General features: G+C 44.5%; 6 protein-coding genes, 4 long non-coding RNA genes and 1 other non-coding gene across 13 annotated transcripts; 6 read left to right on the forward strand and 5 right to left on the reverse strand.

Moving 5' to 3' along the window:
• The first annotated feature begins 18,864 nt into the window (after window positions 1–18,864).
• Window positions 18,865–20,291, forward strand: LOC107277294 (transcription repressor OFP12). Its single transcript, XM_015758505.3, has one exon. It carries the CDS (start codon window positions 19,160–19,162, stop codon window positions 19,949–19,951), a length of 792 nt encoding a protein of 263 aa, XP_015613991.2. The 5' UTR covers window positions 18,865–19,159; the 3' UTR covers window positions 19,952–20,291.
• Window positions 20,292–29,913: 9,622 nt separating this feature from the next.
• Window positions 29,914–33,327, reverse strand: LOC4348697 (probable serine/threonine-protein kinase PBL16). Its single transcript, XM_015759348.3, has 5 exons — window positions 32,811–33,327; window positions 32,028–32,347; window positions 31,818–31,953; window positions 31,439–31,575; window positions 29,914–30,591 (listed from the first exon to the last, which is right to left on the reverse strand). The coding sequence occupies exons 1-5, from the start codon at window positions 32,872–32,874 to the stop codon at window positions 30,106–30,108; spliced, it is 1,143 nt and encodes a 380-aa protein (XP_015614834.2). The 5' UTR covers window positions 32,875–33,327; the 3' UTR covers window positions 29,914–30,105.
• Window positions 33,328–34,485: 1,158 nt separating this feature from the next.
• On the forward strand, window positions 34,486–35,648 carry LOC136353671 (uncharacterized). Its single transcript, XR_010737054.1, has 2 exons — window positions 34,486–34,696; window positions 35,187–35,648. It is a non-coding gene; the product is annotated as an uncharacterized lncRNA (long non-coding RNA).
• A 5,862-nt stretch (window positions 35,649–41,510) lies between these two features.
• On the forward strand, window positions 41,511–43,258 carry LOC107279100 (ABC transporter E family member 1-like). The gene is made up of 6 exons (XM_015758192.1): window positions 41,511–41,619; window positions 41,732–41,751; window positions 41,860–41,916; window positions 42,022–42,119; window positions 42,495–42,612; window positions 43,151–43,258. Exons 1-6 carry the CDS (start codon window positions 41,511–41,513, stop codon window positions 43,256–43,258), a joined length of 510 nt encoding a protein of 169 aa, XP_015613678.1.
• A 9,018-nt stretch (window positions 43,259–52,276) lies between these two features.
• LOC4348699 (TATA-binding protein 2-like) lies at window positions 52,277–54,780 on the reverse strand. The gene is made up of 7 exons (XM_015757423.3): window positions 54,460–54,780; window positions 53,574–53,661; window positions 53,315–53,437; window positions 53,118–53,162; window positions 52,942–53,034; window positions 52,607–52,785; window positions 52,277–52,515 (listed from the first exon to the last, which is right to left on the reverse strand). Coding segments are annotated over exons 1-7 (672 nt in total). The 5' UTR covers window positions 54,603–54,780; the 3' UTR covers window positions 52,277–52,514.
• An 821-nt stretch (window positions 54,781–55,601) lies between these two features.
• LOC136351252 (uncharacterized) lies at window positions 55,602–58,963 on the reverse strand. 2 transcript variants are annotated; one of them, XR_010737156.1, is made up of 4 exons: window positions 58,228–58,963; window positions 57,983–58,090; window positions 57,424–57,614; window positions 55,602–55,866 (listed from the first exon to the last, which is right to left on the reverse strand). It is a non-coding gene; the product is annotated as an uncharacterized lncRNA (long non-coding RNA). The 2 variants fall into 2 exon arrangements; XR_010737157.1 differs by having other exon boundaries at window positions 55,602–55,821; window positions 58,228–58,961.
• Window positions 58,964–62,294: 3,331 nt separating this feature from the next.
• On the reverse strand, window positions 62,295–62,378 carry TRNAL-CAA (transfer RNA leucine (anticodon CAA)). Its single transcript has one exon. It is a non-coding gene; the product is annotated as a tRNA-Leu (tRNA).
• A 19,223-nt stretch (window positions 62,379–81,601) lies between these two features.
• Window positions 81,602–83,259, forward strand: LOC9266347 (uncharacterized). 2 transcript variants are annotated; one of them, XR_001540278.3, is made up of 3 exons: window positions 81,602–82,682; window positions 82,777–82,950; window positions 83,049–83,259. It is a non-coding gene; the product is annotated as an uncharacterized lncRNA (long non-coding RNA). The 2 variants fall into 2 exon arrangements; XR_001540274.3 differs by having other exon boundaries at window positions 82,676–82,950.
• Window positions 83,260–90,108: 6,849 nt separating this feature from the next.
• Window positions 90,109–91,239, forward strand: LOC112936580 (BTB/POZ and MATH domain-containing protein 1). Its single transcript, XM_026020647.2, has one exon. It carries the CDS (start codon window positions 90,127–90,129, stop codon window positions 91,237–91,239), a length of 1,113 nt encoding a protein of 370 aa, XP_025876432.1. The 5' UTR covers window positions 90,109–90,126.
• A 3,037-nt stretch (window positions 91,240–94,276) lies between these two features.
• Window positions 94,277–95,680, reverse strand: LOC136353770 (BTB/POZ and MATH domain-containing protein 3-like). Its single transcript, XM_066304988.1, has one exon. The coding sequence runs from the start codon at window positions 95,375–95,377 to the stop codon at window positions 94,277–94,279; it is 1,101 nt and encodes a 366-aa protein (XP_066161085.1). The 5' UTR covers window positions 95,378–95,680.
• Window positions 95,681–95,714: 34 nt separating this feature from the next.
• On the forward strand, window positions 95,715–98,544 carry LOC9270627 (uncharacterized). Its single transcript, XR_001540383.3, has 4 exons — window positions 95,715–96,345; window positions 96,829–96,953; window positions 97,082–97,133; window positions 98,139–98,544. It is a non-coding gene; the product is annotated as an uncharacterized lncRNA (long non-coding RNA).
• The last annotated feature ends 8,910 nt before the right edge of the window (window positions 98,545–107,454 follow it).

Consider the following 107,454-nt stretch of genomic DNA (forward strand, 5'->3'; position numbering starts at 1 on the left):
CAGTGCCATGGCATCTCGACTAACGGGCACCGACCCGTGTAGGCTTCATTTGCCTAGACATCTCGATTACCGAGCCGCAGCTCATGTAGCCTTCATTTGCCTCAGAGATATCCATCGCCGCAACGACTTCATCCATCTCTATCCGTGTCCTTTTGTTCAGGACTAGACTGAGCACCGAGTTAAGCCTTACCCATTAGACATGTGGTTAGTACAATAGTGCTTTGCAACAGAGGCCCGAAGACCGATCCTTATAGTGGCCGAAGTGCTACTAGCAGAACCATGCACCTCGAGCCCAGCCTAAAACCATTTTGGGAGTTTTGAATAGAGGGGGAGGGGGGGAGGTGTGTGTTCAATTCCATCACAAGCCAACCATTCCACAGTGTCCAAATGATATGAGAACTCCCAAAGTCTAAAGTTATAAAACCACCTAGTGTTGCCTAATTAATCAGCGAAGCATCTACCTAAATTCATACTAGTGGAACCATTAATAGAGTATCCACTAGTTGGGGTTTTGTTTATCCTAGGGTGAACAAGGTAATAATAACAATAGCAATAATAGTATGGTCATAACAAAAGTAAATAGGCATGGCTAAATAAAACAGTGATAACGCGTGAATTTAAGTAAAGCGGTAATGCAATAATTTAAATCAAAATAATTTTATAAACTGGGATTCAATATGCTCAAGGGTGATGCGACTTGCCTTGCTCAGAGAGAACGGCCTTCCGAACCTTCGGCGATGACCGCGAACCACGCTTCGGGAACCTCCGGAACGACAGAAGCTACGCGAAGCACATAAGCAAAGCTACAACCCTAAAAAAAGCAATAACAATACATAAAAAAGAAAGCACAGGGTTCTTTAGGTTATAACAAACATTAGGAGACTTGAACGGGTCGATTCGGGGTTCGTATGATCAAGATATGATCATCCGAAGTTTAATGTTGTTATATGGAGATTTACGGATTATTTTAATTAGTCTTTGCAACTATAAAACATGTGTAAGCGCTAGCCTGGAAAAGACAGGAAGGCTGTGCCGTTGACATGTGGACCCCACATGTCAACCTAAGGGACCACAGTAGACCGAGTACACAGAGATAGTCCACGGGTCGACGGAAGCGGACCCCATGTGTCAACCAAGGCGAGTGGCTGACAAACGGACTCCACTAGACACCACGCGGGATGCACACGTGGAATCCACGCGGGTTGCACACGTGGAAACCACGCGGCTACTGAGCGGGCACACAAACATAGTCACCACACGCACCCACGAACGACTACCGACACCGGTACACGGGTACCGGGGTCGACAACCGCACAACGGGCACGGGGCGACACTGAAAGGACGAGGACAGGGCAGCGAGAGGAGGCACCCTTACCACCACGCGAAAAGGCGCGGCACGACGACGACGAACGGGCGCGGCGGAGACGGCTCGGGGACAACGGAGGCGAACGACTTCGGCGGCGATCCTTGGACGAAGGCAAGACGCGGCCAGCACGAGGCTTGATGACGTGGAGCCGAGGACGAAGACGACGATGGGGCTGCAGCGGCTCGCTTGACGAACCACGGGCGGCGAACGCGATCTGCTTGACGGAGGGACGAACGCCACGATGACCGGGAACGACGGGAGGACGATGACGGCCGGGGCCAGCGAGGAGGCTACGAGGGCAGCCGGCAGCAGCTGCCCGGATGCGAGGACGGCGTGGAACACGCCACTGCGATGCCGACGACGGTGGCGGCACAGCGAGACGATGAGCCGGCAAGGAGAAACGGCCGACCGGAGGAGGGGATGGCGGCGTCGGACGGAGACGACGACGACGAACACCGGCAGGGTTCGGGTGGAGGGGAGGCGAGGCCAAGGACGACCTTGCCGCTGCGATGCCGAAGGTGGAGACGGCGACGTCGGCTGGCGCCCTGGCACGGCGGAAGGGGCTGCCGGAGTGGGTACCGACGTGACCGAAGGAGGGGCGGCGTGGACGACGGCGTTCCGGCGAATCCGAGGGCAGGCCGGGGCGGAGGGCGACGCTGCGACGTCGACGAAGGAGACAGCGACGTCGATCGTCGTACCGGCGATGAACAGCAGCCGGCCGGAGATGGTGCAGTGGCGGCAACGCCACTGGACGCCGGCGGGAACGCGCCTCCGGTGCTCCCCGCGCTAAACGGAGGACAGCCCGGGGAAGAGGAGGCGGCTGGGACGCCGCGGGTGGCGACGGCACGGCCGGCCGGCACACGGGAGAGGCGGCAGAGGCGGCTGGAGGTGGCCGGCGGCACGGGAGAGAGTGGTGGACGGCGGGGAGAGGCGGGGAGAGGTGGTGTGGCCACGGGGGAGCTCGGGAAGGGGCTAAAACGATAGAACGGAGCGAGGGGTTCCATTTTATAGGATGGGGGAGGGAGCCGGGCACGGGAGAGGTGGGAACGGCAGCGGAAAAGTCAGCCGGCGGCCATGGAAAGCGGCCGGGATTGGCGCGGGCGTTCCGGGCGACTGAGGGCACGAATCAAGGGGAAAATTAGGGGGAAAGAGAGAGGAGGGAAAGGGTATTAATTAACGCTAATTAATTTGGAAAGATCCGGCTTGAATGGGGCGAATTTCAGGGAGGAACGGCGCTAGGGTTTTTCGGGAGAGAGAGAGGAGCCGGGCGGCTGGAGGAAGGAGACGACGACCGGCGCGTGGGCCCCATGCGAGCGCGCCGTCAGCGCGCGTGCAACGCGCGTGCGCACGCGGGAGGGGAGCGGCTTGGGTAGGGGGCCGCGGCTTGGGCCGGGCGGCTGGCCCAGGAGGAGAGGAGGGAGAGGCGGCCCGGGGAAGGAGGGAGGGGCGGCCCAAGAGAAAGAGAGGAAAGGAAAAAGAGAGGGAGGAGAGAGGGACTTCGGCCACGGGCCGAGGGAGAGAGGAAAACTTTGGGCCAGACTTAGCCCAAAGGGAAAAGGAGGATTAATTTTTAGTTTTTCTTTTTAATAAACTTTGATAAAGGTTGTTGTTGCTTAATAATTATTTTCGGTGTTCTGAAAATTCAAGTAAAATTTGAGAGCTCCTTTTAGACCAAGGAGAATTTAACAAAAATTCTCCGGGCCACATTCGAAATTTTCTTGTACGTATTTTAGTGTTTGCCAATTTCTTTTCGAATTTTAATTAATTCTATTATTTCTTTTAGAGAATGATTTTTATTTCGTGATGAATTTATCAGGACGTGACGGGGGTTTTGGTGCTTCAGGATTTCGACGAGATGGGTTTAAGAGATGGGCTCTCTGACAACAAACTACTCGACGACGTTGACTGTGGGGAGAACTAATCCGACCGGAGGTGTCCTCCGGTGAGATCAGAATCATCGATATCAACCAAGCTTCAAGATCAGATCGATCTTCTTCCAGCCATTGTACAGATCGAAAGGCAATCTTCTTTCGGCAACTGCGTACATTTGTTTGCTTTATGGGAGTCAGACTCCGCTGCCTTTGCCTGGTTCTTCCTAGCGTCATCACTAATTGATCTCGGCAAGGCAACCAGAAAGCCCATATAAGGCACATCAGAAGCTATGTACATCATACATGTACAGACCGAATAGTACACCAAGATGGATTGCCACGTGCACTGGATGGATGGAAATCAGAACATATACCTGTTCGGTGTATACAAATTAATTAAGGTAATTAGTAGATTAATTAATTTAATTGATCTACTAATTTTGTAGATATATCTGGCATATATCTACAAAGGTACGCAATATTTTATATACAATTTATCATACCTATTTTTCTAATCTATACAATATTGTGATATCTATAATTTATTATGTTTACCTAGAGCATGTTTTTTTTTATAATATCAATTGTGTAAGTGTCTCCTATATTAAATCGACTACAGTTTAACGCTGGGGGCTCGCTCTATTCTCTTCTGTATAAAACATGCAAACATGCTCGTTTACGGTTTACATAATGCCTGATATTTACATCTGCTCGTTATATCCTGATAATGCTAGAAGATCCATGCAGTTTTTGAGTACATATTCGATATTATCTGCTATATGTCTTGTCTTCTAGAAAATATTTTTTAGGAACAATTGAGCACTCGAGTAGGTTGTGGTCAAGTACACCGCATTATCGAGAACGATCTCGACAAATGCAGAGTCGTCGCGCCCAACCCACCAACGAAGACCGACGACCTATCTCATAGCACCGGCCATGGCTGGACTACTCGAGAAAAGGTTGTTAACGGATAATTCCTTGCGAACGCCGTCAGCTTGATCACCCGACATGATCGCGAACGGACATCCAGATATGCTACAAGTTGGGTGTGTAAGTCATGCTGGCCACATGAGATGCACATAATAAACCAACTCTAGCACCTCTATTGGTGTTCGAGAGATAATTCTACTCGCTCGCTGGTTCTCGAACCAGTACGTAGCAATCTCTTGCACCGCAACTTCCATTGGTGTTCGAGAGATAATTCTACTCGCTCGCTGGTCCTCGAACCAGTACGTAGCAATCTCTCGCACCGCAACTTCCATTGGTGTTCGAGAGATAATTCTACTCGCTCGCTGGTTCTCGAACTAGTAAAACGTAGCAATCTCTCGCACCATGACTTCAGATGGTTGAGGAACAGCTACGACTAGTCTTCGACCGGCAGCGTAGCGGTCCTCGTACCACGACTCCAAATGATTGAGAGACACCTACTCACTGGTTCTCAACCAGTTAATCGTAGCGATCTCTCGTACATTTACTTCTAGTGGTCGAGTTACGACTACTACCTGGTCCTCGACTAGCGGTGTAGCGATTCTCCCACTACTTCCACTATAAGTGGTCGAGTTACGACTACTACCTGGTCCTCGACCAGAGGTGTAGCGATTCTCCCACTTTTTCCACTTCTAGTGGTCGAGTTACGACTACTACCTAGTTCTCGACCAGCGGTGTAGCGATTCTCCTACTATTTGTACTTCAAGTGGTCGAGTTACGACTACCACCTGGTCCTCGACCAGAGGTGTAGCGATTCTTCCATTACCTCTACTCCAACAAAGTTGACATCAGATACACAATATCGCCAAGTGTTTTACCCAGGGATCCCTTACCACGATGACACCTAGCGTTGAAACCTATCCTATTGTCCCTTTACGCCGTCTTGACAAGGCCTCCGAGGAACCAAAGGGAACTTCGGCTGGGGACGCCCAGAGCCGATAAGGATTGTCGGATCCTTTAGAGACGAAAGACCATGTAAGATCTGGTCGTGTAAGAGTTCTCGCCGTGCGTATTAACCAAGCCGTGTAATAAGAAATGGATTTTCCAATTTCACGACTGGGGGCTAGGATCAGTGCTTATTCAACCGAGGCAGGTCAAAGGTCCAAAAGCCTTATCCTCCGAGAACGATTCTCCGATGACAAGGCTGGGGGCTAGGGAGAGTGTATAACTCAACAGACTGACTGATCGAAGTCGGTAAAAGAGTAGACGCTCATATACAAAATATTGGTCTGTAAGTTTAATTCATTTTCGGTTTTCCATACATATTATAACATTGGTTACCCTTTGAGCTTTCGCTCGGGGGCTATTTCTATCTAATATTTTTTTTGAGTATTGATTTCAGGAAAATTCTATTCGACATTGTCGAAGACTTCATGTCTCTATGGTTCTACACCAAGATCGATTAAGGCGAGTACGACAAATGTTGATAAGGCTCCGTCGCAGACTCTACGCCTACTCGATTGCTCGAGAACAGTTGGTGGATCTCGACAAGGAATACGGAACGAAGAGATGGTGTACCCGCCGAGATAAAATTTCTTGACTTCAATCCAAATTCTCAATTACAGCAAGACGGGAGACTAAGTCGTCTGCTCTGTACTTTCTTGGTTGACGTCAGAGGTTGACTCAGACAAACCCTTTAGGTGCCCGCACGAGGCTAATAAAGGAAGTCTAACGTTACCTCCTGTCACGCCCAGAAATTCACTAGTAATTTCCGAACTTATTTGTGCATAAAATCCTCGTCCAGGAATCAGCCGAGGTACACAAACTGACAATTTAATATACAAATCCATCATAATAATAACGTTACATACTTACAAAAGAAAAGAAAACAGCAGCGGAATTACGGTCTAGCGAAGCTCCGGCTCCACTCCCACAGGCAGCTCAACTGGGGTATAAGCCAAACGTCTTCTCCTTCGCAACTTGTCTTCAACTGAGGTTTGATTGATTATTGCAAGGTGAGCATATGACATACTCAGCAAGCCACACAGCAAATATGCAAGTGCACATGGATACCAAAGGATGGCATAATATAGGGCTCATTTGCAAAAGCAGCATTTAGCAAACATTTGAGAATTATAAAACAATAGAGTAATTAATCATCAATATTAATCAACACTGAACAGCACACCCATGCTGCACAGGCCCAACCATCCTGAACAACCATACCCGGCTGCACAGATCTATCTCCAAACCAGGAGCTAAACAAATTATTACCAATTATATCATCATTTATTATGGTGAGAAGTGTGAGACTAATCACGAAAGACATTGTTAGACCCGCCCATGACCGCGGGCACGGCTATTCGAATAGTTTTACTCTGGCCAGAGGTGTACCACTGTACCCACAAGACACAGCCCCACAACATGTCACCATGCGCCTCAATACCACCACGGTACCTCGGAAAGGAGCTGTGACATTACCCCTCGCACAACACAATCCACCACAGTGCACCGTTCCCGGATCATAGTCACCCCCTTATAAACAAGGCATGGACTCCCCAGCGACCCCCGTGGGCTTATCTCCGCCACTTCTCAGTCTGGTGCTCCGCAATGAACCATGCTATACAAAAGGTAAAGCCGTTGCCCACGCTGGCTTGTGGTTGGCACGGTTAATGTTTCACAACCGAAAATCGTGAACCGGTCCTTAATTGTCATGAGCACGACTCTCAAAACCATGTGCTCACAACCCACCATTATCAAGTTTTAGTTGGCAAGTAATTAATTAACCAATCACGATTGGCCATCGTGAGCTATCATTAAGCCATCATTAAATAATAGTGAGTCATAAGTTATCCCAATAGTGTGCTAATGTTTCTAAGCATGGCTAAGCAATCATATCTAATATCTAGCTGAACCAATATATATAGCCCAACTAGTCAAGTTATAATAACCCAAGGTATCAAGGAATAAAGTAATCAAGAACAAAAGGGCTATAACAAACAATAGGTTAATTCCACCCAATGACATTCGAAAATAAATGCAATAGTTGAATAGAAACAATAGCTTTAAACGGGATCAACATGCTCAAAGGGTTGTTTGGGATCTGTGTGACTTGCCTTGCTGGCCTTGAAACTCTTCAAATTCTTCTCCTGCGAAAACGAACTCTCCGGAAACGTCGGAATCTAAACAGAAAGGAGCAAAACACCAAAACAGCACATAAACAAGCATGAACAGTACATGTGGATATTTTTAACATGTAGATCTCAATTTTAGAAAAATTTAGAGACTTGAACCAACTAAATCCGAGCTAAGATGAATTAGTTATGAATTTTTAAAGATTAAATCGGATTAAAACACTTATATGGATTTTTATTGAATTATGACGCAATAATGAATTATTTTTGAAAAGGAAAAGAGGATTATTGCGTCAGCGGCTCAGGTTCACGGTGGACCGGGTGCACAGGAACGGTCTACGGAACGGACGGTCTAGATCAACCCTATCCACAACGAACGGCCGAGATCGATCCAGACCACGGCGGTCCACGAGACACGGCGCGATGACATCGGCGATGTCGTCTCACCGGCGACGGCTCGGGCGGCGCATGCTTGCCGGCGAACGACGGCGCGGCGGCGCGAACGGAGGGCACCAACGGGTAGAGGGCGACGCGGCGATCCTTACCGAGGCATGAACGGCGGCGGACGGCGACCGGACGGTGACGGCTACGAGGAAGAAGCGGCGATGACGGTCGGGTTGACGACGACGGTGGTCTTCCGGCGATGACGGAGGGGCGGACGAGATTGGTGACGGCTTGGCGACCACGGCGGTGACCTCCCCGAGCGGTGACGACGACCGGAGCGACGGCGGCGCACGGCTGGACGAACGGCGGCGACGGCGGTGCACGGGCTCACGAGGCTAGGGCGCTACAGGCGGCGGCGGGCAAAGGCGAGGGTGGCGGCGGGTAGAGGGAAGCTCGGGGGTCCTTATAAAGGGGCAAGGAGGCGGCGGTGAAGGCCCACGGCGACCGGCGACGAGAAGGAAAGATTAGGGTTCGGAGGAGAGAGATCGATCCGAATCGAACTCGAATCCACGGATTTCCAAACGAAATTAGCCGACGATTCCATAAGAGAAAAGATAGAGGGGATCCCGGGGATCATTTCCCCTCTATCGATTTGGCCAGAGATGGAAATGAGCGACGGAAATTGGAAGGGCGGCGGCGGCTTGCGCGCGGCTAGGGCACGGCTGCGGCGGCGCGAGGTTGACGACGACCCTGACAGGTGGGGCCCACCTGTCAGCGGGAGAGAGAGAGGGGAGAGCGGCGGCTCGGTTGCGGGCCGGCTTGGGCCGGGAGGAGAGAGAGAGGGTTTTGGGCCGACTTTCGGCCCAAAGCCAAAAGAGGATTTTAAAACCTTTTTCAATTATAATTATTCATGAAATGCAATTTCATTTATTAAAAATACTTCCTTGGCTCAAATAAATCCTAGAAAAATCTAGGAACTATAGAATCAAGCAAAGTATTTAAGAAAATTTTATCTAGCTCATTTTTATATTGGAATTTATTATTTAAAATTAGAGCTTCTCTTGTAGGCTTTTATAATTATTTCTAATAATTCCAATTAAACAACAATTTATAATTTAAGGATTTTTAAACAAGAAAAGCTCTTAACAATTATAATTAGATCATTAATGATTAAATAATTACTGAACTGTTCTTTGTATCATTTAGGAATTGAGCTCTGAAAAAAATCCGAGAAAATTTCAGAGAGTAAAATTAATCATGGAGAATTTAATAAAAAAAATTAAATCCAACCATGCTTTATATTTAGGAAGTTTTATTTCCCACATTTAACTTCACTTGTAAATTAAAGAACATTTAATATAAATTCTATTAATAATTTATTAGATAATTTATAAATCCTAAAACGAAAATCAGGCTGTGACACCTCTGAACTCATCGAGAACGGTCACATGAGCTCGATAACAGTTACTCCAAAGTCTGCGCGCGGTTGAGAATATGAATTCGTTCAATTGCATCGAAGTCGGGGGCTACTGTCAGGGTTATGGATATCACATACCTAAGAGTAGTCGACTAAATCTCGGCAGGACCCACCATATGCCATGTCCTATACGGAAACAACCTGCGGATATAGGAGGAGTTCCGAATAAGGAAAGACAACCAGAATTCTACATGGAAACGACAATGACTACTCGGATTGTATCCATATTAATTTCCCTAGTTCTACTTGGACAAGGGGACACCTATGGGTATAAATACATGACCCCCTAGGAGGAGTGGGGAGACACCCACCATAGAAGACACAATCGACACCCACCACAATCTACGGAACAATAGATCAAGACAGGAGATCAACATACAAGACAACATACGCCAAGACAAGCCTCCGAATATCGACATTAGAGATACGCCTGGATCGACCCTATCTGGTACCAACAGAGGCCGGCCATAGGGATCTAGCGCTGTCTCTGACCTCGCCGGGCACGAACTCGAGGAAGAAGACTACCCTGTTGTCGACTACGAGTCAGACCTACAGACCGCCAAGTCGACAACAGTTAGATAGGCTACCCCAAATATTGTACTGGTGTGATTATGGTGAATAAGAGTAATACCGGCTTTGGCCAACAGGATGTAGGGTTATTACCTGACAATTTAGGGGCCCGAACCTGTATAAAAATCCTCGTCTCCATCTCTTTTACCTTAGTCTCGCGTATATCCTAGTACCAACGATCCCCATGCCATGCAAATACCGTAGTTGAGACATCAAACATTGACAAGGTCCAACAATCTCCACTTATTTCTTTTCTTCTTGTTAGCTTATTTCTTCATATATAAAAAGGAGACGATGTGAAACTAAGAATATGCATCCCGGTTATTTGTTTTGAAAAAAAAAAGAAAGAACGGAAGCACCATAAAAAAATGGATTTGATCATTTCAATCTAAATTCACATGGAGTTATATTTGATAAATTCAGATCTGAAACCATATGTTTGACTCATTTTCCAAAAAAAAAAAGGACATGAAACTTGATTTGAAATATTTATGATTTGACCATTTTAGATTTGAGATGTCATATTGATATCTTTAATTCAAAGTGTGAAAGATTTTGTGAAGTACCTCATACCGGTGACTTCATATCTTAAATCTTCAAATATAAATCCACGTAAATCTTTTAGATTAAAAATCGTGATATCTAAATCTTGAACATTAATGAATAAATCTAATGCTATCCCCTTTGTCCAACCTTCCTATACATCCCGAGTGTGGTCTTCGATGAAAGAGTGTCTTTTTAGCTATGGGGCCCACTAAACTTCTTAATACCACTTCATTTTTTTTCTTCTAGTTTTAGTCATCCAACCATTATTTCTCCCTTCTTCTTATTTTTCCCTCTGCATTAATGGAGGGCATGGTAGTCTTTTGGTTTATTGGTTGACATGCCTTTGACTTTCCAAAACAACAATCTTTTTATGACAGAGCGAGTATTAAACTTCTATGGTGTCCTCTTTTAATGGTGCATATTTAATGGGAGATTGTCATATATATATATATATAGAAGAAATTAATACTTGGAATACTCCCACTGAGAAAAGGCATAGTATTTGACTAGAGCTCTAGGATGCCATGCTCCCAACAAGGAAACAAACAATGTGAGGCCCACAAGTAGATACATGATTTTTCTTCTGTGAGATGAGATGGACCATTCCTAGTCTATGGTTGCATGTGTTTGTAACTTTGCAATATGAAGTTTCTTGAAAAAAAAAACCAAAAGGACTAAAAATGAGTTACCCATTTAAGGATTTCTCTCAAATTTCTAACATTTGAATATAAGAATTTATATATATTCTACATACTCATTTTATTGGCCCAAAACACTTACATAATTTTGACTTTGATGTAGTACAATTACTTTCTTTTAGCCCATAACAATGCACGTGCATTCAACTAGTATAATGAAATATTTATTTTACTAGTTGCATTCGCTAAATCGTGACAAGCATGTTGCGTGTGCTAATAATTACCACCAGTCTTGCGGTACATCATTATCTCTGAGCTAGCAACAGATGTTACACAACGCTTGACTTTTGTCGGCTTCCCGTACAACCACGTCTATTGCTTCAATTCAGGCCGTTCGATTTCCTAGAGCTATGCATGCTGACCGTTGTAGACTTTATCTATATGCAAAGTTATGCATGTCGACCGTTGTATATTTCACCTATATATTCATCCAGTTCCTCACCTCCGTATGTGCCTCCACTTCTTCCTATTTCGCCTAACACCTTTCTCTTCGGTTCGACCATATAGATCTTTTGCGTGGTTACTTTTCAGGTTGGAATAAATCATGAATAGAAAGCCTTTTCCTTCTTCTACTATCATTTCAGTTGTTTTTTTTCGCCTTGATTCTTTGACTGCATGAAGGTGTTCGAGCTGTTGAGAAGCTATACCAGCGCGGATCAACTTGCCAACTACATCAAATCAGGTCCATCCATCTCTACTTATTTCCTTTTCATTTAGTAAGCTTTTTTTCACATATGAAAAGGAGACGATGTGAAACTAAGAATTGCATCCCGGTTACTTGTTTTGAAAAAAGGGACAGAAGCACCATCGGACTTTGGATTCGATCATTTTCAATCTGGATACAATAAAATGAATTTGGATTTGATAAGTTCAGATATGAAACCATCTATTTAAATCATTTTCCAAAATATTTATGAGATTTTTTTGTGAAGCATGAAACTTGATTTGAAATATTTAAGATATATTTGGCCATTTTAGATCTGAACTTCCTATTGATATCTTCAAATTAAAAGTGTGAATGATTTTTTGAACTACCTCATACGGGTGGCTTCATGTCTTAAATGTTCAAATATAAATCCCCCTAAAATCATGATTTCTAAATCTTGAACATTAATTATCAAATATAATGTTATTAAACTTCTATGTTGTGCTCTTTTGGTACATATTTAATAGGGGATTGCCAAATATATATAGAAGAAATTAATGCTTGGAATACTTCGAGATAAAGAAAAAAGATTATATCCTCTGTGACTTTGTTGATGAAAACATTATTTTAAATCTCAGAACTGCACAAGTGAGAATTCTGAATAAATAGACATTTTAGTTTCGATGGAAGAAACTCCAAAACAAGATGCAAGCCAATTTAATTGATTGTCCAATTTTTTGTGGGTTTCATCGATGCGGCTAATTCAAAATCTTGGTATGTGGGTTGGACGGTTGTGATTTACACAAGGGCTGCACCATTTGATGTGGTGGATTGCATGCACAGTCCAAATTGTTTTCAAAGAGACGTCTTTGTTAATGGATTGTTCAAAGATATACGATTTTTGTGTTGGTTTGTAACCAAATGAAACATAGGATATGGTGATCTGTGCATCAATACGGTTTTAGATACGAAAATCATGACTCAATTCAATAAATCTGGTCCGAATCAATATCAAACCAATTACAATAATGTTTACGGTTTGATATTAATTTCAAAAGATTTAGTGAATCAAGCAGTGAACAAATTTCAAATCCATATCTACCAAAATCTCTAAAACGCTACTACGACCTGTGTCGCAAAATTACTTCATTTTTTGTTTTGAATCTATATAAACTAGAAAGGTAGCCTGCGCAATGCGCGGGCATGTATTTTATATTGCGTTTGAAAAACTTGTATAAACGAAATATCACCTGTATGAAACTACCATGTTTCAAAAGTACTATTTCTCCATAATTTGTCCAAACTTTTTGTTACATTTTAAAACATATAATATTTAATTCATTCATATAAACAATTATCTATGGTCCGTAGAAAAACCTGCCATGTTTCAAAAGTATCTATTTAATTTAATTTGTTTGGAAAACAATCTACAAATTAAACGTAAATTAAAAGTACAATGTTTTGTCTTGTTTAATTGAATGTTTAGTGGTATTTTTCAACAAATATATAAACTCGTTATGTTTTTTTTCCATATAGAAATTAGCAGCATGGGATTTTTAATAGTTCTAAACTAATATTTAAAATAACGGGTCCACCAATTTAAGTAGATGCTTTTCTTTTTTCTATGAATTTCTAGGATTTCTCTAATTTATTATAGCATGGCGTGACGACGTAAGAGTATTTGTAGGATGTTTAATATACTTTTAGTATATAATAAATTTCTAGGATTTCTCTAATTTATTCGATAGACACATAGCGGCGTAAGAGCGTTCGTAGTAAGTTTAACGTAATTTTAGTATATATAGTTGATAGATAATAGATATATTTATAAGATGTTTTACAGAACATTGATTGGATATTTATTATATATCTTAATTTAACAAAATATATTTATATTTATGAAGTAAATATATTTTATCTTTATATTGTAGAAAATCATTATTTAAAGACCGTAACATTAGGAAAGCTTTATTGTTTTATTTTCAATACGTACGTACGTACGGAAGAACAGTAGATACGTTTTGTATCGTATATAAACTCTATGGCTGAACAGTAGCGTTTGTATGTTATATAAATACGTGCACATGTGAGGAGGGTGAAGTGCACGGGAATTTTTTTTCTAAATGATTTAATTGAAAACTGAAGAGCCTTATTTTGTCAAAATTTCTAATTTCCTTTTTTTAAAAATTTTAGGATGTAGCACATGATGGCTTAAGATTACGGGTACACATGTGAGGGGAGGGTGAAGTGCACGGGAATTTTTTTTTTCAAAATGATTTAATTGAAAACTGAAGATCCTTATTTTGTCAAAATTTCTAATTTCCTTTTTTTTTCTAAATTTTAGGATGTAACACATGATGGCTTAAAGTTCTATAATTATATCTATTGGTTAAAAATAATGGATCCACCTATTAAGTGAAACTTATGAGTAGATATAATTTCTTACAATTTCTAAGGTTTTGTTTTTAATTAAGACGTGCGCTACAGAGGATATACAATGATTTGAGGTGATATATTACTTATTGTAATTTTTTTATAATACTTATTTGGTTAGTAAATAAAACTATTTGTATGATCAAGTTAGTTCTCTTTTTAGTTGGTTCAGATTCACGCAAGTTGTTACATACTTACATATAAATTAACAAACTTATATCACATATCCTCGCTTCCTTGTAATATTTATGATCTATAGTATCTCTTCTATGAGAAAATATAGTCAACATGAGTCCAAAAATTTAAATTTAATAGTAACAAATATGTAAGCATTAATATGTATAGGATAGATGCAAGGCCATTAATATGTAAGCATTTAAAAATTATTATAAAAAGGGAACATGTAATGGTTGGTCCAATTTTAGTGCAAAGTACAAACTTATTTGATTTTTCTCCAAATAGTTCAATTTAGTGCCTATTGATATGTTATTTTTTTTTGTTTTATTTTATACCAGCTCAAAATATAGGGGTTATGGATCTTTAAATTATTGATTTAGTTATGAATAGAGCAATAGTTAGATTAGAAATCATATGTTCAACTTAAAAAATAGAGAAAATCCCTTGTATACCCATGAAAACTTACCTAATCTCTTGTATACCCTCCAATTTTACTCGATCTCCTGTGTACCCCCGAATCTTCGCTCTAATCCCCTCCATACCCATCCCGTTAGGTTTCCGTTTGATCTGTAGCGTGACCTGTGAGTTACATTGTCAGTATTTTCAAAAAATACCAAAATGCCCCTGCCAGCCAACCCTAGGTAAACAGATCGAATCCCCTTCTCTTCTCCCCCCATCCTCCGCACGCCGCCAGTCTCCAATCGCGCAGCCGCGTCACCGGCTGCCACCCTCCCGTCGTGCGGTGGGGCGCCGCCGTCCTCCCGTCGCGCGGTGGGGCGCCGCCGGTTCCTGCCCTCCCATGTGCGATGGGACGGCGGGCGCTCTGCCGGCCCCCGCCGGCCGCCACCCTCCCGTCGCGCGCGCCGCTGTCCGCCGTCCTCCTGTCGCGCGGTGGGGCGCCGCCGGCCCCCGCCCTCTCGTTGCGCGGTGGCGCGGCGCCGGCCCCCGCCCTCCCGTCGCGCGGTGGCGCGCCGCCGGCCTCCTGTCGCAGGCACCGCCGGCCACCGTCCTCCTGTCGTGCGGCCAAAGTCCGATACCCTCTCGTCGCTGCGCCACCTAGCGTGGCCCTACTGGTAGGAGTAGCAGCAATTTTCATTTCTTCTTCTTGCAATTTTCATTGTTGTTTGCTGTTGTGATGCCTTACAAAGTGTTTAACATATTTGATCTGTCATTTGCAACATTTGTGTATGGAGTGGAAAGTTGGTTTGGTTCCTGCACTATTGGGTATGGAAATGAAATTGTGTTATGTGCATCATATGAGCTGTTCTGTATGGATGATGAAAATAAAATTGATATGAAGTGCTCTGTATAGATGATGAAAATAAAATTGATATGAAGTGCTCTATATGGTTGCTACTATTTTGATTGATGATCTATGATGCTCTTATTGATCCAGATTATTTTGTTTCACAGATTTTCTCCTTTGTCCACATTCCTGTTGAGTGTACCAATTTTTTTTACAAAGCAAACTGATGTCACTTTGATTTTCCAACCTATTATTTTTTAAAAAAACAAATCGTTCGATGGATTGCATTTTTTTCCAATACCACAGTAAAAGTTTTAAACTCATTATTAGTCTCATAAAAAACATATTATGTGCGGTCAACATATTCCAGTTCTTTTCCAATCTACCTGCAGTTGCTCCTCCATCTACAAGGGCATTATGGACATTTGCAACCACACATAACTGCAAAATGAAGAAAACCTAACGGGAGGGGCATGGAAGGGATCAAAGTGAAAATTCGGGAGTACAGAGGAGATCGTGTAAAATTGGAGGGTATAGAAGAGATTGGACAAGTTTTCATGGGTACACAAGGGATTAACTCTAAAAAATATGCATGTTTTAATAACATTATTGATTTTCTCGCTATAAAAAAGGGAGGGTAGAGGAGAGAGTGGAGATCTTGAGGTGAGAGGACGGGTAGTGCTGTGTTGTGCACATGTGAGGGGAGGGTGAAGTGCATGGGAAATTTTTTTTTTCTAAATGATTTAATTGAAAACTGAAGATCCTTATTTTGTCAAAATTTCTGATTTCCTTTTTTTTTCTAAATTTTAAGATGTAACACATGATGGTTTAAGATTCTAAAATTATATCTATTAGTTAAAAATAATGATCCACCTATTAAGTGAAACTTATGAGTAGATATCTTTTCTTACAATTTCTAAGGTTTTGTTTTTAATTATGACGTACATGTGATGTACGTCTTAAGTGCGCTACAGAACATATACAATGATTTGAGGTGATATATTACTTATTGTAATTTTTCATAATGCTTTGTTTCTTCTATTTGGTTATGATGCATAAAGGATAGGTGGGCAAGCTCAGGTGGTGTTAATTTTTATACAGTGAAATATGAGTAATATGGATCTTAAATTATTTACTTAATTATAAATACATTAACAATTCAAATAAACTTTGAAAAATCAGATGTGACATAAGAATCATACTTATTTAGCTTTTGTAATTATTGATCATTTTTATATTATGTTGTTAATTAGTTAAGAATTATAAGACAGAAGAGTTGAGTGAGAGAAGAGAAGAAGAGAAAGTACGCACACATATAATTATGTTTTATACATTTTATAGTGTTTATTTATATGTTATAGTTAGCTATAAATTTAGTCATAAATAAATTAAAAGATATAAGTGGATTAAAAAATAGTGGTATAGGCTGTGTTTAGTTGTTTGGCCAAATTTCTTTTTAAGTATTAAACGTAGACTAATAAAAAAACAAATTACAAATTCCGCCTGTAAACTGCGAGATGAATTTTTTAAGCATAATTAATATTTCATTAGCAAATGTTTACTGTAGCATCACATCTCAAATCATGGCGCAATTAGGCTCGAAAGATTCGTCTCGTAATTTACATGTAAACTGTACAATTAGTTTATTTATATGTTATAGTTAGCTATGAATTTAGTTATAAATAAATTGAAAGATACAAGCAGATTAAAAATTAGTGGTATAGGCTGTGTTTAGTTCTTTGGCCAAATTTTTTTTGAAATATTAAATGTAGACTAATAAAAAAACAAATTACAATTACAGATTCCACCTGTAAACTGCGAGACAAATTTATTAAGTCTAATTAATCTGTCATTAGTAAATGCTTATTGTAGATTCACATCTCAAATCATGGCGCGATTAGGCTCGAAAGATTCGTCTTGCAATTTACATGCAAACTATACAATTAGTTTTTTTTGTCCACATTTAATGGAGCTCCATGTATGTGTCCAAATATTTTGATGTAACATTTTTGACCAAAAATTTTTGGATCTAAATATACCCATAATTTAGATGTTATAGCTGCTGAATTGTTTAACAGAAAAAATTCTTTTCTAACCAATAAAGTATGATAATAGGAGAAGACATATGTGAAAAATATGAAGAAATTGAGAGAAGAAAGAGGTGAAAGTAACGTACGTACGTACTATCCTTAAAACAAACGTACATACATAATACGTACAGGCCGGCTCAAGGTGGAAAAAAAACATAAATCTAATGGTGGTAAATAATGGGTCCATCTAGTTTAATGAAAATCAATGGCTAGAGAATTTTTAGAAATTTCTCTAATTTATTATAGTGACACGTGGCGGTTTGGAAGCGTTTGTAGGATGACACATGGCGGATTGGAGGCGGATTGGGAGCGTTCGTAGGAAGTTTAATAGACTTTTAGTATATAATAGATACTTCTCGAGATAAATACCTAATAATGGAGGTATTTGCGACAAATATATTACTAGTTCTCAACATATCCGGTTCATGCATAATCAAATATTGGGTTTCTTCGGTTACAAATCAGTAAACACTTCTTCAAGCAAATCATAGCGTTCGTAGGAAGTTTAATAGACTTTTAGTATATAATAGATACTTCTCGAGATAAATACCTAATAATGGAGGTATTTGCGACAAATATATTACTAGTTCTCAACATATCCGGTTCATGCATAATCAAATATTGGGTTTCTTCGGTTACAAATCAGTAAACACTTCTTCAAGCAAATCATAGCGTTCGTAGGAAGTTTAATAGACTTTTAGTATATAATAGATACTTCTCGAGATAAATACCTAATAATGGAGGTATTTGCGACAAATATATTACTAGTTCTCAACATATCCGGTTCATGCATAATCAAATATTGGGTTTCTTCGGTTACAAATCAGTAAACACTTCTTCAAGCAAATCATTAATGAAGCACATCACGTGGAAACAATATGCACCGTCCACTCCACTCGCAAAGTCATTTCGCACATCTCTGGACGTATCTCCACCGTCCATATCATATCATGCACCAAAGAATTTTTTTTTTATTTACTAACTGCATCCATGAGATACCCAAATTTGAAAGCAGTCAATTAATTCAATTCAATTCAACTCACTGCAGCAGTGGTACTAGCATGAGTATTAGCCATGGTCCAACGGGCAAAAAAAAAATTGAAAAAAGAAATCACTCCAATTTCTAAGAGCGAGTACTTCAAGTCAACTGTAAACACATGTAGAGGAGAGAAGAAAAGTTTTATAGCCAGCTGCAGTATGAACTCCAGGTGGGACCACATATATTAATGGTTTATAGATAACTATTATACGAATATACTATTAAATTAGCTATAAATGATATGGACCCAGTAGTTGGCTATACTATTAAACTTGCTTTAAAATTTCTGTGTGATGATGGGGATAAATAACGGGGAAGATGGTGATTACATATTATGTTGCTAATTAGAAATTAGGGAGTGTGATTAGCCTCTAATTGGTAATTAGAGGCCGCCTTCTCTCTCCTCCTATATAGAGGCGGGACACGCCGCTGTCTCCGTCTCTCTCGTACGTGTCTCTCGCTCTAATTAGGGAAGCCTCCATCGCCATTGCTTCTCTCTCTCTCTCCTTGAGCTTTCCTGTCTCTTTCTCTTCGCGGTCTAATTAGAGGTTGGGGATGATGCCAAGGAACGCGGCGGAGCGCGCAATGGCGGGGTGCTTGCCCACCGCCGGGCTCCGGCGGGCGCTGACGCTGCCGTCGCCGTCGCCGGCGGCGGCGGTGGGCCATGAGGAGGGGTCGTCGACGTCGGCGGCGTCGACATCGGTCGGGACGGGGTCGCCGCCGTCGTCGTCGTCGGCGTCGACCTCGTCGCCGGCCTTTCTTGACGACCTTGATCCGCCGCTGTACCTTGATGATGTCGAGGCGGAGGCCGACGCCGGTGGGTTGTCCACCGCCATCGCCTCACGCCGGCTGTTCTTTGAGTCGCCCGGACGGTCGAACTCCATCGTGGATTCCGCCGAGCACCCCGCCGCCGCCGCCGCCGCCGTCGTCCCCCGCGGCAACGGAGGCGCCAGCACGTCGTCGTCGTCGTCGTCGGGGCGTCCTGCCGCCGCGCCTAGCCGCGCGGCTGCTGCGGCGACTGGTAAGGGAGTGCGCGTGTGCGGCGACGAGCAGGCGCGGCCGGTCCCGGTGTCGACGGCCGCGCCGCGGGAGGAGTTCCTCAAGTCGATGACGGAGATGGTGGACGCCATGGGGCTCGATGTCGCGCGCCGCGGCGGCGACCGCGCCCGCCTCCACGAGCTGCTCCTCTCCTACATCGCGCTCAACGACCGCGACGCGCTCCCGGACATCCTCGGCGCGTTCACCGACCTCCTCCTCGCCCTCAACGCCCATGGTCCCGCCGCCACCCCCGCCGACGGCGTCGTCCGAGAACGCGGCGGCGGCGGCGACGCAAGGAGGAAGGCATAGCGATCGATCGATCCAATGCCGGCCTCGCCGCGCCGGCGAGCGCCGCGCGCCGCCGTCGTGCGCGCGCGCGTGAAATGAGCTTCTAGAAGGATTAGAGAAAAGGGCCAATGGCGTTTAAGTCTGAAGTGTAACGAACATCTGTTATTTGTGTCGCTCTTGTGCCATCTCCTTGATTTTTTTTTTCATTTTTTAATATCTTTGATTTTTTATTTTACTTTTTTTTTTGTTGGTGTGCATACCTTAGCTTGCTGATGTAGGACATGTCCACTGTAATATACTCATACTAGATTAACTTATAATTAGGGCACAATAATTGATTTGATTTTAAGAGTTTCATAAACATGAGTGCTTCTGATCCGTGAGTGTCCACTGCTATTCTAAATGGGTTGTTATGTTGTGACAAGTAGGTGAAGAGGTACATATAAAGCATACTCCACCCGTTTTAGAGTGTAATGAAGGTGCTTTGCTTTTGTCCTAAGATATGTTCACATCCTTGACTAAGTTTATATGAAAATGTAGCAAAATTTTTGCCACCAAACAAATATCTATCATAAAATATGTTCAATGGTGGATTCAACAAAAATGTTGCTATGTTTTTTTTCTGTAAAATTAGTCAAGCTAGGTTGATGAACCATATCTTAGGATAAGACCAAAACACATTATATTATGAAACGAAGGGTATATCTGTCTACGGTCTTTGGGGAATGGTGTTTTGCATCTCATTAGCCCTGTCTCCTTTCCAATACAATATTGCACCCTTAGCGTTATGCTCAAAGAGAAACAATTTTGAGTTAGTTTCCTAAAGAATGCAACAATAAGAAAACACAGGGAGGAAAACAAAAAAAATTGATAGGAATGTAGTCGTAATTCGACGAAATATAAAACATAGGGAAAATGCAGTAATAACGGTAGATGGACAAGAAAACACACACATGAAATTGACAAGATATGAAGGCTCGAAGGTAAGTTCCCATGATATTGGACCTCATGTTAAATTTCCAACAAAACTTCATGGCTTGAAACATTCCATAGGAGCTTACGTAGGATTCATGAATATCCCATGTTAATTTTGTTCCAATGAGCCATTTGGGAAAATTTTTTTCTTGAATTGGATTTAAATCCTACAAAAAAGAACCATCAAATATCCTTTGTTCAATTGTTCTAGAGGGATCTTAATATCTAAGCCCCATTTGTAACAAAGTATTATTAGAGGAATTTTTATGTCTTAAATCCTATGAATTTTTTTCATTTAATTTGGTCATTTGAACTGTGGAATGCCTCAAGCCCCCAAGAGAATTTTGGAGAAAATTCAACATGAGGTCCAACCAATCTCACGGAAAAATTTTGAGAAAATTTCACAAAACTACATATACTATAATCAAATTATCACAAAACTACAGATTTAACACTAAATTTATCACAAAACTACAGATTTAAGGTGAAGTGTTGCAAAACTACAGATTTAATAACAAAGTTATTACAAAACTATAAATTTTAGAGTTTAAATCCTTAGCACTAGTATTATGTTTGAGTCATAAACGTGTAAGTTTAGTGATTAAATTATCACTAAACCTGTAGTTTTATGATAATTTTATTACTAAATCTATAGTTTTATGATACCACACCTTAAATATGTAATTCTACGAGAAATTTAGTGTGTTAAATATGTAGGTTTTGTGATATATTACTCTAAATATATAGTTTTGTGATAATTTGATCGAAGTATATGTAGTTTTGTGAAATTAACTAAAAAAATTTCTTTGTCTTTTGTAATTGTTTGTTTTTTCCCTTACATTCGTATCAAATCATGTGCTTTTTCTATATGTATCAGTATCATCTCCCATGTTCAGCCCTCAGCCCTTAATAGACACCGATGTGGATGCAACTTTCAACGGTTGAGAGCAGTGAAACTAATATGCATGCATAAATATGTATGGCAGTGTGGGGATAAATTCATAAATACCAACCGCAACTTTTGAAGATGCTATAGAAATTACAAAATTCAAATGGTGGTTTCAATTTACTCTTCAATAATCCATGCAGTCAATTACTAGTACTTTAATCCTATAATCTATATTATTATGCTCAACACAATGGTGTTTCAGTATTTTCATATGTATTATGTTGTTACCACGTGTCGAGCTTAAACCTTAGCTGCCCCCGTATGTGCCTACTGGCTACGTCCCTAATTATGCACCTGAATCTCGGTAGTGATGAAATTAAGCACACAATTATGTCTGACAATAACGTCTTCTTTTCCCTGTCGATCTCCATCCGTTTCTTTTCAGTTGGGAGGTTAATTTCACTGAATTTTTCTCTTTCAAAAGAACATAATTTCGCATAATTTTCTCTGAACAAAATACAGCTGGGAGGTTAATTTCACTGAATTTCTCTTGACAATATACTGCCCAGAATCGAGACGAATTATGCATCCACGCGTGCGCCATAGGTAGCCACATTATATTATACCGGCTTATTCCCTTCGTTTCAGGTTACAAGATGTTTTGACTTTCATCAAAATCAAACTACTTTAAATTTAACTAAGTTTATAGACAAATATAGTAATATTTATATTACCAAATTAGTTTCATTAGATAAAAAATTAAATATATTTTTATAATAAATTTATTTTTGGTTGAAAATATTATTATTGTTTTTCTATAAACTTAGTCAAACTTGAAACAGTTTGAGTTTGACCAAAGTCAAAACATCTTGTAACCTGAAACGGAGGAAGTATCACTGGTGGAGAAACTGTCTATACTCCTAGTTTGTAACCCCCTATAGTCCCGGTTTCCCAACCGGGACTACGAATCTGGGACTAAAAACGGGTGAAATAACCGGGAGTAAAGATCTATCTTTAGTCCTGGTTGGTAACACCAACCGGGACTAAAGTGGGTTGGTGTTACCAACCGGGACTAAAGATCCTCAGCCCCCTGACATGCCTCTGACAGGGGATGAACCGGCACTAAAAATCATGTTACCAACCGGGATTAAAGATCAAAATTTTTTTAATCGGGACTAAAAATCATTTTTAATCCTGGTTTTTAATGGAACCGGGACTATTATAGAATTTGGTCGACCGACCAAAGATGATTTCTCCACCAGTGTATTATTTTAAGACTTCTCCATTAATACTCGAAAACACAACAAAAACACTATACTATAGCCTCATTTCAAAGTTCAAACCGACATATTTACAAGAACTATACTGAAATTCAACTAATTCGTGTGAAAATACTACAAAGGCGTTTTAAAAGAATCATCATACTGTTGTCTGCATACTGCTGGTTCAAAAACGATAGCACTGCCGGTTTTATGTAACAGTGAGAGCTCGCCAATCAGCTGGCTTGAGTGTTCATCTCAACTCCCATACATCCTCTTAATGAACTATTAATCAACGATCGAGACATCGAGTTGCCAATCAGTACTGAGGGTGTAAAGTGGTAGAGGCCATGAATCCACGCATAATACAAATAAGCGGGCAATAATCCGTCGGGCGAGATTTCACGAGCGAATGATCCATGGAGACGGCGAGCGAAATCGTGAGTAATTACACCGCGCGCGTGGTAGGAGGAGGACGCCGACGCCGACATGGCAACCGCAAAGCTACCAGCAGATACTCTGATAGATTACTGATGATACTGCAAGAGCTCAAAAAACAGTTGGTGATCATGGCCTCTTACTTTATCTGTTCGATCTTTTTCGCTGCTTCGAATCGATCAGAAATACTGTAGTGGAAAAGCTACTGGTACTAGTACTACTACGGTATGATTTTAGGAAACTCTTTCCCCTCGTTTATTTACATTTTACTTTTTAAAAATTAAACATTTAGTAAGATAAATTAATGTGATATATATCACTCCAAAAAAATGTAATTTTAATTTTAATTTTTACTACCTCAGTCCCATAATAAATTTATTTTTGTTTTTAGTTCATCATGCATGTTTGTCCCAAAATTAATTTGTTTTTAAGAAATCATTACATGGGAGTTTATGAAAGTACGATATAAATGCATTCGGAGTAAATAAAGAGAACAATACTTATCTTTGGATTCGATAAAGTATGCGTATTAGTTTTTTTTGGTTTGTATTAGCATGTGTGTGATATGTGAAAAATAGACTTATTTTTTAGGTGTAGGTAGTACAAGTTAAAAAATAATTAATGTAAGCACACGTATACTACTAGTTAGAGTTAAATTTGTTAGTTTTATTACAATTTGTTTAGATCGAATTTAGACTTATGTGTTAATAATTTAATGAAGTGATACATCATATATTAATTTATATTATTAAATTTTTATGATTATTTAGATAACACTCGAGGGGTTATAATCCTTTTTCAGGTGTTTGCCTCTTAGGCCTTGTTTAGTTTGGGAAAATTTTTAGGTTTGGTTGTCACATCGGATATACGGATACACATTTGAAGTATTAAGCTTAGTCTAATAACAAAATAAATTACACATTCCACCAGGAAACTGCGAGACGAATTTATTATGCCTAATTAATTAATCATTAGCAAATGTTTACTGTAACATCACATTGTCAAATTACGACGCAATTAGGCTTAAAAGATTCGTCTCGTAATTTACACGCAATTTGTATAATTGTTTTTTCTACATTTAATACTCCATACATGTGTTCAAACATTCGATGTGACAACGTGAAAATTTTTATTTTACGTTGTGTTTAGATCCAGGAGTGTAAAGTTTTGGCGTGTCACATCGGATATACAGACATATATTTGAAGTATTAAACGTAGTCTAATAACAAAACAAATTACAGAATCCACATGTAAACCGTGAGACGAATTTATTAAGCATAATGAATCCTTCATTAGCAAATATTTACTGTAGCACCACATTATCAAATCATGGCGCAATTAGGATTAAAAGATTCGTCTCGCAATTTACACGCAATATGTATAATTAGTTATTTTTTCGTCTATATTTGTCGGAGATATGGGCCCGGGGGTATGCAAAGTAAGGGGAGTTTACCTTCCCATCCAGCCACGTAGCCCTACAGCCTGGCCCTACCCCGCACCTCGCGAATCGCAGGAGCGGCCGGGGGGCCTCGGGGTGCCACGTCATGCCCCTCGGGCCCTCGCGCTGCCTTGCCCCGAGGCCCTCGTCCAACTGCCATGTGGCGGGGGAGCGAGCGGGGAGGGGACCCAGGCTGAACCGCTATCAATGCGCGCGGCGCCCCAACTGCCTCTCACCGCATTTAATACGGTAAGGGCAAACGTGCAGTGCCGCCCAACTGACGCACGTCAGTCAGGACTGACCAGTCTGTGACCGGCCTGTCGCCAGTCACGTTTGACTGGACGGGTGGCCGTGCCCCCACGTCGCCTCTGTCTCCGGTGGAGTGGAGATAGGTATGCCCTGTCACATCAGAGCGTCATCCGGAGTTCTCCCGGCGTGAGGAAGACGGCCAAGGTCTCCACCCATTAAAGGGCGAATGACAGGGCCGTCCCCCGTGTCAGGTGGGGGGCGGCGCTGGGTCCCACAGAAAGGCGGACCGCGCCTTAGCTTCCGGGCGAAGGCACGGATCGTGGACCAGTCAAGGCAGAGTGGGTCCCCATCCCATATAAAAGTAGGTAGAGGCGGTGCATGTGGTATCCCCTTGAACTATAAAAGGAGGACCTTGCCGACCGAGAAAAGGGACGACTCTCAGTAAGCCTGAACTCTAGGAGAAGAGAAGCGGGAACGCTCTCCGGAGTTTAGGAACCCTTGTAACTCTCAACCTTAATCCCACACACAGGAGTAGAGTATTACGCTCCATAGCGGCCCGAACTTGTCTAATCTAGTCGCCCATACGCGACTTAGTAGCATCCAGGGTGGACACGCCATCTCTAGAAGCGAGCTCTTTCCCCCGGCCGAACTCACGAAAGAGGATCTCACGATCTCCCGCTAGAGAGGATCACTCCTCAACAATATTTAATACTCTATGTATATGCTAAACATTCGATGTTATAGGGTATAAAATTTTACTGGGGATTTAAACAACCCTTAGGAACTAAACAGGGCCTGAATTTCTTTGTTCGCGAAGCATATGGCATCATTTCATTTGGAATGGAGAGGCTAACTGATATGTCGTCAGGAGGTAGCATATGCAGCATGCCCGGCCGGATTGTGGTTTTAATTGCAGCAGTGCAGCGTCAGATCGAGAATGAGCGTGCGTGCGAACTTATCATGGCTTTTGTCGTGTGAGACCTTTTGGGACACGTGACAGCATGACCATGCTTGCCTCATGTGCCTAGAGATTTTGTGGTCACTTCATATGGTATTCCATTCGATTCAACATATAAGTACTTTACATATGAGCTTAATCTGTGGGGATTTTGGTGAGTTCAAATCTTTTGTTCTAGAGAGCATGTAGAGACTGTAATCCTCTCAATTTTTCTAACGGAACTCTTCTATTAATTTTAGAGAGAATCTAAAATATTTAACATAGCCTTTGGCCCTTTTCTGTAGTATGCCAATGAGTTTATCAGTTGTTTCTACAATATAATATACCATTTAACCAAATACTTTGAAAATACCTAAAATACCCTTAGATACATGTAAATGTTGACAATGGATTGACCCCACTAGAAAATTCAAAAAAAATATGAAACTTCTTGTGTTGTTCTTTTTATGATCATTTTTCACATGCTGCATAAATTATTTTTGTGCTATTATCTTTTGTGTGAGTGATTCCTCTCTCATATATATGTAATAAAAAAGTTTTCAGAAAAAAAAATCATGAAAGAAATAGTGAAACATATATATGTAGAAGCTTATACGTTGTGTAAGGACTAAGGAAGCTTCATAAAAAAATCATATTTGTTTTAAACTTGTAATGGAATAAATTAATTAATTGTCAACCTTTTATATCTATAAAGTAATTTTAGGTATTTCTGAAAAAGATGTAACCCAATAACATATGGTAGAAACAATTGATAAGCTTAACAGCATATTATAGAAAATATCAGTGTCCATGACAAATCTTTGAACCGTTACAAACTCATTGTAGACATAGAACCGATTCTCTCTTGTTTATACTGAATCCTAATAAGTGAATAAGATTGCATAACGGTAATTCTACACCATTTGTTTTATTGATAATGGATAACCTAGCAAATGCGTCAAAGACACACAAAGCCCAAAGTTATATTACTAATTACAATATCTCCACAGTAAGTAGGAACAGACAAACAAACATAACAAGAAGTTTTATAAAATGCTTGATGATGCGCCATTGGCAAAGGTTTCTACTGACTCTTCTCCTTTCCTGCAGCTCACAACGACAGAATCATTTCCGGTGGACGTTGAGGCTTCAGCTACGGTCATCACACAACTCAATTGGCACATTGCCTCCATACTTGCATTGCATTCAGCTATCTACTCCTATCATGGAGAGACCCCTGATAGATATATTGACTCTTTCTGACAGCAACAGTTGCAGCATGTATTGCCACTTGCCAAATTAATCTGGAGATTATCTCCTTTTTTTTCCAAAAAAGAAAGAAACTAATGCAGCAATCATTATCTACCAGTGCAGCAGTTTGACATATACATACCCTGCTGCCGATGCACTAAATAAGGGAAAAGAAAGAGAAATTAAATCGAACAGTGGTGCACTAGCTGGAGCAGGAGTGATATACTCCGTATAACAGTTGCAGTATTGTAGAGGGACGTATGCTACTGTAGTCCTGTGGCATTTACATTGTAACAGGTGATTTAATTCTGGATCAATTAATTTTTCTTTTACAAAAGAATAGCAGTGGCGCTAGGTTCTTTTCGGAGTTATTGGTGTGGAATTTAATGAGAAAATTAACAGTTGAACTGCAAATCAATTTACGAGAAAAAGAAAGGCGTACCTGCCTACATTACCGCTTTGAAAGTGAAAACCGCTCAATTTGTCGAAAACTGAGAAAAAACTAAAAAACCATTCACTTTTGGTTAACCCCGTATGAGAAGTTTTCCATCAAGAAAAATTACCGTATGAGAACTGGCCAAAACCTCTTAGTTTCTACAAACCAATGCCAGCTAAAACCACACGTCGTCTTTTTTTTTTCCAAAATTCATTCAAAAGTTTGCTAACTTGTCGAGAGTCGGGATCAGTTTTTACTAAACCGTTTTGGGTATGGTTACTGCCACTTCCACGGTAAGGCGGTTATGTAACCGCGTGGTTACCGTGAGGTTTACCGTGGTTTCAAAAACTGAAAAGGTTATCACGCTGATAACCGTGATAATCGCAGGGTAACCGACTAACCGTACGATTTTGCAAAGCCTGGTCGGGACCCAATGATGCATAGCAAAATACGGAATAAATTAAGTGCAGTACTTCAGTACTCCCTCCGTCCCAAACAACGATTGGACACTACTCTATCCAGATTTGTTGTACTATATAGTGTCCAATCGTTGTATAGGTTGATTTTTTTTTTTTTGGATGGAGAGAGTATATCCATTATCCAAACAGGTGAAGCCATGATGCGGATTTGGATGCTAACACTGCAAGTCATGTGGACGTGGGCATGTGGCTGTACGTGAGATGCTCCGTTTGCCCCTGCTTCTGCAATGATGAGCACAGTGAGCTAGCATATGAGCTAAACGTCAGTACGTCACTGTTTCCCCAATGCAAGGTCAAAGGAGCACTGTTGCGGCCAACAAACGCACACGAGATCGATCGATCTGCAAGGCCAAATTCACCGTGAGGTTGGCGCTATCTAGGCGCCATAGGTACGAAGCTACAGTGCAGAATGAGGGCCTGGTTGGAAGTTGGGATCACTTCCAACAGTGACAACTAAGAGCATTTACATACCGGTTCATGTTGATGTGGACTCTTCTCCTCTATCGATCATAGAGAAAAAGGTAATCCTGGGATGAATCTCGATATAAGCTGTATATATTTATGTGTAGGATTAAATCTTTTTAGAATGGAGGGAGTACATCATAAGAGAGGAGTTAACGAAGAGAGAGATAGAAAAAAATATTACCTTAAGCTCGGATTTGTAAAAAGTGTGCTGAGAAATAAAGTGATCCTAGAGACCTATTAGACAAGTAAGAGATGTCATTTTTAGATGTGCTTCTATGCTCCTCAAAAGAACATCCGTGGTTGAGATTAAAAGTGGGATTAACACTCTAGTCCTCATTAGTAAGGGGTATTTTTGTCTATGGAAATTTCATCCCATATCCAGCCCAGTCCAACTCATAAGCAATCCACATCACCGTCGTGCGACCGCGATCATGATGGCATCACTCTCTCCTCATTGCGTAAGCTCCGCCCACCTCGCACACGCTGCCTTCTCACATGTTTCTCCTTTCCTATTTTGGGGCAGTTTTTTTTTTCGAAAACCATGCATTTCATTAGACTCAGAAACATAGTACATGGTTGACAGTACAATTTCTTGCCCTTAGGCTAGCTCTCATAGTAGAGGCAGTTGATGATTCCAAAGCCAACCATTGTCACAAACTCCTCACCTGAGACCGTCTCACACCATGAGCTTCACATCTAGATCTGCCCGGCACCATAATTTCTCGCATTTTTCTTCATCAATGCATCATCAATGGCTAGATTGAAGGGAGCGCCACCAGGGATGGATCTACCACCCAGTGACCCCGGGCAGCTACCTGGGCTCGTCCACGGTTAATCTATTAAAATTTTAAGATAGAGTTTACGTAGTTTATACTAGATACAGTGAAGTTTGTATGGGCTCTAAAATAATTCCCTGATCCGCTACTGAACGCCACCACTGGCTTTGTCCTCATAGTGCAACATCAACTGCCGTGCAGCATCACTGCTACTTATGTGTTCCCCATTAGTTAGATCTAGTTTGGGCCCTGCGGCCCACGGTCTGCGTGGGCCCGCAGCCCACCAACACATTTCCTCTGCGGGCTGCGGCCCGTGCGCGCGGCCAATTTGCCGGCCTCGTCAAGAGAAGATAGTATCAGACTGTCAGAGTTGAGCTCAATCAAAGAGACATCAGAAAATTAAGTAATTAATTAATTAATTAATCATCTTCCCTGCACATTAACAACGTTCGTACACTCAGCTCAACTCAACCGCTAATCACTACACCTACCCCCTTGCTGCACTACCAAATCTTTTGATTTTCATTATGATACAGCTTTAATTAATTAATCCCAACAACATCTGCGTCCCTCTCCCTTCTTCTCAGGCGCCGGCGGCGTCGCGCGCCTCGTCGTCGGCCTGCAGCGGCTCGAGCGACGCGACGATGTCCCGCATGAGCGGCCTCGCCTTGGGGTTCCGGTTCAGGCAGTGGTACGCCAGCATCGCCGCCTTGTGCACCGCCCTCGCCGGCAGCTCGCCGCCTGCGCCGGCGGCGGCGGCGGCGGCGGAGAGGCGGGGGTCGACGATGGACATGACCTTGCGCTTGTGGGTGAGGAGGGGGAGCGCCCAGTCGGCGAGCGTCTGCTCCCGCGGGGGGCGGGACTTGTCGAGCGACTTGCGGCCGGTGAGGAGCTCGAGGAGGACGACGCCGTAGCTGTAGACGTCGCTCATGGCCGTGAGGTGGCCGGTCATGACGTACTCCGGCGCCGCGTAGCCGTAGGTGCCCATGATCCGCGTCGACACGTGCGACTTGTCCCCCACCGGCCCGTCCTTCGCCAGCCCGAAGTCCGACAGCTTCGCGTTGAACTCCTGAATGATGATGAATCCATACATTCGATTCGCGCCAAATGGTTTCAGAAAAAATCGGTTTAGATTGACGAGATTCGACCGAAATTTGAAATCTCGAGTAAATTTTGACCCAAGAAAGAGATGATTTTTTTTTGAAGTTTGCAACGAAATTCGACCGGAAATTGAATTCTCGAGTAATGCGTTATCAAGATATTGAAAATTTGAGAGTGCGACGCGCACTATGTTTGAAATCGAGATTTTAGACGAAATTCAACCGGTTTTTGAATTCTGGAGTAAACCCCCCCCCCAAAAAAAATAAATAAAAATAGAAGCTTGAAACGAAATTCGACCAAAGACTCGAGTAATGTTTTTATCAAGAGCATTGACAATTTGAGGATGCGACGCGCCCTTTGTTGAATTCGAATTATTGGACGGAATTCGACCGATTTTTGAATCCTCGAGTGAATCTTGACCAAAAGTTTGAAACGCCCTTTGTTGAATTCGAATTATTGGACGGAATTCGACCGATTTTTGAATCCTCGAGTGAATCTTGACCAAAAGTTTGAAAAATTTTCGATGAGATATCCTCACGCTTTGTTTGAATTCAAAACTTTAGACGAAATTCAATCAAATTATGAATCCTCGAGTGAATTTCGACCCCCCCCAAAAAAGGTATCTTGAAATTCGCAACGAGATTGGACCGAAAAATCGAACTCTCGAGCAATGTTTCATCAAAGGACACTGAAAAATTTTCAGGATCGTTGAATTCGAAAATTTAGACGAAATCCGACCAAATTTTGAATCCTCGAGTGAATCTTGACCAAAAGTATGAAAAAAAAAAGGAATTTGGACGAGAGATATCCCGCACCTCGTCGAGGAGGATGTTGGAGGTCTTGAAGTCGCGGTAGATGACAGGCTTCTCGGCCTCGTGGAGGAACGCGAGCCCCCTCGCCGCGCCCAGCGCGATCTTCATCCGCGTCGCCCACGACAGCGGCGCCATCACCCCTGCACACCCACCAGCGAACCTCGTCAGTCATCACACCCTCGACGCGTACTACGCCGGTGATCAATAGTGTAATAGCCGATGTCAGGCGACACCGATGACTTTTGGTAAAACGTACAGTGAAACTTTTTATCCATATATTATAATATCATCATCAAAGTATAATTAACATACTTTGACATCGATAAACACGTTATGATACCAACAAACTAATTTTCTGGTGCGGCGGCGGCGACGGACTTACGGGAGAAGAGGTGGGACTCGACGCTGCCGCGTGGCATGTACTCGTAGACGAGCAGCCGGTGGTCGCCCTCGCAGCAGTATCCGACGAGCCTCACCAGGTTGGGGTGCGACAGATGGCCCAGGAAGATCACCTCCGCCTGCACCAACAATGGCGGATTCCGATCACCACAGCGCGAACAACGAGATTGATTCTTGATTGAGTACTACTGACCAGCCACTCGCGGTGGCCCTGGAAGCTGTTGTCGCCGTCGTGGACCTTGACGGCGACGGGCTGGGGCTCGGCGCCGTCGCCGTCGCCGGCGGCGGAGGCGGCGACGGCGCCCTTGTAGACGCGGCCGAAGCCGCCGCCGCCGATGAGGGAGTCCTGGCGGAAGTTGCTGGTGACCGCCCTGAGCTCCTCGAAGGAGAAGGCGACGAGCGGGTTGCGCGCCGACGAGTCCAACCGCATCGCCTCCACCTCCTTGGCGTTCGATGGCAGCTTGCTCTCGTCGCTCCGGTCCCTCTCCGATGGGCTCTGGATCTTGGGAGTCTCTGCGAGCTCAGAGGAATCAGCAGAGACTTTGGTATATCAAGAACATGATCAGGTGGATAAACTGTTCCTTTTTTTTTGACAGAATTTGGCAAATTTGGGGTTTTCATGAAATTGGGAAAATTAGTTTCAGAGCATGATGAAGTGATTTAACAAAGGTTGTTACGAAATTCGGCAAATTAGTTTCAGACATGATGAGGGTGAGTAAAAAAATATTTTCCATGAAATTCGGGAAAAATAATTTCAGAACATGTTAAGGTGAATAAACATTTTTTTATAGCAAATCAATTTCAGAACATGGTTATTGCTTTCGGAGGGGTCAAATATGGACTAAATTTACAGTGTTGGATGTTCTCTTTGTTGCAATTCGGATTTGAACAAACTTGGCATCAGATTTTAAGACTTTCAGGGATAAGAGATAATCCATCTGTCTAAATGATAAGGCTGGAAGAACTGTAGACTTACCTGGCTTCGCATTAGAAGAGACTCTGTTAACAATTAAGCTCCCTCTAAACCAGCAATTACCCATCTATCACAACCTCTAATCCTCTCCCTCTCTCTCCAAGAACACCAAGAAGAAAGTAAGGAGGCAAGCAAGAGCTGCTGTTCTTCTCTCTCAACCAAGCTAGAGAGAGAGATAATCACTGCCAAAAAAGGGCGATATCTCTGTGTATCCCTGGATTAGAAGCTGAGCAAGAACAGGGACACAGTCTGAACAAGCTCTGATGATATTCAGAGAAGCAAGCAAGGAGACGAATAATATGGGATAGACAGGGAGAGGTTGGTGATGCTACTTGTGCAACAGCAGCCGCAGCAAAGAGGAGGAAGAAAGAAACCAAATCAAGAGGGGCAGGGAGCAGTACGTTTCAAGTGAGCCATCCCTTTCTCCCCTTTATCATTATACCTTTCATGATGAGAACCCAGAACTAAAAGCTAAGCAAATATGTGTATGTATATATAATTCAAGTACAATTATGCAGTGGCAGCTGCCCTGTTCCTGTAGCCGGTTACACCAGGAGCATATAAGCTAATAAGCATACAGGTCATGTTTGATTTGGGCATGCATTTTTGGCCTTACTTAATTTGTAAGACAATAATACTCCATGATTATGTCTATTTTTTTGGGTTGAAATTGACCATATTTTTTAAACAGCCATGATTGTATATATGATGGTATGGTAGGTTTATATTCCTACTTCCCTGGGGAAAAGTTGGAATTTTTTTTTACTGTTTGAATGTCTAGATGATGGCATGCATTTGTTCATCCTTCTCATGTTTTCTGTGGATAGAGGCAATGAGAGAGAGCTAGCAAAGGAAAAGAATTTGGCATATGATTACACGAGGCAACTCATGACTATTTTTCAGAAATCCTATCTTGTTGCCTTGTGAGGTCCTCAATGGAACAAAGAATTCTGGGAGGAAATATCCTGTTGAAAATGAAAATTTTGCCTATTTGATCCCTTGGAACCATGAGTTAGGGCTTTCAAAATCATATGAAATTCCTTTAGAATGCTATAATGCATTATGCATAGAGATTTTGAAATAAAGTTAGCATAAGGTCTGATCTCTTAAAAATATTCATTCGAGTCTATTTAATTAATCACACGCTAATCGTTAGTATAATAAATCAAAGCAAAAGCCAAAATTTGAATTTCCAAACTTGATTTTGAAATTGATTTAAGATATTTTCAACGTAATTTCTTTTTAGTATAGGCTTTTAAGTGACTACGAGCATATATATTAAAGTTTTACTTATAAATTAATTTTTATTTCCTAATAAACCGTTTTAGCTTATTAAGAAATATGGGCAGCCGATGGGGCTCTTCTCTCCTCTTGAAATCATGTGCTTTCTATTGCCATATTTTATCATTTCTGCGATCGAATTGAAGCCTTAAATATTGTCAATTTTCTACTGATGTAAATCAACAACCAAAGTTATTTCACCTTCAATTTCGTTAGTATGTTTTTCAAACTAACATATTGTATGAAAATTTTCCTTTAAAATTTATATAAATCATTTGTAATAATTAAAATTTAATTAATTATGTGCTAATTAACCACGGATGCAATTCTTGGTGTGCTTGGGTCTTGGTTGGTCAGCAGCAGTCAACACTCCCCTGGAGTGTCTACTGTCTACTGCAGAATTGCAGATTCGCTGCACTCTCTTGCCAAGCTGCCTCGCGCAACCTGCCGCTCTGCAGGATTGGCGCCAAATCATCGATCTGCGCGCCCCGCGCGAACGCCAGATGGCGACGAACGCCCTCTCCTTCCTCCTGCGGCTTCTTGCTGGCGCGGCCTCGGGGGGCTGCGGCTGCGGCTGCGGCTGCCGGCACACGGATCAGGACGTCGAGGTCAGCTCGCCATACCCCACGAATCCTATCCCCTTTCCCTGACCCTTCCTCCTCCCTCCCTCGCGATCCAGATTCGTGTCGCATTCTCCCAGCGTCTTCTTGCGCGTTTCTGCATAGTGTCCGTCCCGGGTGGTGATGTGACGACGGCGAAGATGGGCGTCTCTGTTTAATCAGTTCGCGATCCGAAACCCTCTGCTTAGTCTGATCTGATGATGGCGACGGGGCGGGCGATTTGGTTGGGGGGGTTTGGGTTTCGGTTGATCCCCCTCTCCAAATCCCCGTATCAGACTCATCATCTTGGGCCACTCTTTTGGGTGGATATGTATGTATGTGCGTGCTTGCGTGAGCTGAGGCGACTTGACCGGCAGTAGTCTCCGGCTGCCACCAAGTTGCCAAGGCACCTACTTCTCTTCTTCTTCTACTACTAATTATAATTTTATACTCCTATGTGTGTATGATATGAAAAGAAAGATATTTCTTTTTTATCCAGTTTTTTTTTAAGGAAGACGACGGCAGGAGCTCCGCCGGAATTTGATTAAGAAGGAAAAGAGAGTACAAACAGATCCTTGATTACAAAAAATAAAGACACAGCTTGGTGAATCAAGAAAGGCGGCTTGGATGTTTCCTGCATCCTCTGCTTGTCTTAACCTCCTTTTTTTTTTCACTTTCTTTAAAACATCATCATCTGCAAATGCCATGCATCATCTTGTGTGTAGGAAGTAGGATGTGGGATGTTGTTCCCATGGAATCTCAGTATATTAGATTGCAGTTCTTGGAGCTGCATGAGTCTAAGATATTTGTGGTCCAATGCAATGACCGTGTCGGACTCGGATTTCTATATATGGTTGACACTGTTCTAAAACTAGGGGGAGTTGTTTGCTGTTTCATACCCCACTAGAATTGGGAGATAAGAAATGGGGAAAAAAAGGGGATGGATGGTTTGTTGTGACAAGTGCAAGTGTGTTTCATCCTCTGTGAAGATTGTTAGGTGGTGATGTTGGTGAATAAATAGCGTGTTTTGGGGTGATAATGATAGGTTACTGGAACAGAAGTTTGCTCGTTGGAGCTTGGATTGGCCTACTAGACCTCCATACGCAAGTGCGAGTGACTTTTTCCTGAGTTGATAATCAAATTTTAATTACTGACCTATGCTGCTGGGCACTGTCACAGTTTGATGCACCCACCTCGTGTTTGATTGGGCATCTTCTTTGCCTGTGGGGCTTGGGGTTCTGGTCATGCACGTTTTTGGCTTGTTAGGCATGAGAGGCGAAAACGGTTAATAGTGTTACTGCGCTGTCCATATTTATGTCTGTCCTTGCAATTTTCATGCTGATTTACATGCTTAAAACTTAGTAGAAGAAGTTGTTTTCTTGTGTTTGTAATTTTTATAACCACCTGCATGTTTGAGGGTGCCAGCAGCATCATCCTAGGGTGACAAGGAGAATAATTATGCTGACCAGAATGTTCTCACATGACCATGTTGGTCGAGCTTTGGATATACTAGTACTATACTACTATAGAGTAGGCTAGCATTTTGCCTTTAGTGGGTCATGCTCATTGGACAAATTTTCCAAGGGGTACTGTCGTTCTCATGCTAATTGTAGAGATTACATGCTTATAGGGGTAATGTCTTTCGCCCATCCATTAGGATAATGACTTGCAACAACTAAATGCTAATCCTTAACCTGTAATGCATATTAAAGAATGCGCACACTAAATGGCTTCTTAACATGTAATAGTCCACTTGGTGGAGGGATCACCTGTCACTTTCAGTTGTGTGGCCAATCAGCATCAGTTCAGATTGGAAGGCTTTTCTTGTGCAATGTTAGTAGGGCATATAATTTGGATTCCTTTTTATCTGCATATTTCATTGGCATTCTTCTAAGGGGAATTGGATCCAATTGGTATTCCCTAGTTGTTTGATACTTGCAAACCGAAAAGGTTGCATGCTATATATTTTTTTTTCAGTAGAACTCAGGAAGATGAAAATGACAATTACCTGAATTCACCCCCAATGCTGCTTGGAATGTGTGTTTTGCTAGCCTTTCTTTTTATAATAGAAAAATTACAGAGTTAGCTCTTAATCAAATTAACATGGTTCTTTATGGATCTTGTTAACTCTGTTTTTGAACTAAGGATAGTGTGCCTTTCTGTTAACTCCACAGAGTACCTTCAGTTACTCAAATTACACATAATTTTGTTCAATTTGTTTGTTATTGACCAAAATTTACCTTATTCAAGGAATCAGGGCAGTGTGCTTTTGTATTAACTCCGCAGATTACCTCCAGTTATTCATTTACACATAATTAGTTCATCTTTAAGGGTTGACCAAAATGTACTCTGTCCAAGACCCAAGAAGAGCGTCTCTTCCACTGTTGCACCAGAAAGACCAGCAGATTCAAATTTGACCATCTTAATTGCTTCATGATTGTTAAAACATGTCCAAACTGGATTTCTTAATTTTGTTCTATCTCATCCGAGAAGAGTTTGTTATATGGTGTGAACACTAGTAAATTCCATAATGGTACTTGCAACTTTCATAGTTTTGTTTGACTAGACGTTACTTTCTTCGCATAAGGTTTGACCAGACGTTACCTTCTTCGCATAAGGTCCATTTTCTATGTTATTTAATGAAGCTGCTTTCAAGTGTGTTGTGGACTTCTACAGACTCAAAGGTATAAAAGCTGCTCCTGTCGTCCTTCTGGCAGCCCTGTTTAATCATTTTTTTCAGTTTTATGGTTCCTTTCACTGATAAAAAAGTTATTATTTCTTATTAGTACCTAAGCTGCATTCTGTAGGTGAGTACAATTTTTCAAGGAAACACACCCAAAGAATTAGGAAAATGAAGAGGAAATAAATAATTAATACAACTATCTTAACTATTTATGCTCATTGCAATTAAATGCTAGTATTTTGTTTCCAGTGATAAAACAAATATCACCATAAGCAGTAACTGAGAGCTTGAGATATTTCTTCAGCAGGCAGACAATTCCATATCAACTCCTAATTTTATAAGGTATCCTTGAAACTATTGACTTGAACGTTGAAAGTTGGCAATCCTTTAGGGAAAGGGTTAATTGGATCTATGCCACTGCAATTTTGCCATATTAGAAAAATGCCACTACTATTTACGAAATCTGCTGAGTGCCACTGGAACTTTTTGAAATTGGACCCATGCCACTGCCGTCGCATTTTTCATCCATCGCCGTCACTCTAATGTGGGACCCACACGTCAGCTCCATCCTCTTCCTCCATCCCCTCTCTTCTCCCTTCCCCATCTCTCTCCGGCGAACAACAGCAGCAGGTGACCGGCGGCGGCGGCGGCAGCAGCAGCCGGCCAATGACGGCGGCGAGGGCCACGAACGCCGCCACGGAATTCCCAGACCGGCGATGGCGGCGAGGCCATCACCACCGCCGTCGCGTCGTAGCTTGTGTCGGCTTCCGCCGCTGCGATGTCGTTCCAGAGCTGGTCCATGGTGTAGTCCATCTGCAGCTGGCTCGCCGGCGCGCAGCAGCTGCTGCTTTCTTGCAGCGCCGCCCTCGTCATCGTCGTGGTTGTCATCGGCGTGGTGGCTATCGTCGTCGTGGGCCAACTCGAACAGAAGGGCCAACGATCGTACGATCAGCAAAGAACATCCACGTGATTGCAAATCATCAAAGCAAATAAGAGATTGGACCTGGATTTCTTGGCGGTGGTGGGATTTAATTTTTGGTGTTGGGCAAAGAGCTGCGGAGCACGAGTCTTTGGTGCAGACAACTGTGAAGGGCGTCGGAGCTCGATCGGTGCTGCTGCCGGCCACCTGCTGCTGCTGTTCGTCGACCACATGCTGCTGCTGTTTGCCGGAGAGAGATGGGGAAGGGAGAAGAGAGAGGATGGAGCTGACGTGTGGGTCCCACACAGGAGTGACGGCGATGGATGGAAAATGCGACGGCGGTGGCATGGATCCAATTTTACAAAGTTCTAGTGGCACTCAACAGATGCAAAATTGCATTGGCATGGATCCAATCAACCCTTAGGGAAACCTAAAGATTGCATGCTATACTGAATGGTCCATAATATTTCTTTTTGCGGAGATGGAGAATAGTTATATGGTTGACAGTTTGATCTTCCTTTCTTGGATAACTAGGCTAGACAATTGATAGGATGATTGCATGAGGAAAAGTAGGTCAAGTTTATTGTGCAAAATGCTGGTTCCTTATCCAGTAGTACAGCAACCATACAGTGCTTTTGTTCCTTTTTGCATCCGGTGTGTCAGGCCGCAATACACAATTGAGAGCTTTGTTCGCTGCATCCACTGGTACAATCAACCAACAACGTCCCAAGAGACAAGAAAAACCATCACTAGATGATAAAAAAACTAAGGCCATGATGCTGGCATAGGGGCAATTGGAGTTATGCAATAATGAGATGTGACATATTCTAGCTTTATAATTGATTTTTCAATGTATGCTGCATGACACAAATGTTCATTTCATAGAACCATGTTTTCTCATATCTTTTGTCTTCATGTTATAATCTACCATTACTTCTATTTAGTTGTGCATTTGTGCAAAAGAAAAAACTTTGTGATGATGTTCTATCTCTTTTCTCTTATTTGCCAGTTACCACATTAATCTACTACTATGTTATCTTGTTAATACTTTCAACGATGTTTTTACAGCAATATTTAACTGTATCATAAAATGAATGAAGCTGTAAGTGTCAATTGGATTAATCCATCCAATTGAAGACAACCCAACAGTTTCATCTGATGCCAAAGAAAAGAATGGCATGAATAGTTATTAGATCGCAAAGTTTACACTGATATGTAAGTTGTGAAGGACCAATAAGCAAGATCCTTTCATACAACCGTTACCATTTCCCTTCACAATTTACAAATCTGTGGTTTAGACAGTAAAAATCAGTTCCATATAGAAAATTAGGGTTTTTTTCTGCCTCAAAGATCTTAATTAATAAAAATATAAAATTGTTTTACAGACTTTGTGAACAATATTAGATTTATTTTGAACTTTGAAATTGCTGGGAGGATGGAAGAGCAGAGCCATCCCATCTGTATGCCTGTATCACTATCAGATTCAAATCTACTATGTGGATATATTGCAACGTCAACTTATAAGGTTTAAATTACAGTTGACGGCCATATCTAGTTTCATGTTGTCCGGATGAAATTACTCTGGGTTTCACGGTTTCGTATCAATTTAAGGGTCTAGAGATTTCAGCTCGAAGCCTAAGTACTGAGGCTTGCTCGGCCCTGCTTTGGAAGGCAATTCTGAATTTTAAATTTCGATTTTAAGAATCAGTTTAGACAGGTAGTTTCATGATTTGGTATCAGTTTCAGCCTTTCAGGTAGAGTAGTTGCACATTTGACAGCAATTCACAGCACTGGTAGTCTGATACTTTACACCCCCAATGCATCTGTTTTCTCACTGATTTTGCAGTACTTTTATCAGTACAACCCAGTTACTAACAGGATACACTGGCTGTAAAAAATGCTGATACTATTCTAAGACCTTGAACGATTAATGTTCACACAATTGCAGCTCTCATGTTAGTTTCATAACTTGCTGCTGTTGTTACCTGAATTCTTGTTTTTGTTTAAAAAATGTGGCCATTTTTTAAAGCGTTTCACTGAAGTGTGTATTGCAAAGAAAAATAGCTTGATTCCCTACCTGCTTCGCCAAATTTCATTATGTAATAAAGCAAAATGTGATAGCATTTTGGATCGTTTCTGTCCATATATAGGATCATTTCTCTCACAACCAAAATGTTGAACACAACTTAGAAACGCAGGCACGAGACCATGGTCTCAAGTCAAAAGGTTGGCTATTTTTACCATACCAAAATATTGACAGCTTCAATATCAATAGTATAAAGTGAGTGCTTGTTTTTCAAATTCTTATACTATCAAATTTGATTGTTCCAAAACTTACTAAGGTTTGCGAAGTGAGCGTAATTCAACTAGTTAGATTTATTATCGTAGAACAAGTCTACCTAGACTTAAGTTCTAGACTTGACACAAGTACTTGTATTTACGGCTAATTTCTTAGTGGTAGAATATCGAGGATAATGATATGTCCATGGTAACTTTGTCAAAGTGTTTCTAAGAAAGAAATTTTGGCACCAATCAAAAAGGCCTGCACTCGAACCATGTCAACAGTTATCAAAAGAATCATATGTTTTTGGTTCCGACCGACGCATCACGGGGTCTCGTCGTGTTCTTTTGGTGCGCCGAACACGTTTAAACTGATCCACGTGGTGAATCTAGCATTCTAGCACCACAAGAGGTTGTCCAAGAAAAGAAGATTATATATAGAAGCTTTATAGACAGAAACTTTTAATATAGAAATACTATACATATAAGAATTTGGATCTGAATCCAATATACTACCTCTACCTCCATATTTTAATGTATGACACCGTTGATTTTTTAATCAACGTTTGACCATTCGTTTTATTCAAATATTCTTTAAGTATGACATAAATATTTTTATATTTCCATAAAAAATTTGAATAAGATGAATGGTTAAACGTTGTTCGAAAAGTTAACGGTGTCATACATTAAAATACGGAGGGAGTATAAACTTTTTAGGGTATAGTTTTTCAAACACACACGCACACGGGTGTTTAAAAAGGAAAGCGAGGGCTTTCGCGCGCGAAACGTTCTTGCGGTTATACTGTATCGCCTTCCCAGTTTTTCCGGCGCACGACGCGTTGCAGCATCGATTCCGACTGCGGTTTCCTTTTTTTTTTTTCTCCAGCGAGCCGCCGCGTCGTCGTCTCCGCCGCCGATCCGCCCCGCCGCCGCCGCCGCAGATGGCGGCGCGGAGGCTGACCAGCCGCGTCGCTGTCGTGGACGAGGACAGGTGCAAGCCGAACAAGTGCGGGCAGGAGTGCAGGAGGAGCTGCCCCGTCGTCAAGATCGGTAAAAAGCTTAAAAACCATGGGATCTCCTCGTGATTTTTTATTCTTGTTTTTTTTCTCCTTACCTCGCCGGAATTTCTATAGATTTCTCATCTAGTCTCCAACCCGATCAGATCTGACATTCAGGGTTGTTGTACGTAGATGATGGTTGATTTGATTGTGTCGAGTTATTTCTGGCACGGAAATTGCGTCCTCACACGATCAATCTGTCGAATTGTGTGTGGTTTTGTTTCTTGAGCAGGGAAGCATTGCACTCATCTCTGAAGAACTCTGCATCGGCTGCGGTATTTGCGTCAAGGTATTATAATACTGTGATCGATTATTCGCAATGTGTGTCCCGCTAAGCTAAAACCCTATATAGGATCAATCTTCTCGCTTGTGCGATGTTGATTTGTTTCTTCAGAAGTGCCCATTTGGTGCCATCACCATCATCAACCTTCCAAAGGAATTGGACAAAGACACCACCCATCGCTTTGGCCAAAACAGCTTCAAATTGCACAGGTACTCTTCTTCCATCTCAAGATCAAGGTCCTAATTTCAAATCTCCATAAGAGTGAATTTCGGATTGGGTTGTTTGAGGGGCTAAGTTCCCAATTTAAATGGTTGCATATATCCGATTGGATATAGAGGCCGGTAAAAATTATCCTTCTGTAAAAAAGAAGATCTGACCCTGTTCTTTTCAGATTATTCACCGGATTATCGATTATTCTTCTACTGCATTGTTTGGACCCCTTGTTATTAAGTTATTTTGTTAAGTATATCTATTGAAGTATTTAATTTATCACTATAATCGAGTAGATAATCCGTTGTAATAATCCGCTCAATAATCTAAATTAAACTAGGCACAGACTATTACTGATTCACCTCTTCTTGTAGGCTGCCGGTCCCAATACCTGGTCAAGTTTTGGGCCTTGTTGGGATCAATGGGATTGGCAAGTCCACAGCACTTAACATCTTAGCTGGACAGATCAAGCCTAACTTGGGAAGATATGATGTAATCTCTGCCTTCACTTTTCATATCAACTGCACAAAGATGTTTACTTAGCTCTACATTTCTTGTTCTTCTCCTTGTTAAATATATATACAAGCTAATGTACTGTATAGTTGGCCCATGTCCAGCCCATCGGATGTCCAGCCCATTGGATCTTGTATCTTGTATATACTTCTCTATTGCTAATACTATTGTTAGGTTGCAAGTTAGTTAAGATGGTATCAGAGCAATGGTCTGAACCCTAGCTGCCAATTCCCCATCGCCGGCCGGCGCGGCGGCGTGCCGCCGGCGTTTCACTGCTAAGCAACCTCCTCCAATTCATATTTATCCACTGCTCCACTGTCCTTTTCACCGTCGCCTCGTGGGCTATCGGACCCCAGCGCGATTTGTCGTTGACCGCCGTCGCCGTCGCCGCCGCCGCGACTTTGCCCTTACCCGCGTGGGCCTGCAGTTGCGCAGCCGCGCGGGGACGTCGTCCAACTCTCCGTCCGCCGCTGTCTGCGCGCTTGACCATCTACATCGTTGCTGGCTTGCTGCACAGGTCGAGGCCCTGTTCCTCCCATTGCCTGCTGCGGTGCTGCCGCTTCTGCTTTCTGCTTCCAGAAAATCAGAGGAGGAGGCTCTCTGCTATCAGATAAAAGATCAGTAAGCCTGCACTTTCTTGGTGGTACTGCATACCTGCTCTACTAGTTCAACTGGGACACGGATTTTGCTTATCAACTTGGATTGGTTCAGGACTCAAGTAGCTGAGTTGCTAGTGATCTTTGGTTTATACAATTGTTTTGATATATCATGGTGTCAGATGGAATTCTTGGTCCCTATCCATGTGCTGGTATTGCCTCATGTTCATCTATATCAACTGTTACCCCAATTGCCTCCCAACCATGGATTTTGGACTCAGGAGCCTCCTTTCATATGTCATTTGATGATTCATGGCTCACATCATGCCGTCTGGTTAAAAATGGTGCCACCGTTCATACAGCTAATGGAACATTGTGTAAGGTTACTCATCAGGGGTCTATCTCTTCTCCTCAGTTTACAGTACCTAATGTGTCACTTGTTCCAAAACTATCCATGAACCTCATTTCTGTAGGTCAACTCACAGATACAAATTGTTTCGTTGGATTTGATGATACTTCATGCTTTGTGCAAGATCGCCACACAGGAGCTGTCATTGGCACCGGACATCGTCAGAAAAGATCCTGTGGGCTTTATATCCTTGATAGCTTGAGTTTGCCTTCATCCTCCACTAACACACCTTCTGTCTATTCTCCTATGTGCTCTACAGCTTGTAAATCCTTCCCACAGTGGCACCATCGTTTGGGTCACTTGTGTGGCTCTCGCCTAGCAACTCTTATCAATCAAGGCGTTCTTGGTTCCGTCCCTGTTGACACTACCTTTGTTTGCAAAGGTTGTAAACTTGGTAAGCAAGTACAGCTTCCATATCCTTCCAGTACCTCCAGGTCGAGTCGACCTTTTGATTTGGTTCACTCTGATGTTTGGGGAAAGTCCCCCTTTCCTTCAAAAGGAGGCCACAACTACTATGTTATTTTTGTTGATGATTATTCTAGATATACATGGATCTATTTCATGAAGCATCGGTCTCAGCTAATTTCTATATATCAGTCTTTTGCCCAGATGATTCATACTCAGTTCTCTAGTGCAATTCGTATTTTCCGCTCAGACTCCGGAGGAGAGTATATGTCAAATGCTTTTCGTGAATTTTTGGTATCTCAGGGCACTCTTCCTCAACTTTCTTGTCCTGGTGCTCATGCTCAAAATGGTGTTGCTGAGCGTAAACATCGCCACATCATTGAGACTGCTAGAACTCTTCTCATTGCATCATTTGTTCCAGCTCATTTCTGGGCAGAGGCTATTTCTACAGCTGTATATCTCATCAACATGCAACCATCTTCTTCTTTGCAAGGCAGGTCCCCTGGAGAAGTGTTGTTTGGCTCTCCTCCCCGCTATGATCACCTTCGAGTTTTTGGTTGTACTTGCTATGTTTTACTAGCCCCACGTGAGCGCACCAAGTTGACAGCCCAATCAGTTGAGTGTGTTTTTCTTGGATATAGTCTTGAGCATAAAGGCTATCGCTGTTATGATCCTTCTGCACGTCGAATTCGTATCTCCCGAGATGTTACTTTTGATGAGAACAAACCCTTCTTCTATTCTTCTACTAATCAGCCTTCTTCTCCAGAAAATTCCATCTCCTTCCTTTACCTTCCACCTATTCCTTCACCAGAGTCTTTACCTTCATCACCAATAACCCCATCACCATCGCCTATACCTCCTTCTGTACCTTCACCAACATATGTACCACCTCCACCACCTTCCCCTTCACCCTCACCTGTATCGCCTCCACCATCACACATCCCAGCTTCCTCATCACCTCCACATGTTCCTTCCACTATAACATTAGACACTTTTCCTTTCCACTACAGTCGTAGACCCAAAATTCCTAACGAATCACAACCCTCCCAACCTACCCTTGAGGATCCAACATGTTCCGTTGATGATTCATCTCCTGCTCCGAGGTACAACTTGCGTGCTCGTGATGCTCTTCGTGCACCTAATAGAGATGATTTTGTTGTTGGGGTTGTGTTTGAGCCATCTACTTATCAGGAGGCAATTGTTTTACCTCATTGGAAATTGGCTATGTCAGAGGAGCTTGCTGCACTAGAGCGTACCAACACGTGGGATGTTGTCCCGTTGCCATCTCATGCTGTTCCAATCACCTGTAAGTGGGTTTATAAAGTTAAGACCAAATCAGATGGTCAAGTTGAGAGATACAAGGCTCGCCTTGTTGCGCGAGGTTTCCAGCAAGCTCATGGTCGAGACTATGATGAGACATTTGCTCCTGTTGCTCATATGACTACGGTGCGTACTTTAATTGCCGTGGCAGCTACCCGTTCTTGGACTATCTCACAAATGGATGTCAAGAATGCTTTTCTTCATGGTGATCTTCATGAGGAGGTATATATGCATCCACCACCAGGTGTGGAAGCTCCACCAGGACATGTATTTCGCCTTCGGCGTGCACTTTATGGTCTCAAGCAGGCCCCTCGTGCTTGGTTTGCACGCTTCAGCTCAGTGGTACTTGCAGCTGGGTTTTCTCCTAGCGATCATGACCCAGCACTATTCATTCATACTTCCTCCCGTGGTCGTACTTTGTTGTTACTCTATGTGGATGACATGTTGATTACAGGGGATGATTTGGAGTACATTGCTTTCGTGAAAGGGAAACTCAGCGAACAGTTTATGATGTCTGATTTGGGACCACTCAGCTACTTTCTAGGGATTGAAGTCACCTCTACTGTTGATGGTTACTATCTTTCTCAACACCGTTATATTGAGGATCTTCTTGCTCAGTCAGGCCTCACTGATAGTAGAACAACTACTACTCCTATGGAGTTGCATGTCCGACTTCGTTCCACAGATGGAACTCCTCTTGATGACCCCTCACGGTATCGACATCTTGTGGGTAGCCTTGTCTATCTTACTGTCACTAGGCCGGATATTGCTTATGCTGTTCATATCTTGAGTCAGTTTGTCAGTGCTCCGATTTCAGTTCACTATGGTCACTTGCTTCGTGTCTTACGATATTTGAGGGGCACTACAACTCAATGCTTGTTCTATGCAGCATCTAGCCCGCTTCAGCTTCGCGCTTTCTCGGACTCTACTTGGGCAAGTGATCCTATTGATCGTCGCTCTGTCACTGGCTATTGTATTTTTCTTGGCACTTCTCTCCTCACTTGGAAGTCCAAGAAACAAACAGCGGTATCTCGATCTAGTACTGAGGCTGAACTTCGGGCTCTTGCCACAACCACTTCAGAGATTGTGTGGTTGCGTTGGCTACTAGCTGATTTTGGTGTCTCTTGTGATGTCCCGACACCTCTTTTATGTGACAACACCGGAGCTATACAAATCGCCAATGATCCAATCAAGCATGAATTGACGAAGCATATTGGCGTTGATGCATCTTTCACACGTTCTCATTGTCAGCAGTCAACAATTGCTCTCCACTATGTGCCCTCCGAGCTACAAGTCGCTGATTTCTTCACCAAGGCCCAAACTCGAGAGCATCATCGGTTACATCTTCTCAAACTCAATGTGGTAGATCCACCTTGAGTTTGAAGGGGGGTGTTAAATATATATACAAGCTAATGTACTGTATAGTTGGCCCATGTCCAGCCCATCGGATGTCCAGCCCATTGGATCTTGTATCTTGTATATACTTCTCTATTGCTAATACTATTGTTAGGTTGCAAGTTAGTTAAGACTCCTTTCTTTGCAGGATCCACCTGATTGGCATGAAATCCTTGCGTACTTCCATGGGTCTGAACTTCAGAATTACTTCAAGCGTATGGTCGAGGATAACCTCAAGGTGCATGTTTTTTTACTCGATTGCCTTTCACCCTCAATGAAGTGTTTCTGCACTGTATCATCATGTAAATAAACTGCTGCAATACATGCAAATCATCGATGAAATCATGCATTTTTTTTTCTAGCAATCCACCTATGCTTTTAGTCATCAAGTGTCATCAAGTGTAGTGCTTTTCTCACCTTTTGTACTCCCCTCTGTACAGCCTATCATGAAGCCTCAGGTTGAGATCATGCACAAAAACCGGAATTCTTTTCAAGTAAGTGTAGGCCAACTACTTGACCGGAAAGATGAGAGGGGTATGAAAGATCAGCTGTGCAACGGCCTCCAATTGAACGAAGTTATTGACCGAAAAGTGGCAAAACTTTCTGGTGGTGAGCTCCAAAGAGTTGGAATAGCAGCAGCTGCCCTGCAAAGCGCGGATGTTTACATGTTTGATGAGCCATCAAGTTATCTTGATGTTAAGCAGAGGCTTAATGCTGCACGAGTCATAAAGTCCCTGCTTAGAACAAACAGGTAATTTGTAACCTTCTTTCATGATTAATCTTACTACTTTTTTGACTGATAGCTTCAAGAAATTTACCATCATTTGCCTCCCTAATTTTGTTTTCAGCTATGTTATCGTGGTGGAACATGACTTGAGTGTCTTAGATTACATGTCCGACTATATTTGCTGCTTATATGGGTAACCTGGAGCTTATGGTGTTGTTACGCTGCCATTTTCGGTTCGAGAAGGTATCAATATTTTCCTGGCTGGATTTATTCCAACAGAAAATCTTCGGTTTCGAGATGAATCTCTTACATTCAACGTAAGCTAACATATGCACATAGGATTTGAGATCATTTTTCAGTGATGAAACTTTCTTCTTTACTATATTCGTATTGTCCTTTCAGATTGCAGATGCCCAGGAGGATGCTGAGATTAAGACATATCAGCGGTACAAGTACCCTACCATGAGCAAAACAATTGGTAACTTCAAGCTCACTGTCATGGAAGGTGAATTCACTGATTCTCAGATTTTTGTGATGCTTGGTGAGAACGGAACAGGGAAGACCACATTCATCAAGATGCTGGTACATCTCTCTCTCACCCTTTCCTCCACCTCCCATCTCTCTGTCACTCTTATGAGTTCAAGTACCTCAAATGATACAAATAGATACTTTGCACTCTAGATTTATCTACCATTATTCAAGGTTGGAATAAGCATTTATAGCAGTGGTATGCACAATGTTGTGCCTGCCTCAGCAATTTTATAGATTGATTTGTGTCAAAAATTGCTGTTCGCTTAGCTAATGTGAACCCGGTGGTGCTGAAAACCTAATGGTATGGATACCATTGAGATAATGTTTGGTTGACAATGATGACTTTGGTTTAATGTAATTTATTTTTCTTTAGTTTCTATATTTAGCAGTCGTCTAAAAGCTTATTAGAATATTACTACCAGCTTTCTTAAAGTGTGTGAATTTTGTTTTCTTACGATATTAAGGGTTTTATACTTGTCTTTCTGATGATGATGCAAATATTTCTTCCAATTGCACATATAAAGATTTAAGTTATATCTGTTTCCTTGTCTTAACAACTATTAGCAATCCAATTTGCACTCGATAGTTGGAGCATTCAGTATCCTATGTTCACTGTTTATCATGACTCGACAGGCCGGGGTGGAGAAACCAGACACTGTGGACGGAATTGATATTGAAGTTCCTGAATTTTGTGTGTCCTACAAGCCACAGAAGCTTGCATCAACTTACCAGGGTACAGTGAGGCAATTTCTTCATGAGAAAATAAGGGATTCATACACTCATCCTCAGTTTGTGTCCGATGTCATGAAGCCACTAAAAATGCAACAACTCATGGACCAGGAGGTTCAGCATTTATCGTGTGGACAGCTCCAGAGAGTTGCATTATGCATTTGTCTTGGAAAGGTATTGTCCAATTTTACCTCAACTTTGCGTTAGTAGGTATCTGAAATTGAATGCTATTTACGGGAATAAACTCTATACTATTTCCATGCTCTATTGTTTCTAAAAGATCCAGGGACCAGGGTATGCCGTTTTTGCATGTTGAATATACTAAATGTCTTTCTCTCATGTTAGTATAGTGCATGTTAGGTTTAAATTCTAGCTTAATGTTTTGGATACTTATACCGTTATACGCAAATATTTATTCAGACTAAGGATGCAAATGCTGTCAGCTTATGGATACTAACTTCTTGGTTGTTTTTTCCAGCCTGCAGATATTTATTTGATTGATGAACCAAGCGCATCTCTCGATTCAGAGCAGCGTCTTGTTGCCTCAAAGGTTATCAAAAGATTTATCATGCATGCAAAGAAAACTGCGTTTATTGTCGAGCATGATTTCATTATGGCAACCTACTTAGCCGACAGGGTTATCGTCTACGAGGGACAGCCTGCTGTTGACTGTACTGCCAATGCACCACAGTCTTTGCTATCCGGGATGAATAAGTTCTTATCAGTAAGTGCAGCCATCATCCATCAACCAAGTTATAAACTTATAATAACTTACTATAATAGTACTAACTCAAGTTTGTTTCTTCTTTACTAACTTCATCTTTGTTTCCCTGCCCTAATTATTTCTCTCTTTTGTTAATTGTCATTGTGGATTTGTGGCAGCATCTTGAGATTACTTTTAGAAGAGATCCAACCAACTTTAGGCCACGGATAAACAAACTGGATTCTGCAAAAGACAGGGAACAGAAGTCTGCAGGATCCTACTATTACCTCTGAAAGTGGGCACAATTGTTGATACTTTGCTACTACCACTGTATAGCATTGTGCCTATGGTGCTTGCAGTTGAGGGAACAAGAGCGGGTTCGGAAAATGGGGCGCAGCGGAACAGGAAGGAAGCCATGTTTGGACCATTTCATGGAACAAGTAAGAAGATAGGACAACACAAACAAGAGCAGGAACATGGTAACCTCTTGTGGAATCTACTGAAATCACACAGAGGAAATGCAGGAACTGCTGAGGTGGTTAAATCAGATCAAGGATCCTACACCAAAAGTAGTTTGGAGATGGATTACACGATGGCGCGGAGCATTATGTCGGTAGGGAATCCAAAATTCTACAAAATTAGGCATGATTGCACTATAGGTGTTTAGGCCTTGTTGAGAATTATCTTATGCTCTTTTGTCAACTTTTGTGCAGGTCTTCAGACTCAAGGAATTGCAGAATGATCAGAGGTCCCCAGCCTTTTAGAATGCCTCCTAGTATGCATGATGGTAAAGGAATTCTCTACTGGTAGGAAGTCCATAATTCCAAAAAATGTTAAGCATTACCAGCATTACGCATTTACGCCTCTTATGCTGATTTATCAAATTTTAAGCAGGACTTCAGCCTCAGCGATCGCAGGACGCGATGAGATGTCGTGAAGTCATCAATGCCACGGCGGATAATGTTTGCGGGAGTTTGGTCAAGAAGTGAAAGAACTTCATGGGATTTCGTTTGTTGCTGGTTTTTAGACTTTAGAATGCTATTTGGGTTTATGGAATGTTTTGTGAACTTCTGAGATGTTTTATCATGTGGCGCGCCAGGTTTTTTGTCCCATAGATTGTATTCGAGATTTGAATACAAACAGTGGGTTTTCCTGGCGCCTTGAACCAGCAATTTATTTGCTATATGCTGGACTTGATTTAACTAAAAACGAGTATTGAGTTGTTTTATATGGTTGGTGCGTTTGTTTTGTTCTGGGAATCCAGGAGTGGTCAGGTTCACCTGTGAAATCTACTTCAGTAAAATGTGACCAAATTGAGTATTATACTATTATTTTATACTATTTGAGTGTACTGTTCTGGAATCTTAAAAGTTATAAATGCTGGATCCTCAATCTTAATCTTCAAAACTGTTCAATTTGACCATTCATCCATCTTGCTTTCTGGTTGTTTTGATGCTGTGAGCCTGCGAGGTTGAATCACATCCAGAGAAGTCCTGCAACAGCCTATTTGTATTGAGAAATATGTGGTTTAGACAGTGAAAAGTTGTTCCATGTAGAGATTTAGGATGATAGAAAATGTGAAGCTGTTTCACTGCGCCATCCCTGCTGTATCAGATACAAATCTTACAGACATGGATGGTCTTCACCTCGATCGAGCTGCAGCTTTATCTCGTTTCATGATTTCGTATCAATTTCAGGTTAGAGATTTCAGGAATTTTTTTCATTTTTAAATTTTTTTAAAAAATATTTACAGAAATAATCTATCGTCGGGAAAATTTACAAAAATAGACCCTGCCGCCCTAGTGGAGGGCGGCAAGCTGACGTGGCAGACGGCGGCTCGACGGCGCCATGTGCGCATTTTGCGCTTTGGTCCTTACCGCCCTTACAGAGGGCGACAAGGGGTGAAATACAATTTGCCGAGCTGGATCGAAGCATTTGGCTAGTTTTTTTTGCATCTAGGCCCCTTGCCGCGACGCAAAAAAACCAGCCAAATGATTCTTTCCAGCTCGGTTGATAATGGCCCTTCCCGGGCTGGCTTTTTTGCATGGAGGCCCCTTGCCGCCCTGGTAGTGGGCGACAAGGGTGTTAATGCAAAAGGTTCAACGTTTTCAATCGGCCGTCACCGCCCGTCGAGCCATCATCTGCCACGTCAGCTTGCCGTCCTCCAGTAGGGCGGCAGGGTCTATTTTTGTAAATTTTTTCGATGATAGATTATTTCTGTAAATATTTTTTAAAAAAAATAAAAATGAAAAAAAATCGAGATTTCAGCTCAAACTTTAACCGCCAAGGCCCGCTTGGCCCTTGTTTCGATTATAATCCAAATCGGCTTTGATTTTTAAGAATAATTTTAAGTAGGTTTTTAGTGGTTTCATGATTCATATATCACTTTCAGCCTTTCATGTTGAGTAGTATAATTTGCAGACGGAAAGGCGACTACCACCGACCCCCCCCCCCCCCCAAGTAATTTTATCAGTAAATCCATTTACTAACGGGATACTACGCAATCTAAGACTCTGAACAATGCATATTTTATCAGTCAATCCATTTACTAACAGGATACTACGCAATCTAAGACCATCCATTTACTAACAGGATACTACGCAATCTAAGACCATGAACAATGCATGTCACACAGGTACACGAGCAAAGTTGACTCAATCTTGCTGCTCTCTTCTTAGTTTTAAAATTTCTGGTATTGTTAACTCGTTAGCTGAATCTTGCTTTGCATGGAGAGAGAAGAATGTGATATTTTCCATACTTCGTATGGAGTACCACTTCTCTCACAATCAAACTGTACTTTACAATTCAGAACGCAGGCACACAACACATGATCTCAAGTCAGGATGCATTTCTTGCATGTCAGCATTAGTTTATCAAAAGAATACTTTGATCAACTTGTTTACATACTCTCCTTTACGCAGTTGCTCTCCTACCCTACTGCTACGAAGAACAAAGGAAAGAAAAAGGAATGACGCCAGGTGCATGTCTCAAAATCTTGGCAGCCAGGTCCTTAAGATGGTATGTACAGCGGCAGCGAACTCCCCATTCTGTCGACAAATCATTCCCTCTGTAGTCAGGGCAAAGAATTCATGTCATATACCAGAAATAAGCTCATGGGTCTCTGCAATGCGCAACAAGAAGAAATATTGCAGACTTACCAGCGCTGCTGAGTTTTCCTGTATTCAGTGAGCACCGGGAACATGTTCTCAAAGGCAGCGTAAATCTCTTTGCGGTACTTAGCTCCAGTGAGAACAATCTTGCCAGAGACAAAAATGAGAAGCACAATCTTTGGCTGCTTCATCCGGTAAATCAGCCCAGGGAAGAGCTCTGGCTCATACTGCAAATTAAGCAAGTGAACAGTCAAAATAATGACATGCATGATGAAATATGGGTAAATGACACACTGATATTTATCAGACAACTGGCATCAGTTTCAATGGAAATTCAAAGGATGCATTCTGAGACAATGTAAAAAAGTAAGTAATCAACTTACACTAGAGAATGCGCCATGAGAATAAGCAAGGCCCTCCAGGCGAATAGGAAATTTGACATCACATGAACCAACAATGTTCTGGATCTTGAAATCCTGCATCATGTTCCAATGCGTCAAGCTGATATAAGCAAGGACAATCAATCTGAATGAATTGATGTGAGCTAGAGTGGCATTACCTTGAACTTTGCTGGGAAGCCAAGCTTTTGGACGATTCGCGCATACTGCGCTAACAAATAATCAGATAAAAATTGTTATAGAGCAATTCAGCAAAAGCCGAAAATAGGATCAGTGAACAATTTCTCCCTGCATGATGTAAACAACAAGCGTTCCTAAGCATAAATAGTGATGAAACAATATGACTATTGGCTATTACCTTCCTCGCAGCAAGCTTTGAATGGTCTTCGCTCTTTGCTCCAGTGCAAACCATCTTTCCCGAAGCAAATATCAGGGCTGTTGTCTTTGGGTCCCTTATCCTCATGATAACTGCAGCAAAACGCTGTCCGAGCACAAATGATACAGTTAGATTATAGACATGACACAAATGATACAGTTAGATTATAGACATGACATGTAATTCCGTGTTTTGTTCCTGAAAGAAACTGAATAGAAAGCATCAGAAGCTGAAGCTATACCTTTGGGTTGTACTCTGCATTACGAGCCTGTAGAGCGATTTTTTTCAGATCCAACCTGCAGTCCAGATTTACTGTCGAAACAATGTTCCTGAGACATAACCAACATAACGATTAGAACATATTGGGGCAAGGCAGATGCCAATCGTCTTTTCCAGCACATATATATCAAGATAATAATATCAACTTGTTCCGGCAGAGCAAATTGGCAGCAACTTTTGAAATTTAAAACGCGTCTGATACCAACAACCCCCAAGTTAAACAAACCCAATAAGACAGTATTCTTAACCCATGTACACCTTACTGTTCTTTGATTCAATTCAGCACAATGTTTTATTTATGTTCTATCCTATACTATTCCCAAATCCAACCACTTATATTTCTCAGCACTTAACTATTGGGATTACCATTGTGCGAATTAATACTCAACTACAAATACTACACAATAATTCGAACAGGTCTTTTATAATTTCCACATCTTATATTAGAATAGTCAGGCAAGAAACCAAGACCCAATCCTTGATCGTTTTAAATTAGATCAGTGTCCCCTCCCCCTTTGCTAAATTCCAACACATCAAAGCACCAAGAACGAGCACGAATCGGCCTCCACATCAGATAAACTCGCACTCCTCCAAACCAATGCAAGATCGTATCAGATCAAGAACCCGCAGGTTTCCCCCAACCCTAACCCGTGCAAGTCCAGATCTACAAAATCCCCGTCAAGTTTAGCTGTTACTCCCCACCACCACCACCACCCCAAACCCATCAAGATCCACAAGCCCCGTCAAGTTCACATCCCACATTCAGATATCCCAGATCCAGATCATCCAAGAACAACCCCCATCGTTCTCGTCAAGCCTGCGACGCGGGGGTGGCGGGGGGGACTCACTGGAGGGTGGGGACGATCCCGGAGGGGTGCTCGACGAGATCCACCGGCTCCGCCCCATCACCCCCCACCGCCGACTCGCCTCCTCCTCCTCCTCCGCTCGTCCCCAGCCCCAGCGCCATCGGATCCACCGCCGCGGCAGCCATCCCCCCCTCCTCCTCCGGAGGCAAAGATTTTTCAAACCGAGCCGCCTTTATACGGAGGTGGTGAGATCGGGGAGGGAGGTGGGGATCCGGGTGGGTGGTGGTGGTGGCGGCGGCGGAGGCGGATCGCGGGTTAGGGTTTGGTCGTGTCGGGAGGAGAGAGACGCGAGGGGATTTATACGGAGGAGGGGGAGGCGGGTCGCGGGTATATATAGGCGGGGATGGTGGGAGGGAGAGTCCGGGTCGGTCGCGCCCGGTAAGGACTGGGTCGGTCGGGCGGGCGGGCGAGAGGCCGCGCACTCGCGGACGCGGACGCGGAGGCCGCATCCGACCCGGTATGAGGGCCGTCGCGTGTGGGGGCCGCACCCGCAGCCGAGTCGGGTTCTGCGGCGCCGCTTGGCCTAGTTTTTTTCTTTTTATTTTTTTTTTACTTTTCTTTTTGTTAACCAAAGGTTTGGAGTTCGGATTAAGCCTTAAAATTGAAATTGTTAAGTTCGCGAGTTCGGATCTTGAAATTGAAATTGTTTTTTTTTAGCCCCCTCAATGTTATTGTTATTTTTTTACTTTTCTTTTTGTTAACCAAAGGTTTGGAGTTCGGATTAAGCGCGAAGATCCGAACTCGCGAAAACATGAAATTGTTAAGTTCTTATAATAGAATGCACTCACTTACCAAGTTATTGTATTTGCATGTTAAATTATTTAAGTTATTGTACTATATCAATCCAGATAGGGACTAGAAAATACGCGCGGCAAAGCTGCACGGAAGGGTAGATGGGCCAGCCCAATTAGTCCTAAGGCTAAAACCCCGTCTTCTCCTCACCTGTATCATGAGTCGCGAGGCTTCATGCCTTTTTACCAAAGTGATAGTGCAAAAATGCTACTTTGATGGTAAAACTGCAACATAACATGGTCTTGCGTCTTACTAACAATTACGTATGATTCATCTCAGATTCTATGCGACATATTTTTAACCACAAGCAAGACAAATGTCTGGATCTATAGTTCTAACTTGTATCCATAGTGCTAGCCAACTGCACAAATCTGCAGGTTCTTAATTTGTCAACAAACAGTTTGTCAGGGAAATTACCTGATCTTTCAACATTTGCTCAAAATACTATATCAACAAATGCTTTTTATGGACCATTTACAATATGGGTTGGCAAATTGTCAGGCCTAACTGAATTGGGCCTAGGAGAGAATAACTTTGATGAAAGTGATGTTCCTGAAAAAAGGTGATTGCAGTAGTTTATTCTCTTCAGTTGACTATCTGCACAGCATAAGAAGGCAAAGGAAATGAAACGCGCAAATGAGAGGAATACAAAAATATAGCAAGGCAACTATTGGTGTCCAACAAATGGAAGGAAGAATGAAGCTGCAATGCTTTTCTACCTGAAGCTGCTCTTTCTGGCTTATATTCAAGCTAATATTCTGTTAGCACTCACGCTGCAATACATATGAAATATCTAACACCCAATCATGATTGAATGCCACCTTGCTATACCTACAAACTTGTCTGAATAACACAATCAACAATTTATATGGGACTATTTCCTGTAAGAACTGATTAGGAGTGGGCACCACTATCCCAGCCGGAGTAAAGCATGGATAATTGTGAAGAAGAAATTTATTGTGTAGAGCACTAAAGCATTTGCGAAACAAATGAATTGTGTAGTTGTTCCCTTTTTTTCAATTGTCATTCCAATTTTACCCATTATTTAAAGTACTAAATCCGTTCCTTTTTTATTAACATCCTAGAATACGATATATCAGCCTTTCTAAAGTTTAACTGTTAATAATGTTTGTAACTATAGAGGGTCTCTTTGTGAAACAATAAATAATAACATAGTGAAGGACAAAACAGTTCACCTGCAATGCAGGTCTTGAAAATTTCGTTGTGATTGATTGTCTGTCCTTTGGACTTCTTGTGCATATCAATAGATATGTTTAATGAGTACATACATACAAAGTACATAATTGGCAACAGGTGGAATAGTTTGATGTTTAAGTGTGTTCTGCCAAAAAGAAAAAAAAGACTGAAGGATCTCAATATCTGATTTTCTATCCCAATGAACAGACTACGGTTTTGTTACTCTGATTTAATTGTGAGTCTAAGTAAAGTATAATGTTACATGTTTCTGTGGTCAAACTATAATCCAATCTATTTTATTACTGTTAATATTTAACTATCAAATAGATTATGTTTTCAAGTAGCAATAAAATTCTGCTTATGTTCAAAAATCACATGTCTTCCTAGTCAAATTATCCTCCAACCTATTTTTGATAATTGTCAAGTATATAGCTATCAAACATATTCTGGTTTCAAATATCAATAAATCATATTTCAAGCTACTCCTTTTTTTTGGTGAAATAAACATTGTATGAATATTATTTTACAAAATAGCAAAGAAAAAGTAACCTATTTAAATACATATGTGCAAGCTTAGCTAGATATATGAATATAACATAATGCCAATTACAAAGTTATATTAAATGCTTCATTACACCTATTAATAATTGGTACGGCTAGATGTTAGAGGACTGAAAATTGAAGGATCTCAATATTTGCTTTTCTATCCCAATGCACATACTACAGTATCGTTATTTTCCTTCATAAATGCAAATACATATATCTGACATAAATATGCTTTCCTTCGTATAGAAACTAATGCATTCTCAGTTAGTCCTACTGATCAAGAATTGGACTGGTGGGAAATTATTTAAGTGATAATGCACTAAAGAAAGGATCTGCATCGTATTATGATATTTGCATTGCATCTACAATGTAGAAATAAGCCTAACATAATAAGTATTAGGAGAACCTTACCTGGTGTACTTGAACTCGAACTCAGGAAGCGTGTCTAGATGGAGGATGGGGCGCTGGTGGAGAGGCGTGGAGGTGGCAATGGTGGTGGAGATGAGAGGCAGCGGCGATGGAAATAAGAATGAGACATTCTAATACTGAACTCGCCCTTAGTATGCTTTGCAAATGAAACTTTAGTTTCCCCAACTGGCCATCTGTATATTGCAATAGCACTTAAATGAAATCAATTCCAATCCTGGAATAGTACCGTCATTATCAGGCTTCATCACGTGGAGTAAAATTTCTAGTAGTGTTCAACAGTTTAACTTAGGAACTTATTTGGTTTAACAATCAATGAAGCTCGGTATGGTCATTATCAGGCTTCATCATGTGGAGTAAAATTTCTAGTAGTGTTCAACAGTTTAACTTAGGAAATAATTTGGTTTAATAATCAGTGAAGCTCGGTATGCTCTTTGGCTTATCACCATAGATCCAACAATAAAGCTGGTTCTTTGTACAGGACCTGATGCCTATGTGTTTGTGTGGCATTGTGTGTTGAGCTTGTGTATCTAATCGATTTTACCTCTGTTTTCGCATTGAGCACGTGCTGAACACATTCTCTCTTCCTCCGTACTGATTCCTTCATCACCTCCATCACTGCTGCCTTTTCCCTCCACAGCAACCTGATTACCTAACCAAATTATAGTCACCAAGAAACCATTAGCAATGCAAGCAAGTTACGGATGGACATCGGGTGGCAAGCAGCAGCCTCCTGTCCTGTTCATCCTGGTTTCTTCACGGATACCATGACGAGTAGAGCTACCTCACCTATACTTACTTCTCGTTGTCCTTGTTTTCAGCTAGTCGCATCTTGCATCCCCGCCATCTTTCTTGCTTGCGTTGCCCGTAATTGTTAGTCGACGCACCTGGTGGTGTCGACGACAAGCTCCTCCTCTCCATTAGGCACGACGATGGGGGAATGGATGTGGCGACGGCAAGGCACGGGACGGGGAGGACGGCAAGGTGCGACAGCGCTTGGGTGGCGGCCGTCCAGGTCGACCGCTACGCCGGCGGATCGAGCGCTTCAATATTGAAATAGGGGAGACGACGTAGGTCCGGACGGGCGGTGAGGTGTGACACCGGACGGATCAGCGAGGGGAGAAGCAGCAGCATCGTAGGGGTTTGTCACCGACGCCCAGCTGTTACCCAATCCCCGCACGCCGCTGCCGAGCTCCTCGACCCATCTAGCGACACGGAGGAGGAAACGACGTCTAAGAGGGCGGCGCGCCGGCGCGTGGGAGGAGAGGACCCCACCGGCGGATGGGAGGGAGGGAGGAGATCGCCTCCCCGGCGAATTGGGAGAGGATGGTGGTGGAGTAAAGGCCACCGCCGTCGAGCTTGTTCCTGCACGGAGAGCTCGTCCTTGCGCTCCGCCCCGCAGAGACATTTCCGTCGCCTCGAGCCACGCCGTCCCGAGCTGTTGCCGTCGCCGGAGAGAGGAGGAGGAGATGAGAAGCGCCGGCCGGGGGAGGAGAGGCCGAGAATGGCCAGGTCACGGTAGGGACAGAGCTCTTTTGCAGAAAAAACCCTCAAACATGGTATATCACAATGAAGTCCACCACAGCGATCTAACACCGTCGATCCACGATCCGACGGCTGCGAGAGGGGGCGAATGCTGCAATCTCGCCGCGCCACGTGGAGGCCCTATTTGCACGGGAATCCGCGCAGATTTCGATATTTAGAGATGGATCCAAAAAAAATTGAAAGGGTGACTCATCTCCATCATCCTCCTTCAACCTGAAAGTGCATTAATCCCCCTAGTGGGTTTTGGTGATTAATGACAAATATGGTTAAGAGACTAATGAGTTCATTGAGTAACTTCAGGTGCATTAGTCCAAGGTGTAGAAAATGGATGCTTGGAGACCCCCAAAAGTATAAAATCAAAGCGGACCGGAACTCGAGAAGTGCATAGGATAGTTTATTTATTGCAATCGAGTTTTTAGGAAAAACCGTACTATTAAGAGGGGTTCCAGGTGATGCTCTGAGATATGTCAAGTGCTCTTAGTGTGAACCAAGTGACAAGTTTCCCTAGGAGTTATTTTTGCAAATACTCCATCTGTCCAAAAATGCAAGTCCGGGACTTCCTGTCTTCCAGGTTTTGAAGTTCCGGTCTTGTGAAAAAGATTTTCCTAAGTGTGGTCCAGAAATTCCTGTATTCCAGGTTCGGAACTTCCTGTCTAATTTCCAGTTCAAAAATGTGAGTAATGGCTAGATAACGTTACCTAGCCATTATACTTAACCAACTCGTTTCCAGCTCGTTCTTTGGCCATTCCACTTTCACTTTTCGACCCTAGAGCTGTTGCTAGCCTCTCCCAAGTGTTTCTTGCCCTCTCCACTCAATCTAGAGCCTAATTCTTGTGAGAAAGAGAGATTTAGAGTGAGAGAAGAAGATTTGGAGAGGTGTGAAGACTAGGATCTTGGGTGAGCACTTGGGATATCTTGTGGGCTGTCATCTCGGTGCTTATTACTCTTGGAGATGATCTCCTAGACAGTTAGGTGTCGCCCGCGAGAATCCGTTTTATATTGTGGATGTCCCGGGTAAGTTTGTGAAGGATCTCCTCTCCTTCGAAAGGGAACGAGGTAAGTTAATGAAGTTCTTGTGCTGAGATTCTAGAGGTTTTCCAAGTAGAGCAACCTACACTTGTGGCAAATTTCTAGAAGTAAGTTGAGTTGGATTTTGGTGGTCACTCAATTCTAGAAATTTGTCTAGGAGTGTTTGTGGTTGAAGGCTGTGGATTTCCTATGGGGTTTTTTGCACAAGTGAGGCAAGGGGTTAATTGAGACCCAGGTCTTTGGAGCTCCTCAATGGAGAGTAGGATCGCAAGATCCGAACTTCGGGAAAAAATCGCTCTTGTCTCTTTCTGTGATGTTTCTATGGATGTTTTTGTGATCTATCCTCTGCTTAGAATACCTGTGCATCATCTTGTGAAGATTGGCTTAGTCTCCTGTTTCGAAATTTGAATTCCATCCTTGTTCTGTTACCCGGAAGTTCCTGTCCTAGAACACCGGAAGTTCCGGACATGGCAGACCGGAAATTCTGGTGTTCCTTACCAGGAAGTTTCGGGTCTGTTTGAATTTTACCGCTGCGATTTGTTTTTAAGTTTTTAGGGACAACCTATTCACCCCCCTCTAGGCTTCATCAGCATGTTCACAACCCCCTCAAACTTTTTAGCCCCCTCAATCTTTTTTATCTCACTCTTCTTTTCCCTCCCTCTCTCCTTCTATCAGTGGTGATCCAGCGGGGTAGGGGGGATTCGAGTCCCCACGGTACCCACACTAGATCTGCTCCTGAATTCAAAGCTCCGGACTGGTACATTGTAGCAAAAAGAAGTTCAAAGTATCGGAACTAAATTCAACATAAAGAAAAAGAAGTTCAAAGTATCCGAACTAAATCTATTATATTATTAAAGGAATAGAAAAATGAGCCTCCACGTTCGCTCTCATGGCCTAGAAATTCTCACATTAATCGGAGAAAAAGAAAAAGAAAAAGCAGAGTCCATATAGAAATACAATTTAGAAATAGCTAAAATTCAGAATTAAAAAATAAGGAATATTAGAAGAGGAGACTAGAGTCCACATAGAAATACAATTTAGAAATAGTTGAAATTCAGAATTAAAAAAATAAGGAATATTAGAAGATGAGAGTAAAGTCCATATAGAAATACAATTTAGAAATAGTTGAAATTCGGAATTAAAAAATAAGTAGTTGAAATTCAGAATTAAAAAAATAAGGAATATTAGAAGATGAGAGTAAAGTCCATATAGAAATACAATTTAGAAATAGTTGAAATTCGGAATTAAAAAATAAGTAATATTAGAAGAGGAGACTAGAGTCCATATAGAAATACAATTAGAAAATAACTGAAATTCAGAATTAAAAATAAGGAATATTAGAAGTAAAGTATAGAGTCCATATAGAAATACAGTTAGGAAATAATAGAAATTTGTAATTAAAAATAAAGAATATTAGAAGTAGAGTATAGAGTCCATATAGAAATACAATTAAGAAAAAAAATAGAAATTCAGAATTAAAAAATAAGAAATATTAGAAGTAGAGTATAGAGTCCATATAGGAATTTAAAACTAATTAAAATTCGGAATAAACATAATAAAATTAAAAGTAGAGTTTAGAGTCCGTATAAAAATACAATTTACAAATAACTAAAATTCAAAATTAAGAAAAACATGGGAAGAAGAGTTTAAAGTCAATATAGTAATACAATTTAGAAGTAATTGAAATTCGAAATTAAAAATTAAAGAATATTGAAAGATGAGTTTAGAGTCCACGTAGAAATATAATTAGAAATAATAAAAATTCAAAAATAAAAATAAATAACATTGGAAGAAGAGTCTAGAGTCTATATAGAAATACAATTTACAGAAAATTCAGAATTAAAAAAAAGAAATATTAAAAGATGAGTCTAGAGTCCATATAGGAATATATATAATTTACAAATAACTAAAATTTGATATTAAAATAACTAATAACTAACACGTATATAAAATACAATATGAATATTACACATTAGTAGTTTTGAAAAGTTATTGCAAAATTTAAAATTATGTTGTCATTTTAATATATTTGAATAATATAATAAGAAAACATATATGCTATTATATGAGAAAATATAATGATGCGATTGCGCGGGCCACCATGCTAGTTCAACATAAAGAAAAATATAAACCATAAACCGTGCAACACTATGAGAGATAGGGAAAAAGAAGAAAAAGAAAGAAAAATAATTGTCAGAAGTGGGATTTGAACCCACGCCAAACCATAAACCGTGCAACACTATGAGAGATAGGGAAAAAGAAGAAAAAGAAAGAAAAATAATTGTCAGAAGTGGGATTTGAACCCACGCCCTCGTTAGAGGACCAGAACTTGAGTCTGGCGCCTTAGACCACTCGGCCATCCTGACTGTGACGCTTTGTTGGTTTCGTGTTGCAGATTAACAACTGCGCAACGAGGTGTGCTAAAAAACCTCCCAATTTAAAGAAATTAATAATTATGCCCATTGCAATGGAAAAATATTTTATAAACATAATCTCTCCTTTTTTTTAATAGATGACGCCGTTGACTTTTTCTCACATGTTTGAACATTCATCTTATTCAAAAATTTTATGCAAATATATAAGATATAAATTACACTTAAAGTACTATGTGTGATAAAACAACTTATAAGAAAATAAATTATAATTACGTAAATTTTTTGAATAAGACGAATGGTTAAACATGTGAGAAAAAGTCAACGGCATCATCTATTAAAAAACGGAGGTAGTATGATTTTTTGTGCAAATATGTTTTGTCAGATATCTATATCATCCTATGAAAAAAGTTCAGAATTAATTGGAGAGTAGATATAAACTATATATTTATCGCATGCAAAAAAAATATTGGTGTTCAAAATCACGGTAGCATTCTCAACATAAAAATGAGTATGGAGACATTTTACCAGCAATTGGGAAAAAAGAATTAGCACACATCAGCAAATTAATTAATGACAGATGCTATATTAATTAAAAAATACTGCAACAAATTAGCAGTGTCAAACAGTAACTATCCTATATTAACTTTGTGCAGATCTCTCGGTGAGAAAAAGGGAAAAAAAAGAAAGAAAGAAAGAAAGAAAGAACATGCCTAGCCCTTATCGCCACTCGTGCTACCGCTCGTCGGACATCCCCATCTCTCCCTGCAACTGCAAGTCGTTGCCATTCCCAGTTGGCAGTTGCTCGTGACCACCGTGATGATCGGATCCGGCAGCTATAAGCCCGTGGCCGCCGGATCTAGCTAGCGGCCTGGCGGTTAGAGGAGGGAAGAGAAAAGGCAGTGGCGGCGACAGAGAAGGAAGGTGGCGCCGGCGATGGTGAGGAAGGCTGGAGGGAGGAGAGGGCGGCGTGATCCGGATACTGGAGGGAGGAAAGGGCGGTGGGGTCCGACGACTGGAGGGAGGAGAGGACGGCGAGATGCAGCTGTGTTTTGTCCGTCTCGTAAAAAAATTTACATACTTATTAGAAACAAAGTAAACAAATTTTATAGCACTCGTATCACCAAAAGAGAGTAAATAGTTCATCACTGATGATTTGCCAGAAATTTGACGTCCGGCTGATCAGAATCAGCTAAGCAATTCGCCAAAAAGAATTCAAAATTCCAGTGGTCAATCAGTACGCAGGGTGTGAGACTGAGAGACACGCTCACGTGCACCGGCGGCGCGCATTGCCGTCGTCATCCTCGAACAAAATTCGGGGCGGTTGGCGCCGAAGTGTTCGTTGACACCGCGCGCGTAACCGGTACTGGTCATCAGCAGCGCCTCGCCCTTGCGGCAGTTGATCCAGTGCGCGGCGCGCTCGATCGGCGGCGCCAACCAGATAGTCTCGCTCGCCGATGCGCACGCCCAGCCCAGCAGTTGCAAGTCTCCACCGCGCTCGGCGGCACCCAGCAGCCCGCTAGGGCGCTAGAACTCGGCGCCGCCACGGGGCATCGTTGGCGTACTGGTGGTCTGGTGCCATTCCTGATGGAGTTCCGACATGCTTGATTGCGTCCTGTGAGGTGCCACGTTCGCCTGATTCGCCATGAACATCATCGTTACAGGGCCCCGCCCCCGCGCCGGCGCGCGGTGGGCGATGGCAGCGCCATGGCCGCCGCATGTGTTCGTAGAACGGCATGGTGAGATTCCGGCCAACGGCAGCTGCAGTTGCCGAAGACTTTCCACTGGCCGCTCTGAGCCGCGCGCTCCGACCGCATCTTGTCGTACCCGTCTTCCGGTGCCGCCATGCCCTCGTTCGAGCACAACGGGGTTCTTGTCGCCGTCGAACACGTGTTCTTCTGGCCGACGGCGACGCCGCACGCCAACCTTCTTGCAGGAGCCTAGGCTCTTCCACCGGCCGCTCCGCGCCGCGCGCACCAGCTTCATTCTGTCCAACACCCTGTCGGCTGTACTGACGCGCGCGGCGGCTCCGGAGACCGAGCTGGTAGTCGGAGTTGGGGCCGATTGCGGCCGGGACGCGGCGAGACGAGAAATCCTGTCGAGGTCGCGGGCGCGTGCGTTTGCCCCTCGCCGGAGAAGTAGGTGCTAGGAGAGGCCGTCGCGCGCCGGAATTGGGGAGGCTGAGACACAAGTTGAATGCCTCCGCGGTGTGCTTCCTCTCACGCCCCCGATCGCCGAATGCCCGATTCTTGCTCACCTGCAACGCGTGCTTGCGCATGAACAGCGCCGCCCGAAAGCACACTTCCGCCAAGGCCTCCAGCTTTCATTCGATCAAACACCTGATGGGCTAACCTGACGCCGCGAACGCGCCAAATCACCGCCGAAGGAGCGATCCCCTTCCACCTTCCTCTTCCTCGTGCTGAAGAAGTAGATGTCCGCATATGCGCATGCAATCCCCAGGAGCACGCAGACCGTCTCCGGAGAAGAAGAAGGGACAACGATAGCTTGTCGGGCGGTGGAAGTCGAGGATCCGCGTTTCGTGGAAGTCGACGGCGTCGTCAGCACGGTCGATAGGGACGCCGCGGAGCTTGTCGTCGAGGATGTTTAGGAGCTCCAGGTCGTCGGGCACGAAGCGGAAGACGCGTGGGAACCCGTGCTTGTTCATCCCGCTCTTCTTCTCTCCCGCGATCTCCCGGGGCAGGCGCCGCCATGCCTTCGCCTCCTCGATCAACAGGCCTCGGAGGACGGGAGGAAGTCGGTACACGTCGGGTGGCGAGCGCAGCGGCGCCGCCAACCGAGATAGACAGATGGTCGTCGGGGTTAGCGCCGATTGGGGCCGGGACGCGGCGAGACGAGAACTCGTGTCGAGTTCGCGGGCGCGCTTGCGTGTGCTTGTCGTCGAGGATGTCGAGGAGACCCAGGTCTTCGGGCACGAGCCCGTGCTTGTCCGTCCCGGTCTTCTCCTCTTCCCCCCGATCTCCCGCTGCCGGCGCCGCCATGCCCTCGCCCCCTCTATCGGCCGGGCTCGGAGGAGCGGGTGGTGCGCTCGGCGGCGACGGAGACCGAGATACTCGTCTCGGTTGGAGCCTATCGGGGCCTGGACGCGGCGTGGCGAGACGAGAGGTCGTGTCGAGGACTCGAGGTCGGCAAGGGGGAGGTGGAAGTGGCGACGAAGGGAAGGGATGGCGCCGGTTGCGATGGTGGTGGCGGCGCGGGGAAAGGCAAGGCGGAGGTGGTGGGGATTGGGGAATGGGAGGACGAGTCGCCGGCGTTTGGGAAAAGTAGGAGTCCACGCGGGCGCATGGCCGCTTTTGCAAGAAAACGGCGGCGGCGCCACCGCCACGTAGGCAAGATGACCGCATCATCCAAGTCTATCTTTGTATGACATGTGGGCCCAACCAAGGTCAATGTCTTTCACTATAAATGGAGTAACACCCAAGACTTCCCGCTCCGCCTCCGCCACCGCCTCGCCCTCTGCCTCGCGCTCTCTCGCCGTAGCCACCTCCAGCTCTCTCGCCGTAGCCACCTCCATCGTCGTCGCGTTCTCCTGCTGGGCGAGAGGATGCGTCCGGCCATCCCGCCGCCTGTGCGGGGCCAGGGCAGGGGAGCCCCGCGCCCGCCAAGCATCGTGCCGGCGGCGCCCCGTGGTGGAGCGGCGTGGCGTGGAGTACCCCTCTCCATCGGCGTCGATGCGGCCTCTCCGCTGGTGCCCGCGACCGCGAGTACGCATCGGAGGGAGATCGTCCTAGACGACGTTGACAAGCGCCCTCACGTGGATGATGATGCGGCCCTTCTTCTACATATCGGAGTTCGACTTCCTGCGACTGCGACCCCGCCACCGGAGGACGTCGCTGGCGACGACATGATCGACGCACCCCCGCCGCCGCCGCCCCCGCCCATGGAGGTTCAGCTCGGTGCTGACGTGCTGCCTCCTCAGCCGGCTGTGGAGATCGACGACGACGACGTGCGCGACGCACCCCTGCCGCCGGCCACGGAGGTCTTCCACGACGACGGCGCAGCCGCTGCCAAGGCACCATAGTTGCGGCGCGGGAGCAAGCAACACCAAAATCAAAGTCGGTAAAGCACATCGGCTTCCATTCGTTCTTCTAGTCGTCCTGTGTTTTCTGTTGATCTGTTTCGTTCTGTCGATTCAGCAGGCCTGTTTTGCATGGGTGTCTTTTTTTTTTCCTCTTTTGAACAGCTAGTGATCCGAGTTTAGTTTTGTGAAGATGCGTGAGAAAGCATTTTCTTAGTTGTTTTTTGTGTGATCTAGTACTGAATTAGCCCAGAACTACCTACATTTAGTTGAATTAGCACAGATGACCGAACTCTTACATTGTGTGCTAGTGTGGAAATTTTGCCTAAATGAGTATCTGGAATGGGATAAATTCACATCTGTCTCTGATTTCTGTATCTTTTTCCGTCAAATGGATTTTGTTCTGATTGATGCAGGCATGCAGCTTGCTTAACTTTAGTCATGTACGTGTGCTCATCTGCTCTTGTGATACCTCTGTCTTGTATAGTATTAAAAGTTGCTGAATGTTCATACTGGCATTCATCATTTGCTCTTGTGATACTTCTTGTCTTGTATATTTAGTTGCTGACTGATCATACTGGTTAACTGGTATTCATGATGTTCTATAGTCTCCTCCCCTGACTGTTTTACTCCCGTGTCAGGACAATATTTTTCGGGAAGAATTTTCATTTAGTTCCCTGTAATAAGTGCGCACAACTAATGGATTTCAGTCGTTTCCCGGTTTCCGGTTTTGCATTGGTGTCTTAATCAATTCGAGGACAAAAATATAGATACACAATGTAACATCCTGTGGCCCAAAGTTCTCTGGATATATCGGGTACATTGCAGTGCGGAAGCCGGTACAGCGGATCGTCGTCTATCTGACTCTCTCTCTCTCTCTCTCTCCGTGTTCGCGTGTTCGAAGATCGCCAACTGCTGTTGATCGGTTTTAGTTCATCCTGTTCTATTCTGTCGATTGTACATGGGTGCCTTCTTTCTCGTTTTGGCAGATTTGGCGCTGAAAACGCTGTGTACGACTGATTGTTTTGACAGATTTGGCTGCTGAAAACGCTGTGTACGACTGATTGTCCATTGATCACCGTTTGGAAATGGAGTTGATCAGTACTGTACTTGATTTTGCACAATGGCGTCAGGTTTTAACTTACAACGGCGCGCCACTCCAGCGCTGTCGTATCACCGGCGGCGGCTGGCTGGTTCAGAGTTGCAGCGGTGTTGCCTCGCTTCAGATTTCAGTGTGGTTTCAGAGTTTCAGACTTCAGAATGGAAAGAGAGCACCGGAGGGTCTAAGACAAATCCGTTTCTTTGCTATAGAAAGCGTATCACAGGAATACGTAATCTGTGTGCGGGACAGTGGGTGGGGAAGCCGCCGCCACAGAAGCAGCGGTGAGAGTCCAGTTTGCCTCGCCACGCCGCGATCGCGTGGAAGGAGTCGGTTCTAACGATCGAGGGCGGTGAATAATTTGAGGTAGTGGATGGTTTCTCCGCTTCGACTTGTGCTTCTTCTCCAGTCCAGAAACCTGGTTCGCCGACTAGTTCTGCTTCACTGGGTTCTAACGTCTTTGCTTCTAGGAGTTTGATTAGGCTTTAGAGAGCTCACTTGTGTACCCGGTAGTTGTGCGCCGTTATATGTGTTGGAACCGGATCCTCGTCCGACAGCGCTCATCCGTTCGTTCAGCGTCCGACGGAGCTAAGCGCGCGCAGCGGATAGGCTCGGGCGCTCGGCCCACGGCAAAAAAAAAAAAGACAAAATTAGTTCTAGAGCATCGGAAGTTGTCGATTTTAGTTTTATAGCATCAAAAGTTCAAGGCTCATTTTGATAGCACTGAAGTTACCTCCGTTATTTCTGTTTAGCATTCCATCCAAACTCCAGTTAGTTTTCTTTTCTTATTATTATTTTTCAACAAAAAATTAGATCAAACACCAATGGTGGCCCTCTTCCACTTCCTTCTCATCTCGAAACAGCAGTCATACAGGAGCTCAGGCCGGTCAGCCATGGTGCGAACACAGTATGCTGGCTCCACGAGCTCGTCATGTAATACGTGAGCCCTCACGAGCTCATCCGCAAACCGCTGTGTTCATCCGCGCTTGCTAGGTGTGATCTATCCACGTTCTAGCTTTGCCCGGACAGCGCCATCGTCGATCGATCTCGTCTGCCGCGCCGCCATGGCCATGCTAGAGCTTGTTCAAATCTTGCGTGCTCAACCAGGTCCATTTCCTCCGCGGCCGTGCCGCTTCCGAGTTCGTCCGCGTGCACTGCCCTCGGTCTCCCCTAGATGCGTCATCCTCAAGCTCATCCAATCCATGAACGCCCGAAGTGTCATTGTCCAGCTCGTCGCCGGCATTGTCGGGTCCGCACGGAAGCAAAGCCCTCCAGATTATTGTCGGCGCCCTTGAGCTCTCTCCGACATGCTGCCCTCGATCAAGCTCATCCATCGGCCCTCAAATTCGCCCCGAAGCACCACCCTCGCGCTCGTTGCGGGCTCGCCTGAGTGCCGACCCGCTCCTCCTTGCCCTGGATCCGTTGTCTACCGACCCAAGAGCCGCCGCCTCTAGCATGCCAGAACCAGCTGCCACCATCCAAGGCTCCAACTCGCTCAGCGCTATACTGTCATGGTCGAGCTCGCCTGATGCCTTGAAGAGTGGTCAACCATAGGAGGGAGAGCGCAGGAGGAAGAAGATAGAGGTAGGATGGGGTGAGCCGACGGAACTGCTGACGGAATGCTAAAAATAGTAACGGATGTAGTTTTCAGTGCTATTAAAGTGAACCATAAACTTTTAATGCTATAGAATCAAAATCGAAAACTTTCAATGCCATAGAACCAATTTTGCCAAAAAAAAAAAAAGGGCGGCCCACATCTTCCAGTCGACGCCACCACGGAGCCGCAGCCGGCTGTGCCGCCGCGCCGGGGGGCGAGACAAGTGTGGGAGGGAGACCTCTGCCGCCGCCGCCGCCACACGGCCACAGCCCGCGCCTCCCCGACGAAGCCCTTCAGTCGCCGCCTTCTTCCTTGTCCCCAACCAAAATGACTTTCACGACTCCTGCATCGAGATCAATTTGTCATGAAAGAATTCAACCTAGGTGCTGTCATACAAGATGCAACAGGAAAGAAGCAAATTGACCAGAGCAAACAGTCCATTGTTGTAAGATTATTTTTTGAGAGCATCCTTGTTCACAGCAAGAGAGCATTTCTGAAGAATTGGGATGATAAGTTGATGTGAATTCAGATTGAGTCAATATTGAATGAGATCTTCAAAAGTAATTTTGAGTTTGATCATTGCAATCGTGTAAATTGAGATTGCAAAATAAGAAACAAATGTTTTGCCTTGTCCTTTAACTATTCCTATAATCCTATTTAGGAGTTAGGACTTAGGACATGGGCTGCGGTTCAGACTTCAGAAAACTTCAGGGCAAGAAGCTTTGGATGGTGAATACTTCACATCAAAATTCATTCTTGTGCTATACTGAAGTCTCAATCTCTTCAGCCATAATGAATTGAAATTTTTTTTGATGCAATTACAATGTACGCATTCTCAAATCAACACAACAATCAATCTGAAATTGACAAAGAAAATCAATCATCAAATTTCTTATCGACTCACAAGTCACAATCCCAATTTACAATCTCCATTATCAATTTACAATCAATCTGTTGCTGACTTGCAGTCGACTTCCAATTCAGAAGCATGAAAACTGAAACTATCAATCAGTCAGCAACCACAAACAACAAGTCTGAAAGTGTATATAACCTGCTGCTACTACTGCTAGCGAATTAACAAGAGTCGCATTGAACTTCTATGCAGGGATGATTTGGAGTAAACTTTCGGCTTCGACAAGTACGGCTACATGCTCAAGGAGCAGCTCCTCAACGATGCCGTCACCGGCGGCGCCCTCGTCTGTCGTTTCCATCGTCAGCGAGAGCAACATCGGCGAGACGACGCTCGTACGCAAGGTGTACTAGAGTCCCGAGGTGGTGTAGCGAAAGGTTCGGTGAAGGCGTCGTCGTCGAGGCAGGCCCCGACCTCCATGCTGCTGGATGCAGCAGGGCTCTCGATAGGGGAGGACGAGGGGTGAGGCCTGGTGGGGATGGTGGCGTGGCGGCGAGGGGAGGGGCTTCCTTGGGGATCAGCTCCACCCCCGCCTGCGCCGGAGACGACGTCGGCAGCGAGCGGCCGACGGCCATGGGGAATCAGGACACAGACAGAAGTTGGATGGGGAGGAAACGAGCTCTTTATTCACTTATATTCATATATGGGCCGACCCTGATTTCTCTGGCTTGGCCTGCGCACGAGCCCGATCGGCCATCTTGATTGTTCTGTCCGTCCGATGAGAGATGGACGACGCAGCTGCGCCCAACGTCCCTCTGACGTAGCGAGCGCTACGTCAGAGGATCTGGTTCCCTATAACACTTATAGGCATGTTGATTTCTGATAGGGGAAAAAGGGAAATGATGGATTACTAATATACACTTTGTAGAAATGTACCTCGGAGTAATACATGCCAGCAATAAGCTGGTGGGTTTTTCCACAATCAAATGGGGAAAAATGTTAAAGAAAAAAGGAAAATCCAAAAAAAAATGGACGGTGAATTAAAGATAAATAAATAAAAGGTTAATTTGATCCATGTCATTGTAACTTTACCGATCCATCATCCGGTTGTGCCTCTGGTTGACTCTTCTCCACCTCCTAGCCATTGCCGACATCATCTTCATCTCCTCCCGTGAGCTTCGCTGGCCGACTCTTCTCCACCTCTCCTAGTGATGAGCCCATGACTCATCAAGATGTTCATGGAGACATGACTAGCGATAATTCAATTATTGTAGCTGGTAATTCTCTAATATCATCTGGTCTTCAATTTGGAGCTATTTATTTTGATGAGAATTATGACAAAAATATGGAGAAATTTACTAGCTACAATAATTGAATTATCGCTAGTTATGTCTCCATGAACATCTTGATGAGTCATGGGCTCATCACCTAGCAAGGCCATGCCTCCCCCTAAACTTTAGCGTGCTCCCTGGCTATTGCTGCTGCCATTCTTCACCTCCTCAATGTCTCCTCCCACCTCCTAGCGTGCTCCCTGGCCGTTGCCGTCGCCATTTCTTCACCACCTCCTTGGTGTCCACGTTTGGTTAGCGAGGTGTACTAAAATATCCTTCCCGGAAATGAAAATAGGAATAAGTTCACATTGGGTCCTTCTATTTGTCGTCCAATTCGATTTTCGTACTTTGACCACAAAACTGGGCACAAACCGTCCCCCAACTTATAAAACCGGGTAAATGTGGTCCTATGGCAGTATGGAGGGCGGTATCGGCCTACGTGGCACATTGACCATCCTACGTGGCGCGCTGACCACGTTTCTCCTCTCTTTTTTACAGCGTCGCGCACGCACCAGTGGTCCTCGCGGCGGAGCGGGAGCAGCGTTGGATGGCGGGAGCGGCCGCCGCGGTGCTCGCGGCGGAGGACGGCGGAGCGCGGCCCATTCGAGCACGAAGATGGCGGCGCCGAGGCCGCCGACGAGCTTGAGGATGACCTCGCCGTCCTCCTCCCGGACGTAGGACCGCAGCTCGGCGAGGAAGTCGCCGGCCTGCGTGAAGGTGAGCAGCGCGGCGGCGCCCTGGAAGATGGCGGTGACTACGGCGGGAGCGGGAGCAGCGGAGTATACTCACCCAACACCAGGTTCAAGTCGTTCATGTAAGTTTCTCCGCCATGAATCACCTGGTCCATGGCATGCTGTTTGATTGATTTTTGTGACTGTTCTGATGTTTTGTTCGTCTTCGTCTGTTTCCAGTTCCACCTCCTGAAGCAGAGGCAGCTGTTGAAGCAAAAACGGGAGCAGCAGCTCGCCGCGGCAACAGCGGCGACGTGGGGCACGCACCGCGCCGGCGTCGGCCCGCCGCTTGGTCTGAACTCGTCCGGCTGGCCGCCGCTGCAGAAGTCCCACCAGCAGGCGTCGTCCGCGGCCGGCATGCGCGCCGTGTTCCTCAGCCCTCCAGGAGGCAAACCGGAACGCACGGGCACCGGCGTGTTCATCCCCCGCCAGGGCGGCGCCCCCACTGAGCCCAAGAAAAAGCTAAGTGCACACCTCCTCTGAAGCAACGCAATGCTCACCACCCAGAAGCGGGTGCAGCCGCTGCCGACGCATGCCGCTGCACGCCGTCCTCCTCCCGGATGTAGGACTGCAGCTCGGTGAGGAAGTCGCCGGTCCGTGTGAAGGCGAGCAGCGCGGCGGCGCCCTGGAAGATGGCGATGAGGACGGCGGGAGCGGGAGCAGCGGAGGACGACGAGGACAGAGGGAGCGGCCGCCGCGGCGCTTGCGGTGGAGGACGGCGAGGACATAGAAGCCGGAACCCTCGTGCGAACGGCGGCGGTGAGGTCGGTCCCCTCCTCGAGGGGGACGCGGCGCGCACGGCATGGGCGCGCGAGCGAGGCCAAGATCTGCTGCCGCACGAGGCCCACCCGGTCGGCGACGACGACCCGCAGCTTGCGGACGCCGAGGAAGGGCTGGACGGTGACGGTGCCGAGGTCGACGGTTTGGTCGCCGTCGACGAAGACGACGGGCAGCACGGCCGTGGGCGGCGGCGGCCGCGTGCTGGTGGTTGAGCGGCGCGGCGCGCCCGCGGAGTCAGAAGACGCAACGAGGAAGAAGAGGGAGAAAGGGAATGATATGTGGGGCCCACGTGGGCCCCACCATATTTATTTTTTGTCGCTGACATGTAGGCCCATGTGGGCCCTGCTATTTTAAAATTATTCTTTTGTGTGTAGCTGACAGGTGGGCCCATAGTTTTTATTGTTTTTTAAGATATAATTGCCACGTAAGCGCCACGTCAATGTCACGTGGAACAGAGACCTAGTCAAACAAGCCACGTAGGCGCCACGTTAACGAAAACCACCTTCAAAACCGCTGAGGGACCATGTTTGCCCGGTTTTCGTAAGTTGGGGGACGGGTCGTACCCGGTTTTGCGGTTAAGGGACGAAAATCGGACTGGGTGACAAATAGAGGGACCCAAAGTGAACTTATTCCATGAAAATATGAAGTATGAGGCGGTCATGGCCATTCAGCCCATATATGGCCCATGGGGCCTAACAATGGGGAAAAATATATAGTGCAAACCATATATACAGGAAACTTGGAAACTACCGTTGGATCGAGAAATGGACATCCGACATTCATCCACATCACCATGAGTTAAAATTTAACTCGCAGATTCACTCATAAGTTAAAATTTTACTAGGAGTTAATTTTTAACTCATGGTGATATGGATGAATCTCGAACGTCCATTTCTCGATCCAACGGTAGTTTCCAAGTTTCCACTACATATGTGGTTTGCACTACATATCTATCTATTATATTATTAAAGGAATAGAAAAAGGAGCCTCCACGTTCGCTCTCATGGCCTAGAAATTCTCACATTAATCGGAAAAAAAGAAAAAGCAGAGTCCATATAGAAATACAATTTAGAAATAGCTAAAATTCGGAATTAAAAAATAAGGAATATTAGAAGAGGAGACTAGAGTCCACATAGAAATACAATTTAGAAATAGTTGAAATTCGGAATTAAAAAAAAAGAATATTAGAAGATGAGACTAGAGTCCATATAGAAATATAATTAGGAAATAACTGAAATTCGGAATTAAAAATAAGAAATAATAGAAGTAGAGTATAGAGTCCATACAGAAATGCAATTAGGAAATAATAGAAATTTGGAATTAAAAATAAGGAATATTAGAAGTAGAGTATAGAGTCCATATAGAAATAGAGTTAAGAAAAAAAATAGAAATTCGGAATTAAAATATAAGGAATATTAGAAGTAGAGTATAGAGTCCATATAGGAATTTAAAACTAACTAAAATTCGGAATAAACATAATAAAATTAAAAGTAGAGTTTAGAGCCCGTATAAAAATACAATTTATAAATAACTAAAATTTGAAATTAAGAAATACATAAAAAGGAGCCTCCACGTTCGCTCTCATGGCCTAGAAATTCTCACATTAATCGGAGAAAAAGAAAAAGAAAAAGAAAAAGCAAAGTCCATATAGAAATACAATTTAGAAATAGCTAAACTTCAGAATTAAAAAATAAGGAATATTAGAAGAGGAGACTAGAGTCCATATAGAAATATAATTTAGAAATAGTTGAAATTCGGAATTAAAAAATAAGAAATATTAGAAGAGGAGACTAGAGTCCATATAGAAATACAATTAGAAAATAACTGAAATTCAGAATTAAAAATAAGGAATATTAAAAGTAGAGTATAGAGTCTTCGCAATGGCAATGTTACGTAGTAGCTCGTGGCATCATGCGTGCTCTGCTTGCCAATGCTACCAGGCAGCGACCTCCATGGTGAGCGTTCCGAGACTCCGACCACAAACCCCTGTCAAGCCGAAGGAGACGTCAGCCCCTCGCTCTCCCTTTGTACCGAAAGAAACAAATCTAGTATTGGATGTGATATATTTTAGTACAATGAATCTGAACAGAAGTATGTCCCGATTCGTTGTACTAGGATGTGTTACATCCGGTATTAGGTTGGTTTTTTATGGGACGGAGGGAGTACATATGATGCGCTCGGCTCCGTATGCGAGGCGAGAGATAAGATCCCAGCCAGAAACGATACGTTTGCGTGGGTAGGTGCTAGGTGAGGCCGTCGCCCCAGAATTGGAGAGACTGAGACAGAACTTGAATGCCTTCGCGGCGCGCTTCCTCTCGCGCCCCATCACCGAATGCCTGATTCTTGCTCGCCTGCAACGCATGCTTGAACATCGCCTGAAAACAATTTCAGAGAGCTGAGTATCCTAACCAGCTAGCCCACGCGAAGGGCCCTGCTAAGTGCAAATTCTTTCTCTGGTTTGCATTTCAGTAGCACTGTTGGACAACTGATCGCCTTCAGAAGCGTGGCATTGATAGCCACTCAGGCTACCCCTTTTGTGCTCAAGAGCTTGAGACGGCGAACCACATCCTCCTCGACTGCGTGTTCGCTCGTCAGGTCTGGTTACGGGTGCTGTCGCCTCCTGGCTGGACTGCCCTCTCTCCCCTCCGTGGCAGCTGGCTACAGGACTGATGGCCATCTTCTAGGGCCTGTTTACCTGATCATCTTCGTGCCAGCTTCGACTCTCTGGTCCTCCTAGTCTCAAAGCAACTGTGGAAGGAACGTAACTCCAGGGTCTTTGATTCTGTGCTTTCTTCGGTCTCAGTGGTCCTAGAGTCCATTCTTTTGGAGGGCCGGTTGTGGTCATTAGCGGCCATCGCTTCCTTTGGGGAATTGTTGGGAGCGTAGAGTGGCTCTGCCCCTTCTCGCTGTTTGGAGTAGAGTTATCATCGTCACGACTTTTTCCTTTTCTTCCTTTTTTTTATCTTTGTTTTCTTCCATCCTTAGCATAGGCTGGTCTGGTTGAGTGCGTCGTGTAACATAAACTCTATTCTTCTAATATATTGACGTGCAATCTTTTTGTGCGTTCGCGAAAAAAAAACAATTTCAGAGAGCCCTCCTATGGTGAACAAAAAGATTAACCCCACAAGTGTAGCACTAACTGAAATTAGTTTTCTTGAAGGTAATTTTTACCAGTTTTGCCCCCCCCCCCCCGCCCCCCCCCAAGAGAAGAATCTAACCGTCTCACTATTTCCATCCGACGGTTGAGATTTGACGTGCTACCTGGCCCCACGTGTCAGTGAGATATTGTTAAAGCATAACGAATTAGACCTCGTCATTTCTCCCTTTATATAACGGGTCCTCGTCCTCGAGCGTTCGAAGCCTCACGTAGAACTAGCTAGTTAAGTGCGTTACAACACCAATGGCCGAAAAAAAAAGAGTAAACAGTTCATCACTGATGATTTGCCAGAAATTTGACGTCCAGCTGGTCAGAATCAGCTAAGCAATTCGCCAAAAAGAATTAAAAATTCCAGTGGTCAATCAGTACGCAGGGTGTGAGACTGAGAGACGCTCACGTGCACCGGCGGCGCGCATTGCCGTCGTCATCCTTGAACAAGAACGCCAGGTGATTCTTCGTATCCGTAAAGCAGCTGGTCCAGTTCGTCGCCTCCCGGTCCCGGGACGTCGATGCACTGCGGCGGCGGCGGCGGTGGCGCCAACCAGATAGTCTCGCCGATGCGCACGCCCAGCCCAACGGCAGCTGCAGTTGCCGAAGACTTTCCACTGGCCGCTCTGAGCCGCGCGCTCCGACCGCATCTTGTTCGTGCCCGTCTTCCGGTGCCGCCATGCCCTCGTTCGAACACAACGGGGTTCTTGCCGCCGTCGAACACGCGTTCTTCTGGCCGACGGCGACGCCGCGCGTCAACTTTCTTGCAGGAGCCTGGGCTCTTCCACCGGCCGCCCCGCGCCGCGCGCACCAGCTCCTACACCTTGTCGGCTGCCCTGACGCGCGCGGGTGACGACGGTACACGCGCGGCGGCTCCGGAGCTTGTCGTTGAGGATGTCGAGGAGCTCCAGCCTCCTCCAGGTCGTCGGGCACGAAGCCACGAAGCGGAAGACGCGCGGGAACCCGTGCTTGTTCATCCCGTTCTTCTTCTCTCCCCCGATCGATCTCCCGAGGCAGGCGCGCCGCGCGCCATGCCCTCGCCCCCCGATCAACGGGCCTCGGAGGACGGGAGGAAGTCGGTACGCGTCGGGTGGCGAGCGCGGCGGCGCCGCCAACCGAGATGATCGGCGGGGTTGGCGCCGATTGGGGCCGGGACGCGGCGAGACGAGAACTCGTGTCGAGTTCGCGGGCGCGCTTGCGTGTGCTTGTCGTCGAGGATGTCGAGGAGACCCAGGTCTTCGGGCACGAGCCCGTGCTTGTTCGTCCCGGTCTTCTCCTCTTCCCCCCGATCTCCCGGTGCCGGCGCCGTCGGCCATGCCCTCGCCCCCTCTATCAGCCGGGCTCGGAGGAGCGGGTGGTGCGCTCGGCGGACGGCGGCGACCGAGACCGAGCTACTCGTCGGGCCGGGGTTGGCCTGGTCGCGGCGCGGCGAGACGAGAGGTCGTGTGAGGTCGGCAAGGTGGAGGTGGAGGTGGCGACGAGGGGAAGGGATGGCGCCGGTGGCGATGGTGGTGGCGGCGCGGGGAAAGGCAAGGCGGAGGTTGTGGGGGAATGGGAGGACGAGTCGCCGGTGTTCACGCGGGCGCATGGCCGCTTTTGCAAGAAATCGGCGGCGGCGCCACCGCCACGTAGGCAAGATGACTGTATCATCCAAGTCTATCTTTGTATGACATGTGGGCCCAACCAAGGCCATTAACCCGCCCCACAAGTGTAACACTGACTGAAATTAGTTTTCTTCAAGGTAATTTTTACCAGTTTGCCCCCCCGAGAAGAATCTAACCGTCTCACTATTTCCATCCGACGGTTGAGCTTTGACGTGCTACCTGGTCCCACGTGTCAGTGAGTTATGGTTAAAGCATAACGAATTAGACCTCGTTATTTCTCCCTTTATATAACGGGTCCTCGAGCGTTCGAAGCCTCTTCCTCCCGCTTCCTCGCCTCGCCAAGAACACCCTCCCCCTCCCCTCCGCTCCACGCCTCCACCATTTCGAGAAATGAATCGGATAGGAGTCGGTGCGGGTGCTCCACTGCCCGTCGATGGACGCGGCAAGGGCAGGGCACCTCGTCCTTCCTCGGTGCGGTTCCCCCTCAAACGGGAGTTCGCCGGGGAAGCCACTCTCCGTATGGCCCGTGCACGCGTTCCCCGCTCGGGCTAGAAGCACGGCGAGTGCGGGTGACGGCGAGCGATCCGCCCATCAACGATTCTCTGGAAGGCGTCCGTGAGCTCTTCGCGGAGGCCGACGATCCCAACACCGCGCCCACCGGAGGCAACGGCTCCGACAAGCCCGAGGACGCGGCCCCCGTTGAAGACGTCGTCGACGAGACCCCCCCCCCCCCCCCCCCCCCAACATCCTCTCGGATGAGGATGCCGTCAACTCCCCTTCAAGGTCCCCTACCCCGCGCCCACCAGATCAGCCGAGGTATCGGGAGTTCGGGACATGGAAGCGGCGGAGGCGGCAGCGGCGGTGGCGGTGGCGGTGGCGGTGGTGGTGGCGGTGGCGGTGGCGGCGGCGTCTTGGCCGTTGGGGGCGGCTCCACCGACGACGGCCATCGGCACCGCCTCCGCAGCTTTTTCTCTGAGCTGGACAGGCGCCGCGGCCGGATACATCCATCTTCGGTGAAGTTCTCCGGTGGAGTCATGGGGTGCTCTCTAGTCTCTACAGCACGCCCATGTTCCTGCGGCCCTGGAGGCGACGCCGTCGACCACAACAGCGATGGCCACGGAGGTACTCCTCCTCGGCGACGCTCGTGCTGGAGAAGAAGCAGTCGACGACGACGAGGGCCTCGTGGAGGAGCCCCAGGCGGCGGAGAATGTCGGCGCGGCCGCGCCTGCGGCACCTTAGTTATCGTCAACCTCAAGCCTGATGGAGATGGTTAGAGCAGCATAGTCTTTGTTCTGAGTTCTGACCTGGTTGATTTTTTTTTCTTTTCTCTTTTGTGCGATTCATTTGGACGAAAGCATGAGTGTTCGTCCCGTTTGCCTTTTACTCCGTTTCGCGCGAAGTGAAGGGAAGTAGCCCTCGTTCTGTCTCCTATTTCGCCGCCACCGCCGCGCCCGGATCCCCCTCTTCCTCTCCGCTTCCACCGAGCCCAGAATCCCCAGAACCCCAGAATCCCGCGGGCGGCGAGACGGGTTTAGGGTTTAGGAGGGCGGCCCCCTGGGGCTCCGCCGCGACCTCCTTCGACGAAGGGCTCCGTGCGCGTTGGGGCGAGGGCCAAGTGCCGCGCTCTCCACGGTCGGCCCGCGGAGCCGGAGGGGGGCGACGCGGCCGCGACCACGGCGAGGTCCGCTCCTGGCGGCTGATTTCAGGGTCTGCACCGCGCTGAATCCGAGCAGGGTTCTCCGCTATTCTTGCGAGAAGATGATAGGGTTTTCCCCTTTTGCGCCTCTCTGGATTGTGATGCAGTAAGTTTTTTCACTTCCTGCTGTTTTGGGTTTTATTGATTCAAGCTGAGGGATCATGGGATGAGCAAACTACAGTCCTGCTCAAGAATGAGGTATGCCTATGCCGATTCAGTCCGATTCTGCATTCTGGTTCACTGCTGATCATGTTCATTATCTGTCAATTCACTAGTATGATGTCAGTTGAGTCAGATCAGTGGACTGGCAACTTGTGAAGTTGTGACCTGGCCATTGTCGATTTGTTAGAATTGCATCCCCCGTTCTGTTTGTAATGACAATCTCTTAGCATTGTTCAACCTATCTATGTAGAGCATCTTTGTGGTCCAGCAAAGAGTACCGGCTGGTACTGGTACTGCTCGGTGCCAGTACACATCTGGCCGTTCATTCCTGTATGGGTAGGATGGGGAGAAGAAATTCACTCGGCGCTCGCTCGGTCCTTCTCCTTCCACAGCCGCGCTTGCGCCCTCAATCCATCGTCCCCACGCGCTTCCTTCCGCCCCCACACGCTTCCCTCCGCAGTAAAATTGATTTCTCCTTCTCCGCCGCCGCCCAACCCTAACCCCCCATATCATCATCCGCGTCGTCCTTCGTCGCTCCTCGGCTCAAGGGTTCAACTCGAACTCACGGCACAGGAGCATGAACACGGCGACGGCGGCGGCAGAGGATAACGGCGGCGGCGGCGGCGGCAGAGCAACATGGCAGCGAAAGGCAAGGAGAGCAAATACTAGGGTTCGAGCGAGTTGCCACTTGCCAGCCCCGATCCATCCCTCCTGATCCATCCAGTAGCAACGCGAAGTTACAATAATACCCTTCCAACCAAGTTGTCTGGGCGGTACCGCATCAGGGACATTCTTGGTACCGGGAGGTACCAAACAATCCAGCCGTTGGATCGGGCCAGATCCAACGGCCAGCATTCGGTACCGCCCGGTACCATTGGACGGTAAAAACTCTCATCTATGTAAGGCAACTAAACAATACAGAGTGGAGAGATTTCAACCCAGAGAGTTATTTTATGGTTATGTTCTCAAACCGGATCAAGAATTCCAATTTTTTATCACATAGGCAAGCATGGTAGATATTTGTAAGAATCCATACATTTCCAGAAATATTTGATGTTAGAGCAACTGGGAGAGAGAAGTCATTAAAATATGTTTGTTCCCTTCTAACTGTACTTCTGACCGGACAATCAGTAAACCTCCCAAATTTCCTTGAGATGGTAAGAACACGAACTTGTTCAACTGAGCTGGGTAGAAATTTTTAGTATATGTTGCCTCAATTGTTTTTCTTTGTTTCTTGAAGGCAGATGATGTTATAATTAGAATCACTGATTTTATTTTCTGATTGCATTCCACTTATCAGCAGAATGAATGCCTCTAACATTCCAACATGGAATATTGAAATTTTTGATTCATTGTCAATGCTTGTTGTTCAGAATTAAAATTTCTGATATCTTTCAAAAGACCAGAAGTGAGCAGATTTTAGACAGCTAGTGTGTCTTCCACAATTATGCATATAGGAGTGGACCAGAAGAAATAACATTGATGTTATAAAGGATTCTCTGGATCTTGTACCTGTGGTAACATATGCTGGAGATACTGCATTTCAGATTCACTGCTTGGAGCGATCAACATATACCCTTGAAAGTTCTGTACAAAGAAAGATGCATTGCATAGTGATATCTCGTGATCTAGCTTGTATAATTAAGTGAACGACAGATAAACGGTATACTCTTGAGAGGAGTTTTGTTCATTCCATATTATCTTTCTTTTGTGCAGTTATAGTTATTATATACTCTTATGGAATTATTTTGATTTATTATACTTCATTGCTTCGTCTGTATATTCTGTTGTTTTTACCTTACAATTACAGGCCAAACTTCTTACTAAACTTCCTTTTTTTTACGCAAAAGGTAGAGAGGCTCTACCTTATTACCATTGTATTAATGGTGGTCAATGGTTTACATGGCCAAGTGGCCAATTACAAAAGGAAAGGAAGAGAGAAAATACAGAGGTAAAGGGGAACGAAGGAAGAAGATAGAAGAGAAAAAAGAAAGAAGAAAGAAAGAAGAAATAAGAAAGAAAATGAAAGAGGGAAAGAGTAGCATATGAATACAATTGTCTGCATATTCTGGGTGAGCAGCACTGTGATCATCTAGTTCAGTTTTGTTATCCGGCCTTGAATTTGCGATCGATTTGCTGTTTTGACACGGTTCTCCCATAAGTTCAGACAGTTTCTTGTTGTCTGCAGGAGGTTGGAAACGCTTGTGTTAGCTCAGTTGAATACCGCATCATTCCTTGCCTTCCATAGGTTGTGAGCACAGGCAGCGAAGCATATCAACCATCCCAGCTTGAGGTGGCCCTGAGAAGAACCTAGGACTTCATCAACGAATTGGAGGATGTCAGTGCATTGGATTGCTATGGAATTTAGGCCGAGTTTTGTCCAGAGGGCCTCAGCCAGTTTGCAACGCAACACAATGTGGTCTGCTGATTCAATTGCTGGGCAGATGTTGCAGTGTGGGTCAGACGACCACTTTTGTGCGTTCTGTTGTTGTTGGAGTTTAACCTGTCTTTGAAGGCTAGCTAGAGGAAGATTCTGCAAGTATTTGGGATGGCTTTGAGCCATATGAATTCAGCCGGCTTCCATGATATGCCATGGAATGTGAGGAGTCTGTAAAATGCTGCGGTTGTTATTCCGTTGAGGGATTGAAGGCATGATCTTGTATCTGGTGCATCTGCATGTGGTTGAAGAGTTGCCAAAGTGTTCATGAGGAGGTTGAGTTCTGTCTGTGCCTGGTTTGATAACACTGGGTGGAGATTAATCGCTCAGGTGTTTTGTGTGAATTGTGAGGCGACTGTACAGTTGATGTTGGTTGCAAATGATGCCAGTGATGGGTAGGTGATGAAGAAGCAGCCGTCGTCCGTCCAATGGTCTTTCCAGAATTGCACCGAAAGGTCGCTTCCCAGCGAAACTTTGGTTGATGCTATTGTTGGTTCCAATGCTCCACAGATCATCTTCCAAACCGGTGTATCAGTTGGTCTTGCTAGGATAGGAATCTCGTTCTGCAGGTGCTGTGCTCTGAGCCAGTGGAAGCATGGCTCCGGGGAGCCAGATAGCAGCTTGCTTGCAAGTTTCATTAGTAGCGACAGGTTGTGAGCTTTGAGATCTCGTATGCCCAGTCCTCCCTCTTCTTTTGACATGGTGACAGTATCCCAGGCGAAAAGGCAATGACCTCCTACTAAACTGAGAAATAAACTAAAATTTCGGATGCTGAGCTTAGAGAAGTTTTCATGAATATCACTTCAAATGAGTATAGTTACTTCGAATGAGTATGTCACGCCTTTGCGGTGAACATATCTACTTGTTGCCTCCCAGGAAACAAAAATCATGCTGATTAATCAGATGTCAATTACTTCTTTGCAGTAAGCAGGAAATGTTGTTTGGCAAATAACTCTGTTCTTTAGGATCCTGCTTTTGGTGCACATGCCATGGTTCCAGATAAGATTGTCAAAGATGGACAAGCTTCACCTCATTCACAAACTGCATCAGTTTGGCTTAGGAATCACAAATACCTTGACGTTCAATGCCATCCATGAGGTGACTGTATCTTCTTTATTATTTCACATAAGATTGTTCAGAAATCAAGTAACTGTTGGGTTTTCAGCTCGCTGACCAATTTTGGACTTATGAAACAGGAGTGTCGACATATTATGGATCATGCAGTAATCTAAGAAGTTGAAATCTGGAAATGGGTGTGCATTATCATATTTAAAAATCTTCTCCTGCTGAACAATTGCCAGTTGCGGGATTCCTCTGTGCAGGTGGTATGTATTGTTTTGTTTTTTAAGTTAAGATCGAACTATAATATGTGTGCTTTTCTCAATGAAATGGTTTATTTGGTGCTTCTTTTTCCTACTGTAATTATTATTTCTGGATGATGAGCTCAATATCATAAAAATAAATCCAAAGTATTCAGAAGGAAAGCATCATTGCTAATTGGTAATATGACCATTCAAACTATTGTGGTTATGTGGAACTGTAAATTATGAAAGTCATTTTTTAATGCCTCTGCGGTTTACTCAACAGTTTTGCCACTTCTTTACCTATTTTTTTACAGTAAAAATATCAGTTAAAGCTGATTTTAAATAAATCAGTTACCAGTGCTGAAGGTTTATTGATAATAATCTAGCATACTAGCCCTATGTGCTGATAGTTTTTGACAGAAACATAGACATGTAGCACAGATGATCTGCCTGATACTAAGACATTACCTTGTGAAGTGAAGAGTGGTTGCCCTCTTGTCTCCCATCCAATTAAAGTACAGTCAAGCAAATTATGGCCATGTTTCTTTGTCCATTCATCAAGACATGAAAGCATCAATGAAAAGGAGAACTGAAGTTCCTGGGTCTGCCGCTTTCAACACTCCGATTGACCAAGCAGGAACAGCAGCCTCTGCTAGATAAGTTCTCTAAGAAGGTTGCCAGGTGTAAGCCAAAAGATGCTGCCATCATGAGGAAGACTGACACTAATCAAGACAGTGCTAATGGTGTTACTAGTACACCTAAGTGATGGTAATTGAACTGCCACAATGGGCAATTAAAGAGGTAGAGAGGAAATGCCGAAGCTTTCTGTGATTAGTGTCAGTGGTGGACATTGTCTGGTGGCTTGGAGCCAGGTCTGCTCGCCTGATGAGTATGGTGGTCTTGGAATCAAGGATTTACACCCTATTCGGTCGAGCACTGCGTATGAAGTGGCTGGCACTGAGGGTACAGCAGAATGATCGCGCCCATGGACAAGGACAATGCTGAAGAAACAAGAACACGAGACTCTGGAAAACATCTTCTTCGCAGCAACTAGGGTTGAGGTAGGAAACGTCGTCAACACTGATTTCTGGAGGTCCAATTGGTTGCCCAGCATCAGCTCCTCGATGCCATGCCTGTTCAGCTTTGTGTGCCAAGATGGTCTCTTGGTAGCTGAGGGTCTGACAAACTGTCGATGGGTGAAGGATATTGTGGGTGCACCATCGAGTAGAGCTTTGAGCTGATACTTTCAGGTATGGGACTTAGTAGAAGAGAAGAAACTGAACCAGCGAGAAGAAGATGTGTTTTTCTGGACAACGGCGGGGATGGTAACTTCTCAGTCGACTCGGGTGTACAGCATGTTCTTCCTGGCCAGAACGAGATGGTCTTGGGACAGGATGGTCTGAGAGACAAGAGCATCATCCAAGATCAAGTTGTTCATGTGGCTTGCCCTCAAAGGGAGATGCCTCACGGCAGACAATCTACAAAAGAGAGGCTGGCCCCATCACCAACACTGCCACCTCTGTTCTTTTGCGAGTGAGGATTGTACCCACCTGTTTGCTGCCTGCAACTTCACTAATGTAGTTTGGGATATGTTGAGGAACTGGCTCAACATTGGTTTTCAGCTACCACGGGATCAGGACCTCGATCTTGGTGAGTGGCGGCTTCAGCCAAGAGTGTGTTGTCGTGCTGCTCACAGGAAATCCTTTGATTCCTTTTTTTCATGGTATGCTGGTTCATATGGAAGGAGAGGAATGCAGGGGTCTCCGAGAACAGAACAAGCACGCCTAGTAATGTATATGGAGCAATTAAGGATGAAATCTTTGGTCTGGAGGGCTGCGGGTTTGTTCAAAAGAGAGGGCGATTTGTCCCTAGTTCAACCCAATCCTTTTTTCGACAGGACGATCTCCTGTTTTGTTTTTTTGGCTCCCCAGCATGGTGGGTGCCACCGGTTTCAACAGCCTACTGTCATTGTAATATCTACATTTCCCCTTCAATCTTAATGGAATTCAATCGGCCTCTTCTTTGGCTGATCCAGCTGAAAAAAAGGGCCTGACTGTCATGTTGTCAACCACTGAAAATGTAGAACAAGGTTTTGGCATCATCAAACTTGACCTAACTGCCAGTCTTCTGAGCAAGGTACATGTATCATCCTTTTGATTACATATTGTACTTGGTTCTAAATTATGATATCTGACTGCTTACCAACTCTTGTAAATATTCTTTTCTCCAATGAAATTTCTTGGAAAATAAACTTTCGTTATCATTACTGCTTTCTGTGTAGCACTTTCTCCTCTTTGTGCTGTTCTGCCTGCATATTTTTAGTTATATCTAGCATGCTATTTGATTAAGGTGTGGCTTTGTTCCATTATTTTTGTCTTTTCCCATCACTTTCGTGTGTACCATTTTGACCTTGTTGGATTTTTTTTTGGAATACGCGAGACGCACATTTTTGTATTAAGAGGAATAAATGTATTTACAGAACGGGCCTGAAAAATAAAAAGAAAGGGACAGGGTACAGGAGAGGGGAAGAGAAAAGTAGAAGCCTAATCTCCCGAATGATTTGGCGACCCAAGAACAAGCGAAGGGACTGTCATGGTCGGTATGGCTGATCTAGCCATCCGCCAGAGGTCCGGTTCCCCCATCATAGCCCTAGCTATCTCCATCCAAGGTCTGCTCTTCTGGTTGAAGATCCGGTTGTTCCTTTCCTTCTAGATTGTCCATGCTACCAGTGTCGCAATTGTGTCGAACCCTCGGCGATGGTCCTTAATCATCCTTTTGCGACTGTCACACAACCAGGCATGAAAGGACTGCTCATTGAGAGGCAGACATTCGGAATGACCGATAGCAGTAAGAGCAATCCACCAAAGCTGCCGAGACTCCGGGCATGCGACCAGGAGATGATCAATCGTTTCGTCGCTTTGATCGCAGAGGGGGCAACGATCCAGGTGCGATAGACCTCGGCTTCGAAGGCGGTCCGCCGTCCAGCATCGGTTGAGGGTGACCAGCCAGAGGAAGTAACGACATCGAGGAGGGGCGAAGGACTTCTAGATTGGCTTGTGCTAGAATTGAGTTCTCCCCAAGAAGAGAACCCGATAAGCCGAGTGGGAGGAGTACTGCCCCGAGTTCTCCCAACGCCAAGAAAGCTTGTCTGGCTTGTCAGACAGCTGCACAGATCGAAGGAGCTCCCAGAGCTTGAAGTATTCAAGGATCGCTTGCATCCCTAACGCCAAGGAGATATCGCGAATCCATCTCCTGTCGTGCAGCGCCTCAGACACCGTGCGTTTGCCCCGCAACCGCCCTGGGACAGCCGCCCAAACAGCCGGTGCCAGCAACCGAATTGAAGCACCCTGCAGCCAACAATCTTCCCAGAACAACACCGAGTTCCCATCTCCCACTGAGCAAACCAAGGAGAGCGAGACAAGGTTGCGCTCCTTCTGCGAGACCGGGATGCTAAGACCCTGCCAAGGCTTTTCCGGCGAGGTTCGCTGCTGCCATAACCATCTCGACCTTAGAGCAAGTCCCATCCTCTCGAGATCGGGGAAGCCCAGCCCACCGTATTCCTTTGGGGAGCATACCCGAGGCCAAGCAACCCAGCATGCGCCACCGCTTGCTGAAGCTTTCCCGGCCCATAGAAAACCGCGACGAATCTTGTCGATCCCCTTGATTACCCATTTCGGTGCATTGATTGCCATTAGCAAATAAACTGGGATTGAGCTCAAAACATCGTTCACCATGGTTGCTCGGCCGATGGGCGTCATCAAGTGCGACATCCAGAGTGGAAGGCGATGACCGATTTTGTCGATTAGCGGTTGCAAGTCCTCTTTCTTCAGGCAGAAGATGGAGAGAGGCAACCCCAGGTAGGTGCAAGGAAAGGAAGCGACCGACCTTGTTTGATTTCAATGTTTGCTACTTCAAGAAAGAAGATAAGGAGGAGTTCTTTGTATTACAATGAGCTTTAGACTCGCATCTTCTTCAAGAAAGAAATGCAATACTCAAGGTATGAACCCTCTTCAGTTAGATAATTCAGTATGACGGCATTATATTTTTTATCCAATCTCTTATTCTAAGCATTATGTACTTCAGTGACATTTTAAACTTGAACCAGGGACAAGAAAAGGTCCTTTTATATGCACTCCTTAAGCTTTCTGAAGTACCATATGCTGGTAAATTGCTTTGTACAAACTTATTTCTTTTCGCCGTAGCTTAGCTTGTTAGTTTGTTTAAATGGTTATGTAGCCATCTTAAATTATCATTTTAATACGTCAACTACACTACTTAAGGGGGCTCTTCACACTTTTTCTTTCTTTTTTCTTAAAACAAAAACTATTGCACAACTATGGCACTATCCTAACATTTGCCTACCAATCAACTACTGTATCAATTCTCTTAGATCTCACAAAAACTCTTAGCTATAGAGGGATATGGAGTTGCTGTGGTCCATATTTGGCATACTAGCATATGCTACAAAATTTTCATCGTGAATTGCAAATATGAAAGTATTTTTTTACCTGAAGATGTTGAGTTCGATGCTTAATCCTTACTTCCTCCGTCCCACTATGAATGCCCGGTCACAAGAACAATCTGGGAGACCGTAGCGACAAAGCTAGGGATTCCTCAATTGCGGCCGCTGAACTGGCCACGCACAACATCCCTCGAGGACTGGTGGATCCAGACCATTCATGCCATGAACAAGGACAAAAGAAGCGGAGTTAAATCAATTCTCATTCTACTCTCCTGGGAGATATGGAAAGAGAGAAATAGCAGGGTCTTCCAAGGCATCGAAGCATCACCGCAGACCATCACAAATCGAATATCAGATGAAATATGGCTCTGGCGTGCATGCGGAGCAAGGGGCATTCAATCTTTGCTCCCGGACAACGGTGGAGGCACAATCAGCAATCTGTAATCCGCAACATGTAACCCACTCCTTGTCTAGTGGTCCACCCCCCTCCCATCTTTCCGCTTGCTGTTTTCTTTTGTTTTCTCTCCTAGCCTAAGGGCTATTGTACAGTTTTCCTCCTACTTTAATACAAATACACCCCACGGGGGTTTCAGAAAAAAACTTCCTCCGTCCCACAATACTTGTCTTTCTAGGTTGTTTAGTACAAATTAAGGTTTGAGAAATAAAGACTATATTGCCCCTTATTTGAATAGAAGCAATAGAATGGTAAGGATAGAATGGGTAAAAGTTTGAATTGGAGGTGACTGATGTGATAAGTAGTACTAATAAGTGACAAGTATTGTGGGACAAAATTTAAACTCCAAAGAGATAACTATTTTGAGACGGAGGGAGTATAAAGAATGCCATCCATCAATCCCCTCTAAAAATATTGAACTCACCATTTCTTTTTGCTGTTTTCATCATTTTCTAGCACCGACTCAATACTTCTCTATTTCCTCCCAATTGGAACTGATATTCTCTCACCCTTTTACTCTGTAGAGGAGTTTCTCAGATTTTCAGTACCAACTGCCAGCCAGATGAGTTCACCCAGCACGATGAGTGTGAGGGCCGGTGACGGCGATCGAGATGCGAGAAGTTTGTGACCACGAACGACGGCGAGATGGCACTAACACCGGCGAGCTCGCTCAAGCGACGAGGAGGCGCCTCCACAGCCAGGGCCGGTTGTCACTTGGATATATGGTCATCTTCAAATTGTCGGACACATTTTTTCGAAGCTGCATGTTGCCTCTTCCTTAATATAAAACGGTGTACCACGAAACTTACTTTAGCTTGCGTTTCTAACACGTACAAAAATAGAAACACTGACCGAATTGTTGAAGGGAAGAGATCGTAGTCGCAGCCTAAGGGCATATACAATGTAAGCCACTTCTAGAGTACCCTCACTAACTAACTAAGGGTACTCTAAAAATACTCAAAAAAACCCCCTCTCTCTCCTCTTCCTCTCTTTCCTATTCTACCCCTCTCTTCCCTCTCTCTCTCTTTCTCCCTTCACATGCGCCTGCTTCCCTCTCTCTCTTTCTCCGTCGTCTCTCGTCGCCGCCTGCTTCCCTCTCTCCCGTCGCCGCTCCCGCCGCCTCCCGCCGCCTCCGCTCGCCTCCCTCTCCCTCTCTCTCCCGCCGCCGCTACCATCTGCCTCGCGACCGTCTCCCGCCACTGCCTCCGAATCGAGCGCACGGGGAGGAGGCGGCAGTCGTCGTCATCGTCGTCTGGTGGCGGCGGCGACCCCGGAGGCGGCAGATCCAGCGCCGCCGTGGCCGGATCTGGCCCCCCGGCGGATGGAGTGGCGCCAGCCGTGCCGGCGGTGGCCGCATGGACGATAGCACTGTCGCCGCCTCTCTCTCCGGCCGTCTCCACGCGGTGGTCGACTCCGCCCGCCGCCTCTCTCTCCCGCCGGCGGAGACCGAGGAGACGGCGCCTCTCTCTTCTCGCGATGAGAATGAAGGGGAGAGAGAGGGGAGAGGGGTGAAAGGGGAATATGGTGGTGGAGAGACCGTCGCCTGGGGCGCCCATCACCGCAGTGCATGCCTCCATCCCGTTCCCTGGCCGAAAAGGAGGAGGAGGCGTGTCACCCAGGCAGGGGTCGCGTGCCATCGCTAGGGCACGGCTCCGAAGGAAAAGCAAACTGCCGTCGATGAGGGTGCGGGTTGAAGACACGCATTGGTGATGCCATAAGGTAAAACAACAGCTTGCCTGTAAGGCTGCAGCAGTAGGATGGCGTCGTCTCCTAATCCTTGTCTTTCACTGCTATATGCACTACCGAGCACAGCAAGGGTGCAGCAGCAACGCCGACCATGAGCGACACGGACGCGTGCAGATTGCACAGACACGGGTTCCGGCAGTCGAAACTGTCAATAACCCAAATCGGAGTCGTTCTCTCTCTTCTCCCAGCAACCAGTTGGAATTGGATTCTAACACTGGTCCTACAAGAAGCAGGCGTGCAGTCTGGTAGTAGCTAGGAAATCAAATCTTTTCCACAAGAGATCGGTCTACCAACACAAGACCGCAGGCATGGCGACAACGACGACGATGACACTTGCGGCCAGCGCCGGCGACGGTTCCCCTTCGTCGCGGTCCACCGTCACGACCATCGCGGCGCAGGCTTATCACGTACTCAAGATCAACGGGTACTCCAACACCTTGGAAGCCGGCCGCCACCACGCCCTCAGCTCCTGTCCGTTCAGCGCAGGAGGCCACACCTGGCATGTCAGCTACTACCCAAACGGAGGCCGCGACAGCAACAAGAACTGCATCTCCATCTTCCTCGTGCTTAAGGACATCGTCACCGAGGAGGACGTGATGGCAAAAGTTACATTCAGCCTGCTCGATCGATACGGGAATCCGGTGCCGTCGTACACCTATCACACCCAATTACGTAACTTTTCAACATCTCCTAGTAGGGCAAAGGGTTTCGAAAACTTTATTAGGAGGGACGAATTAGAGCGATCGGAATATCTCAATGACGACTGCTTTGCCGTCGCTGTCCATGTGATCGTCCCAAAGGAAAAGCCATCTATTGTGGTACCACCGTCGAACATGCATCTGCATTTCGTTGATCTCCTCGTAAGCAAAGAAGGCACTGATGTCAAGTTCCTGGTCGGCGGCGAGATGTTTGCGGCGCACCGGTTGGTGCTGGCTGCACGGTCACCGGTCTTCAAGGCGGAGCTTTTCGGGCCGACGAAGAAAGGCACCATAGATGTGATACAGATTGACAACATGGAAGCACGAGTGTTCAAGGCTCTGCTTGACTTCATCTACACAGACATTTGGCCGGAGATAGGTCATGGAGAAGACAATGTAGCTATGGCTCAACGGTTGCTTGCTGCTGCAGACATGTATGGCTTACAGAGGTTAAAGTTTGTCTACGAAGATAAGTTGTGCAACCACATTGATACAGGCTCAGCGTCAACCATGTTGGTGCTAGCGGAGAAGCACCATTGTTGCAAACTTAAGGAGGCATGCTTTACGTTCCTTAGTTCCATGAGCCCTCCTATTGTGGAAGATCTAAATTCCAGCATATTTGGCAGTGAATCGGAGAAGACGGTTTCTTCTTCAGATAACCATGGAAGTCAAATTAACCGTATAGATATTAGAATTCAACCGTGGCAAAATGCAGATGTCTAGGAACGTTAGTCGAGATTTCCAGTGCTATAAAATTTGTTTTCTTTGTTTCTAATAATTATGCACGTAGATTTACTTTGGACTAGAGTTTTTACGAGATGGTGTATCCTTATATATGTTAATTCAATCATTTTTTTAAAATAATAGAAGTACAGATATTTGAGAAATGAGAAGCGGGCTCACACGTATCTAGAACGTAACAGTGGAGGTTCGCAAATCTCCTGACGACGATCGCCCTTCCCGGGCTCAATCGGTCATGTTAATTTCTATGGCGGTATGCGAGATTTTTTTTTCACCACTTAATTTTTTTTGGCACCAATTTTCTTTTTGCAAGTTTATATACCTAAAATTTATATTCAAATGTTCGATCGCCCTTCCCAGGCTCGATCGGTCACGTTAATTTCTATGGCGGTAGGCGAGATTTTTTTTCACCACTTACTTTTTTTTTGCACCAATTTTCTTTTTTAAGTTTATATACCTAAAATTTATATTCAAATGTTCGATCGCCCTTCCCGGGCTCGATCGGTCATGTTAATTTCTATGGCGGTAGGTGAGATTTTTTTTTTCACCACTTACTTTTTTTTGGCACCAATTTTCTTTTGTAAGTTTATATACCTAAAATTTATATCCAAATGTTTTTTGTTTGTACGTAAGTTTACTGTATATATTTTTTAAATGGTTTGAAATATTAGATTTTTTTTCTAAGTTATATTTTTCTATTTCTAAATGGTTTGAAGTTCATAGGAAGGGGATCAAGCAAGGGGGAGGAGCGGAGAATGCCTGATCACCCGCTTATTATTAGGGAGGCGGCTAGCTGGCGCGTGCGCGCAGCTAGCGCGCACTTCCCGCTTAACTACTCTATTAGTTAACACTTAATGCTAATGATGGGTAATTAGAGAAGATTTTGAAGATTTTTGTTTTTTTTTGGGAGATTATTTTACTAATAGATTGAAAATTTTTAAATTAGACTTGAAAACTTTCGATTTAAGATTTAAATTTTAAAGTCAAATTTTGAAAACTTTCAACTCAGTTTTGAAAACTTTCAAATATTCGAAAATTTTCAACTCGAGATTAGAAAACTTTCAAGTCCAGATTTGAAATATTTGAAAACTTTCAACTTAAGATTTAAAAATTTTCAACTCAAGATTTAAAAACTTTCAACTCGAGATTTCAAGTCCAGATTTGAAATATTTGAAAACTTTCAACTTATTATTTGAATATTTTCAACTCGATATTTAAAAACTTGATTTGAAAACTTTCAAGTCTAAAATTTTAAAATTTCAAAATTAAGATTTAAAAATTTTCAAGTTGTGATTTAAAACTTGCTAATTGGCACGAAAAAAAATCGGAAAAAAGAGAGAGAGAAAAAAAAAGAAAAAGAGGACACGTGACATGGTGGGGGGCGATCTGGCGCGTGCGCCAATTAGCAATCCTGTATTTATTAACCCTCCCCAATTGGTACATGTTATGTTATGCTCAGCTGGTGACAAGGTGTTTCTCGACAAGTGCATCTTGGTCTCAGTTTATAAAGGAGTGAAACTTATGTTTGGTAAGCGAGGTGGGACTACGTGTGCACTAGCGCAGTGGCTGCACCGTATGGGCCTCGAAATTCAGCAAGAGAAAGGACCCGCAGGCCGCAGCTCATATGTGCGCCGTGCTCCGGCCTCATCGTCCTATGCTGGCTGCTGCTGCTACGATGCCACCGGCCAGCGGAACGCGTTGGCGTTCTGGAAGGTGCGGTTCGATCGGGCGCGAGGACACGTCGTACGTGTGATCGATGCTGATCACGGCAGTGGGCGCGACGGTTGGTTCTCGATCGAGGTGGCACGGCATACGGTCAAGGATGAGATCGTCGGCTTGAGACGCCATGTATGCTGCCGCTCACCCCTCGTCGGCTCCGCTGGCTGGCCGCGTACCTCGAGGGCGCGTACGACGTATTACGACGTACGCGCCGACAAATTTACGTACGCGCGCGCGAGCGACACAAGCCCCACGGCGAGGCAGCTGCACGCACTGCCTCCCGCCAATCGGCGCACAGGGCCTCGCACCGACGACGAAGAACGTCGACGGCCAGGGCACCATGCACCGACGCGTACTGCGTCACCATATGTACGCGGGCAGAAGTCTCGTCGACTCGTTGCTGTCCGCGGTGGAAATGAGCAGTACACCTGGGAGCTGGAATTGGAACAGTTGGTCTGGCACGACAACGGTCTGGCCGCAAATTCATATTGAGTTTTGAGAAGACACACTTTCGCCTGAGCGCCGTGCACACACATGCAGTAGTTGTTCATCGATCAGGTATTCAGATCCATTGGAAGCTTGGCGATGGTGACGAGGGTTTTTGCTAGGGTTTTCTGGTGCTCGCGAGGTTGGAATTTGGAAACAAAAGGGAGGAAGTTCGACTGAGGTACAAACGGAACCCAAATGAATCTCATAAGTGGATTTTATATGTCATATATGATGGTTTGTATTTCAAGAAAGAGGGAGAAATCACAGGTGGAATATTTGCAGAATTTTATACGATTGTTGTTTTTCTGACCTCCTTACAAATTCAAAAGATGGTTACGTTCTTTGTAGAAAATTTTGTGCCTACTCGGTTTTTCGAGAATGGCTAGGTAATTCTGACAAAGATATATCTTCAGGTTACATTATCGAGAACGTTAGTCCAATCATTTGCATTGAGGTTAAGAACTATTATCAGTGTTATAGATAAGACATATCACCAATATAAGATTCATGATATACAGAATTACCGTTGTCGGGTATAGTCCGTTGACAAAACTTACTATCTATTTCTATAAATCACCTTATTAAATTTGAAAAAAAAACTCAAAACGTATAATAATATAAGACAGAGGAGTATCATACACGTCGTTTTCTTATAACTCTGTTAGTACTTTATATTGCAAATTGATTTTCCTTGTAAATATGCTTGCTGGAAGGCGCTACAAAACTGAACCATATGTAGGTGAACTCATTCCACGAAAGAAACCTTTATTTTTCTCGACAGTTGAATTTTGGCTTGGATGAATCCTAATTACTACACTGATAATTTAATTTCCAATTGATGAGTAACGATGTTGTAAATTAAATCCTTCAACATAGTTGGATGGCTCTGGATTAAACACCAGAAATTATCTGCTTTCATGACCAAAGACAATGCTCTTGAAGAGGCAAGGAAATTGAAGCACACCTTCTTAAGACCATGGCATTGGTACTTGTCTGCTAGCATCAGCATAGTAACCACTGAACTTGTATCAATATAGCTGCACAACTTATCTTCGCACATTATCTTCAGTCTTGATAGGCTATACTTATTGGCTGCAACGAGTAGTTGTTGAACCATAGTCGTCTCGTCTTGACCTATCTCTGGCCAAGTGTCCGTGTAGATAAAAACAAGCAGAGCTTTAAACACTTGTGCATCCATGTTGTCAATTTTTATGACATCCGTGGTGCCTTCCTCCATTGGTTTGAATAGCTCCGCCTTGAACACCGGCGACCGTGCCGCTAGCACCAACCTGTGTGCGGCAAATGTCTCGCCGCCAACCACAAACTCGACATCGGTTCCCTCTTTGCTTGATAGAAGATCACCATAATCCATGTGCATGTTCGATGGGGGCACCGTGAAGGATGGTGATTCCTCGGTGATGACCAGACGAACCGCGATAGCGAAGCAGTCGTCATTGAGATATTCCGATCGTTGCAAGTCGTCCCTTCTAATGAAGTTTTCGAACCCAAGCGCGTTACTACTAGCCACCGAGAAGTTATACAATGTGGTGGTGACAGTGTGTGACCGCACCGGATTCCTGTGTCGGTCGAGCAAGCTGAATGTAACTTGTGCCATGACATCGTCATTGACCGTGTCATCGTCAAGATGGATGAAGAAAGAGATGCAGTGCTTGTTGGTTTCTCGCCCTCCGTTTGGGTAGTAGCTGATATACCAGGTGCGACCTCCCGCACTGAACGGAGAGGAACGGAGGGCCTGGCCACGACCGGCTTTCAAGGTGCTGGAGTACCCCTCGATCTTGAGTATGTGGTAGGTTCGTCCCGCGGTGATGGTAGTGGTGGACCTCGACGGCGGAGGACCGTCACCGACGCTGGACGTGAGAGCCGCAGCCGCCGCCGTCGTCGTCGTCGTCATACCTGCGTCTAGCCCGACGTCCGACGGAGATGTAGGAGCTGAGGCCTGCGTTTTTCTGTTGGTTGGCAGCACGCCGATGTGCACAGGATTCTGATTTCTAAGCTACCTCTGCCTAGCCTCTTGTAGTAAAGCTAAAGAGAAGTGTTGGTATTCAACTCCAATTGCTAGGAGTTAACAGGAAGAAGCAGAGTTTGATCTGATTCGGGATTGACTGCTTCGGCCCGGTTCCTCGACGGTAAGTAGTAGTCAGAAACCCGATGTACGTCGTCCCATGCTACTGCTCCGGGCTCCAGCATCCACACCGATGTATCTACCCCCACGCGCTCGCGTTCCCCTCAACCGCCACCCTTCACGCCCTCAATCCCCTCCTCTCCTCCGCGCATCTCTCACCCGGCGCCGTAATCGCCGCCCGCCTTCCGCGTCGCAAGCGGCGGCCCCTCTGCGCCGATTCCCCACCATCATCGATCTCCTCCGCCCTCTCAGCCACCGCCGCCAGGGAGGCGACGCCCCAACCGAACCGCACTGCCGGGACACCGACGCCCATCCCGTTCACTCGCCTGCCCCTCTGCGCCGCGCCGCCGGATCAACGTCAGTCGCCTGCCTCTTGCCCGGTCTCCTTTGCGCCATTATCGATATCCGCCAAGTGCTGCTGTTCCCTCCGCCGGAAGCTCCACCGCCGTCCCGCGCCGGGACATCGACGCCCGCCTTGCTGATCCCGTTCCATCCCGTCCTCCACTGCCGCTCCACTCGCCCTCCACTGCGCCGCCACGGATCTCAGCCGCCGGATCCGCTCCCCTCGCCCTCCTCCGCGCCGCCACTGACCTCCACCTCGACGGACGCCTGCCCGTACACATCGAGTCCACCGCAGCTCCCCTGTCGACGGCGAACTGCTTTACTCCTGGCTGGTCTCCTCTGCGCCTCCACCAGCCCCGCGGTGGCCTTCATTGTCGATAGTCTCATCTCAAAAGGTAAAACAAAATCGTTTATGACTGAATTACGTTTAAGATAGTAATTTGATCCTATAAAACATTTAGAAGCCCATTTGGCCATTCGAGTGAATGAGCAGAGATAAGTAATGTTAAAAGGCCATAATTATTATGTAATTGATGAAACATATATATTGTTCATATACTTTGTCCCAATATCATATATTGTCCTAATATCTTGTTGAATGGCCTCCATTTATGGTTCTACATTTTACTGTTTTCATCATGCACAATAGTTGATACGTCTGGATTCTGATTATTCTGATTGAGTTGTGGTCTGAATTCTAAATTTGCTGTCAATTGCTCTGCACTAATTTGTACTATGCATTTTGATTTTCTGATTGAGTTGTGTTGTGCCCTATTTCAGAGATGCCATGACGTTACAGATATGCAAATGAAATCGATCGATTGATCAACCTACCCACTTGCTCAACCAATTTGATTAACACCAATTCTGAATCTCAGATCATGCAAGCACAGGCTGGGATGGTGGAGCAGCCTCCACAGATCCGTTCTGTCAGGCATCTTGGCTTACGGGTGAACTACACAGCGATGGCATCAATTTGCAGTTGACGTGAACAATCGGATAAGTATATATTCTTGTGCTTTCTAAATTATGAAATGGAATATATTGTTCGTTTCTGAAATTTGATTTATCTCCAATGTTACTTGAAAATGATACTGCAAGCTAATTGAATCAAGTTTTGTTATACTGCAGAAGGCTAGCATTATCCAATCTGCTGCTTTGACTGCATGGCGTGCTTTATATGGTATGGATCGAGTTTTTGTTGCCATTGTTGCTGTTTCCTATAACATGCATCTACCTTTACTTTTAATTTAGCATGATAGGTAAGTACGTAATTAGTGACTTTTAAATGGCTTTGGTATTAACAAGTGTGCTTCTCATAGTTTGCTTGTACGGCAGACAGCTAGACTACTACCAAAAGTTACTTCATCTCCTTTCAAAAAGTTTCAGGTTATCTCAAGTATAAATGTTGAATACTTGAGATAAGGCCCCATTGTGGTGATCTGGTTTAATTCAATATATATATATACATACATACATACCGGTGATTGTGACTGGTTTCATGTTGGATTCAGTCAACTGATTTATGTGCTTGATTTTAAACATCAGCGGGTCTGGAATGCGTCTGTCCACACCTCCGTGTTTGCACAGCTGCGCAGCAGTAGCCCTCCACCCGTCCACGGCACTGGTGTTGCCGATCCCTCGTCAGCAAATTGCCACCCAAGCACCACTGATCTCTTGTCCAAGCCACCGCCTCAAGCGCTGGCGATTCCCTATCCAAGCCACCACCTTGTCGCTGATCCCCCTTCTCCTGAACCACATCACGCTGCCTCTATGTTCTTGAGATCTAGCAGTAGGTGAATCATATCATTCCTGATTTTCATGAAATATCATATGCATTATATAGATTTTTTCGACTTGCTTTCTGTGGTACCTAGCTGTTGGTGGCGTGCAATACAATATTTACTATTTACGCTACCTGTGTATTTAGAGGGTATAATGAAATTTGATCTGAAGTTATGAAATTTGAAAATTGTATTTCCATGATCCAACCAGCTTATCTGCAGATTTAACAAAGTATTCATGTTCATTTTACATTCTTCATCTCATTTACAAAATTGTAACCATGTAAAATAAGATATTTACTACCCGCAAAAAATCGTGTGAGATTTTTACTAGATGAAGTTGTATTTCTTCTGAAGAAGGCTTGGATTTACTACTCATCTGAAAACCATTGTTACATCTGTAGGTGAGCTCCCAGATTTATGAAACTATCAGTAGCACAACTAGAAAGGAAAGGGACATTTATTTTCAGCAGAAAGAGAAAGGATAGAGGAAGTACGTACAGTCGAATGTGATGAATGAAATATCTGATGATGCTCTCGTTTCAGCTGTGATGAATGAAATATCTGATGGCAGGTGATTTTAATTTAGGGATTCGGTTCAACCTTTTTCTTTTACATTTTCTTTTACAATTTGTAGTTTGTAGAGCCTAAATTATTCAGGTTTACAGGCTGTTATGTTTGTTTAGATAAGACAATCTTTTTATTTGCCAGTTTCTCAAAAAACTCTGGCCAGAAATTAATGTACCATTATATACTTCCTAGGATTCTAGGAATAAGGCTGAGTTCGGGGGGTGTATTTGTCTTTGCAAATACCTCATCGTGGGCATACTTTTCAAAGTATTAAACGGTGTATTTTTTAAGAAAAAGTCCGATACATAAATTTCTTTAAATATTCAAATAAACATGTTTTCAACTTTCTAATAACTTAATTAATTGTGCACTAATGACATATCTTCTTGTGCGTGCCGAGAAAAATCCCTCTCCAAACGCCTAACCTCGGCGTTCTTTACTTTTAAAGATAAAGATAAAGATGAAAATTAAGTGTTTTATGCAAAACGAGGATGTATTAACGTATGATTAATTGAGTTTTAATTATTACAAACTTGAAAAATAAATTGATCTGATATTTTAGAGCAACTTTTATATAAAAAGTTTTCGCACGAAACACACCATTTAGCAGATTGAAAAGTGTGCCACAAATATCCAAAATTTTATCCACTTTTTGTAGTGGAAATGAATGGCTCATTGAGTTTGCAGTTTGCAAGATCTAATATAGCTTTATCACTACGCTTGATCAATTTGAACACTACACGATATGTTGTTTACTCGATAGCGTGAGGGTAGACGATCATAGCATGCATTCAAGTGGAGGTTAGAATGCTGGAAACCCGCATGATGTAAGAAAATTGCTCCAACCATCCGTGCAAGCTACATTTTTCATTCCTATTGTAGTGCATGGTTTAAAAAAATATGCATTCCTATTTTACATTACCGTAGCGTTAGCACGGGCCAATTACTAGTATGAATAATTTTGAAAAAAATAATAATATTCATACAACACATATACCACTCCACAAAATCTCTAGTAAGACTCCATTTACACATTTAGATATAAAGAAAGACAAATTCAATATATGAATACTAGCGATTCTATTTATACATACTCTAATTCAATTTTTTTCTTAATGTGTAGAACAAATTTAAACTTAATAAAGTGTTAGATGTCACTATACTCCACATTATCATTTTTTTTAGAAAAAAAATATAACTATTTATATCAAGTTTGCTAGAAAAAGATATACGAGTGAATATTCCCTCGAGAAATTAAAATTTATTTCCATGCATTCGTGATGCTTGTAGAAACTACTTCCTATAAAAGTTTAACTTGTGATGCTTATTCAAACAGGGCCGGCCCTGATAGGGCTGAGCAATGCAGCCGCACTGGCCCCCCAACTCGTAGGGGCTCCCACCTATCCCCCATGCCATAGTACTCCCTCCTTCCGTTTGACACCGTTGACCTTTTTAAACGTGTTTGACCGTTCGTGTTATTAAAAAACTTTTGTGAAGTGTGTAAAATTATATGTATACATAAAAGTATATTTAAGAATAAATCAAATGATAATAAAAGAATTAATAATTACTTAAATTTTTTAAATAAGACAAACGGTCAAATATTTTTAAAAAAGTCAACGGCGTCGAATATTTTGGGATAGAGGGAGTAGCAAATAGTGACGTCGATGCCACGTCATTCCTAATTGGCTGATTCCACAACGCGATCGGTGAGATTACTGTCATGACAAGTAGGCGAGAAGAGGCAAGTAGTGATTGCATCTGCAATCAATTGTCGATGCTTGCCCCCAACCAGTATCGTTCCCCGCCCAGCTGCTTTGTTCAAACGGCTACCGCATCTGCAAGACACGTTGACTACTTGCCGATATGCTCATCTACTTGCGAAATACCCCCTCCATTTTAAAGGGAAATTTTGCCACAGTACGTCGCGATTTCGTGGTTTTAGCTGTATGACATCGCATGGAGTCACTTTTGGAGAAACACACTTTGAAAATATGGTTATTTGCTGGGGGACACCGCACCATTAAATTAATATTTTTTGCTAACTAGACGATACTGTCCTCACTTTTTACATGGCTTGACCAAATTGCCTCTTCTCTCCCTTTCTCTTCCTATCTTCTTCCTTATCTCTTTCTCTCTCCCTCGACAGGCTGAGTGCAGCTCAATGAACACAACAACGGCGCGGCTCGCGGTGGCCGTGCAACGTATGCAGGCGGACGGTGATGCGGCACAGGGCGGCGCGCGGCGCAGTAGCGCACGTGTGCAGGAGCGGCGGCCGGCACGAAGGCGGAGCAGCGGCCACGCGAAAACGGAGCAGCGGCCGGCACGGTGGTGGCACGGCTGCACAGCACGCGGCTCCGTCTCTGCCTACGACCTGCAAACCCCGTGCCCTCATGCCCGGCTCTTCTCCGCCCCGCTCCCCAACCCCATGGCATCGCGGTGGACCCGCACCTCCAACCGTGTTGGCAATGACCACCACCTCCGTGCGGTGCTGCTCGCCTCTTTCCCGCCGTCTCCACCTGGATCCGCCGCCTTCCTTGCGGACCTTGTCAACACCGGCTTCGTCACTGATGGTCTCTCCTATGACCGCGCCGCCAGCCGGCTCTTCCCTCATGAACCTCGCTGCCTGGTGCCCCTTTCGCCTCTGCTGACCTCGCCAGGGATGGAGGGACTCATCGACTCTCGTCGGCATGTCTCCTGCGTCGCCTCACTGGCGTGCTCGGACTCCCCGCCCATCTGCTCCCCTACCGGCCGAGGACGCGTGGGTTAGTGAGCAGATGCTGCCCGCGCGCCTTGCCGCCGGCGCCCACGGCCGGCTGCCATCAAGCTTGCCTCCTGCGAGCAGAGGAAGAAGGGGAAAACAATGCTAGAGGCACATGCGGGCCCATGTGCTTGATAAAGAGCAAATCTGATACGTGGGTCTAAGGGCATTTAAACTTTCACTCGATTTCTCTTTCCTCTTAAACCGAAAATTATTATTTTAATGGATATAGTATCTACCAGCAAATATCTAACTTTTGAGAGTGATTCCTCTAAATATCACTTCGCATGGTATCTACAGCTAAAAGATGTCATGTAGCAAAATTTTTCCTATTTTACAATGTATGACTCTATTGATTCTTTTTATAACATTTGACCATTCATCTTATTAAAATAAGTGGTATAAATATCATTTATTTTTTGTGACTTGTTTTATCACCTTATATTTTTATATATTTATATTAAAATTTTGAATAAGATGAATAATTAAACGTTGTGCGAAAATTCAAGAGCGCGTCATACATTTTGAAAAGAATCTAATAGGAGGTATAAGCAGCAGCAACAGCTCGCACATATAAATATTCGAATTAGAAAAAAAAAATTACTGTCAGTAAACTATCCATTTGTCATTTGGGGACAGGGACAAACTTTCTAATAGTATAAATGGACGATGGCCAATGAGTGTGGACGAGCCCTTTTTGCACACGTTTGTTGAATGGACGTGACTACACAACTAGTGGTAGCTGGTTACCACTCTGTTTATAAGAGACCCTATCTATCTATACTTTAAATAAAATTTTCTCTTAAAGTACTCATCCGATTACACCGTTGTATTCGTAACAATTAAATCTTTATAACAAGATCTCACATGTTTATATTTTGATGAAAAATTATAAATTACTTTATAATATATCTAAATTACTTTTAGATTTCACTAAATTACTGCTTCGATATATAAAAGTAAATTCAATAAAGCTTAAAAGTAATTTACATATATTATAGAATTATTATAGAAGTAACTTATAACAAAAAGAAAAAGAAAGTAACTTTAATGATGTCTTTTTTCATTAGACGTGACTACCGGTTTGTACTTCAATAGTATATCTCTTTAATAACTTATATATTTTAAATCACATATTGTTTATAAGATCTATTTGCATCATTGTACTCCACTCAAAATATGTGACAATGATATTCATATTGAATATATTGTCATTTTATTAATTTAAAAGTAATTTATTACATGTTAGAAAGTAAATTCCATGTTATCAGGATGTAACTATTACATCTTATACATGGTTAATTCTTATTATTTATTCCATTAGTGTTATTTACAATCCATCAAAGGTTTTATCTTCTTTTCTCATTCCACATGAAAAACAAAAATGAAAGGAAAAAAACAATCGGTGATTAAAGAGATGTATAGAGAGTTACTTCCAATTAACATTGAAGTTACTTTTAAAAATTGTTAAACTTACGTGTGTTGATCTGTATTGATTAAATTTAATATCTAGATAAAGTATATTTTTATCCCTACAACGAATTTACTTCTAATGTCGTAACAAAGTTACTTCTGTTTTGTTTTAAGATACTTTTATAATATATGTAAATTATTTTTAGACCTTATTGAATTTACTTTTATATGTCTAAGAAGTAACTTAGTCAAATCTAAAAGTAACTTATATATATGATAAAAGTAACTTGCGTATTGTCGACGTTTGATGTCTCGACTATGGTATTTGGACAGTACAGGGATCGTTGGTTCTAGGATATACGCGAGACTGAGGTAAAAGAGATGGGGACGAGGATTTTTATACAGGTTCGGGCCCCTCGGAAGGTAATAACCCTACATCCTGTTGGCCGAAGCCGATGTTGCTCTTTATTCACCATAATCACACCAGTACAATATTTGGGGTAGCCTATCTAACTGTTATCGACATGGCGGTCTGAAGATCTGACTCGTAGTCGACAACAGGGTAGCCTTCCTCCTCGAGCTCGTGCCCGGTGAGATCAGAGACAGCGCTAGATCCCTACGGCCGGCCTCTGAAGGTACCGGATAGGGTCGATCCAGGTATATCTCTGATGTCGATATCCGGCGTCTTGTCTTGGCGTATGTAGGCTTGTACGTTGTGGTTTCTATTGTTCTGTAGATTGTGTTGGTTGTGTCCTCCCCCCTCTCCTCCTAGGGGGCCTTGTATTTATACCCATAGGTGTCCCCTTGTCTAAGTAGAACTAGGGAAACCAATATGGATACAATCTGAGTAGTCCTTGTCGTTTCCATGTAGAACTCTGGTTGTCTTTCCTTATCCGGAACTCCCTCCATATCCGAAGTCAATTTCCGTATAAGACATGGTATGTGGTGGGTCCTGCCGAGATTTAGTCAACTACTATTAGGTATGTGGTATCCATAATCCTGACAGTAGGCCCCGACTTCAATGCAAATGAACGGATTCATATTCTCAACCGCGCGCAGACCTTGGAGTAACTGTTATCGAGCTCATGTGACCATTCTCGGTGAGTTCAGAGTTAATGTTAGACTTCCTTTATCAGCCTCGTGCGGGCACCTAAAGGGTTTGTCTGAGTCAATCTTCGATGTCAACCAAGAAAGTACAGAGCATACGACTAAGTCTCCCGTCTTGCTGTAATCGAGAATTTGGATTGAAGTCAAGAAATTTTATCTCGGCGGGTACACCATCTCGTCATTCCGTATTCCTTGTCGAGATCCACCAACCGTTCTTGAGTGATCAAGAAGGCGCAGAATCTGTGACGGAGCCTTGTCAACATTTGTCGTACTCGCCTTAGTCGATCTTGGTGTAGAACCATGGAGACATGGAGCCTTCGTCAATGTCAACTAGAATTTTCCTGAAATCAATACTCAGAAAAGAATATTAGATAGAAATAGCCCCCGAGCGAATGCTCAAAGGGTGACATGTATGGAAAAATTGAAGATAAATTATATTTGCAGACCAATGTTTTGTGTATGAGCGTATTCTTTTTTACCGACTCCGATCAGTCAGTTTGTAGAGTTATACACTCTCCCTAGCCCCCAGCCTTGTCGTTGGAGAATCGTTCTCGGAGGATAAGGCTTTTGGACCTTCGACCTGCCTCGGTTGTACAAGCACTGATCCTAGCCCCCAGCCATGAAGTTGGAAAACTCAATTTCTGGTTACACGGCTTGGTTAATACGCACGGCGAGAACTCTTACATGACCAGATCTTACATGGTCTTTTGTCTCTACAGGATCCGACAAGGCCTTATCCGCTCTGGGCGCCCGCAGCAGAAGTTCCCTTAGGTTCCTCAGAGGCCTTGTCAAGACGGCGTAAAGGGACATGATGATAGGTTTCAACGCTAGGTGTCATCTGGGTATGGGATCTCTGGGTAAAACACTTGGCGATCTTGTGTACCTGATATCAACTTCGTTGAAGCAGGGGTAATGGGAGAATCACTACACCTCTGGTCGAGGACAAGGTAGTAGTCGTAACTCGATCACTTGGAGTAATTATACGAGAGATCGCTATGATTGACTGGTTGAGAACCAGTGAGTAGGTGTCTCTCGATCATTTGAAGTCGTCTGAAGTCGTGGTGCGAGGACCGCTACTCTGCTGCCGGTCGAAGACCAGTCGTAGTCGTACCTCGACCATCTGAAGTCGTCTGAAGTCGTGGTGCGAGGAGCGCTACTCTGCTGCCGGTCGAAGACCAGTCATAGTCGTACCTCGACCATCTGAAGTCATCTGAAGTCGTGGTGCGAGGACCGCTACTCTGCTACCGGTCGAAGACCAGTCGTAGTCATACCTCGGCCATCTGAAGTTAAGGCGCGAAAGATTGCTACAATTTACTGGTTTGAGAACCAGTGAGCGAATAGAATTATCTCTCGAATGCCAATGGAAGTTGCGGTGCAAGAGTTGTTGCTGTCGACTGGTTCGGGAACCAGCGAGTTGAATTATCTCTCGAAACACCAATGGGAGTTGCGGTGCGAGAGATTGCTACGTACTGGTTTGAGGACCAGCGAACGTGTAGAATTATCTCTCGGACACCAATGGGAGTTACGGTGCGAGAGATTGCTGCTGTCGACTGGTTCGGAAACCAGCGAGTTGAATTATCTCTCGAAACACCAATGGAAGTTACGGTGCGAGAGATTGCTGCTACCGATTGGTTCGGTGTCACACCCTAAAAATCCCAAATATATAAATTGTTGTCTAAATTGGAATTATTAGAATTTATTTTAAAAGCCTAGAAGAGAAGATCTAGTTTTAATTAATAAATTCCAATATAAAATGGGGCCAGATAAAATTTCAATAAATACTTTGCTTAATTCTATAATTCCTAGATTTTTCTGGGATTTATTTGAGCTAAGGAAGTATTTTTAATAAATGGAATTGCATTTAATGAATAATTTAAATTGAAAAAGTTTTTTAAAATCCCCTTTTGGCTTTGGGCCGAAAGTTGGCCCAAAACCTTCTCTCTCTCTCCCCGGCCCAAGCCGGCCCAGTCCGCCCGCAGCAGCCGCGTGCGCGCGCCTTTGGACTCTGACAGGTGGGGCCCGCCTGTCAGGTCGTCGTCTACCTCCGGCCGCCCGCCACCCGAGCCCTAGCGCCACGCCGCCGCCATCTCCTTCCAAATCCGGCCGCCCCTTTCCGTTTCCGATGAAATTAATAGAGGGGAAATGATCCCCGAGATCCCCTCTATCTTTTCTCTTATGGAATCGTCGGCTAATTTAGTTTGGAAATCCGTGGATTCGATCTCGAATCGGATTCGTCTCTCTCCTCCTAACCCTAGACTTTCCTTCGCGTCGCGGGTCGCCGTGGGCCTTCGCCGCCGCCTCCTAGCCCCTATAAAAGGACCCCCGGTGTCTCCGCTACCCGCCGCCGCCCTCGCCTTCGCCTCTCGTCGCCGGTAGAGCCCTAGCACCGTGTAGCCTAGTGCCGCCGTCGCCGCCGTTCGTCCAGCCGTGTGCCGCCGCCGCTCCAGTCGTCGTCGTCGTCGCTTGGGAAGGCCGCCGTCGTGATCGCTAAGCCGTCGCCGACCTCGTCCGCCCCTCCGCCGTCGCTGACGATCACCGGAACACCGTTGCCGTCGTCAGGCCGAAGGTCGCCGCCGCTTCTTCCTCGACGCCGTCGCCGTCCGTTGATCTTCCGCCGTTGTTTTGGTCACCGGTGAGTTCGCCGCGTCGCCCTCTACGTGTTGGTTCCCTCCGTTCAGCTGTCGTGCCGTCGTTCGCCGGCGAGCATGCACGCCCGAGCCGCCGCCGATGGTGACGTCACCGCTGACGTCGTGGTCGTCATTCCCCATGACCCGGTCGTGGACCGATGGATCTTGGCCGTCCGTTTTGGATGAATCGATCTCGACCGTTCGTTTCCGTGAGCCGCCGCCGTGCACCCGCTTCACCGCGAACCCTAGCCGCTGACGCAATAATTCCCTTTTCCTTTTCAAAAATAATTCATTATTGCGTCATAATTCAATTAAAATATATATAAGTGTTTTAATCTGATTTAATCTTTAAAAATTTATAACTAATTCATCTTAGCTCGGATTTAGTTGGTTCAAGTCGCTAAATTTTTCTAAAATTGAGATCTACATGTTAAAAATATCCACATGTATTGTTCATGCTTGTTTATGTGATTTTTTGGTGTTTTGCTCCTTTCTGTTTAGATTCCGACGTTTCCGGAGAGTCCGTTTTTGCAGGAGAAGAATTTGAAGAGTTCCAAGGCCAGCAAGGCAAGTCACACAGATCCCAAACAACCCTTTGAGCATGTTGATCCCGTTTAAAACTATTGTTTCTATTCAACTATTGCATTTATTTTCGAATGTCATTGGGTGGAATTAACCTATTGTTTGTTATAGCCCTTTTGTTCTTGATTACTTTATTCCTTGATATCTTGGGTTATTATAAATTGACTAGTTGAGCTTTATATATTGGTTCAGCTAGATATTAGATATGATTGCTTAGCCATGCTTAGAAACTTTAGCACACTATTGGGATAACTTATAATTCACTATTATTTAATGATGGCTTAATGATAGCTCACGATGGTCAATCGTGATTGGTTAATTAATTAAATTACCAACTAAAACTTGATAATGGTGGGTTGTGAGCACATGGTTTTGATGGTTGTGCTCATGACAATTAAGGACCGGTTCACGAGTTTCGGTTGTGAAACATTAACCGTGCCAACCACAAGCCAGCATGGGCAACGGCTTTACCTTTTGTATAGCATGGTTCATTGCGGAGCACCAGACTGAGAAGTGGCGGAGATAAGCCCACGGGGGTCGCTGGGGAGTCCATGCCTTGTTTATAAGGGGGTGATTATGATCCAGGAACGGTGCACTGTGGTGGATTGTGTTGTGCGAGGGGTACTGTCACAGCTCCTTTCCGAGGTACCGTGGTGGTAT

This window comes from Oryza sativa, chromosome 10 (genome assembly GCF_034140825.1).
Source record: "Oryza sativa Japonica Group chromosome 10, ASM3414082v1".
NCBI lineage: Eukaryota > Viridiplantae > Streptophyta > Magnoliopsida > Poales > Poaceae > Oryza > Oryza sativa.

What these genes read in the sequence shown, in the direction of transcription:
- LOC107277294 (XM_015758505.3), top strand. Translation starts at nt 19,160, where the DNA reads ATGATGCCAAGGAACGCGGCGGAGCGCGCAATGGCGGGGTGCTTGCCC.
- LOC4348697 (XM_015759348.3), bottom strand. Translation starts at nt 32,874, where the DNA reads ATGGGTAATTGCTGGTTTAGAGGGAGCTTAATTGTTAACAGAGTCTCT. An exon ending in AGGGCCACCGCGAGTGGCTG is followed by an intron (nt 31,954 to 32,027) that starts GTCAGTAGTACT and finishes TTGTTGGTGCAG; the next exon opens with GCGGAGGTGATCTTCCTGGG. An exon ending in CCAACATCCTCCTCGACGAG is followed by an intron (nt 30,592 to 31,438) that starts GTGCGGGATATC and finishes ATCATCATTCAG; the next exon opens with GAGTTCAACGCGAAGCTGTC.
- LOC107279100 (XM_015758192.1), top strand. Translation starts at nt 41,511, where the DNA reads ATGGCGGCGCGGAGGCTGACCAGCCGCGTCGCTGTCGTGGACGAGGAC. An exon ending in GCTGCGGTATTTGCGTCAAG is followed by an intron (nt 41,917 to 42,021) that starts GTATTATAATAC and finishes TTGTTTCTTCAG; the next exon opens with AAGTGCCCATTTGGTGCCAT. An exon ending in AACAGCTTCAAATTGCACAG is followed by an intron (nt 42,120 to 42,494) that starts GTACTCTTCTTC and finishes CTCTTCTTGTAG; the next exon opens with GCTGCCGGTCCCAATACCTG.
- LOC4348699 (XM_015757423.3), bottom strand. Translation starts at nt 54,602, where the DNA reads ATGGCTGCCGCGGCGGTGGATCCGATGGCGCTGGGGCTGGGGACGAGC. An exon ending in GCTTCCCAGCAAAGTTCAAG is followed by an intron (nt 53,035 to 53,117) that starts GTAATGCCACTC and finishes AACATGATGCAG; the next exon opens with GATTTCAAGATCCAGAACAT. An exon ending in CTCATGGCGCATTCTCTAGT is followed by an intron (nt 52,786 to 52,941) that starts GTAAGTTGATTA and finishes CTTAATTTGCAG; the next exon opens with TATGAGCCAGAGCTCTTCCC.
- LOC112936580 (XM_026020647.2), top strand. Translation starts at nt 90,127, where the DNA reads ATGGCGACAACGACGACGATGACACTTGCGGCCAGCGCCGGCGACGGT.
- LOC136353770 (XM_066304988.1), bottom strand. Translation starts at nt 95,377, where the DNA reads ATGACGACGACGACGACGGCGGCGGCTGCGGCTCTCACGTCCAGCGTC.